The sequence below is a fragment of the Lynx rufus genome, unplaced genomic scaffold, assembly GCF_022079265.1.
Source record: "Lynx rufus isolate CCGP_SWC_20201006 ecotype Redwood Valley unplaced genomic scaffold, mLynRuf1.p SCAF_5, whole genome shotgun sequence".
Taxonomy (NCBI): Eukaryota; Metazoa; Chordata; class Mammalia; order Carnivora; family Felidae; genus Lynx; species Lynx rufus.
Window position 1 is genome coordinate 135668521 of NW_025814867.1, and position 144179 is coordinate 135812699.

Here is a 144179-nt window from a genome sequence, read left to right on the forward strand (position 1 = left end):
AGAAACTGATCCCATTCACAATTGCACCAAGAAGCATAAAATACCTAGGAATAAATTTAACCAAAGATGTAAAGGATCTGTATGCTGAAAACTATAGAAAACTTATGAAGGTAATTGAAGAAGATTTAAAGAAATGGAAAGACATTCCCTGCTCATGGATTGGAAAAATAAATATTGTCAAAATGTCAATACTACCCAAAGCTATCTACACATTCAATGCAATCCCAATCAAAATTGCACCAGCATTCTTCTCGAAACTAGAACAAGCAATCCTAAAATTCATATGGAACCACAAAAGTCCCCGAATAGCCAAAGGAATTTTGAAGAAGAAGACCAAAGCAGGAGGCATCACAATCCCAGACTTCAGCCTCTACTACATAGCTGTAATCATCAAGACAGCATGGTATTGGCACAAAAACAGACACACAGACCAATGGAATAGAATAGAAACCCCAGAACTAGACCCACAAACGTATGGCCAACTCATCTTTGACAAAGCAGGAAAGAATATCCAATGGAAAAAAGACAGCCTCTTTAACAAATGGTGCTGGGAGAACTGGACAGCAACATGCAGAAGGTTGAAACTAGACCACTTTCTCACACCATTTACAAAAATAAACTCAAAATGGATAAAGGACCTAAATGTGAGACAGGAAACCATCAGAACCTTAGAGGAGAAAGCAGGAAAAGACCTCTCTGACCTCAGCCGTAGCAATCTCTTACTCGACACATCCCCAAAGGCAAGGGAATTAAAAGCAAAAGTGAATTACTGGGACCTTATGAAGATAAAAAGCTTCTGCACAGCAAAGGAAACAACCAACAAAACTAAAAGGCAACCAACGGAATGGGAAAAGATATTTGCAAATGACATATCGGACAAAGGGCTAGTATCTAAAATCTATAAAGAGCTCACCAAACTCCACACCCGAAAAACAAATAACCCAGTGAAGAAATGGGCAGAAAACATGAATAGACACTTCTCTAAAGAAGACATCCAGATGGCCAACAGGCACATGAAAAGATGTTCAGCGTCGCTCCTTATCAGGGAAATACAAATCAAAACCACACTCAGGTATCACCTCACGCCAGTCAGTGTGGCCAAAATGAACAAATCAGGAGACTATAGATGCTGGAGAGGATGTGGAGAAACGGGAACCCTCCTGCACTGTTGGTGGGAATGCAAATTGGTGCAGCCGCTCTGGAAAGCAGTGTGGAGGTTCCTCAGAAAATTAAAAATAGACCTACCCTATGACCCAGCAATAGCACTGCTAGGAATTTATCCAAGGGATACAGGAGTACTGATGCATAGGGGCACTTGTACCCCAATGTTCATAGCAGCACTGTCAACAATAGCCAAATTATGGAAAGAGCCTAAATGTCCATCAACTGATGAATGGATAAAGAAATTGTGGTATATATACACAATGGAATACTACGTGGCAATGAGAAAAAATGAAATATGGCCTTTTGTAGCAACGTGGATGGAACTGGAGAGTGTAATGCTAAGTGAAATAAGCCATACAGAGAAAGACAGATACCATATGGTTTCACTCTTATGTGGATCCTGAGAAATTTAACAGGAACCCATGGGAGAGGGGAAGGAAAAAAAAAAAAAAAAGAGGTTAGAGTGGGAGAGAGCCAAAGCATAAGAGACTGTTAAAAAACTGAGAACAAACTGAGGGTTGAGGGGGGGTGGGAGAGAGGAGAGGGTGGGTGATGGGTATTGAGGAGGGCACCTTTTGGGATGAGCACGGGGTGTTGTATGGAAACCAATTTGTCAATAAATTTCATATAAAAAAAAATTATGTTTTAAAGAATAATGGTAGTAATGTTCTGTAGCATATGTATAATTAAAAAAGATAATTATAACAGCACAAAAATTGGGAGAGTGAGATTTGAAGTATGTTGCAACAAGTTCATTAAAGATAAACTAGTATAATGTTATCTGAAGAAAGCCTGTGGCATATTAAAATGCTGTTATAGTTGGTGAGGATATGGAGAAAGGGGAACCCTCTTATACTGTTAGTAGGAATGCAAAGTGTTGCAGCCGTTCTGGAAAACAGTATGGAGTTTCTCAAAGAGTTTAAAAGAGACTATTCTACAATCCAGCAATTGCACTATTAGGTATTTACCCAAAGGATACAAAAATGCTGATTCAAAGGGGCACATGCACACTGAAGTCTATGGCAGCATTATCAACAATAGCCAAATTATGTAAGAGCCCAAATGTCCATCAACTGATGAATGGATAAAGGTGAGGTGGTATATATAGACAATGAATTATTACTCAGGCATCAAAAAGAATGGAATCTTGCCATTTGCAATGACAGATGGAGCTACAGTGTCTTATGCTACGTGAAATAAGTCACTCAGAGAAAGATAAATACCATATGATTTCACTCATATGGACAATTTAAGAAACAAAACAGATGAACAGAAGGAAGGGGCAAAAAAAGAGAAGGAAACAAACCATAGAAGACTCTTAATTATAGAAAACAAGTTGAGGGTTGCTGGAGGGGAAGTGGGCAGGGGATGGGCTAAATGGGTGATGGGAATTAAGGACACTTGTTATGTTGAGCACTGGGTGTTATATAATGTAAGTGATGAATCACTAAATTCTATTTATGAAAACAATATTATACTATATGTTAACTAACTAAAACTTAAATAAAAATTTGAAAATAAAATAAAGTTGCTATTATAACCCCTAAGATCATGACTAATTTTTTTTTACAAAGGTACAAGTAATAAAACAGTAGTGGAGATAAATGTAATAAGAAAAATAAATATACACAATTCAACCACAATCAAATAAAAAAAAGAGATAAGAGTAAGGAAAGAAGAACAGAACAAAAAAGAAATTAATAAGTGATAGATTTAATTCAACTATATCAAAATTATATTAAATTATAAAAACTTTAATATAAATTTTAGATGACTATAATTATTAATTAAAATACTATAAATATTTATAATATTGAATAAATTACATAAAACTGACAATCCTATAGCCCAACTGGTGAGGAGAAAAAGAGAGAATACATAAATTACTGGTAACAGGAATGAAAGAGTAGCCATTATTACAAATCATAAAGACATTACAAGTATAACAATAGACTATTAAAGCAATGTTATGCCCCCAAATTTGACAGCTGAGGTGGAATGGCAAATTAACTGAAAGACACAAAGTACTCAGGAGCACATTCAAGAAGAAATGGATGTGATGAGTAGTCCTAAATCTACTGTAGAAATTGAATTAATCATTGAAAATGTTTCTTACAAAGACAACTCCAGGCCCAGATTATGTCACTGGCATATTCTACCAATTTTAAGAAGAAATAATAGAAATTCTACAAAACCTCTTCTAGAAAACAGAAGCAAAGGGACCACTGTTCAACTTATTTTATGAGGCCATAAATACCCCAATAAAAAACCCAAAGGATTCTACCCAAAGCATGCAGCTATCATTATGCTAATTATAGGAGACTAAATCCTTCCCTGCAAAGATCAGGAACAAAACAGAGATGTCCATTCTTACAGTTCTATTTAAAATTATATAGTACAAAATATTGATAAGAGAAAGCAAAGAATATCTAAATAAAACATGATTTTGGATTGAAGGATTGTTGAGATGATAGTTCTAAAGAATTGATGCAAATCCAATAAAACAGCAAATCCAATTACAACAGTTTTTTTTTCATTTATTTGTTTTGTCTTTGTTTTTAGAAATCAACAAGCTGATTCATATTTTATCCAGAAAAGGAAAGGAACTAAAAGAAGCAGAACAAATCTCTACACCCTCCCTCTCCCTGATGCTCACTCTAAATAAATAAATAAGCATTTAAAAAATAAATGAATAAAATGGGCAAAAGAGTTAAACAGACAATTGATAGAAGCATCTGGGTAGCTCAGTTGGTTCAGCTTCCAACTCTTGGTTGCAGCTCAGGTCACGGTCACAGTTCCATGAATGCAGGGAGCCTGCTTAGGATTCTCTCTCTCCTGCTTTCTCTCTGTCCCTCCCCCATTTCTGCTGTCTCTGTTTCTCTCAAAGATAAATTAAAAAAAAAATAATCTGTTAAAAAAAACAGGCAATTGATAAAAGAAAATATATGCATGGCCAATAAGCTCATGAAAAGAAGTTCAACACCATTAACTTGTAGGGTATTGCCAAGCAAAATTACTGAGATAATACTATACTTGCAAGCGCACAAAGATTTTTGTCCTATGGTTTCTTCTAGAAATTTTATAATTTCAACTTTTAAATTTCAGTCTGTCACCTATTTGAATTAATTTTTTTGTATGAGTTCTTATTTGTGATTTTTCGTTTTGTTTTGTTTTGCTTGCCTATGATGTCACATTGTCCCACCACCATTGGTTGAAAAGACGATGGTTTCTTCATTTGAATTCTTTTTGCAAAATCATTATCTATGCACGCATCTACTTCTAGAAACTCTACTCTGTTCTTTTGATCTAAATTTCAATCTTTTTATTAATACCACACTCTCTTAATATTGCAGTTTTATAAGTGTTAGAGGCAATTAGTGTGAGTCCTTCAAATTTGTGATAGCATTTGTTTTTAATGTTTATTTATTTATTTTGAGAGATAGTGAGAGTGCAGGAGCAGAGGGGAGGGACAGAGAGAGAGGAGAGAGAGAATCCCAAGCAGACTCCATACTCAGCACAGAGCCTAACAGTTCCACAAACCATGAGATCATGACCTGAGCTGAAATCAAGAGTCAGACACTTATCCAACTGAGCCATCCAGGTGCCCCTATAGCATTTGTTTTTAAATTTTATTTATTTTTATCTCTTATACAAAAATATAAAATCCTTGATTGCAAAGTCAGATATAGTCTATTTTTGTCTATTTTATTCACTCCTTTTTTCTAGTGACTAGAACAATACTAGGCAAATGGCAGAAGCTGAATGAGTGTTGAATGAACAAGACATATGAAAAGTCTTTATTATTTGGAATCACCCTATGAGTGAAGATTTTAATAATAATTGTAATTTTAAGTATATCAAGAATCTGAAATTTCTTAGACTTCTGAGGTTTTGCACTGAGAATGCATAAGTTTTTAATTATTTATTTATTTTATAAGGACTCTTTTGGCAGTTATATGACACCTTTGATTTCCTTCTCAAAATATTTTTAAATCCTTAACCTAAAATGTTAAGAATAAATGTTATGGAAACTGGTCTGGGTCACCCGGCAGAAGAACCAAGCAGCACTCAGAGATCTTGGAAGACAGGAGGTTTATTTTACTCCAGTGGGCTCAGAGGAGATCCTTCTCCAGAGGTCTGAGCCCAGACCATCAACAGAGGGGACAATTTATAGTCTGTTACTTCCGCATTCCTCATTGGGAGTAATTTGGTGCCTGAGGCAAGCAGGGTGGGAACAAGAACCTGGCAGGGGAGTCTTCAGTCAGGGACTGAAATTCCCTTATCAGTCCTGTCAGCCATCATATAACAGATTTTTCCCTATCATAAATAGGAACACAAATATATTGAAATAAGGTTATAAAATAATTTTTAAATTGCGTGGTTTATGAATCGGTACCTCATTATTAAATACATTAATATTCTTTAGCAGAAAGAGTCTAATAATTATAATTACAAATTAATGATGACTGTAAAATAAAGCACATACACAATATCTCTAATGGGATAGGAATAGAACAATATGTATAATGATTTCTACTGGTAACAAAGTACTGCAAATGCTGCTATAATTTGCTATCCACACTTATAACTGAAAAAAGAAAGTGCCAAATTTTATTTGGAGACTAACGAAAACAAATATGTATTTTTTTCCCATCTAAGTTCCCATGGATTCCTTACATCCTATCCATGAAGCAACTGAATGACTGAAGACATCTGATTAAGAATCTCTAAGTAACAGAAATACATATTTTTCAAATGCTACTCATTTTCAATAGTAGAGAATACTGTCTTTAAAAATTTAGTCCGCAACCACAAAACAAATGAACAAACAAACCAGAAACAAAGTCATAAATACAGAGAGCAAACTGGGAGTTGCCATAGGGGAGGGGACTGGGGGTGCTGGGCGATATAAGTGAAGAAAATTAAGAGGTAAAAACTGCCAGTTTTAAAATAAATAAGTCACAACAAATGAAAAGTGCAGCATAGGGAATATAGTCAATGATATTATAATGAAGTTGTATAGTGACGGTTGGTAACTATACAAATGTTGTGGTAAGCATAGTGTTACGTGTGGAATCATTGAATCACTGTGTTGTACACCTAAAACTAATATAACACTGTATGTCACCTCTACTTCAATTAAAATTTTAAAAATAGTCAGCAACAGTGAATAGATGACCTGACTCTGCTCTGTACCTCTCTTTCTCCATATATATATATATATATATACACACACACATATGTATATATATCTTTATAATATTCCATAGTAATTTTGCAAAGCAATACAAATTAAGAAAACTAAAACGTATAGAAAATGTTCTTATCATGAGTGAATCGAGGAGAGTTTTCAGCCTTCACAAAATGATGTTTGCTTTTAAAATAGGCATCTTGGGACCCTTAGCTATTTCACAGAAAAAAGATCTGAAACAGTCTAGTGCTCAGGTTCCGAAAGCTGGCTGCAGAACAGTTCTCTTGAAAGCACCTGATAGAATGCAGAGATAAAGAGCCAAAGGTAACAGGGAGGTCTGCCAAAAGAGTCCACAGAATTGAAAGTATTTGCAGAGAAGTGCCCCTCAGGTAATTGATAAAAACTAGAGATATAGTCCAGTGAGATAAGAAACTACCACACATAGGAGAATAAAAAATTTCTGCTGGGAAATACTGAGTTAATCCATCAACTTTATTTATTTATTTTTTTTTACTCCTTTTCTATTTCACTTTCCTTCAATAAAGTCTTTATTTTGACAATGTAGAAAGGTTTACACAAACAGCCTGTAATGGAAAAAGTACACTAATCCCTAAATTCATTTTCTAGGACAAGTTTACCTGCAACAAAGAAGGTAGGAACTTGGCAATTTTTAGCACATTTGGACTAACCGTAAGCAAACAGACCTTTACAAAAATATTGTGGGAATTTAATTTGTTTGGTAAGCTGAATGGAATCTGCCTTTTTTTAGCGGGAAAAAAGTAGAGGTTACAGTAAATAGCCAAAATGCATTTCTACTTTTCACTCCAAAATAAGACTCTATACAATATGAAAGCTCTTGCCTTGATAAAAATTTGTACAACTAAAACCATTTTCCTACTTATAAAGAATGGGCTATAGAATTGTCAGGGAAGGAACAAATATTTGATGATAACAATATTTAGCAGATATTTTACTTGGTGTAAACAAATATACCCTAATTCATATTAGGTTAAGGATTATAGGAAAGCACTTTAGCAGCTAGCTCCCAATTTCTTGGATCACTAGACATCACCCATGAAAAATAGAAGTCTCAGGCCACTACTCCGCTTGTGATTCTAGGAATCCCCAAAAATGTGTCATAAAAATGTAAATTACTGCCTGGTGGCCTTTAGTTTTCTAACTTCCTTTTTTCCTTAACATGCCATTGCCTTTCTTTCTGTGTCACTTCTGTTCTGCATTAATCCACCGCAGGGGTCTGCTACGTGAACAGTGCTTTCCCTGAACAAACCCTTGGGTATCACTTGACCTTGACAACCTTTGGGAACTGTTACCTCTGCAGTTGCCACTCTGAGTTCATTATCATCTGTGCCTGCTTCTGTGTTCCTGAGTTTTACCTCTGTCTCTGGAAGATAGGAAATTATATTCCCTTCAACATGTCTGACTCTTGTGAACAGATTGCAAAGTAGAATTGTTTGTCCACCACCCAGTGATACCGTCTTTTTATCTTATTGCACAGCCTTCTCCTTTCCAACATGGCAAGATGGGAATGTTGACAGTTTAATGAACAGCCTTGCATTCTACCCAAAATGACTGCTTCATTCTACCAGGTAGACCCTCTCACAGTCTGGGCCCCATTCCAGGCTCTCTTTTCTTTAATACATTTTTTCCCTCTAGGCATCTCATGATCTTTTCCTGTCATCTGTGTTTCACAACATTGTATAATCACCATTTTGTCAGATGGGATTTGAGTTTCTTTCTTCTATATTCCATGGACATCTGTGACTACAAATCTGGGGAAGTAGGTAGATACAAGCTTATAAAAATATTAAGCATTTGATAATGATTAAGGAATGTGTGCTTTGCCTAAAAATCCATTTGATAATCCTGAGGAGGCTACTAATCACACTAACCAATGTAGCCACCATATCCCAAACTCTACTAGAGCCGAGAAAGGACAACATGCTACACATATTTTATCTTGCTAATATATATTGCACATATATTATCTCCCTAATTCTCACTATGGTCAGTAATGTTTAGGATTGCTGTTTTATATTAAATTTATGTTTTATCTTATATATATATTTATATATAATAAAATAAATCAAGATAAACTGAAGTCACATAAGAAGTAGCAAACTGGGAGTAAAACAAGGTGTATCTAAACTCCAAAATAGATACACCGTTATTCAAAATGTCATTGGAGTTATCATAACAATCGCCTGGCTACCGAGAACAATACAGTGCAACATATCTTTTTTCCTTCGTAATAGGACATGACAGCTCCTAATTTCGGAAGCTCAGAAGGCAATATAACCTTCCTCATTCCTCCCGCCTCTCAACCAAACTGCTCAAACTCTTTCCAGTATGTGGTGGGAACCACAGCACGTAGTGGTTAGGTCATGTCTCTCAAATGCACAATCAACCCCTCTCTAAATCCCACATCTATGGTTGACTGACTTAGAATTTGAGATGGAGTATTTAACATCTTTGCTTTCATTTTCTTATCTGAAAAGTGGAATAATGATAGCAAGTAATAACATCATTTTGAAAATTAAATGACTTATTACCTGTAAAAAGTGTAACACATTGCCTGGCACTCAACAGGCACTAAACAAATAATAGCTATTTTAAATTTAACCAAAAATTACAGTGTATAAGTTAAGTCAAAAGTTAAATAAGATACTGAGGAGTGTGTGTTCTAACTTTCCCATTTCTGTGTCCCAAATACATTTGCTAAGTTATTATGGAAACAAGATCACAATCATTGATATCTGGCTTTAATGTATTAATACCATTTTTTCTAATACTGTTATTACTTATAAACTGTAGAAGAAGATGTTTAAGGACAGAAGAGAAGGAATATAATAATTGCTTGTGAGTGAGAGGTTAAAAAAACTAGGAAAATATGGCTGGATTGCAGGGTGCCACTGAGGGGTCACATGCTGCTAGAAGCTCTGAATTTAAAGTCAGATCAGTCAGCAAGGCTTTTTCTTCTTTTTCAGCCACATTCAGCCGCAAGCTTACAGTTATAGTAATGTGCTGGAAGCCGAGCTCTCCCAGCCTGAGTGGAAGGCCCGGGCTGTGGACGGATTGGTGACTGAAGGTGGCCCACCGACAGTGAAGCTTCTTGTACTCCCGCTTTTAGGTAATTTGGCCTTAAAACTACCTGGGGTATTGTCTGTTGTGGAATTGCCCTTGGCAGGCCCCCTTGGAAAAGAACCATTAGGGGAGAAAATAAGGTTCCGCAAGAAATTGTGAGGCCTTAGTTTAGCCCTTGCCATCCCCTAAGGAGACTCCTCTACTTACAGGAAGGATAGCCTCATACCTTTGCCAGCAAAGAGGGCCTGTAAAGGAGAGACATATGGATTTGAAAGCCCCACTCCGGCAACTGAAGAGTGTATCTCTGGGCACCGGTGACTTCAACCCCTAGGCCCACCTGGCCCCCTGGAGGCATTCCAGATGATGACTGAACCTAGTCGGTTCCTTGGTTCCTAGGTGCATTGTCTCTCTGAGAATGTATGAGGCATCGGTTTCTAAGGCCTTTTCAGCCCCTTTCTGGCACCTCGGACCGAGGCAAACACATTGTTCTTCTGGCCTCATGTGGTTAGGAGGTCATGTCCCTGTAACTGTTCCACTTGAGGTGTTGAGAAATGGAGGACCTTTCATGAGAACAGCAAAGCAAATGCTTTGTAGATTATAGATAAATGCAGATGCATAATGGAATAAGGTAAGAAATTAATCAATAATCAAAGGGTATGCGGGAAAGTTAGGGGAAAATCACCATGTTATTTCTTAAAGGTTGTTTACACAAAATTAGGTAATGTTAGAAAAACATAGATGACGTATGTTACAAGGAAATCACTAGCATATATGATGCCACGTTTACTACAATAAATCGGCCAGTTCAACACGCTGCTGTTGTCTGTGTCCATTTTTATTTTAGTTTTTTATTTTTTAGTTTTTTATTTTAGTTTTGTTTTATTTTCACCGACGCCATTTTTCCTTCGGGAACCCCTGGTTGCTGGAGCTGGCCTCCGCCAGTAATGAATAGAATTTAACTAAGGTAGATCTTTTACTATTAAGGTGCAAAGAATGGAGAGACCAGGCACAGCAGTTAAATAAACTATGTTATGCTGCAGAAAATAAAATAAATATGAATCAGCAGTCTAAAACATCCAGGTTTATTTCTTTTCTATCATAGCATTATTAGTTAAATTCAGGGAGGTCTAACCAGAACTCATTGACCAAAGCTAAGCAAACGACCCCACCTAACAACAAGGGGACCAGAAAGTGCCATTCTACCTGAATAGGAGAAAATCAGCATATCCAGTAACAACAGATGTTGTGACACCTTACAAGCAGAAGAATCATCTACTATGTCCTGCCATCAGGAAAAACTGTGAGAGGATCTATACAGAAGTAAGGTTCATTTAGAAAAGAGTTAAAATCTTAACGAAACAAAGGGTAGTTGATCACAGAATCTATAAATAAGTTTTTTAAAAGGATGGAGAGCAGGTAGTAAAATCTAGTAAAAAGTGTTTTAAGGCAGAGATGAAGGGATGCGTGTAGTCTGAGCAAATGAGGAACAAGAAAGATAACTGTTCACTTTCAGGTCCAGTTTTATGAGAGTCACAGGTAAAAATAATGACCTCAGGTAAAAGCCAAGTAGCAGTTGAAGCAAGAAGGTATGTAAAATGATGAGGGTAGAGCTTAGGGTTAGAAAAGTTTTTTTTACTGCTCATGGGTCATGTGATTTAGAGGACACAATGAAAGGATTTCAGAAGTTGGGGAGGATAGCAGATGGAGTCAGATTAAGCAATGTGCAAATCCATATAAGGATGTGTTTCTAGGTGGATGAGGCATGACCTTGGATTTCTGGGCATCTTATGACCTTTGATGCACAAAGACATAGGGCATAATGAGATATGTGTCCATGTTCTCCAAGACTGATTGTAGTGGTGATATTATGGAGAGAAAGAAGAAAGAAACTCTTTCCATGGGCACAGAGACTCATTGGCTCCTTCAAATCTGTACCATCTTCACCATCACAAGTGTTAAAGAAGTCAAAAGAGTCGTAGGATAGCGCTGACAATTGCTTAAGAGATTTGCACAGTAGCAGCAACAAATTCAGATAATAAAATCTTAGAATGCATTTAGTGTCCCATGTAAGGAAGCCTTTCAGTTTACTGGGAAATCTGACCAGAGTTTAATTTTCTATATGGATGAAGAACCTAATAAAAGTCCTAATTAGCTTGACATTCACTTCTGTGAAATAAGTAATGGGTATGTACATAATTAGATGTTGGACCAGAGAAATTGGTGGAATTGTGTGTATGATTTCATTGCTAAAGATTTGTTACAGTGATGAGGTTTTAGCCTGTGTGTTATATCTAGCAGCATTGTTGAGTAGGTAATTATTTTAAAAAATAGATCTATTCGACTAAGGGATTAGAATGAAAAGCTATTAAAGAATATAGTGATACAATTGGTTTCTGACCCAGTAAATGGTAACTTAAAAATAAAAAAATTAAATCATTTAATTTATCGCATACCTTTTTTTAGTTTCCTGTAATTTAAAAGCATCATTTTCCCCATCTTTACTTTTAATGAACTCCCTACCGATTAGATCAACCTGAGTGCTTTCTCTAAATTTGAATTAGTGGATGTTTATACAATAAACATCTCTATTGCATATTTCATATGACCAATTAAAAAGTCTACTCTAAAAATAAAAGGTTTGAATTAAGCAACTTCTAAAAGACCAACATTTTGTAGTTGCATAAAACAGCAGTAGTATGTTACCTTAAAATTAAGTTTAAAACTTTCCCCATATATAATATAAAAAGGGGTATGTTTTATTAATATGCAGAAATGAATATGCCAAAAATGTTTCTAAAACTAATAGTAAAAGAACAAAACAATGAATAACAATCCTCCGGGCTTTATAGAGAATTGATACATCAAGTTGCTTTCTATTTACCTCTAATAATCAACCCACAGTGAGGTTTTGGTTGGCAGTAAGATATCATGGGATATCCCCTCTTTTGTACTTCCAAACCCAAGATGAGACTATACCTAACAGGTATTCTGTGAAGAAATTCAGTCTTTGTTACCGCTATGTTCAACCTGCTTCTTATTCGTAATAAGTAAACTAGTTTATCTAATGGGGTGTATCTTAACCACCTGTTAAGCAAAGAGTATAACATTTGGGGCCTACATTCATAAACAGCTTAAATGGGGCATCTGAAATGTATGAGAAAAGAAAGTTCTGGTCAAAAGGATACATGTACCAGTTTTCCACTGTATTCTTTATAATGGAAGTTTGTGCTCTAAGTTTGTAAATCAGATTCACTGCTAAAAGTGTCGACAAATTTAAAAAGCAATAAACATTTTGACATTCACACTCTTAAAAATCAACTGGAGAATTTTAAGAGGATTATAAAGATTTTATTTATTTTGATAGGTGCTCCTCAGCTGAGCTTAACATGAGTTGCCATTTCTTTCCTCTGGGACAAGAGCGATCAAGCCAATGAATTTGCAACTGCAGAGAAAAAATTGCTTTGCTGATTTTGTCTCTTACATATCCTCAACCTTAGACTTGATTATGCTGTGGGTAGTTTCAGATTGAACCAGTTCTCCTTGGCTGAAATGACTTCAACTCAATAAAATCATGATTTCAAGAATTGCTGAGCCATTTGTTGATTATTAAGTCACAATTTCAAAAGTGATTCACTGATTTAGATGGGAAAAACTCTTTAGGACATGTATGAATTACAAAGTTTCTCCCCAATAGGTGTGCTTCAGATTCAAGTGGACTAAGTGAACTAAAAGAATATGTTTTGCCTCAACACTGATGACAGATGCTTAAGGTTTAAAGCATGGGGGGAGGGATGGGGGAAGGGGGCAGGAAACTTATGAATTCAAGAACTATCTGGAAATTTTTATAAACAATTCTGGTCCATTTTGGGGTCCTCTGACTCTATCTAACCATTGATCATATAAATAGAAGTCAAAAATTCATTACTGAGTTTAAATTCCTCAAATTAAAAATTTTTTTTTAATGTTTATTTATTTTTGAGAGAAAGAGGGACACAGCATGGGTGGGGGAGGGGCAGAGAGAGAGGGAGACATGGAATCCAAAGCAGGCTCCAGGCTCTGAGCTGTCAACACAGAGTCCAGTGCAGGGCTGGCACCCGCAAGCTGTGAGATCATGACCTGAGCCGAAGTCGGAGGCTTAACCCACTGAGCCACTCAGCCACCCCCATAAATTCCTCAGATCCTTAAATACTCCAATTCTTCAATTAAGATATTGACAAATACCTTTATTCTCATTGGTTTAACAAAAACAGCAACAACAAAACACTATTAATAATTAGCACTAGCCCTAAAACTATATCACTTGCTAAAAAGAGTACACAATTCAAAGAGTAAAAATTATATTTAATACTGCTTCCTACATAATTTACTTCAGGTTCTGCAACATGGTCTTTCAAGTCCATCATGATCTTTTTCCTTATTTCCCAAATTCATTTCTTCTATACCTTACCTTATACTTTATATTCTCACAATTCAAGCTGAAATAATTTCTGAACTCTCCCATGCTATTTTCTACTTCTTTTCACAGGTATTTTTTCATATATGTATATATATGTATATATATTCATGTACATATATATGTATATGAAAAAATTATGAAAATGTATTGATAAATATGTTTATAAAAATATAGTCTTAAATTATATATAACATATTTTATTTATAACTTAACATCATATGTTATTTTATATTATAAATATAGTTATATTTTTAATCAGATTTGAAAGATACACTCAACTCATCAGTAAAACATAAACTGCAAAAAAAGCATGAGCCACAAAAGCCAATAAAGACAAAGACTTTTCATTGGCTTGTCAGAGAAAAGCAACCAAATGTGTGGTCCCAAAGAAGTCTGGTAAGATCTAAATACCTATCAAGGAGTCCAGACAAAAGATATGTCTCAAGAGGGTGCGACTATTGGCATAAGGAACTGACTGAAATCAAATAGCTAAATGCCACCACACTTTTGAAAGTTATATTTCCAAGAGTGTCACTAGCTTGGTTTAAAAGAGATTGATTAAAAGGCAAAGCAATCTTTCAGCTCTCAACTTTCTAATGGGAGACTCAGGCAAAATTACTCAGCTTCCATGATGGACATATTCTCTCATGTGCCTTTCTGATGTGGTCAAGGAGAGTGATGGAAAAAAGAGCCTCTCTGAGAGCAGAGTCAAATGAGAAACAAGGATTGATGATTTACTACACAGGAGTGAGTAGAACTGGGGTCTAGTAAGGGAACATTCCCTGTGTTTAGTAATGATGGACTTGCACTATTGTGACACAGAGTAATTGCAGGAAACAGTGACTGTGACTGTCTCCTCTTCTTCCTCTATCTAAATGGGTATGTTTATTTGATTACAGTATTCCTATTTCACCATAAAATATTGGATATAGATAAGGAATATACTTGTATTATGTGTTCATTTGTTTTCTGGTCAAAAGGAACTGCATCCAGATGTGATTTAGATCATGAGATCTAGCCTTTGCATCTTATGCCTTAATTAAATTCATTTGGGAAAGTGTTGAGTACATTTTTCACACAGGAGGAAATACCATTATATGCTATCAAGAGTGCAGATTGGAATAGTTGGTGTTGTTTGAAGATTTGCTCTTTCTCCGCTAAGAGTATTATCTTCCAGAAAGTGAAGCATACTTTCTTATTCCAGTGTAAGGTATGGATAAGTAATTTGTTTTAGCCAATAGAATGAATGTAGACATGACCTACAAGATGACAGTTCAAGTTCAATCTTTAGGTATATCTATATAATCTATTTCAGACTCTTCTTACCTTAAAAACAAATTATCCCAGCTATTGGTCAACGTTTCACACTGTGTTCTGGAACTAGAAGGTGCATGGAGTTAAGTCCATGCCTGAGTCCAGTCAAGTCCAGCCTAATAGAAAGAGCTCAATTAACCCAGAGCTGACCTGTATAACTTACCTCCAGCAAGCCTTTCGAGTCAGTTTTACTGTAGTAAAAACAAATGTTTCCCATTGCAATAGAGAAAAAATAATCAGGAAAAGCTTTGTACAAGCAGGTGGAATTTAAGCCATCTTATGAAGATTGGGCTTCTCTATAAATAAAAGGATGAAGCAAAACATATTTAAAGCAAATTAAAGAGCAATTGCAAAGGCAAGGAAATAGGAATAAAGTTGGTTAGTTAGAGAAAGAATAAAATGGTAACTCTGATTACAGAACAAACTGCATGATGAAGAACAAGATATGGACTGAAACTCTAAACAAGTTGGTAAGATCCACCATCTCTGAGGCTTTGTTAAAGGCATAGTAATTTAACACGGCCAGCCTATGTTACGGTGCTGTGTTCTAGCTTCTGTTGTCCTATGACCTGTGCCTGTGCTGGCACATGCTTTCCTCTCAGAGTGCTCCTGATTTTTACAAATTGGCTCTAGAAAAGCAACTATATGTCCAGGGTTCTCACTTTCACATTATGATTTGTTGAAACATATTCAAGTCTTAATTTGTTGATGTGCTATCATTTAAACTTTCATTGACTCTGAGTTCACATCCATAGGAATTGGACCTAACACTAATCTGAATGTAGAAATAAGTAATAAAATGGCAAAAAAAAAAAAAAAGCATCATTTCGGTTTTCTCCATCGCATAACTGGAGTTTTACTGCTAAATACAAATATGTATTAGTTTGTGTAAAAACAGTAGTAGTAGTATTTTATTCAATAAGAGAATAGCACTGTCAGCTGCTGAGAAAGGTTATCTTTGAACTCTGTGACCTAATGTGCTGTGGTCCAGAGGGTAGAGCCATCAGTGACATTTCGTTCCGTCTTAATGTCATCAGAGCCAATGTTTTGGGGACACGAGTTTATTTCAAAATGACAGGTGAGCCTTGTAGCAATTTTTCCTTTTCTGTTTCTTAGAAAAGATGATTTTTCACTATAGTTAACATTTTTTTGGTCTTTTCTAGATAGTAAGTAGTCTACAATAATGACATTTATGCTTGTTTTTACTTAACCTATGAACTACCTGTGTCATTAGGTGATTGAACCCATCTTCCAAAAAATTCAATTTTACCTTTATGACAAAGAAGTTTAACATGAGCAGATAAAGTATTAGAATGACTTACTAATTCAGTAATCCAGTGATTCATGGATTCAATTTGGTTATTTTATTTTTTAATTCCAAATGAGTGGCATCAGTTCCTTTGATTAAGATGTTACCTTATAGAAAAATGAGCCATTCATATTTTCTGTCTCTGTACAGTATAATTTTGAGATTGACTTAGCAACCATATAGATCTAATTAAAGGTTAGCTTTTTGAGGTGACTGCACATCCTTTGATCTCACTACAGTGCCCTTCTTCACATCCCCTCATTCTATAAAATTTGTGGACAAAAATTTGTGGATTTTGCAGAGAATTGCTGTGTAGCTACCTGAGTCGTCACCTGTCCTATCCCCCCTATCAGTAAGTTACCCTAAATAAAACTCTGTGTAACCTGATGGAGTTATCTGCTTTGTTTTCTGGTCTCAAAGTGTCTTGCTGCTCAGTTTCAAGGATACCTTTACTGTCCCTCCCTTACCTTCTCACAATAGCACAACAGGCAAAGTGGCCTTACAGTTTTCAAGAGACTTTCTGCAAATGCCTGCTGCTGACTCAAAACACATGTTTCCAGATACCTGCTCACTCTTTTTCCCCTTACCCTATTTTTGTTTTCTGGGAGGAAGTATATGGAACTCTAGGTATTATTATTTCTATTTAGAGTCTGGATGCTTGGGAATTTAAAAATTATAGTCTCATCAAAACATTTCTCAGATACTTTAGTACTTCTCAGGTGCTATTTAGACCCTTTAAAGTTTTAGGATGTATTATAACCTCCATATAATCTCACCTCAATCTTCATTTCTCAAGACTTTTGCTCGATGAAAAGTCATTTTGTCTATGAAAATTTTTCTGAAGTTCTAGACTAGATTAGATGCTCCTGTTATTGCTCTCTGAAAAAGAGTATATCTTTCCAGTATTTATCTTCTAATCTTAGTTTGTGTAAATTTATCCTTAAAACTATTGTTGGAATAACACGTTATGTTTGCCAATTCCTTCCTATTTATTTAAATTTGGGAAGAATAGTGTTTCTAATTAATTCATCTGATATAAGTTACCTAAGTTGGAGAAAAAGTATCTATGACTGAAATGAAAACTTTGCTGAATTCTAGAATTACAAAACCAAACATGACTCAGGAGAAGGTCTGGCACATAGAAAAGAAACATGTGATTAACTCTCCTAAGTATTTTTAGAATGTCTTACTCCATTTTAGAACGATATTTGCAGTTTGTCCAAGCTTTTCACTAGCCCACTTTAATTGCCTGCCTTGGCAGATATTTATTTGGTAATTGCAATGTGTAGGTCAAATAAACTCCCTAGTATGTTTTTCAGCACTTTTCACAGGCTTCCTGCAAGTTAAATACAAGTATCAAATAAGAAATTGCAATATCAGGCTTCTTTTTCCCCTAATTAGAGAAGAACTTTTTATTATCATTTTACGTATTGCTATTTTATCTGGGATCTTGAAGTAGCTCTGTCTGATGACTCTGGTGGAGGAAAAAGGTCATGGCTAACTTCGTACTGGCATCTTGCCTTTGTCTAGTCACAGCAGGAGCCATTGCTCTCTGCAATGCTTAAAGAAAAGAAATCTGGGGCTTTTATGATGATTGAGAAACTGTATAATGTCTGGGTAGGGGGTTAATTGGGAATGAAAGGGCTTAAAATCTCTCTCAAAGCAGATATCTTTGGGGAGGTCATTTTCAGAGGGATGCAGATTTATGTATCTCTGAAGTGTTTTTTAAGAAGCATATTCTTTTAGAAAATGGAGAACCAGCCAAAAATCCTAAGGATCAGGATTACAAGGGATTCATTAATGAGTAAGAGGTAATTTCAAAAGTCCATTAGGAAATCCAATAATTTCTGTTATAATAGTACTCTTCGTATGTATATCACTGAAGATACGATGAAATGATACTAATTTATGGCAGGTATTTTGTAACTGGTGGTTTCAATCATTTTTCTCAGTTTACCTTAAATAGAGTGTTATTATGTTTGTATTTATGTCTAAATTGTATTCAGAGTAGTTATATACATTATCTTCCAGGGAGAGTCAGTTAATTTTGTCATTTTTCTGATTCACAACTCAAATTATGGACAAGATAGTGTTGAAACTATAAAAGGAAGTTTGATTCATTGAATATTCAAATGTCTAAGGTCTTATGCTAATCACAGAGAACAAAAAAAGAAAAAAAAAGAAACTTACATAAGCATTTTCTATATTCTAGTAGCTTATAATCTAGTAGAGTATATTTGGTAGTTTCGAAATTATTATGAGACATTGGGTGTCTACTGCCAGGTCCTGGAAAATGCCCCCACAATAACCTGTAGGTAAAGCAAAGCCTAAGTTTCTCACTACTGCAGTAGAAGGGGCCACTGACTTGCCAAGGTTCTAGTAGAATCTCAGAAGGAGACATTAATGGTAGTATATTCAAAACGTTTTGGAGATCTCGTTTAGGACAGGCCTTCTGTAAGGACAAATGTAAATTTAAAATAAGAGGCTTAATTTACCCTGTTGAAAATAAGGGAAGAGATCTCGCTTCCCTTTTTTTTCTTTGAGCATTTACTTTAGAAACTTGTAAGTACTTTCTCCTCTCTTTGAAAAGTATATAAATCCCTTTGAAGACTAGATGGGCATTTTGTTAGTGAATGACCTAGACACGTCTTTCTCAAGGACCTGGGAACCATCTCTTTACAATGTGCTGACCAAGGGAGATAGCACCCCTGTCTCCCAGTCTCTGTGGGAGGATAGAGGCCTAACTTCTGTGGCACCTTGCTCCAAGTTGCAAAACTACCTCCTGTCATAAAGATACGAGAAGTTTGTTTTTCCTCTAGATAAGGCAAATTAACTCACACAGATGGTCACCCCAATAAGAAGGTAAACTTAAGATGAACTATGTGTGACAAATAATGCTATTAAGTCACCTGACTTGAGGGCTAGTCATTGCTTATCTTGAAAACATGTAAGTAATGGCTTGTATTTGGGTGCATATATAAAAAAGAGTGAGATTTATTCTTGTCTTCACTGCCTCTTAGCCGATTGCTTGTGATCCATATCACGTTCTGGTTTAATTAATGCTTATTCAATAAGCTTTATGAATAAAAATTCTCTTTCTCTATTACCTTTGTAGAAAGCATTTCTGACTTGGGCATTTTGTTTGGATTATATTTGCCCAACATTCCCAGCGCAGGGGTTGTGTTTGGGACTAGGCAAAGATTGTGACACAATGGTTTAGAATTGGTGGACACAGTGAGAAGATGGTTTTAAGTGAGTCTTGATGAGTAAAGATTTGTTTGTTCTGCTGAATTGAGCATTATTATTCTGACAAGGAGCTATTTACTCTTGTAGGGGCAAGTAGCCTAGCTTGTTGTTCAGATAAATGGATATCCAATAAGTTTCCAAAACAATTAATAAAGTTGTTACAACTTCACCTCTCTGGGTAAAACATTTCTGAAGTATTAGATTCATGTTAATTGCAAGCAGTAGAATATTAAATTCATGTTAGTGTAGACAACAAGCTGTGTGGCTGTAAATGGTTCGATTCTCGTGTGGAAAAGTGCCATTTAAATGATATAAGCCAAATGTTGTTAGTGCTCAGAGTAAAGAGCCATCATATTTCAGTTATGGTGAGAGAAAACATGTTCATGATTCTGTTGGAAATTATGTCTATTCTTGAAGACAAGAAAAAATTTCAATAGGAAGGCATGGTAGAAAAGATGTTCTAGCTAGAATTAACTGCAAGCATGTGAAGCTATAATCTGGGGAGATGAAATGAATATTTAGTTCCATGAACTAGCAGCCAGAGATGAGGCTGGAAAAAAGATAGGGGAGAGATTCTGAAGAATTCTGAGTGTTGACTTTAGGACTTTGGTTTTTACTTGGTAGGAATTAGGGGTGGGGGTGGGGGATCAATCACCAGTTAATTTAATGAAAACATTTCAATTCAGCAATATCACTAGAGAAATCATACCAGTTAGAATGTTTTAGGAGCAGGATGTATTATTATTGACTTTAATTATTCAATATTAAAAGAAGCCTGAAGCAGGTAGTTCAAGGGTTATATAATTCAGCTGCTTAACAGTATCAGGATTCTAGGTCACCTTCATATTATTCTATTGTTTACACAATGACTTTCCTGTTGATGAAGCCCAACATATTCATATGACCAGGTCCAATCTGGAATTTAAGAAGGTGGCTTTTTGTTTGTTCACTTTTCTCTTTCTGTCTGTCTCTCCCTCTTTTCTTAATAAGAAAGGTACATCTTTCCAGAAATCCCCCTTCCCTGAAGACTCCACTTCAGATGAAGGATTGGGACGCATGCTCACACTCTTAGAATATGAAATTAAGTGGAAAGAAAAAAAAAAAAGAGCGAGGACAGGAACCTTCCCCTACAAATATCAAATACATTTTACAAAGCCACAAAAGCATTTAAAAAACATCATTTTGCCTGAAGAACTAACTGACAGATGGAAATGACAGACAACTTAATGAGACAGTCAAGATAAGATAGAACAAATGGTAATGATTATATAAAATGTCAGAGGAGTTGTGATGATAGGCTAACTAATTAGAAAACAATCAAGGTATACCCCAGCCTCATGTCATATTACAGCATAAATTCCAGAATGATTAACATAATTAATTGTAAAAAATGAAGCTGTAAACTGGAGACGAGAATATATTTTCAATTTTGAGATCAGACTATATCACAACATAAAAGTGGTTATCATAAAGGAAAAGAGAAATCACAAAGAAAAATATATATAATATAAACTACATGCACAAAATAAAGCACCAGAAAAAAATATAGATGAAAATGCTCTTGAAATACTTGCCATTTATTTTATGAATACTTATAATATCATTGTTAATTTAAAAAGCATTTTCAGAATGATTTTTAAAAACACACATAGATGCCCCCTAAATGGGTAAAAAGGAGAAAGAGAAAACATATAAAGAAAAAAAAAGTGAAAAGAAGGCTACTAATAATTGCAAATTTGAGCACAATGATACTTTATACCCTATTATCAAAGAAGAAAAACAATGAATAAGCAAGAAATGTTAAAAATGTTGGAAAAGTGATCTCTCATATCTCATTTGTTGAAGCAAAAAATGAAAACACACCTCATTTCTAGATGATTTGGTAATATATATCAAATTATTAAAATGTGCCTTGACTTACTATGATGCCCCATGGATACTGAGTAATACTACGGAGAAAGTACTATCCTGTGTACTTTCTGTGTAGTAACCTGTACCATCCTTACAAGTCTATGAAGTCGGAATCATTATTATTCACTTTTACAGCTGAGGAAACTGTAGCACTGAGTGATAGAGCAAACTCAGGGGGCACAACTGGTAAGTGTTGGAGCCAGAGTCTGTCTCAAGAGCTCATACACATAAATGTCATATTACTTTGCTTCTCTAATTTTAATAACCTTAAAGAAGTAAGGAATTGTAAATATGTCTGTAGAATACATTTACATAAGCAACTTTTGAGTATTTAAAACTTTGATATGAAGAAATTTTCCAAACAGAATTTGGCTTAAAATGTTTACATTTCTCAGGGAGCCTGGCTGGCTCTGTCAGTAGAGCATGCGACTCTTGATCTTGGGATCATGAGTTTGAACCTCATATTGGGTATAGCGATTACTTTTAAAAATATTCACATTTCTCGAAATTGTCAGCAATAATCCTTTTCTTCTGGCTGATGATTAAACCCAGTCATATCCTTCACTTTACAGATCTTAAGTAAATGACAAAATTCAAGTTCTGAAAATGTCTGATCTATAGTCTGTTTTTCTTACTTTCTTTCTCCTTTCTTCTTTCTTTCTCTCTTTCTCTTTCTTTCTTTCTTTCTTTCTTTCTTTCTTTCTTTCTACAACAGTTTGGCAAATTCTTGGCAATATGTGGAGAAGCATGGATCTCTGGGACAGAGGAAGTGGACTATAGGAAGGAAAGAGTGTTCATATTGTACAGTTGAATGCTCTACTTTCAATCTTCCTCCTTATCTCTTCTCACCAACCAAAACATTGCAAGTTCTGTTTCTGTGTTTTCTATTCAGCAAGTATGTTGTCATTTTGTCATTTCAGGTAGAGATCATAGATTTAGTCTAATAGGTTTGTCTGCCTATTCTGGGTAACCCTAACTTCCTCTTAGGAGATGATTAGATAGATGAGAGAAGATTATAGCTAGCTAGCTAGCTAGCTATGAAGGTGATAGAGACAAAGGGAGAGAGTCCTTGTGTCTCTATCCCCAACTCATCTAACACCAAACCAAGAAATGAGAGAACAGAACTAATAAGTTTGGTCACTTACCTTCACTCTTTTTTCTTCTGTTTTCTCTTAGTCCACACGAGAAGGGGAAGGCATTATATTTCTGCCATGTCATATTGTCCTTTATTCAAGAATAAACATTACATAGCCCGACTGACATAGGCTTCATTCTGTGTTGGAATTCTCTGCTCTAAATCTTTCCGACTGGCTCTTCAGGAATTTGAAATATCTCTTTTTCTTCCTCTGAACCCTGGATTTCAAACTACTACCGTACTAAAGGGATCAAGTGCCCCACATGCTTTGGAATGTTATCCTCATGATTCAGCTGTCAATGGGATATAATTTAAAAGGGAAAGTAAAGTGCATTTTAATTATTTCCCTTATACAGGTATATTAATATTAGACAAGCATCAAGGTAGCAACATTTTTTTTCTCTTGGGTTAAGTCATTTTTCTAAAATGCATGCAAAAATTTTAAAGCAGAATAATTAAAATCTTAAAATATTTGAAACTGAGAAGTGGGGAGCCTATAAAAGACTGTACAAGTTTTTGTAATATATTCTCATAAGGATTAAGTAGAAATTTAGATAATAGTCTAATTAGCACATGAAGAAAGGAAGATGTGGTTACAGCAAAATGAAATGGACTCACACGCCAAAATTGGCCTATGAGTTTTAGCTGCAGACAAGGGGGAATAGCTGTGTAATAGAAGTGTTGTGCCAGATGTCCACTTTCCCTAAACCTGAACTAATCACTGATTCTGCTTTGGTCTAGGAGGAAAAAAAAAATCATCCCAAAGCATTAGGATTCATGTTACATAAAATACCCATTCTTTGTAATTCTTATTAGTCATATCACTAAAAACGTCTGATGAAATTAGAAGTATGCTATTTGATTTTTTTTTACATTTAAATGATATGTGATACAGTTCAACTAATATATTTCTCTCTTAGGTGGAACTTGATACCCACGTTTGAAATGGACTCTGTGGGATGTCGAAGAAGATTGAAGATTCGGAAGATAATCTGACAAATAGAATTCTGCAGTTTAATTTTCTATTGAAGGATTTCCTGAGTCTAGTTTTATTTGTTTATGTTTCAGTTGAGAAGTGGCATTATATTTTATCCACGTGGAACACATTTTGGAGAAATATTCTCCTTTAAAACTGTGAGATACATAGCAATGCATGCATCACTGATATATGAACATGATTAAGGAAATTAAATTGCCCATGCCTAAATAATTCTTTAAAAGTGTGCCATTAGAAAAAATCAGGACATGACAAGTTGTAATTATTACCTTTTAAAAATATTGCTACATTTAGAAAAATAAATATACTATGGTAAAATAACCATTAGTTTTACAGACAAGGAAGAAATACTAAAGCTAATAAAATATATACATATACATGTGTTTTCTAACTAGCTATTTTCTTAATTACCTTTAGTAATGACAAGTTTGGATTAGTACAACTAATCTTTTTATTTCAAATGATGTTCTTTGATTTTTTTTAAGTCTGGAGGTGAAGTGGCTTCCTTTGAAATATCAATATCAATAAATATATAATCACAACTTTTTAGCATCTAATTAAATGAAAGCCAAAACAGACAAATGGAATTTTAAAAATTCAAAGATGTCACCCAGTTTATGCATATTTTATTGATTTATATTGAGGAGACTCAGGCATCTATCTGCTCTCAATCCACAAATACTAGCAAAAGTAGATATAGGACATACATTTAAATTATACAGATGAGGAAACTGAAGTGTACTGGAAAGAAGAAAGTGAATATTGGATCAAATCAAAGTCAGGAGTACTTCTCTACTGTCATTGCTCAAAAGAGTAGAATGGTGGTTGGCAGGGACGAAGGGGTGGGAGATATGGGAGATGATTGTCAGAGTGCTGAATTTCAGTTACAAGGTGAGTAATTTCCAAGAATCTACAGTACAGCATGAGACCATAGTTAACAATATTGTATAATTGAAAGTTGCTATGAGAATAGAGCTCCAATGTACTCACCACCAACAACAAAATGGTAGTGTTGTGAAGCGGTAAATCTGTTAACTAACGTTATAGAGATAACCATTTCCCAATATATATGTGTATCAATTCATCACACTCTACAACTTAAGCTTACTCACCTAACATTATATGTCAATTACATCTCAATAACACTTTGGGCGGGGGGTGGGGTGGGGGCAGAAGCTAAGGAGATAGCACTTTCAAATTTATCTCTTTAGGTTCTTTTTGGGCAAATCAAAAGAGTAAACATGCTTGATTCTGAGATTCCTAATTCATTTAAGCTAAAAAGAAATCACTTGTATAAAGGGAGCAAAATTTGTTTGCTTGCTTGCTTGTTTTCTGGATACTAATTCCTGAATGAAATGTCTGTAGGGAGGCCCTTAGGATGTAGAGACATATGTCTTGAAAATACTGTAGTGAGTTCTAATTATCTTTTTTTTTTATACCTTTCTTCAATTAAAGGCAGTTTTCCAAGGGACCAAATCAGGTATCAACATTCCAACTGTCTGATTTAAGAGTAAAATTAAGACTACCTGGACAAATGATTATTTGGTCAAGACCACACAGCTGTTTAATGACTAACACTAATGTCATTAGTCATAGGTACGGATATGTCCAGAATTAAATTTTATATGTCATTGGTAATTACCTGGTCAGCTGCTTGGATTCAATCTGATTTCTCCTCCATTTTTCTTTATATATTTATTTTTCAGCATAGTCTCTGGTAGATTTTTTACTTTGGAATGTTCATTCTTTGTTATTCTTCAAAAACTGCTTGTAGATTTCCCAAGTTACAGGTGAGGAAATAGATGCCGTCTGAAAAATAAATTGACTGAATATTCAATTTAGTCAAACAACTGCATGTAGACAAAGCTTGAAAAGAATCCATTTGCCGAGAATAAATGTGTAAATTCTTTGCATTACCAATCTTGAGGCCAAGTTTACCCATGGCTCGGATACTTCTTGGTTGTCATTTTACAACAGCATTTGTTCATGCTTTTAGGTAGAAAAAAGTTCTTTTTTAATATTTTTTGATTTATGTACTTCACATGTGTAACACACAATATATGTTTAATGAATTTTATATGAATATATAAATGTAAGTCTTAAATCACTGTTTTACTGTCTATAATTTTATTTATCCATTAATTAGTTAATTATTAATAAGCCATTTATGTAAGATTTTAGCAATGGGAATAAGTCTTCCTAATAGGTATGTTTTATCAATGAGGATAATTTCTGGTGTAAGTTACAGGAAAAAAAAAATTGGATGAAACAGTAAGGAGATTTATTACCTTAAGTAACAAGAATGATCCAGGGAAGGATGGCTCTTTTACTGTTAATTTACTGGTTCAATGATATTATTAAAGACCTGAGTCCATTTTATCTTTCTGGTCTGTCATTCCTAGTGTATTTCTGGAAAATTTCATGGGTATGAGAGGACCGAAGCACCTCCAGGTAATGCATACCAACATTCTAATATGTAGAATGCGATGACATGTTCAATCACTGGCAAAGGGAATGGGATCACCAATCATAGTTCACTCTGGGCTTGGGGCTTGATATTGGCTAAAATAAAGAATAGTAAGATGGAAAAGTTTTGCTGGGAACATAACTAAGAGAGTCTGCTGCCTCTCTATATTGTATTGATTAGGAAATTATTTTAATTTTCATAGTCTAGTAGAGGTCAGAACCATTGATTACATTTATTGTAAATGGAACAGCCTGCCTTTATCCCCCACCCTTGGAATTTATTTCTTATTTTTATTGAGGTATACTTAACATACAGCATTATGTTCACTTCAGAAGTCCAACATAATGATTTGATATTTGTAAACATTGTAAAATGATCACAATAAGTCCAGTTAACATCCGTCATCAGACATACTAACATAACTTTTTTGTAATGAGAACTTTTAACATCTATTCTCTTAGCAACTTTAAAAGATGCAATAGAGAAGTAATAACTATAGTTGCCATACTGTACTTTATATCCTCATGAATTAGTTAGCATATAGTGCAACAATGATTTCAGGGGTAGATTCCTTCATGCCCCTTACCCATTTAGCTCATCGCCCTGGAACAGCCTGCCTTTTGAAAATGTACCCATAGTTCTAGTGCTAGTCCTCCATGTCCACTTTGTTTGGGTTATCTAAAATTCATGTTTGAATGTTTCCAAAAAGTTAGAAAAAATGTTCAATTTTTAACCTAGGTCCAGGTTTTCAGATTATGGAAACCAATTCCAAGCTTTCCTGAGTTAAGTCCATTAAGGTTATTTTCCAGTCAGCTTTTCCTATATGAGCTAAAAGTGAACCATCACAAATGCTTTTATAAAATACAAAGAAAGGGGGTGATGAGTGTCTCAGTTGGTTAAGTGTCAAACTCTTGATTTTGGCCTACATCATGCTCTCACACTTCCTGAGTTCGAGCCTTATGTTGGGCTCCGAGAGCCTGCCTGAGATTCTCTCTTTCCCTCTCTCTGCTCCTATCCTGCTCCCTCACTCACTCTCTCTCAAAATAAATAAATAAATATTTTTTAAAAAGAAATAAAATACAAAGAAAGAAAAAGAGAGAGGAAGGGAGGGAAATATCTAAATTATAGGAAATTTTGTCTTTTTCATTTTTTGCTAAGAAAATGATGTTTAAGACAGAAAGTTAAATTCATTACAGAAATCATATGAACAGTCTGTTTACCTATTTGGTCATTCTGCAGCCATAACTGAGTGCACATTATATGCTTACCATGTGCCAAGCTAGTGTATTGGCTAGAAGATGGTTAAGATATACTTGTTTCTCAAATCCCTCAGGTATTTTAATATTTATTTCAGTAGAAGATAGGAGGTTGATGATTATTTAATGAGGCCGTCTTCTTCAAGAATTTTTTTTGACCAGTGCTCTCAACATGTAGGGAAAAAATGTCTATGAATAAGAGAACATACAAATTTTGTTTTGGGCAGTATTGACCAGCTACCTGTGTATTATTTTAAAATAAAATGAGAAGTGAATTTAGAAGACCTATGTCCTGTCTAAATAGAAAGCAAGGATGTTGTCTCATCGCCAGCAGGAGTAAGTTATAAATGAAAATAAAATAAAAAATAAAAAAAATAGAAATAAAAATAAAAAATAAAAATAAAAACACAGATGACATATATATTAGCCAAATCTATGTCTTTGCTTTCAAAAAGTTTTCAAGGATCTTAATTACTTTGCCTCCTCCATTTATACCCCCCTCCCCAATGAAGTATAAGGATGGTTAGTATAAGGACAAGAGCATTCATTGATGCAAATCTAAGCTTACATGAAGAAGTGACATTTTATTATGGTAAAAATAAAAAAAAAAAACAAAGGTATTGTTATATCACAGAATAACTGGTTGTGGTATGACTGAAATATGAGTAACATGGTGGAGAGCTGAGGCTAGATGGGATTCATTAGAGTTGGTGAACAGTTTAAATTAAATTATGCATTGCCTTTTGTCATGAGCATTAGAAGAATCAATAATATGTGCAGTGTGGATTACTTCCAAGAGATTTGGAGTAGGAATTGGAAAACTGTTTTGAATCCTGGTGCATCCATTCATTCATTTATTTCGTACTCATTTTTTATCAATTTATCTATTTATTTATTATAATGAGGTGATCATTTTAACACATTTTTACAATGAAATATGTTTAATCTAATTTTGGGTTTTTATTTTTTGCAGGTCAGATTTTCTTTATTGAATTAGTTATTTTATCATTAGCAATAACATATTCACATGATAGAAAAACTCTGATACTACTAAAGAATAATGGTTAAGCCTCCTTTGGGAATCTTGTTGGGAATTTTGTTTCCTAACTGCAGCATTCTTCCCTGAGATGCAGGATGTTGATGATACGCGAATTTTGAGTCATTGTCACTCACAGAAAGAATGCAAGTCTCTGGATTACTGATTGCCCACACTAACCCCGAGGCTTGAGTTGCATATGTAGGTTTATGCCATAGTTCTTGCCCCACCATGTTCCACCTAAAGAGCTGCCTCTGACTACACCATCCAAGGGTATCTGGGTAGGTAACAGACACCCTTTACCTTGTGTGTTTCCCAGCCTCGTCACTCAGGGTAATCCACTCACTCCCATGTCAGGCTCCTTGACCCCTCTCAGGCTGTCTCTCGGGATGGCCACACCCATATTCTCTGAAGGCTTTTCAGACCTTGTTGCTCCATAACACCAATAGGCTTTTCTAGACAATGTCATATGCTTGCCTCTGATCAATGTGATTTCATGTTTTCCCAGGTAGTTCATAAGCTGAGCTAGAGACATTACTTGGGTGACTGGGGACATTCTTCTAGCTTCATTCAGGCCCCTCACCTGGTCTCCATTCCCCCTTCTACGTGATGAGTTGTACAAAAGTAGTGTGGAATGTCAGCATTGAAAGAGATTACAGTTTAAAAATGCAATGACCGGGCGCCTGGGTGGCTAAGCTGGTCAAGTGCCAGACTCTTGATTTCAGTGCAGGCCCTGATCTCACAATTTGTGAGATCAAGCCCCACACTGGGCTCTGCACTGACCACATGGAGCCTGGCTGAGATTCTCTCTCTCCCTCTCTCTCTGTCCCTCTCCTGCTTGTGCACGCGCATGCCCTCTCTCTCTCAAGATAAGTAAATAAACATTGATAGCAAATAAAAATGCAATGATTATTGCCTAAAATATCTAAAAGAATATGTGGTGGAAGATGTTTTCTTCTACATGTACTTTATAAACCACCAGTAGTAAATATAACATGACAAAAAATCTGTTTTTCATTCAAATTTTTGTCATACTCTGAATAAGATTGTATGTGTGGTCCTTATCAATAAAACAAAGTAACAATCTTTAAGGAAGTCCTTTGAAGTTAGTATTCATGCCTGGCACAATGAATGATACAGTATCATGAGTAATGGTGTAGACAGCATTAAAAAAAATGGCATTTGAGTACTTTAGAGACAAAAAGGTCCTTACAGTTTCAATTCAAACAGGCTGAGAAGAGCCATTCCATTATGTGTAATAATATTGCTAGTTTTTTTTCTTACAGTAGAAGTTATGAAATTAGCGAGAAATAGCACACTTGACAATAAAGAACAAGAGTAGATGGTCCACAGGCCTGAAAAGATGATTTAATACACTACAAAGAATCTTCCTGTGCACTTATGGGACAATAAATATGGGACAATAAATACATACATATATTACATACAATAAATACATAAATACATAAAATAAATATGGGACAATAAACACATACATACATAAAAACCTCACTCCTATTCATTATTTTAAATTTTCATTAATAAATTACTCTATCTCACACGGGTCCGTGCATTTTTGATACAGTAAAAAACAAAACAAAACTCCTGTAGATATATATGGTCCCTGCAAAAATTATTTACTTATAGCTACACATACCATGGGGCCAACCCAGAAATATGGTATTGGTAGAGTATGTCAGTGCAATCACATGCTCTGTAATCTACTTTCTAATTTCCAGTCCATGCTTCACTGCTATGAGATTTAAGGAAAATTAATCTGTCTGCATTTCTTTTTACCTGTGTTCAGAATGTATTTGTTTTTACTTCTCTTACATCGTTAGTATGGTATGAACACTAATTATCCATATAAAGTGTTTAGTAATTATTGGCTATCATTATTACTACTGGTCTAGTGCTCCATGAATATACTACTAGTTGTGTATGACCACTACTACATCGGTAGATGGTTGGTCCTTGAATTAAAGAGACAATAAGGAAAAAAAATAAAAAAATAAAGAATAAATAAATAAAGGGACCATAAGGGAAGATTTCCTAGAGGCAGAAACGTGTGACAAAACGTTAAGAATACATTCTTAAATATTTGTTATAACGTTGTTTTGCCAAACTCTGTTCTGAATCTCCTCTATTACCCCTCATGTTCAGTAAGGTCTGGTATACATACAACCTTGAGTTCATGGTCCCTGAGAAGAGGTGGCTTGTCAGAAGTAACAAGAAAGCAGTGACTTCTGGGGAGTGGCATCATGTAGAAAGTGGACTGAAGAAGAAGAAAAACAAATCCAGAAGAGAGAAATAGAACCTGAAGTAGGAATTTAGAGCTTGAGACCCTTAGGAGAAATATATAGGCAACCTTTCTTCCAAATCCCCAGTAATCTCTGAGGACATTGGAAACAAAGTATCTTCCCCTAATCCCACCATAGAGAGTTGATTTAAGACAATTTTACCTAAATAATAAAAGAAAAGGTGACAAGCAACTTGGAGAACTTGGGAACGTATAGCAAGTTAGTGTCTGGTTACATAGAAAGTTATTTCCTATATTTTAAGAGTGAACAAGCCTGCTTAACTCAAGTCTCCACTTTCAAAGAAAGGAAGCACCTATGTGCTACTCAATGCAAAAAACCGCTTGGTAATGTTGAAGTTTGAGTCATGAGTTCACTTAAGCTTTTTAAAATAATTAAATGTGATATTTACCCCAGTTTTTGTTGATTTCTATTAATTTGTTCCTCCAACAAAATCTCTCTGAACATTATTTTGTTGATACCATCTCCTATGAAGCACCTCTGTGGCAAGAAAACTTGAGGATTCCAAGGTTTTAAGAGTTCATCTCTAACCAAGACTTTCATTATAGGACGTATAAGCAAGTTAACACTTTTGACCCAGCTTCAACCTGTCTTCTGACTGCCAGCATTTTACAGACCTTTCAGTGGTCGGTTCACTGTCCCCACAATCTATGGTTGGCGTTTCTGTGTATGGTCCCTCACCTTGACATCCTGGCCCTGAGGGATCTCTTCTCTCCTCTGCACTTCTCCATACTACTACCTTTTTAAAGGGCATTTCCAGTCTTTCTTCATCAGAGAATATTTTTTGATCATTTCAGTGTACTCATTTATTATAAACGCACAGTACTTACTTTCTAAAATGCTACTGGAACTCATATTCAAATATTTCCTAAAGAGAGCCTATAGTGCTGATTTGTATCTGTGCCTAACGGTATTGTGTTCTATACCAGATTCTGAATTCAGGAGGATTAGGTCCTTGTAACATACTCCTTTGATTTGCACCATGCTCAGCACATAATAGCAATGATGAAGGCCTGATTTGATATTTTCCAAAAAAATTAGAAATATCATCTACATTTAAGATAGAGATAAGCAATAGGATCACGGAACAAATTTAAGTGATACATAATTTATATCTAATTTTCAGAAAATGAAATATAAACTGGAAGTTATGACACACACAAGTATATTTTAGATTAGCTATAAGTTTTTTAATAATTAAACTGTATAAACACTCTCTAGACATTTCACAGTTGAGATGATAAATGCCTGGCTAAATCAATTAATAAATAAACAAGCTAATAAAATGCTGATGAACAAATATTAATCAACTGGAATATAGACTAGAAAAAATACTTGTAGTCGCCTAACTGTGAAAGAGTGAAATTTTGAGCCTGGAATCTGAGCTATTGGCTATGAAGCATTTATAAAATGTGCCAAATGTAAATATAAGTAACAATTTTTTTGGAAAAAAGTTTTTTCTGTATTTGCTGACTTTTTCCTATGATGATAAAGGGCTGGTAAGTAGCAATGTAATTTTAAAATGTTTCTTTAATATAAGTAATAACATATTTAACATATAACATATTTACCATACATGAAGAAAAATATCTCTGAAAGAGACTTATGTTCTCTTTCATGAGAGATCATTTTGATAACAGAATTTGGAAACTTTTCATTCTATGTGTTTTGTTACTGAAACTGATGTTTGTGGTAAATGTATCACTTACTAAAATTCTCATTTGAGGGCACCTGGGTGGCTCAGTCGGTTAAGCATCTGACTCTTGATTTTGGCTAAGGTCATGATCTCACAGTGGTGAGACTGAGCGTGCTCATGTTCAGGGCTCTGCTTTTGGTGTGGAGCCTGCTTGAGATTCCTTCTCTCTCCTTCTCCCTCTGCCCCTCCCCCGCTTGCATGTGCATGCATACTCTTGCTCTCTCTCTCAAAAAAAAAATCTCATTTGTGTTAAGTAAACACTTTACAGCCATATTATATAGCCTAGTGAAATTCTAGTGCCTTCAGAGTTTCAGTGTGTTTTGCATGTATTTATAAAATGCAATATAATATAAATATAAAATGTAATATAAATGTGTAATAGTAAAATAACTCACACCATTAGCTGTTAAAAATATATGATAGACATTAGGAAAGATGGAAATTTCATAGTTAAATTAAAACTACAAATGTGTTCAATTTTTCGTGGCTTAAGATAAATGTCTTGCTTTACCATGGGCAGCCGGCAGTAAATTGTTTATTAACCTTTCTATGTAATTCCAACATCTACTTCTAAACTATCACAACCATTAGGACAAAATAACCAAACAATCTGAATTTAGAACCTGAGTTTTTACTCTCTGCATCACAAATTATTAAACCAACTTTAAATTCTGGTAGTAACAAAACATGCGTGTCCTTGCAAAATAGATTATCAGCCATTCATTAATTACCCAATTAATTATTAATATATAACTTAGCGATACATTTAGAACAAGCTGTTTAAGTGCATTAATAAAGATAAAAATTTGAAGCAAGTATATTTCATCTTGACTTGACACTTTTTATTTTATTGACACATATTTATTTTATGTTTATTTTATTCCTTTTCACATATTTATTTTATGTTTATTTTATTCCTTTTCTATTTATGAGAATAGTAGTTCCCCTTTTTCCATGGGGGGATACATTCCAAGACCCCATGGATGCCTGAAACTGTGTATAGTACAGAGCCATATGTATATTATACTTTTTCCTACACATATATATCTATGATAAAGTTTAATTTATATATTAAGCAAAGTAAGAGATTAACAACGATACCTTAATAATAAAATAGAACAGTTATGTGTAATAGGTTATGCGAATGTGGTCTCTCTCTTTCTCTGTCTCTCAAAATATCTTCTTGTATTGTACTCACCTTTTTTCTTGTGATAATGCAAGATAATAAAATGCCTACATAATGAGATGAAGTGAGGTGAATGACACAGGCATTGTGACAGCATTAGGCTGCCAATGAACTTCTGAGAATACACCAGAAGCTGGATCATCTGCTTCTGGCCCACAGTTGACCTTAGGTAACTGAAACCACAGAAAGCAAAACCATGGGGGGAAGGGGGACAGGGGACTATATATAATAGTACTTTATGTTACATACGTATACAAATACTCAGTGACCTGCAAAGCTTTTCCATCAATCATCTACAATCTGAAAACTTTAGCATCCCCTGTGTATAATAAAAGATAATTTAATATTTATAGAGTGTATTGTTTTAGACAACTAGGTACACAAATCTGAAGAAATTTCCTTGCAGATAATTTTAAATTATTGTTTAAAATAATTGCTCATTGTAAAGCTCTTGCTTATTCCAGAATCTTCAGGATTTCCAAACAAAGTTTAGGTACTCCATTAACACTTTTTTCTATTCTCTTTTCTTAAAAGCCTACTTGTATTATTACTGGTAACAATAAAAGGAGCTAAACCATGATAAGTGTGATCTTGAAAGAAATAATTTGCGCTATTTGTAACCTACATGTCTTCAGGAAATATCTAGTATTTAGAGATACAACTGAAAGAAAATTTTTAAGAATTTAACATTTTCTGTCACTCTCTTTGATAATGATGGCCTAACTCTATTTGGCCCCATTGTTCCTAGGATTTGACAGAAATATATTGTCAGAATTATATGGCATTGATTCTAAAATACCAGTAGGTGATTTTAAGAAATAGAGATGCAGGGCGCCTGGGGGGCTCAATCGGTTAAGTGTCCGACTTCAGCTCAGGTCATGATTTCACAGTTCGTGAGTTCAAGCCCTGCGTCGGGCTCTGTGCTGACAGCTCAGAGCCTGGAGCCTGCTTCCAATTCTGTGTCTCCCTCTCTCTCTGCCCTCTGCCCTGCTCACACTCTGTCTCTGTCTCTCAAAAAGTGAATAAACATTAAAAAAAAAAAAGAAATAGAGATGCAATGCCTTGGCTAAATAAGAGGATATTTCCCCAAAATGTCTCAGATGATATATGAATAGAACCACAGTCCCTGCAAATGCATACTTGCCATCACAAATACTTTTGTCATCATATTTGTCCACAATTCCATAGGTTTTGACGCTGTGTCAACACCATAAATCCATCCAAGGTAAAATCATTAGATAGCCTGCTACAGAGATAAAAAAATCAGAAAAAAATATAGTTGGTCATTGAATATTCATATTGGCAAAATATCATTTAATGTACTTTTGACTGCAAGTAACAAAAACTTCAACTTAAATTATGTCTTAATGAAAAGATTTACCATCAGAACAGAAAAGGCATGGTCAGGATGTAGCGATACCCATAGGGTATGCATGGTCCTGGGAAAATATTTTTAGCACAGAACCTGCCAGTATGAACAATTTGATTATTTACAAATGCTTTAAACCGTCGTGGTATGTGTGAGGTACAGTGATTTACTGATGACTGTTTATCCTGATGGTAGAGAAGAGGGCCATAAATATTTGTTCATTGTCCAAGAGTGTACTTGGAGATTTTTTTGTGTGTGTCCAGGCACTGTCATTTCCTGTGTAAGGCTATCAACCATCTCTTTATGTACTTTATTGTCATTTGTGCCCTTCTGGGTGTATAAGTTTTCTACTACTGCAAAACTGCACAAACTTAGCAGCTTAAAAAACTCAAATTTATTATCTCTCAGTTTCCAAAGGTCAGAAGTCAAGACACAGTATGATTGGATTCTCTGCTGAAGGCCTGAAGAGACTGAAATGAAGCTGTAGGCAGGAACTGTGGTTCTCATCTGGGCTCTAGGCTCCATTTCAAGCTCATTAAATAATGATGGCAGAATCATTTCTTTGTGGTTGTAGGACTGAGATCCTTGTGGTCCTGCCAACTGTTGGCTATAGATGGCTCTTAACTCTTGGAGAACACCTGGATGGAATTCATTACCATATTGCTCCCACAGACAGTTCACAGAATGGATGTTTGCTTTCTTCCAGGGAAGCCAAAGCCCTTTTGTCTGATGTTCTTCATCCAGCCACATAAAACATTCAGCTTTTAAAAGGCTCGCCTGATTATGCCAGGCTCACCATGAATATTTCCCTTTTGCTTTAAATGTAGCATCCACACAGGAGTGAAATTTCCTTATTTTTATAAGTCCCATCCATAGTAAAAAGGGAGGGGATGATACAAGGGCAGGAGTCATTGGGGTCGATCACAGAATTCTGCCTACCTCATTGCTTGACTTTACACCCACCACAATGAGAAAAAAGTTCTGAAAAAATATGACTGCATTACTACTGCTCACATTCCAGTGACTCTTTAGGAGTGATTTGTATTAAAACAAAATATACTTTTTTTGCCCCTGTAGTTCCCGAAAACCATTTACTTAATGTTGGCTTCATCAGTATGCCTGATGCTGGATCATCTGTTGTGCCGTCCATGAATCCTGGTCTGAATGATTCCTTCAAAGGTTGCTACTGGGCTTTGTTGATAATGACCACAAATAGAAGTCTCACCAAGATTATGCAGAAAAATGTATGATGGTTCATTTATTTGGTCATGTTAAATATATATTATATTGAATTCTCTAACAATCAATCTAAAATAGTACATTTTTTATCTATATCAACTCTTGAATTCTTTAAGCCATAATCTATGCAGTTTTAGAATTTTCTCTCTTTCAATGTTGACCATACATCTGCCTTCCACATACTACCACCAGTGAGGAGGATTAGATAAGAGAGGATTATCTGACCCTTATCCACATCTTTCCCATGTTATACCCCCTTTGCATTGGAGCAATGGACTCAAAAACTTAGAGGATCTAGATACAGCCACCCCTGGAAGACTGGTGGATATGTGCCAGGGGTCGCACCTATGGTAAGGCAATTGATTGCCTGGGAACCTGTGCAAGGTGGCACAGACAGGAAGTGATTCCTACCACCACCCTCTTGCCCACCAGTGCTGTAGATCAGAGGCAGTGCCTTGTTGAACTCCTGTTCCCACTCTCTCACTCATAGCTCAAGCCAAACCTCAAAAGCTGAAAGTCAGTAATTCAGAGCCCTGTATTTGGACAGTCACCTACATGACCAGAGTCATCCATTCTGGATGGATAAGGGATCCATCCATCCCCTATCTACAGTGATCCTATAGAAAAATATAGCTCTGACTAGTGGGAGTGACTGGTTCCCGTGCTCTCCTGGACCCTAGCCATCCACAGGGCTCCACATGACCCCATAGGGGTGAGCCCTGGACGTACTCCAGGCATCGAGTTGACCTCACAAAGAGGGTTATAAAAATGTCAGAGAGGCCTTTAAAGGGAGAAAAGGACCCTGAACCCATGAAAATCTTTCTCCGAGTTCATGATGTTGCAGTGAGACTACTGAAGACCTTGGCACACCTAGGCCCTGGAGCGGGCTTTACAGCATTTCAATGAAGAGGAAAGAGGCTGAGGCCATGGCTGGGGCAGAGCACCCACGTGCCCTGGCCCTGGGACTAAAACTGGTTCTGGGGTGACTTTTCTCCTTTACACCCCCATTTTTATGCTCAGTTTCAGTTCACCCCATGAATATCTTCCTAATAGTCTACATACTTACCTCATTCCTGACCTCAGGAAAAATTCCATGTATCATTTTCTATAACCAAATGGACCATCAAAATATTTTGCTAAACAAAGACCACCTTTCTCCATTTCTCCAATTCTGTTGTCACTTTTTTATTGTTTTTTAAAAATATTTATTTATTTTGGGGAGACAGAGAGACAGAGTGCAAGCAGGGGAGGGGCAGAGAGAGAGGGAGACACAGAATCTGAAGCAGACTCCAGGCTCCAAGCTGTCAGCACAGAGCCCGATACGGGGCTCAAACCCACAAACCATGAGGTCATGACCTGAGCCAAAGTCGGACGTTTAACCAACTGAGCCACCCAGGCACCCCCGTTGTCACTTTTTATCTCTCAGCTCCATACATTTGAATGTTTCCCACAATATTTCATGAGTGTCATGGGAATATAAAACTTTTGTTTTGTATGTAGCAGAGACTGAATGCATAACGTGAGGTAGACAATTTCCTGTCATCTTCCTTGTTCAGAAATATCTCAAAATCAAATTTCTTCTCTGGATTTTGCAATGACATACGACTTTTAAGTCTGATTTTATCATAGCCTCCAAAATAAATCTAAAACCCACAGAGCTGGCAAATTCCATTTGTATTCATTAGATCCATTATTTTACCTTTAGTCATAATCCCACCCAAATCATCATCCATAGTATAGATAGGAAGATATTTCATGTTCTAAAGTCCTCCAGTTCTACAAAAATCCTTTAGGAGTCTGTTCACGTATTTAACAGCCTCTCTTGTCAAGAAATGCATTTTTCCATCTCACACTTTGTCAAACTTGTTATTTTCCCCTTTAAAAATCTCCATAAGCCTTTGCATTAGTCATTTCTGTTTTTGACCCTTTAGTTGAGCTACACGGGTATTGAGCATAGTTAGATGGAAGAAGGAATTGTCAATTTTGAATTTCTTGAGATTTGATTTAATGATACTTACATGAGTAAAAATGAAGAATGAAGTTCAGAATATATGACAGGATGTTAGGAGAGGTTCTGCCCTCCATTAATTATCCTTCCCCTTGAAAATCAACATCATATTAAATAGCTACAGTAATTTATAAATTAAGTTTGTGTTGCATTTAGATCAGAAAATGATGAAGCTATAACAAATTGCAATACTTGTAAAAATTTAAGGTAAGCTAAAATATGTGATTATTTAATTCACTATACAGGCAAAAACTTTGTATCCAACTTTATGTCTAAGTTCTTAAATAATATTTCCTAGTTCTTTTCTTAATTAAAATTGAAACAATACATTACATATAAATAAATAAAATGATTGAATGAATATATATTGGTGTCTTAGGTTTGCCTCCTAGTCAAGCTAAATGAGAAGGAGGTTTCCAAGTCCAATAATCTTATTTTACACAGAAACAAAGTAAACTCCTGAGATGTTGTGTGATCTGCACATTTAATTTTAGGTGCAGTTCAAATCAGGCAAAAAACTAAATGTCTAACACTTCTTCCCTGACCCAATAAATCCAATTATCTAAATAAATATGTGCATAGATGGTGACTAAATATATATGGAATAAAATATGAATTAATTTATCATTTTCTGATATATCAATATAAATAATATTCCTAGAGTTAATGGAAAGAGCATGACACTCCTTGTCCTCTTTATTCCCCAAGATTATTTACCTGTATAACTATATGACCATGTATGTAATTATCATCTCATTTCTAAAAGAACAAGTAAAAGATCAGTGTATTTGAGTAAGAAATAAGAAATTGAAGGTCTATAGGACCAGAATCAGGGCTACAATATAGCAAGGGATATGAGTGTGGTAAAGAGTCATGAATGAGAGAGATGCTACTGTCCAACTGGGTCTACTCCCCACAGTGTTGCTACACCAAGGAAGATTGGAAGTAAATTCAACTTCTGTAAACTTGTACTTGTCAATTACCAAATTGCTAAGGATAATTATTAGGAATACCACATATTGATTATAACTTCTACTACATGAAGAAAAAATTTCTTTCATTATAATGACTGAGATAAGAATAAACATTTGTTACTATTGTGACTTCTCATTCTGCCTGAGTCCCTACTCCTAAGTTTATCATCACCATCTATACACATAAGGAAAAGAAAAAGAGGGATAAGAGCAAAACAACAAATATTTTTCAATATTTATTTATTTATTTATTTATTTATTTTCAGAAAGAGTGAGAGAGAGAGACACAGTGCAAGCAGGGGAGGGGTAGAGGGAGAGAGAGACAGAGAATCCCAAGCAGGCTTCATACTGTCACTACAGAGCCCAATGTGGGGCTCGATCTCATGAACTGTGAGATCATGACCTGAGCTGAAGTCAAGAGTCAGATGCTTAACCCACTGAGCTACCCAAACACCCCAAAATAACAAATATCCTTTTTTTAAAAAAAGTTTATTTATTTTGAGAGAGACAGAGACAGTGAGAGTGGGAGAGGGGTAGAGAGAGAGGGAGACAGAGAATCCAAAGCGGGCTCTGCACCATCAGCACAGAGGCTGATGTGGGGCTCAGACTCACAAAACTGAGATCATGACCTGAGCCAAAATCAGAGTTGGACGCTTAACCTACTGAGCCACCCAGGTGCTCCAAAACAAATAATCTTAAAACTTGGATAAGCTGGAACATCATATGGATAACTCTTAATTTCCTGGAACAAAATATTTACACAAACAGAAATTGCTATATTTGCTATAGAGAGTATTTGAGAGTTAACTATGAGAGGTGAGATATGTAGCTTTAAACAAGATTTAATTGGAAAGTTCTGAGTCAAGTTGCCAGGGGTTGTGCATAGTTACACAAAGTCGGTGCCTTGTTAAGACTGTGCTGGACCAAGTTCCAAGTGCTTCTTCTGTCGTTGTACTGGTGGATGAGTCTGTCTTTTATTATTGCTATTGTTGGTTTGGGAGTTTGAAGGGGTTGGGCTTTGTTTTGTGGGTTTGTGTTTTTTTTTTTTTTTGTCTATATAATGTTTTTCTCTCTTCATTTGACTATTGACAGTGTGGAAGTGGAGGGAGAGAGAATGTAACTAGAGAGCAGAGTGTTTGGGAGGGAGAGGGGATATAATTATCTAGAGAGGTAGTTAGGAACACATCTACGAGAGCTTTTAAGGACCTTTATTAAATTAACAAATGTATTGAAATTATTGTGTTAAGTGTCCTGTGATACCAAAACCACAACAGTAACAAATAATAATAAAATAAGTAAATAAATGAGGCAGTAAAGAAAACAAGGGAAGATGAAACCTGGACTCAGTTTCCAAAGAACTCTCTTGACTGCTGAGGAAGAAAAAAAGCCGTGTGGGTGGAGAAGTGCAGGGATATTGTAAAATCTGATACACTGCTGATATGAAATGTTGAGATTCTGAGCAAGGAGAAACAAGGCATTGGGCAAATCAAACAGGAAATTTTTTTAGCAGGGAAAATTAGGCAGTTATTGAAAGAATCATCCCCCAGCAGTTCTATGGGGAGCATGGTTCAATTAATGAGCAATTAATGGTTCAAACTAGGACACTTTGAGAGTAAAAGGAGCATTATATGTTGGAAAAAGAAGAATAAACCAGAACTGTGTGTGTAAACTGGAATTTTATCACAGGTAAAAGCACCAGGGCCTCAGCAGTAGTGTTAATAATGGTAATTATAATATTATTGTTGTGTCATCATCTCCATCGTCTCCTTTTCCTTTTCCTCTTCTTCTTCTTCTTCTTCTTCTTCTTCTTCTTCTTCTTCTTCTTCTCCTTCTCTTTCTCCTTCCTTATCATTATCATTATCATCATTGTATTTTATATTGTCTTAATTCAAATGTTGCGATAATCTATTTTTTATATAGTTAAACCTTCACACTACCTTATGGTAGGCATTATTGTTATTACACTCTTCTTTTCCAGGGAAGAAAATAGTGACTTAGGGAGATTAAATAAATTTGACAAATGTTATATAGCTAGGAAGTGGCATAGTCAGAATCTAGGTCTCTGTTACCCTTCAAAGTCTAATGAACACTATATCATATAACCCAACTCTAGCAAGGGAGTGAGCTGAAAGTTATTTACAAATACCATGCCATAATGAATAGATACATATGGAAAAACTTCCCTGGAGTTGGGGGAACATTCAAAAATTAAGAACTGTAGATGCATGAATAGAAATATAGTTTTTAGTTCATCAGAAGTAATAATTTCATTGAACTCTGCAATGGAATTTTTGTGAATATAAAGATGATTCGTGAAAAGTTTTCTTTGAAAAAGAGATAGTCCAAGTAATCATAGGACATTATTTGGGCAAAGGCCCAGCACAGCTGCAAAGAATGTTGCCTTGAAACTGTATCTTCTCTCTCAAAAAGATGTGAGTAATATTACTACCCAACTACCAATTTTCCCAAATGCTTCTTTTTTTCTCTTTCAATTTTTTATTTAAATTCTAGTTAGTTTACATAGTGTAATATTGGTTTCAGAAGTAGAACTTAGTGGTTCATAACTTACATATGACACCCAGTGCTCATGATAAAAAGTGCCCTTAATACTCATCACCCATTTAGCCCATCCCCCACCCACCTCTCTCCATTAACCCTGTTTGTTCTCTATCTTTAAGTGTCTCAAAATTTGTTTCCCTCTCCCTCTTTTTTCCCTTTCCATAGTTCATCTGTTTTGTTTCTTAAAATCCAGTATGAGGGAACTCATGTGATATTTGTCTTTCTTTGACTGATTTATTTTGCTTAGCATAATACACTCTAGCTCCATCCACATTGTGGCAATTGGCAAGATTTCATTATTTTTGATGACTAAGATTTAATTTTGTGTGTGTGTGTGTGTGCACGCACATACCACATCTTCCTTATCCATTCATCAGTCAATGGACATTTGAGATCTCTCCATAGTTTGGCTGTTGTTAACAATGCTGCTATAAACATTGGGGTGCATGTGCCTCTTCGAATCTGTGTTTGTATCATTTGGGTAAATACCTAGTAGTGCAGTTGCTGGATCATAGGGTGGTTCTATTTGTAGTTTCTTGAGGAGCCTCCATATGGTTCTCCAGAGTGGCTGGACTAGTTTACATTCCCACCAACAGTGCAAGAGGTCTCCCCATTCTCTTCATCCATACCAACACCTATTGTTGCTTGCGTTGTCAATTTTAGTCATTCTGACAGGTGTGAAGTGGTATCTCAAAGGAGTTTCAATTTGTATTTCCCTGAGGTTTAGTGATGTTCAACATCCTTTCGTGTGTCTATTAGCCACCTGGATGTCTTCTTTGGAAAAGTGTTTATTCATGTCTGCTGCCCATTTCTTAACTAGGTTGTTTTTGGGTTTTGAGTTTGATAAGTTCTTTACAGATTTTGGATACTAATCCTTTATTAGATATGTTGTTTGCAAATATCTTCTCATTCCATAGGCTGTCTTTTAGGTTTTTTGATTGTTTCCTTTGCTGTGCAGAAGCTTTTTATCTTGATGAAGTCCTAATCGTTCATGTCTGCTTTTGTTTCCCTTGCCTCCAGAGACCTGTCTAGTAAGAAGTTGCTCCAGCCAAGGTCAAAGACATTGCTGCCTGTGTTCTCCTCTAGGATTTTGATGGTTTCCTGTCTCACATTTAGGTTTGTTATCCATTTTGAATTAATTTTTTAAATATTTTTTTTAGGTTTATTTATTTATTTTGAGAGATAGACAGGGGAGGGAAAGGGCAGGGAGAGAAGAGAGGGGGAGAATCCCAAGCAGGCTCAGCACTGTTAGTGCAGAGCCTGACACAGGTCTCAAATTCATGAACCATAAGATCATGACATAAGCCAAAATCAAGAGTCAGACACTTAACCAGCCTAGCCACCCAGACATCCCAATTTTGAATTTATTTTTGTGTATTGTATAAGAAAGTGGTCAGTTTCATTCTTCTGCATGTTGCTTTCCAGTTTTCCCAACACCATTTGTTGAAGAGACTACCTTTTTCCATTGGATATTCTTTTCTACCTTGTTAAAGGTTAGTTCACCATATAGTTGTGAGTCCATTTCTGAGTTTTCTGTTCTGTTCCATTGATCTATGTGTCTGTTTTTGTACCAGTACCATACTGTCTTGATGACTGCAGCTTTGTAACATAGCTTAAAGTCCGGAATTGTGATGCCTCCAGCTTTGCTTTGCTTTTTCAGGACTGTTTTGCCTATTCAGGGTAGTGGTTCCATACAAATTTTAGGATTGTTTATTCTAGCTCTGTGAAAAATGCTGGTGGTATTTTTATGGGGATTGCATTAAATGTGTTTATTGCTTGGGTAGTATAGACATTTTAACAATATGTGTTCTTTCAATCCATGAGCATGAGATATATATATATATATTTTTTTTTTTTTTTGCATTTCTTTGTGTCCTCTTGAATTTCTTTCATAGGTGTTCTATAGTTTTTGGAGTAGAGATATTTTACTTCTTTGGTTAGGTTTATTCCTAGGTATCTTATGGGGTTTTGGGTAATTGTAGATGGGATCAATTCCTTGATTTCATTTTCTGCTGCTTTATTATTGGTGTATAGAAACCCAGCATATTTCTGTGTGTTGATTTTATATCCTGTGATTCTGCTCTATTTATGTATTAGTTCTTACAATTTTTTGGTGGAGACTTTCAGGTTTTCTACATTGAGTATCATGTAGTCTGCAAATGACAAAACCTTGACTTCTTCTTTGCCGATTTAGATGCCTTTTGTTTCTTTTTTGTTGTCTGATTGCTGAGGGCAAGACTTCCAGTACTATGTTAAATAGTAATGGTAAGAATGGACATCCCTTTCTTGTTGCTGACCTTAGAAGAAAAGCTCTCAGTTTTTCCCCATTGAGAATGATAGTAGCTGTGAGTCTTTCATATATGGCCTTTATGATGTTGAGGAATGTTCTGTCTATACCTATTTTGTTGAGGATTTTTATCAAAAATGGATGATGTATTTTGTCAAGTGCTTTTTCTGCCTCTACTGACAGGATCATATGGTTCTTATCCTTTCTTATCTTAATGTGGTGTGTCATGCTGTTTGATTAGCAAATATTGAGCCACCCCTTCAACCCAGCAATAAATCTCACTTGATCATGGTGAATAGTCCTTTTAATGTGCTGTTGGATTCAATTTGCTAGTATGTTGTTGAGAATTTTTGCATCATGTTCATCAAGAATATTGGTCTGTAATTCTCCTTTCTAGTGGGGTCTTTTGTTTGATTTTGGAATCAAGATAATGCTGGCCTCATAGAATGAGTTTGGAAGTTTTCTTTCCATTTCCATTTTTTGGAATAGTTTCAGAATAATAGATCTAAAATCTTCTTTAAGTGTTTGGTAGAATTCCTCTAGAGAGACACCTGGCCCTGGATTTTTGTTTGGAGATTTTTTGATTACTGACTCAATTTTTTGCTGGTTATGGGTCTGTTCAAATTTCTATTTCTTCCTGTTTCTGTTTTGGTAGTTTGTATGTTTCTAGGAATTTTTCCATTTCTTCCAGATTGCCCAACTTGTTGGCATATAATTTTCATAATATTCTTTTATAATTGTTTGTATTTTTGTGGTGTTGATTTTTATCTCTCATCTTTCATTCAAGATTTTATTTATTTGGTCCTTTCTCTTTTCTTTTTATAAGTCTGGCTAGGGGGTTATCATTTTTATGAATTCTTTCAAAGTACCAGCACTTAGTTTCATTTATCTGTTCTATTTTTTGTTTCTATATCATTTCTTTCTGCTTTAATCTTCATTATTTCCCATCTTCTGCTGACTTTAAGCTTTATTTGCTGTTCCTTCTCTAGCTCTTTTAAGTGTAAGGTTGGGTGGTATATTTGAGACCTTTCTTGTTTCTTGAGGTAGGCCTATATTGCAATACACTTCCCTCTTACAACTGCCTTTGCTCTATCCCAAATGTTTTGGACTGTCATGTTTTAATTTTCATTTGCTTCCATGTACTTTTAATTTCTTCTTTAATTTCCTGTTAAACTATTCATTCTTTAGTAAGATGTCCCTTAATGTCCATGCATTGTGATCCTTCCAAATTTTTTCTTGTGGTTGACTTCTAGTTTCATAGAGTTGTGATCTGAAAATATGCATAGTATGATCTCAATGTTTTTGTTCTTTTGAGGGCTGGTTTGTGACTCTGTATGTGATCTACTCTGAAGAATATTCCATGTGCACTCAAAGAGAATGTGTTTTCTGCTGCTTTAGGATGTAATATACTGAATACATCTGTTAAGTTCATCCAATCCAGCGTGCCCTTCACAGCCATTGTTTCCTTGTTGATATTCTGCTTAAATAATCTGTCTATTGCTGTAAGTGGGGTGTAAAAGTCCACTACTATTATGATATTATTATCAAGGAGTTTTTTATGTTTGTGATTAATTGGATTATATATTTGGGTTCCTCAAAGTTTGGGGCATAAATATTTAAAATTGTTAGATCTTCTTGGGGCACCTGGGTGGCTGTCGGTTAAGCATCCAACTTTGGCTCAGTTCATGAGCTTATGGTTCATGAGTTCAAGCCCCATGTCAGGCTCTGTGCTGACAACTCAGAGCCTGGAGCCTGCTCTGGATTCTGTGTCTCCCTCTCTCTCTGCCCCTGCTCACACTCTCTCTCTAAAATAAATAAACATTAAGAAATAATAAAATAAAATAAAATAAAATAAAATAAAATAAAATAAAAATAAAGTAAAATTGTTAGATCTTCTTGATATATAGACTCCTTAATTATTATATAATACCCTTCATCTCTTGTTATAGTCTTTGGTTTAAAATCTAGTTTGTCTGATATAAGTATGGCTAATCCAGCTTTCTTTTGATGTCCATTAACATGAAATATGGTTCTTTATCCCTCACTTTTAGTCTTCAGGTATCTTTAGGTTTAAAATGTCTTATAGACAGTATATAGATAGATCTTGCTTTTTTTGTTTTAATCCATTCTGATACCCTATGTCTTTTGATGGGAGCATTTAGGCCATTTACAATTGAGGTTAATTATTGATAGGTATGAGATCAGAATTTAGTGCCATTGTGTTACCTGTAAAGTAGGTGTTACTGGTAATGTTCTCTGTTCCTTTCTAGTCTTTGTTCCTTTTGGTCTCCCCCCTGCCCCCACTCAAAGAGTCTCCTTCAATATTTCTTTCAGGTTTCCTTTAGTGCTCACAAACTCCTTTTGTTTCTATTTGTCTGGGAAACTCTTTATCTCTTTTTTTATTCTGAATAACAGCCTTGCTGGATAAAGTATTCTTGGATGTATATTTTCCCCCTTCAGTGTGTTCTGCAGGCCTGATCTGTCTTTCCTTGTAGGTTAAGGACTTTTTTTTCCCTTGGTGCTTTCAGGATTCTTTTCTTGTCTATGTATTTTGTAATTTGACTATGATATATATGTCCTTGTGATGGCTGGGCTGAATTTAATGGGAGTTCTCCATGCTTCTTGGATTTTGATGTTTGTCTCCTTCCCTAGATTAAGGAAGTTTTCAGCTATAATTTGCTCAAATAAACCTTCTGCCTCTTTTTCTCTCCACCTTCTGGGACTCCTATGATATGAATATTATTACACTTTAAGGATTTGCTGAGTTCCCTAAGTCTACCTTCATGATCCAATATTTTTCTTTCCCTCTTCTTTTCAGCTTCATTATTTTCCATAATTTTATCTTCTATATCACTGATTCTTTCCTCTGCTTTGTCTATCCTTTCTGTCATGGCAAACAGTTATATCACTTTCAATTTTGGCCTGAGTAGTTTTTGACCCTTTTATCTCTGCAGTAGGGATTCTCTAATGTCTTCTATGCTTTTCTCAAGCCCAGCCAGTATCCTTAAAATTGTTTTAAATTCTGATTCAGACATCTTAGTTATATCTGTATTGATTAAATCCCTGGCCATTCCCTCCTCCTGTTCTCTCTTTTGGAGAGAATTCCTCCATCTTGTCATTTTTTTCTAGGTCACTGTTTATTTGTATGATTGTTAGGAAAGCTTATTATATTCCTGCTCCTGAGAGTAATGGCTATAACAAGCAGAGATTAAAAAAAAGAAAGAAAGAAAGAAAAAGAAAAAGAAAAAAAGGCAGGGGTCCTATATGCACTCTGCTGTTGTGTTTTGGCTGTTCCTACTCTCAGGTCAGTTCTTGGCAAAGTCTCCTCTTGCCTGCAGCTGGGGGGCCTTTTTATACCTTGACCACTATTTGGCAAGTTTCTTTATTAAAAGAAGCTAGATTGAAGAAGAAGAAGAAGAAGAAGAGGAGGAAGAAGGGGAGGAGAAGGAGAAGGGGGAAGAGAAGGAGGAGGGGGAGGAGGAGGGGAATGAGGAGGAAAGGGGAACATGAAGGGTGGGAGGGAGAGGGAGAGAGATGGGGAGGATGGAGGTGGGGAGGAGGGGGAGGAGGAGGAGGAGGAAGAGAAGGAGGAGGAGAAGGAGGAAGAGAAGGAGGAGGAGAAGGAGGAAGAGAAGGAGGAGGAGAAGGAGGAAGAGAAGGAGGAGGAGCTTGATCCTATTTCCACTAAAGTGCTGAAGCTTTATAGCACTCTACAATCAGTAGACTTGGTGTGTGGAGGAGTTTGTGCTGGTCTTTTGAGGGAGGGACCGGCTGCACTGATTCTCAGGTGGACTTGCCTTAGTGGAGATGCACCTCCAGGCTGCAGGGAGTTGGGGCTTGTTGTAAGCAGCTCCGGTCTCCACTGGGCAGTGCTGTGTTACTCACTGAAGTCAGTCAGTGCTGATGGGGTGGGGGGAATGGCATCCCCCCACTCTCTTCTTCCTGGAGCAGGGAGTTTGTGCCTGCCACTCTTCAGGAAGACCTCACAGAAGAGCAATCACCCCTCTTGTGTACCCAGCTTCCATAAGATCCCTCACTTTACCTTGTCTGTGTCTAAGCTGTCTGCCTGCCAGGCAACATAGTACTCCTGTGTTTTATCTCAGGATAAACCGGCCACTTGCGGCTGGGTTTCAAAACTCCAAATTTTAGGGACCCACCCAGTATGACCCACACTGATCTTCTGGGGGAGGGTCTCACTGTGCTTTTGCCATTTGCAGTTTGTCTCAGAAAAGCAGCCTCAGGTACACCTAGGGGTTCAGAGTTTATGGTAAACTGCAGCTAAGAGCCAGCACCAAGTTTTGTTGCCTTCAGCCAGAGTCTTTGTTCCCATGCTAGGGAACAGTGTAGCATGCTAGCACCATAGTTCTTTTGCCTCTGGAGAGGCTGTGCTGCCACGCCCAAATGAACTCCAAGCAGGGGAACTGTTTCTCCCTGTGTGACCCAGGGGGTCCTCAGATGACGCTGCCTGCTCCCAGGTTTCCAGCCATTTCCACACCAGAGCACTGCCAAGCCCACCAGGCATAACCCCAGAAATGGCACGGACTTCCAAAACTTCAGACTTCGTGCTCAGCTGCTTATAATAACTTGTAATAGCTGCTCTCTTTTTCCCATTGTTTTGGGGGAAGAGTTTTTCTTGTGCAATCCCCTGCCTGCTGTTTCTCTCTCTATCTCTCTCTTTCTCTCCATAATCAGGCCTCCTTCCTTCTGCACGCCTGCAGTTTTTTTCTCCTCCAAATCATCTCTCCACAGCTTCTACCTTCTACAAGGTGGTAGTTTTTTTTACCTGTAGATGTGCAGCTTTATTCTCTCAGTCCTCAGATTGATTTCTTAGGTGTTCAGAATGATTTGATATTTATCTAACCGTGTCTGAGGGATGAGGCAAGCTTAGGGTCCCCCCACTCTTCTCCCATCTTAACTCCTTCCCACAAATGCTTCTTTCTTTTTTATTTTATTTTTTTTTTATTTTTTAATGTTTATTTATTTTTGAGACAGAGAGAGACAGAGCATGAACGGGGGAGGGGCAGAGAGAGAGGGAGACACAGAATCGGAAGCAGGCTCCAGGCTCTGAGCCATCAGCCCAGAGCCCGATGCGGGGCTCGAACTCACGGACCGCGAGATCGTGACTTGAGCTGAAGTCGGATGCTTAACCGACTGAGCCACCCAGGCGCCCCCCACAAATGCTTCTTGAATGCTTCTTTCTAGCCAAGGTAGTGTATTTAAAGTCTCCCAATAAATAAGTAAGCAAATAAATAAATAAAAAAAAAAGCTTCCCAAACATTTATGCTCGTTTCATTTCTTTATTTTCTTGTGTACAATGTTTCATCAATGTTTCTTCTTTTATACAATGTTCCATCAGACAGTGTCTCCCAAAACCCCCCCTACCTCCCATCCCTGTCATTTTCTATTTAGTGTTGGTGTTCTCCCTTGTTGGCCTTTTCTAACCACCTTATGCTTTTATGTCCTAACAACTGTCTTAACTTTGATTATAATTATAATCATATAGCCTTATTGCATTCCCTATATTTTTTCTAATTTATGTCTTCAATTTGAATTTTTAATATCTATTTAAATATGTTAAATTATTGTAGGGCTGGAAATATTTTATCCATCTTTGTACTTCCACCCTTTAACATCCCCACCAAACCCAAACATTAAAGCATATACAGTAAATCACGTGGTAAATATTTGTTGCTTTCATTCAGGGATGTTCCTTCAGGTTATTTTCTGCACTGCTTTCTTTGGTTCCTCTTGATCCATCGCTTTACAGATAGATAGATGGATAGCTAGCTAGCTAGCTGATATATAGATAGATAGATAGATAGATAGATAGATTTATATAGAGAATTAGATTTGTATATATTACATCTATATCTATATCTATATCTATCTATATAGATAGATAAATAGATAGATTTATATAGAGAATTAGATTTGTATATATTACACCTATATCTATATCTATATCTATCTGCCTATCTATCATACTTATGCAACACAAACAAATTAGGGAGTCTTTATAACAGGAGTATTAACCATTAATGTGAAAGTTTCAGAAGCAATGAAGTGAAAGGAGTTCATTATCCTCATTGAACAGGGTTGGATTTACAAGTAGCATTTTCCAACTCATCTCTGTAAGATTTGCATTTGCATTACATGACCCTGAAAATATGGTAGGAATAATTTCCTATTCATTGCTTTATCTTCATTCATGTGCCCATTCAATGAAACTATGCATACATCTCAATTAAGTTTTGCTTTTGGAACCAACAATACCCATGTAAAATCTCAAGTGGACAGACATTCCCCACCCAACATATTTTTAATGAAAAGATCAATGATATATTACACTGTACAGAGACAAAGGTTCTAAGTACATTCTGTTTTTTAACAAGCAACAGGGAAATTACAAACTAAATCAATATATCCAACAGAATGCCTGTTCATTTGCTACTGACTCAGGCTATTCTTGGAGATTCGTGTACAGCTCTTTTTTTCTACATTTTGTTTTCAGAACTGACACATGGAAACTTAAGGACTGAAATACTAAGACTTCAAAGCTCCCACTCTGTGTGGGAAGTATCTTTCACTGGCATCAAGAATGACACAATCACTTTCATCATTGGGCTGAATAATATGCCTTCCTCCAGGGGGCAACTCCTTGGAGAAAGCTCCCTGCACCCATTATGTCAGACTACAATTTAGCAACTTGAGGGATTGTGGTCCACTTGCACGTAAGGCATTTGTATTTTTCTCAGGCCTTTGTCCAAGTGATAATTTTTAGGCTGTATTTTGAGATTAAAAAAGAAATGGTCACTGAAATTTCTATTCTGAATATTTGAAAAACACTGAGTCCTATAAAATAACATTGTTTTAGTGCTATAATATTACTTTTAATACAGATTTTCCTATAGAGAATATAATAGCAGCCATCGAAAAATCAAAACTGTGTCCCAAGCATTTAAAATTGAAAGAAACGTTTAGAATTTTGTTTTTAGCAGAATACAATAAGAACAATGATACAATATTGCTCTTAAACACTTAAATTTACCTCACAAACAGCAATCAGGGAAATTAAGAGAATTTTCTAAATGTTGTATTATGTCCACATTTTTGAATTACACAAACATAGCTACTGCTTTTAAACAGCTACTTTCAAATACATTATTAGCCAAAGTTCTCAATAGTGTAGACTTTTATGGACATTATGATACATGCTTTCAATTAAACCTTTTTCAGTCTATCTATATAGCATTGCAATCTTTAGTATAAGCCTGAATCAGTAAAAAAAATGGTTTCCTTTTCTTTCTTGCACCATAAGCCTGCTGCCTGCAAACTCATCAAATCTTTGATACAGAATTGGAGTCAGATATATAACCTTAAATTACTAGACATAGTCAATCTCCTCATTTTGGCAGAGTAGAGGCTTAACCTTCTTCATTCAAGGCTACTTAATAGACTTCATTATGCATTCATTTGGTTGGGGTTTTCCAGCAGGGTAGGCACCCCCCACCCCCCGCCAGCTGCCACCTCCCATGGCTATGCAAGTCTGAGCTTCTCCCTTACAACAAATGCAAGATTTTTCTAAAACTATCGAGAGATAAGGCAACTGGCTATAGGCCTAATGATATGAAAACATTTACTATATTTAGAAATGTCCATTTATTCTTTTAGACCAGAGAACCATTTCACCATCCTGTCAAATTGCAGAACCTTACAGTAATGATAAGTATAGTACAAGCATACATGAAAGTGAAAAGTTAATATATAGTATGAATGAATGGATATTTTGATGGTGATACAAAGTATGGAAAGGACAAAAAATAATAATTCATATACTATGGGGTATTGGGCGGATTTAAATATGACATAATTGGGATTAAGTTGATGCAAGATTTTATGGTTGGCGTATGTAGTAGTCGTCGTAAAAATATAGTAATAACAACAATAAAAATTACTTCATCTTCCATCAGTGTTACCATTACCAAAATCATCATCATCACCATAACCAAACTGAAGACATTTTCCTCAAGGAAATGAAGCCACTTATTCAATAAATTGAAGAAAGTTTTAATATTCAGATATTCTTAATATCTTATATATTAAGTTCATTCACAGTGAACATCACATTCTAAATTGTTAATACTTGGTGGCTGCCTGTGATTGGAGTGAGTTAGCTAAGAGCACGAGGTGACAATAAGGGAAGCAGCGATGAAGACTTTCAAGTGTTGCCTAGAATTTTAGATCAAAATTTAGATCTGACAACTAAAATATGCATATTTCTTATTACAATCATTTTAATTTATCAGCTAAATAAAGTGAAATTCAGCATAGCTCCTACAAAGGTTTTATATTAAAAATAGAGTCAAAGTTAGCAAAATCATTTACTTTAAGATTTTCTAGTCACCATATTTGTGGATATTTTTCTGACTTTGTTTCAGTCTAAAATTATAGCTTTTTGATTCATCATATTGTGCAGAAATTGCATTGACTGCTGTTTTGAATCAATCACTGCCATTTCTGGTAACAGATTGAAAACAGATTGTTGTGTATGAACAATAGTCAAATTTAATATTTTAGATAAGCCTCATTTTGTCTAAAAGCTGATAACTAGGAAAGTTATAATTTAGAGTATTAGAAAAAATCTTATAATTAAGGTTAGCTGTCCTTTAAATTTATATCCATAATGTTCACATACATTCATTAACTTCAGATGTAATTGGAAGACACATAATTAATGCAATGGCTCTGAATATTTATCAAATTACCACCAATCATCATAGTTTCTTGATGATGCTTGGCAACAGTGCATGGACATCAATAAAATACTAATTATGAATTACTAATTGTAATGACTCCACGAGACCTAAAAAACAGCATTACTGTTAAATTAAATTAAGTTAGTTTTATTGACTTAATTATTAAAGGATGAGCTGTTTCAAGCTATAAAATTTTGAACTGATATTTTAAATTACTTATGTTATAATTAATGCCATTTCTTCTGAAAATAGGAGCCACAAACAATAAGATGCTAAGGATAAAAGGTCACATAAATTAACACATACTTGCTTACTAGATGCCATGAAGTGAGATAACTGTTAAAATATATTCATACGTTTTTATTTCAGCTGTTAATTAAAGCACACACAAAGAAATGTAGAAGTAATGACCTTTCAAGAAAACCTTTTTTACATTCCATAAAAGTAAATGTACCTAACATGTATTAAAACATCAATAAAGACCACCACTGATTTTCTACTGTTATTATGTAAAACGCTGTTATAATTAATCTGCTTCTCTCCAAGCTTGAAGTCCCCTGCTATGCATCAGCAAGGTGATCATTCTCTAATAAGTCTTTTCATATTATAAACTCTAGAAGAGTAATCTTTTAATCAATTAAATTATGTATTTAAGGAACAATTCAAACTTAATTAATTTCAGAACTCATCAGATTGAAACTTGGTTCAGAAACACAGGCGAATCCAAATTGTTTCCAACTTCAAAACATTACTTTTAGTTGGAAACACATGTTAATTTCTTAGGCATACTAAAATTAATATCTTAATTAATTATTTTTACAGTCACACTGACAAGTGAAATACATTTGTAAATGTAGACTTTGTGTTAAAGGATGCTTATGTCAATTCACACTCCCTTTGGGGTGATTAACTCAGGGGATCTCCAGCTATGAGACTCTGTAATGCCATGGGGGGGAAGCAAAAACAACAAAACAAACAAAAAACAAAATAACCTCAGTACTGATCTCCTTTCCTGATTTTATTGCTGGTAGTTTTACCACTATCAAATTTAAGTAAATACTTTCTAGAACTTGTGAATCCACAAGAAGCCTTCCTTCCAGTTTATTTGAAAGGTGTCAATGCCCTTCTTTTTCATCTACATAGTTTTGACACTGCAACAAAAGCTACATTTTTTTATTGCCTGTTTATGTTCTTAGTGATGAAATCAGTATAAGAATAACGACATCTTATATTTTGGATTGAAGTAAACAAGTCTAGTTAAAGTCGAACCCATTAAATTCTAGATCATAATATTGGTGATTTTTTAAATCTTCCTTGAAAAATTTTCCAAGGACCCTAGTTTGTCCACAAAAAGTGTCAGGTTGTATCGCCTTTCAAAGCATAAAAAGCTCTCCCACTTCATACACCCTCTGAAAATTTATATTGTCCTATTTTCTTTTTTTTTTAAGTTTATTTAGTTTTGAGGGGGAGAGAAAGAGAGAGCACAAGCGGGGGGGGGGGCACACAGAGAAGGGAGCAGAGGATCCAAAGCGGGCTCTGCACTGGCAGCAGAGAGCTCAATGCGGGGCTCAAAATCATGAACCATGAGATCATGACCTGAGCTAAAGTCAGATGCTTAACCAACTGAGCAAACAGGTGCCCCTATATTGCCCTATTTTTAAATTTGTTACCTTTCTCCCATATGGAAAATTTTGGTTTATTTGAGGTCAGTGATGAAGAGCTTCTAGAACACTACTTTCTCAGGAGTCCTGGATATACCTTTCTTTATTTTAGAAAAGCTTTATTTTAGAAAAGCTTTTCTGTTGTCTCTGAGGACATTTTAGGATGAATGGTGTTGGCCAAGATGTCGTTAATATTCTCCATAGCTTGGGGCATCAGGGTGGCTCAGTGGCTTAAGCATCTGACTCTTGATTTTGGCTCAGGTCATGACCTCATGATTCGTGAGTTCAAGCCCTGCATTGAGCTATGCACTGACATTGCAAAGCCTGCTTAGTATTCTCTCTCTCCCTCTCTCTGCCCACCCCCCCCACTCATGCACTCTCTGTCTTGAAATAAATACATAAATACATAAAACTTAAAAAAGTGTATTCTCCATAGCTTAACTAAAATTTAGACAGGCTTCTTCCTGCCTTCAGATTCCTGATCTCCTGTTCATGCTGGGCCTTAGAGAACAGAGGTGGCCTAATCACAGAGAAAAACATTCCATGCCCATTGGCCCTAATCACAAACTCAATAAACAACCCAATGGACTCAATACAACCCATTGATCAACATTCCTAACACACTCTGAAACCATGCCTTATAATGCTAATGAGGTTGAAACTAGCAGAAAATTTAAAGCTTGTTTTACAGAGAACTGTTTCTCCTAATCAGCTATTATGTCTTTTCAGACCCCACTAACAAATCCACCAGCTGTCTTGGCAGAAGCTAAAACTCAGAGTCAACTGATATAATTCCAGCCTATGAACAAGCAGGGCCCTGCATTCCTTACCTGAAATGAGCCCAAGACCTGTTCTTGGAACAGGCCTCAGTTCCTTCTCCTTCTTCTAAGATAACCTCCTGACATCAGAGGCTGGACTTTGCCTTGTTCTAATGTTAAGTCTCCAGCCTAAAGTAAACATGGGATGCATGTTACATATATGTTTGCTTGATGCGCATGCTCCATCTTTCCTCATGAATAGTCATAAATTTCCCTGCTCTTTTCTTCAATATGCAGTACAACTGTGGTTTGAAAGCATCATGCATTCCTGAAACATGATTATAATCTAAAGCACTTGTATATCAGAGTGAATTTCCCCATAAGAAATAATGAAAACTCAGATGATTTGTTCCACAACCCAAAAATATTCATAAAAAGTGATTACAATACTGTAATATAATACAAAATAATAAAGAAAATACAAAATATAAGGAAAAACAAATTAACCTGCGCTTACCTTTGAAAATCTTCATGGCTGGTTTGAGGGAGACGAGAGGAGGGTTATGGTGTAGGACGACTTTTCACCATCACTAATGGAATCACTGCTAAAGTTTGGCTCAATGGAATCTTTTTCTGCATGTGTGCCATTGTATACACTCACACAGATGTTGAATATGGTACAGTATTAATAAATTCTTGTCATATACTATATTTAAGGTAACTGGCAATAAGGCAGCAGAAGAAAGGGTCTATATCTGCAGGCAGCCTGACCTAGAATCAAACAAAGCATTCCTAAGCTTACTCTTATATGGAAAAGCAAAAGTGTCCATAGGTGCTTTGAAGTGACACAAAAATACACTAGTGCCAGTTGTGGGCACCTTCCAGTGTTCTGAAAAATCACTACAGCCTGAAACCAAGCATCTGAGGATGGGAAAGGATCACACACAATTCCACAGAGAGAGAGACAGAAAGAGAAGAACCATTGGCTCAGTTGTGATCAAGTGACATTGAGCATCATATACTACTCGTATTGCAAGACGTCATTCGTTTTATAAAGTTAAAATGTATTAGAAATGTTCGCTTGTCTTGCGGAACACTCACAGAACAAGTTACTCACAATCCAAGGTTTTCCTGTATATGTAATCTCAACCCCTTATAAAAAATTTGTTCTCTCCCACTTTGGGGAGGCAGATTTGAGACTTACCCTCCTGTCTTCTCCTTTACTTCTCTAATAAAGCTTTTCCTTATTGTGTACTTGCTGTCTCAGTGACTGACTTTGCTGCATGTCAGGCAAACGGAATTGAGTTTAGTTCCTCCAGCACTTTTCCACTAGCTCATCCCGGCCCTTAAAAATGTTACCATTTTGGGGGCGCCTGGGTGGCTCAGTCAGTTAAGCGTCTGACTTCGAATCGGATCATGATCTCACTGTTTATGGGTTCAAGCCCCATGTCTGGCTCTGTGCTGACAGTTCAGAGCCTGGAGCCTGCTAAGGATTCTATGTCTCCCTCTCTCTCCCTGCCCCTCCCCCACTCATGCTCTGTCTCTCCCTGTCTCAAAAATAAATAAACATTAAAAAAAAATAGTTGCCTTTTTTGTTCCAGCAGAATTGAGCTTGGACTTAATTATGGCCTCTCTTCTCTATTACAATGGTTTCTAATAAACTCATTCTTGCCTGGTTAACATTGATGTAATTTTCTTTGACAACCTTGAATAAAAGGCAGTGATGTTACTGTACGTGTTGTATACAATGTTTGAACTAGGATGTACAATATGAGAATTTGAGTGACTTCTTGTTTATGGTCACTTCAATAGTTATGAACAATGATGGCTTCTTTGGGAGAATGCTAATTCATTTTAATAGTCTGAAGTTGTATTTGTTGTTGGTATTAAAAGACTGAGGCTGAGAAGTACAGTGAAAGATGTCAGAAATGGTCACCAAGTAGTATATATATCAATCGAAATTATCTGCATTAAATTTTTGTAGGACAGTTGGACACTGATAAAATGTGAGCTGTAACAGGGATATGTATATCAGATAAAATGGCCTGGTTATTAACTAATTAATGGATCTCTTCAGTTAATGTAAATTGCTACACAATAACAACCCTTTCTCGCACTATATTGTTGATAAATGGGCATTTATATCTAATTGCTTTGGAAGTAGACATCTGTCCAGTGTTTCTTTGCAACAATCTAGCCTATCCTATGTGGACCTGCTCCCCGTGCCCTAACCTATGTTTATAAATGCAATTACATATAAGATTTTATTTTTTCTTTCTCTCTGTTCTTTTTTCTTCAACTTCATTTATTTATTTACAAAATTTGAATTCTAATATAGTTAACATACAGTGTGATATTAGTTTCAGGAGTACAATATGGTGATTTCACAAGTCTATACGTTACTCAGTGCTCATCATCATGAGCGTGCTTTGCTTTTTTCTTTTACATTGTAAGACACGTTGTACTCTGATGTTAATACTTGTAAAGAATCTGGCTCCTTGACTCTGCAAATGTCATAGAGATACCCATGGGTATCAGAAGAAGAATCTTCAATGCATAGATGTATCATTTTGAGGGTATTTGTTTGTTTGTTCTACTTTCAGTAGCATCCATATCACCTAGAATGATTAGAACATTAAATAATAATTTACTGCAACGTGCTACAGGAATATTTTTTCTTTACTACATTATGTCCTTGTATCTATACATTTATTTTTCCAGAATGAGTCAATTTATTCCTTCTACTCTTATATAGAAGAACAACACGGTTTTTGAGCCTATAGCAAGTCGAGGTATATTTCCTAAAGAAATCCTCATGTGATTATTTTTTTTCTAACCTAAGTATAAAATATTTCCCACGGAAACTCAGCAAAGAATTGGCATAAAATATGGATGGGAAAACCTTAAGGAAAATACACACTAAAATATTCCAATAAATAAAATATTATAATCAAAATATCAAACTGGACTGACTCCAGATCTCTTGTTCTTAACCATTTTGTTCAGGAAAGATGAGTAAGAAAATGGACTTTCCTTCAAAAAGCTTACAGATCAGTAAGAGATGAAGAGAATGTATGGAAGTAAGTGATAAGAGCTATTTACATTTTAGTATATATAGTAATAACAAACTAACAACAATGGCAACATCAAGACTAATAATATTTGTGAGACCAGCAATAGGTAATATTTGCTGTGCACTGATTGTGTGCAGAGCCTTTTTCTAAAATCCTAAAATATTTAACTTAATTTTTATTTAATCTTTAGAAAAGTCATATGATACTTAAAGTTGATAAAATGGCGGCAAGATATGTAGTTCGCCCAAAGTCATAGTTGTGGTAAGTGACAAAGGCATCTAATAATTTTTTTTGACAGAATATTGATCTCCAGCTAGGAGAAATTTCTGTGTTTAAAAAAAATTTTTTTTAATGTTTATTTATTTTTGAGAAAGAGAGCAGAGGATGAGCAAGGGAGGAGCAGAAAGGGAGGGAGACACAGAATCGGAAGCAGGCTCCAGGCTCTGAGCTGTCAGCACAGAGTCCAACACGGGGCTCAAACCCATGAACCAAGAGATGATGACCTGAGCCGAAGTCAGATGCTCAAGCAACTGAGCCTCCCAGGTGCCCCAGGAAATTGCTATCTTTATCACTTTTTTCCCTTAAAAGTTCATATTTTGATGGACAATAATCCTTCTGTGTGCATCTGAAATAATATAAAAAGTAATATTTTTCAAGTAGGGAAAAACAAGAATTTGTGAACTAATAGAATTCTATAGACACAAGCTATTGCCAAAGGGTGAGGAAATTCTTCCAATCTTGCCACTGAAACACACACACACACACACACACACACACACACACACACTTACTGAGAGGGTTAATTTTATGTGTTAACTTGACTGTCCACAAGTTGACTAGATTAATCAATTTCTGGGTGTGAGGGCCTTTCAGAATGAGATTTACATTGGATTCAGTGAACTCAACTCAGTAAAGTGGATTGCCCTCCTCCTTGTGGGTGGTCATCATGGAATCCAATGAGAACCTGAACAAAACCAAAGGCTGAAGAAGAAGGGATTTGTTTGTTTCCTGCCTCACTGAAGTGGAACACCCCATTTCATCTTCTCCAGCCTGGCCCTGAGACTAGGATTTACACCATTATCTCGCCCCTGGTTCTCAGGCCTTCAGACTCAGACTGAATGATATCACTGGCTTTCCTGGGTCTCCACCTATAGACAGCACATAGAGATCATGGGACTTTTCAACTTCCATAATCGTATGAGTCAATTTCTCAGGTCAAATCTCTATCCATAATCTATCTGTCTACTCTCCTATCACCTATTGGTTCTATTTCTCTTCAGAATCTTGACTAATGCTCTCACTCAGACACACACACAGCACGGCAACACACACATACACACATTTGGGATTCTTATATCTTCACACTTGAAGAATGATCTATTATTTTTAAAAACCTCTCAGTAATTTTTTAATGTGTAGCACTTAATGAAGTGGCACTCAATAAATGTTAAGTGCAGACTGAAAAATGCAGCTGAAGCCCAAACATAATTCAGTCAGGACTAAGGTATCCTCAGTGACTTATGGATTGCGTGTTCGTGACACACAATGACACACTTGTGTCACACTTGTCACATACTATTTTCCCTTAAATGTTTTGGGACTGACTCTGAAATTATACAGATATTATATGTTATGAAAATTTCTTCAACAGACAAATATTGACCTGGATCCAATACATTTTATTTCCTGGGTCAGTTTTAGTTGCTGTTGCCTTGTGTAATTTTGACAGAGGGGGCACTATGAGAATTTGTTTCAAATTATTATTTTTTCTTTCTTATAAGAGATCCATCACTGTGTATTGGGAACTGTGTCTCTCTTGCCAGTTAGAAATATCTTCTTGTCTTAAGGAGGGTTAATAGCTTCCCCTTCTATATTCTAAAAGTACAGACCTTGATGCGCCAACTTAGGGCAGACCCTTCAAAACTGGAGCCCTCTCTTGAAAAAGCACAGGCTGAAGGGCACAACAATGTGTCATGTCAACAGATGTGTATGTCATGTGTCCTATGTCCAGATATGGAGCTGATGGCTTTCATTGTAGTGGTCCAGCTCTGTGACTCATTCTTAGAAAATTATTCTCTGAATGCTGCTCTGATTATGTTACCTTGTATTTATCTCACTCAATTCAACAGAATTAAAAGAGTATTTACTCTCTTCTCCATCAGGTTAAATAAAACAGACCTTATAGTAACTGCACAAATCTAGGAAACCGTCAAAGAAGCATATTCCACAAAAATGAAGACTAAATATCTAGCTTTAAAGTGTATGCATGTAGTTATTGGCAACACTATATACTTAGAGCAAAAAAGAATCTTCAAATAATTTTGTCTCCAGTTTAATTTGTAATTGTCACTTTACAAATACTGGTTGTTGTCTGTAGCCTCCCATTTAATAGTGTCACTTTTTCTTTTATACAGAAGTAGAGCATATAGAGAAATCTTGTATCATAAAATGTGTCACAACATGCCAGTTTCTCCACATCATTTACTCTTGTCACCTTTGTATGCTGAGAATGATATTAACAGCAAGGGTCTAAAAAATGTTAACTCCAATTACACTTCATTTTCAAATACATTTTGCAGCTCTTTGTGGACACAAGTTTTTATTTGATAATGCCTGAAGACTACCATACTGGCCAAAACAGTAAAGGTTCATTTGTCTTTGAGAAAAATCCTTAATTATCGAACAGCGTGAACAACACCCAGAAATCTATGGCAAAAAGGGGAAGGGGAGGAAGCAGAGCAAATTAAGAACTTTACAGAGACTGATCTAATGTGGAGTTTTAATTTGGAAGCAATAAATGACGTACCTGCTTTTTTCAAGCAAGGAATAATTTTATTACAGTGGGTCTTTACTTATAATATTTTTTTCCTGACTGGAAAACATGAATGTAATAATTATATAAAAAATAAAAACATGAAAATAAAGCTCCCACTACACAAGCAGATTTCAGAATCCTTTAACATACAGGACTTTTCTTTACTTATTACATGTAAACTAATCTGACCTAGTCTTTCAATGAATGTTCTTCATATTCTTGTCCAATTCAGGCCCTGTTCTTGGAAAACATATCTCAAAATACGTGAAAGTTTTCATATATATAGTCAGAATATGAGTTTACCATGTTAGAAAGTCAGTTGTTTTGTTACTGATGTTGTTTTATTTAGTTTTGTTGTTGTTTTGTTTTCATGGCCAGCCATGCAGAGCAAATGGTCTGTGAAATATCTCTTATATTTAAAACTTGAGATTAAAATTTACTAAGGAATAATAGAATCTTAGCATGACAGCCTTGGAATATATATTTATTCTTCTTATCAAGGTCATTTTCTCAAGGCCTTATGAACAGGTAAAATTCAACCTGCAATAGCATAGACAGAAAATTTTCCTATTTTTTGAAATACTGTTATTCAATTATTGAGTAGGTACAAAAAATGGAATAATCAAAAGGCACAAAAAGGTCTGTAGCAAAATATTGAATTCCCCTTATTTATGCCCTATAGCCTCCAGGTTCTAATACCAGACATAACTATTATTATCAATTCTTTTTTATTTTACTTGAGATATGATGTGATTATATAAACTCATACCTAAGTACTTCCTTATTTTACATGCTTTTTCAAACCTGGAATCATAGCTTAGCTATCATTTGGTATCAGCATATGGAGAGCTATTTCATTTGTTTGAAAGGAAACATCCTACTCTGTTGAAGGTTGCACTTTAATGTGTTCGGCCAGTCTTATCAGAGAAGCATTTAAATACATTTTCCAGGGGCGCCTGGGTGGTGCAGTCGGTTAAGCGTCTGACTTCAGCCAGGTCACGATCTCGTGGTCCCTGAGTTCGAGCCCTGCGTCGGGCTCTGGGCTGATGGCTCAGAGCCTGGAGCCTGTTTCCGATTCTGTGTCTCCCTCTCTCTCTGCCCCTCCCCCGTTCATGCTCTGTCTCTCTCTGTCCCAAAAATAAGTTAAAAAAAATAATAATAAATAAAATAAATAAATATATTTTCTAAATTATTTCCTTTTACAGACAAAGTTGCAATGAATATCTTTCTCACTTGAGGTTCTACTAGAAACAGAACCTGATAAAAATCTGGGGTACAAATAGTTTATTTGATAGGATTTCCAGAAATTCAAGGACAGGAAGTGACAAAAGAGACACAGGGAAAGGAGAGAATCCAAGATAGAGAATCCAGGTTTTAAGAAACTTGCCATTGTGGGCCACTGGAACTCTGGAAACTCTTAGTGCTGGGAAGCTGTTGCCCTTATCCATAGCTTTTCATGCACTCCATCACAGACTGCAAGCTGCTTACAGGGACCTTATCTTTCTAGCACTTTTGCATTTCCCTGTGCAGGGTCTGAGCATACTCTTATAGCAGGGGAGAAAAACCCTCAGACTAAAATGTAGCCATTCACATGAAGTAGCTTTCTTTTTGTAAAGATGCAGAGAGGATATAAAGAGGGCACTGAAATTATTTTCAACAATATCCTTATTGATGTCTTTTTGTACAAGGGCTGGGGGCATGTCCACTTTTAGTTTTGCAAATGACCTCACATACTCATACCAGCAATGTGGACTTCTTTTACGCATGTTTTTCCACCTACAGAATTTTATGATATTTGACATCATATCTGCTTTGCTAATCTAAAAACCAAAAAAAAAAAAAAAAAAGGTATTTTACTTCTATTTTGGTGTTCAGTAGTTTCATTAAGGTTAGGATTAAATAAAAAGAAAAAAAAAATCCTGAACCATTTTGTTTGACTTTCTATGAACTATCTGTTCAAATACTTACCAATTTTAAAACTCACATTGTTGAGTTTTTTATTGCTTATGACAAGCTGATCACATATTGAAGAAATCAACTATTTTTTACATAAGAATTATATTTAACAAGATTCACTTAAGTATTTTGAGTTTCACATATTTAATACTGTGCAGAATAACAGGATGGATTTTCAGAAATTGATTGGTTCATGGATGTTATTCAGCTCAGGATAGAAATGATCAAATCTGCCCTGTAGAAAGTCTTATCAATTTAAATTATCTCCAACAACTTCCATGAATTTTTTAATACACCATATGATTTTCCATGGTATAATTTTTAATATTAAAAATATTTGGCAATTTTACAGTATGCTATTATAATAAAGAGCTAAGAGCAGGACTAAAGCATAAATATCACTGGAGAAAAACTCAATACAACAGAATAAAAGGGAATAAATAGAGGGTTTTTGTCCTTCAGAACCCTTAGATATCCCTCTGAAACTTGTAAGAATTCAATCATGACTTGAGTGGAATCACATATAATGATCGGGGAAAATTAACTAGTAACTAGGAATTACATAAGCAAAACCATGGCTACAGGGATAAATATTTTGTGCTTGTGGATCAATGAGGAGACTAGTCTGACATCTATTAAATATGTTGATGAATGACACTGAATTATGAAGACCTTGACTATATTCATATTTTGGGTAAGAAAAGGTCATTGGATATTCTCGGATCAGTGAAGAGAAAGGTGACTAAAGAGATGTTTCCAAAAACTAGCCTGGAATATGTATTTAGTTTGCATTCAAAGGGAATGAAATAGGAAACAGAGACACCAGATAATGATGAGTAAATTGTGGCAAATAATCTATTTAAAAGAATCACTGAAGGTCAAGTGACCCCATAATACACATACAAAACAATAAAATGGATTCCTTCTGGGAACCAAGTCCTAGAACCATTGGAAAGGGACCACATGTGGAAATGATCACTGTATACCTATGTTTATATTTTCCAACAAAACATGCGAGGAGTACTCTAAGAGAATACTCATAGAAGAGAAAAATATTAAAAATCAATTTTTCAGCCTTTACTTATTTCAGTATCTCCCTGCAAACAGAAGAAACTGGTTAAAACTGTGGTACTCACACTTAGATTTAGTACCTGAACACTGGCGTGTTCCCGCAGATAAAGAACTGCAAAACTTTATCATGCAGATTTTGAGAAGTATGGTTTCCTAATCTAATGTTGCCTGTACGACATCCAGTCTGCCATGAGATTTTAGGGCAATTTTAGTGACCTCTTCTTCATTACATGATGAAATATTAGCTAGAACATTAAGGGAAACCACAGTGCTCTTCCCCTGACAGGAGGCAGAAGTCAACAATATTGGTCCTAAACAGCTAAATGAACACATTCCCTTTTCTTTCCTGAAGTATCTATGGCTGATACTAACTCCTCTTGCCTTCAAACAAAATCATGGAGATGTGATTTCCAGGGAATCTCAATTTGCTGTCTCATTAATTCTCATTTTTATTTGATGAGTTCCTAGGCACCAGTGCCTCGGCTCCTTTCAACAACACTGTTCTTTCTTTTGCCACTGATGTTGGCATTTAAAACTTTCTACCACATGAGCACTGATGAATGCTCATGGAAATAAATCAATTAATCAGACCTGTAGCAATTGGATACTCAGCATCAATTTTCTCTTTGTGGAAAAACTAATGGGATTGGTAACAAAGTGGCTACAAGAGGCAATGTAAGATTTACAGTTTATTTTTCTCTTTCAACTCAATGAATTCTCTTAAAGTGGGAGTCACAATACCGAGAGACAGTGTTTAATACAAAAGTGACTTTATCATCACATTGTATGTATACTCAGGGTCAAAGTCCTATTGACAATGCAATAATTTGAGAGAAACGGTGATAAGATTTCTTTATTTTCATATAATGACAGTTCATAAACTCGAATCAAGAAATGTGACAGAGCTACCCTACCTCATTTAAAATTGATTCGTTGTAGGCAATTAGTTTGATATCCAGGAAGACCTAAGAGCTTTCATATAATCTTGGTGTGGCACATATTGCTAGGTAACCATCAAACTCATTTTTCTCTTCATTCTGGGCAGATTATTTTCCAGCTTTTCCTACAGTTAAGAGGGATAATACGATTAAGTTCTAGCCAATGGAATGAAATCTTATGTGACACAATGACAAACTTCCCACAAAATATCATCCACACACACACTCCCACCCCTTCCATCAAGACCTTTGTCCTGGTACACTTTTATTTGCTCATTTTTTTTTCTCTTAGGGCACAGCTGTCAGCAGCTGATGAGGCAGATGCCCAGTGATGCTCACCCCCAAAAGAGTTTCAGCAGCACCCCTTGGATGAATTTCTAATGAGTCCACCCTAGAGGTCCTCAGAGGTCATTTTCGATGCTTCACTCATCTATCTGTACCTTAGAAGCATGTTTGCTGCTTGCCTATTCAGGCCTTAGTTTCCTAATCATCTGTACCAAGAAGGGATGTTACTTGCTTGCCAGTCCTGGCTGTGGTTCCCTGCCCTCAGACTCTGCCACCTACATCCCAGAAGTATTTTCTCTGTTTGCCCAGCGAGTGTGCACTAGCGCTGCCTGGAGCAACCCAACTTCTCCATTATCCAGTAGGGCTGCAACCATACCTTCTCCAGTGAGATCTGAACTCCAGACCTGAAAAGGGGCCCAGCTTCCAAGTTTGTTTCCTTCTTTGGAACTCTGCCTCTGCCAAAGGATATTCTTAGAATTTTCCTTACCCTTCATAGTTAATAATTCTTTATATATTACATACCCTGTTCAAATTACTATGTGGTTTCTATCTCCTAATTAGACTCTATTGATACAGTAGGATTAAGCATCTAATTAAGTATTCCATTTTCTGAGATATCCAGACACAATTCTACACAATCCCCCAACTGCCAGCAAACATATCGTTTCTCTACAGATAGAAAATTGGCAAATTCTCCACTGGGATGTCTAATGAACCCCAAAGACACAAAGACCCTGATAGCTAAGTTTCCCCAACTAAATAGGCCAATCACATTACCCTAGAGTGAGGATCTCAGAAGACAATTTACATCCACAAGCCCAGAGTTTAAAGTCAGCTATTCATTTCCCACTTTAAATGCAAGCAAACAAAGAAGGATTACCAGACATCTGAGGGAAACCTTTAAAGGAAAGAGAATAAAACAAAGTGAAAACAATTTGGATGAAGTAGATATTATGCAAAGAGTAGAAATGCTTTAAAAAAAAAAAAGCATTAATAACAGAGTCAAAAGCTATTACATTGCAACTATGCAAAAAAGTTACTATTTAAAAGATAAAAGGACACTCTGGTAATGGAACCAACCATAGGAAATTACAGTAAGGATGGCAGAATTAATAAACTTAACAGATATATTGAAATATAAAGTTGGAGAAATCTCCTTGAAGAGAGCAAAATGACAAAAATAAGGAAAATAAGGAAAATAAGGAGATGGTATGATAATCAGAGGTCTGCTCCAGGAAACCTAATATCTGAATATATGCTAACTCTGAAAAAACAAAACAAACAAACGAAAAAGAATAGAATAGGAGAGAATATCATACATAAAATAATTAAAATAAGATGTTCCCCAAGACAGGTATATAGTTTGACATGCCCAGCACATGTTTGAAAGTAGAACCACATCAGAGCACATGAAATTTTATAACATTGTAGACAAGAAGAAAATTCTATAAGATTTGAGGGAAAAAAAAGTCACATACAAATGATAAGGAAACACAATGGCTTCAGATTCCTCAATGGTGACACCAGAAGCCAAAAGCAATGGGACAATGTCTTTAAAATATTGAATCAAAATTATTTTCAACTGTGAATATTTTTCAAAACTTCAACACTCTAGCATGTGTCAGGAAGGAATTAATATGTTTTTACTTAACATCCATGGGGCACCTGGGTGGCTCAGTTGGTTGAGCATTCGACTTCGGCTCAAGTCATGATCTCACGGTTCATGAGTTCCAGCCCCGCGTTGGGGTTCCTGCTGTCAGCACAGAGCCTGCTTCGGATCTTCTGTCCTCCCTGCTCACTCTTTTTCTCTCTCTCTCTCAAAATAAATAAAACATAAAAAAAAAATTTAACATCCTCAAACATTTTTTTTTACCATTTTCTCTTTTTTAGATGGTTTTGGCAGATGTACTCCACTAAAACGAAGGTGTGCGGCATAAACTTAGGAATTCCCTGAGCTTGTACCCATGGGTTCACAAGGTATATAGGAATAGAAAGCCTCAGGATGAAAGCATCCAAGATTAGGTAATCAAGATTAGGTATTAAGGGAAGAAGCGCCCCCCTCACCCCACCCCAGTTTAGTACAATAGCAGAAAGCTGCTTTCGCAGGAAGGAAAGACCATTATAGGTAAACTGGTAAACTAGGTAGACCTCAGCAGGGTGATGTTGCCCAGAGTGGAACTAATTAGCCAAAGAAAGATGCCTTGTTGACCCTGAAGTAACATGCTCTGTCTGTCTTATCCCTTTAGCTAAGATAAGCAGACTTGGTGCCTCATGCCTGCCATAAACAACCATCTGCCTGATGCCAGGACTTTGTTTTGTATTGACCCGAACCCCTAACACCACATATCTTCAAAACTCCCTTTCCCTCACACACGAGTTAATGATCACGATTTCATGGTCTCTTTGTGCACGTCCATAATGCTTGTAAGCCTTCTGATCCTAATAAAAACATAGCAAGGACCCTTACTTGGGGCTCTTGTCTCCTCCCGGACATTAGCCTCTCTCGCATCTTAATACTGTGTCCATTTTCTTTCTGGACAAGACAGAACTCCAGACTCAGAGTCTACAACACAAAGGAACAAACTGCCTTAGGATATATAAACTAGAGATCTAATAGCATCTCCAGGAAATGGTTAATAGAAATCTCAAGATGACATGTGTGCAACTGGTATAGAGAGCAACTAGTCCAGGACAGATCAGCCCAAGTGCTCCAAGAGACATGGAGAAAAATGAAACCAATGGAATACCTGATGGTCTCAATGTTTTAAGAAAGATTTAGATATGAATGAGTGTAGTGGAAAGTGTACGTTGAAAACTAAGCAGGGGTGCCTGAGTGGCTCAGTCAGCTGAGCGTCCAACTCTTGATTTCGACTCAGGTCATGATCCCACAGTCGTGGGATTAAGCCCAGTGTCGAACTCTGCATTGAGCATGGAGGCTGCTTAAAATTCTCTCTCTCTCTCTCTCTCTCTGTCTGCCTCACTCATGCTCTCTCTCTCAGTAAAATAAAATAAAATAGGCAAAAACACAACACCAACACTAAAGAAGGCAACTTTAAAAAATTATAGAAATCATAGGTACATTTTTAGTAAAAGTTTAAAGTAATCATACTTTACTGAATAATTATGAATAGCATTTGCATTTTTTTCATAAAGTAAACATTGGTCTAACCATAATTATCATGTAGCTGAATTGGGAGGATGATAGCATATAAGTAGGCTATGGGGATGAAAGCATAGAGTTAATTCTTCATCTTCTGTGGTGGGAAATCTGTAATATTTAAACCTAAAAAATCAAAATACAAACACAAGATTTGCCTGTAATGGGATAAGTCAAAAGTAGTGAGCTAACTGAAATGAAACCTTAAAGGAGTGGGACAAAGGAAACAATGGCAGAGACTACTCTTTTTCATAAGAAACTTTGTAGAATTATTTTACTCTTCAAACTATATGTATACATAACTGCCATACAAGTCAGTTTAAAACATTAGTATCACTTTTAATGGATTAAATTTAAAGAGTATTTTTTGAGACTTTTAGTTTATTTCACTTTTCTCTTTTCATAAATTATGTAGCAGTTGTTTGGAGAAATGAAGCCTTGATTATGTTGATAAACCAACTTGGAATACCATATAATATGAATTATTATTTTTTTTTTAAATTTTTTTTTTCAACGTTTATTTATTTTTGGGACAGAGAGAGACAGAGCATGAACGGGGGAGGGGCAGAGAGAGAGGGAGACACAGAATCGGAAACAGGCTCCAGGCTCTGAGCCCTCAGCACAGAGCCCGACGTGGGGCTCGAACTCACGGACCGCGAGATCGTGACCTGGCTGAAGTCAGACGCTTAACCGACTGCGCCACCCAGGCGCCCCAATATGAATTATTAAAAGAAAAAATATAATATGTGGTATAGGGACATTTTTGCTATTTACTGTGAACATTATCTCTACAAATAAAACTTGGCCATCATTTGGTCAAAACATTAGGTTTCTCAAATATTGTCCACATGATAGAAAAATACCTCTTTACTTAGTTTACCCTAGAACATATTCATCTTTACTAGAGTTTTATTTTTTGTAACAAACATCTCCTTCATTTATTATTAGTGAAATCTAATTTCTCAATGAGCCACATGTTGTCTTTAAGGGATATTCTTTCCAATAAAGATTTCATGTCTTTGCTTAAGTGCTCTTCTTTGAATCAAACGTTGATGGTATTTCATAATTTGGAACCATAAAGATTCCTTAGGAGTTCAGCTTAATGTGTTTTCATGTCCATTACATAAGTCAGTAAATAATAATTCTGTAAGGAATTAATGGGCATAGCGAGTAAACCAGCACACCATTTGTGAATCTCCTGAAATTGCTGATCTAGAATTCCATTTATATATTGTCTCTAAAATTATTCATGTCTTAGAGTTTTTATGTTGTCTGGCCTATGAATTAGTAGACTCCAGTTGAAAGTGTGTAAGTGTGTATTTTTTTGAGGTGGGGGAGACAATGACAAGAAGTGATCATTTAAATGTTATGTACATAAATGCTCAAGTTGGCAAGATACTATTTGATACTGAATTCCACCTATTTTACTTTTAAAAACAATGAAAGGGTTTTCAATGTGTTACCCCAAATGTAAATTGACTATATACAAAAGAAAAAAAAAGTAGTTTTACTGCATTCATTTTAACATGTTACAGTTCACTTATGAAACGGACCTAATTAAAGATGCCTATAAGATAACAAAATGTGTGGCTGTTGCCAGTTTTTGCTTTATAGCTTCCTGAAGGCAAACTTATTTTTGTCTCCTCCTTAGCTATTAATTTTCTATCCCATTGCTGGCTCCAGTGCCTACTATCAAAGTCAAGTGGGTGTGCAATTATAGCCCTAATCTTGTTCTGTATTTTGGTCCCTTCCCTAAATTCCGGAAATGACTATCTTATGTAAGTCTAACAAGAATAGCTTTTTATATTCTCATTTTAATTTTTTTCTGTCAATCTATGCATTTATAGCACCAAGATATAGAACCAAGGCATGAGCTTACTCACCTATCTACACACGTTTGGAATGTAAACATTTCAATAAAATGAACATGTAATATACAACAAATATTTTTCAGGAAAGCATACAAATTTGTCCATTAATAGTTTATGATGCTCATTTCCTACAGTCACAAGATACTGACAGTTATTATATTTGAAAATATTTCCAACATGACAGAACAGACCATGGAACCCAAACATTGTTTTCAGTTGTAAAATTATACATTTAACCATTATATTCTTAGCTTTGATTCAAATGAAGGTTAATAAAATGTAAAGTAGAGGTAGGGAAACTAAACCTTAGAAGCAAAAAATCAAGTTTGAGAATAGGTAAAAGTCCTTCTATACTTGAATTGTCTGTTTACCATGTCCTAAGATATTATTTGGCATATAAAAATTTTATTTGATTCCTATCTTCACAATGTTCAGTCCATTTCTAAAGATAATGATGTGACACAGAGTTTAATACCATTGAGTCAGAAGTCAGACAAATATGGAGTCTTAAACCAACTTTTTTAAAGGTTTCTTGGTTTCTTTAACACTCAGCTTCATCTATAAAATGTTCTCTATAAGTATTATAATATATGTTATAAAATGCTATGCCCTAAATTTATTGAGAAGAAGGAAAGTTCTCTAATCAAAAGTTCTGGGCATGATGCCTCATCTAATGTTAATTAAGTCTCAAAATCATGATATATAAAGAGTGAGTACATGACACTTGAAGCGGGGTAGACAGTACTATTCCAAACACTGGAACGATGAGAAGATCAAAAGGAAGCAGAACTCCTTCAAGGGAGAAATTAAGACTAATGGTCATAAATCTCAAAGAAGATTTTAGATTAATAAAATAAAAATGATTCTAGATATATAAATTTTTGAACAATTTAAGCTACCTAAAATATTTCTGTCTTCCTTCTCATTTGCTTTATTTAAGAGGTAGTATAAATTTTTGTCAGGAATCTTCAGTGGGGATTTCCCATATTTAAATTAAAAAAAATTTTTTTTAATGTTTATTTATTTTGAGAGCAAGAGACAGAGACAGAGCACAGGAGGGGAAGGGCAGAGAGAGAGGAGACACAGAATCCAAAGCAGGATCCAAACTCCGAGCTGTCAGCACAGAGCCCGATGCGGGGCTAGAACTGATGAGCCGTGAGATCATGACCTGAGCTGAAGTCAAGCGCTCAGCTGCTCAACCGACTGAGCCTCGACCCAGGTGCCCCTGGATTTCCCATATTTTAAAAGCGACTGCATCATGGTTGCTCTAAGAAGTTTCAAGTTTATTATGGTTTTGAAGCCTACAAAATTCTTTGAAATATTTCTGTGTATCAGATGTACCCAATATACGAGTTCAGGGTGGAGATAAAGTCTGAAATAAATGAATATGCATAATAAATGGTTCCATTACAAAATGGCTTTATTAGATAAAATTATATGTTCTATGTTTCCAGGTTTTTAAGTCTATACTGTAAAAATAAAAATGAATGTTTAATTTTATCTAAATACTGTGTAGAGTATAGAATTCAAATTTCTCAGTCATTATACTTGGGTTTATCCTACATGAAATTTAGATAATTGCAATTTTTGGCTAATGGTAACTATGGCAATTCAATTTTGAACATAACTGTCTATGTAAGGCATTTTAGAAGGAGATGATGGATCTTGAGATTTCAGGTCAAAAGTAATGTTGAAAATTCAGATCTAATAGAAGTAATCACTATAAGCAAAAGTTGGAGATGAGGAGTTCTATTGAATGAGCTATAGTGTCTCAAAGGTTTATCTGAATAGAGAATCAAATATGATCTTGATCCAAATTGTATAGACCTAAATTTAAAAAGGTCTGGCTGTTCGCTAGAGGATGGGCAAAATAAATATACCTGCTAGCTGAGAGTAAAGGTTATGTTCATATTGAGAAATGAGTATTAAGGATCTGGAAAGGTTTCTGAAGGTGTTAGAATGTAAACATTTTGAAAGAAGGAGATGAGCCTATCTTTTGGGTTTTCTTTAATGTTCATTTATTTTTGAGAGAGAGAGAGACAGAGACAGAGACAGAGAGCAGGGAAGGGGCAGAGAGAGAGGGAGACACAGAATCTGAAGCAGGTTCAAGGCTCTGAGCTGTCCAGCTCTGAGCCCAAGGCGGGGCTCAAACTCACGAACTGTGAGATCATGACCTGAGTCGAAGTCAGATGCTTAACCAACAGAGCCACCCAGGTGCCCCTTTTGGGTTTTCTTTTAACATATAGCTAATTTTACAATGTTCCTTCTAAGAAATTTGTTGCGAGTGTGGCCAGCAAAGATGCAGAGGTTGAGTACAGGGAGCTGCCTACTGTTCACCGGGTACAACTCTTTCTTTATTAACTCCACTCTCAGGACAGTGACTACGCTTATAGTATCATTTGGGAGACATGTTCACTTCATAACCTGCCTGAAAATGTCATGACTTGTTTTATTCTGGTGAAGAAAATATGTGAATTGTTCCCTTAATTTGTACTTTTCTTCCTTTCTTTCCTTCCTTCTTTCCTTCCTTCCTTTAGTTCTTTCTTTCTTCCAAAAGAACAGGTCTCTCAGTTTGGTACTTACAATCTCTCTCTTTTATCAGCCCATGATTTATGTTTTTCCCATACTACAGATCTATTTGTTTTTCTGTAATGTTTCTTTCAGGTTTTTTTTCCCTATTTCACTCATTCTATACTCCTTCAGCCCTCTTATTGATCCTTGGTTGTTCTCAAAGGTAAATCATCTGAAATCTAAAACTTCTTGGCAGCAGAGACAGCATTTTTTAAATCTACAAGAGCAGCACTTTAAATTTTAGAGGCTTCCTCCCCCCCTTTCTGAGTAACAGTAAATCTGGTTGATGTCAGTTTTAGACTGTTCGTGTTAAAGTGACTTGGAAGACTGCATTCGTTAAGTACTTTTGATGAGAACGGAGTTTTTTTTAAATCCATTTTCACAATGGGTAACTTTCAATGTATTCAAACAGCAGAAACTAAGTGTTATTCTCTAGAGGAAATTAATTATTTAGGTTGGAAGAACATGTAAAAATATTGGAGGAAAATTGGTTTAAAAAAAAAAAGAAAGAGAGAGAAAAAAAAATGATGATGTATTCAGATCCCAGACTGAGTCTAGAAAAGAGCTTGACTCCGGGTCGTTTTCTCTAATTCTCCAATTTTAGTATTTACATCTTTAGAGGTAAGGAGTAAGATTGTTATGGCCAGAATTCGTGATTCCCAAAGACCACCAGGGAGCCAAGTCTGATGCAAAAGCAAAGAGCCTTTATTCGAGCTAGCTCGAGCTCAATCCCCTACAAGATGCCAGAGAGAGAGCCAGTTTCAAAAGCACAAAGGTTTTATAGGGGTCTAGGGGCAGTTGGTGAGGTAATGGTCACGGCCTTAGCCAATTGGCTGGGGAAGGGTCGTGGCCTCAGCCGATTGGCTGGGGAAGGGTCAGAGTCCCGTTACACAGGTTGCTGGGCGTAGTTTGATCGGGAAGTTACTCAAGGAGAGGAGACATGGTCTGAGGTTTTTTCCCCGGAAAGGGGGCCATGTCGGGGACGTAGTCACTCAAGATGGAGGACACAGAACAAGATGGAATCGGCCAGCCTAGGTCTGCTCTTTCAAGATCTGCTAATTAGCAAAATTTCTTCCAATTCAAAACAATCTATAATTTCAAGGAATACTCGCAAAACTTGTGTTGATACTGATTCATCATTGGGAATGGTGAAAATTGTTAACTCTCTTTACTTACAGAAATGTGTTGTTAGTGTTAAAAAATAAAACAAAAAGTATCATTTAAATTTATCTTTAATATAGCAGATTTTCAGAGTTAGCTGAATGTACACATGTATATACTTATATGTATATTCAGACATCCATGGGAAAATTGCCCCCAAAGAATTCATTAAATTAGTTAAATTAAATTATAATTAAATTATATTATAGTTAAATTATAGTTAAAAGAATAGACAAAACATACTCTAAGACATATTTTTTACAGTAATACTGAGCACCATAGAGTCTAAAGGATGTTTGTTTGATTCATGTTTTACACATCTAGTGTCAAAAAATCATTAAATGTTTTGGAAACTTTTTAGTTGAAAAAATGATAGTGGGATAATTAGAGCAAATAAGTACTTCCAGTTTCTTGCAAAATGTCTAAATGTAAAGATACATCTAGTATAAAATAGAGTGCCAAATGGTAATTTTATAGACTTGTATTGCAATGAGGATCAACCATTTATTTCTCTGTAATATCATTTATGACACGTATAGTTAAAAAAATTCCATGTGAATTTTGATTCTAAAGCACTTAATAAACCTCACAGGAAATTTAAACTTGTTATTTTACACCCAAACTTCATAGATCTACAGTTCTCCCTCAAAGCCTCCTTAGGCCAATCTAACTGAAACAAATATTCAATTAGTTAGGATTATATTTGTGCTTCTGTTTTGGAGTGTAGTATTTACTCAGTTAAACCATAGACATTATCTCTAAGATACAAATATAACCTCTAAAATCTTAAGCAACTTGCTCAGTCGTGCAGCTAATACACCATCGAAAGAAATATATGAACATAAAGCATCTTACATCAGCATCCATGATCTTTATCACTATGCCACCTCTAATGTGCATATGTTAAGAAAGGGTATAGGGCCCCTGAGTGGCTCAGGTGGTTAAGCATCTGACTTTGGCTCGGGTCATGATCTCACAGTTCGTGGGTTTGAGCCCTGTGTCGGGTTCTGTACTGACCGCTCAGAGCCTGAAGCCTGCTTTGGATTATGTGTCTCCCTCTCTCTCTGCCCCTCCCCTGCTTCCACTCTGTCTCTCTCTCTCTCAAAAATAAACATTAAAAAATTTAAAAAAAGAAAAGGTGCAAAATTTTCAGCATACATAACTAACTCAGTATCTAAGTGTAGTTTGGTCACAGATGAGTTTATAAAGTGTAAATATGCATCAAGTGAAAGATACTTCATTTTATGTTGTTTTTTTGGGGGGTTCCCAGACACATTTCCAATGTAAGGAGGGTGGGGAAAGTTTCCCCACACGTAATGCCAAGCAATTCTCAGAAAGCAGCCAGTGTGCAAAACTTCAGCTCAATTCTGGCACTATTTACTCACAGATATTATCAGATTCCACAGGTTAGGGGTTCAGCCTTACAGGACTGTTCCCCACCTCTACTTCAGATGCCAGTTGCAATCCCCAGCCATGACGTGATGGACTGGAGGTTTTAATGACCTTCGCCTTAGGTTCTTTTAATTTGCTAGAGAGACTCACAGAACTCAGGGAACCGCTTACTTACATACACCAGCTAATTAAGAATATGACAGAAAACACAAATCAACAGCCAGGAGAAGAGATGGACAGCACAGGGTATGGGGAAATGGCACAGAGATTCCATGCCCTCTCCAGGCATGACACTCTCCCTGAACCTCCACATGTTTACTAACCTGGAAGCTCTCAGAACCCAGTTCTTTTTGGTTCTTTATGGAGTTTCACTGCATATTCACGATTGATCAAATCATTGGCCATTGGTGATTGATTCCTCGGTGCTCAGGGAGGTAGGATTTAAGGTTCCAACCCTGTAATCACTTGGTTAGCTCTCCTGGTAATCAGCCTCCATTCTTAGGTTACCTAGGGGCTTTCCAGAGGTCATCATTAAAATAACAAAAGACAACTTTATGGTCCACATCACAGGAAATTCCAAGGGTTTTAGGAGCTGCAAACCTAAACCTGGAGCTCTGGACCAAGACCAGATACATAGGAGAAATATATTTTGATTATCTGAATGACCAAATATACATTTCTTATAAATCATAAAATCACAGATGGGAAACTCAGAAACTCAGAAAATATGGGAGGCATGCTAAGGATCATATGAAGCAGAAGAAAAAAAATCGAGTATATATTTTTTTCTCTTTCAGGTAAAGTTTAAAATGAACCAAATAGTAAATGAAATGTAAGAATGTGGGAAAGATCAATGATATTCATATGGTCTAGTCAGTGGTTATCCCCATAGTTGAAAGCTTTACTCTGAATTCTACAAATGATGTTGGAAGTGGGTCCCTTGAGAAACAGATAAAGCCAAAGGGTGACTTGTTCTTCAATTTAGAATAGGAAAGCAATGGATAAAGGATTAAAAATATAAGAGAGGGGGGAAAAATTGACTGCAGAATTTCCCAGAGCAGGCATTAACACCAAGGACCTAGGCTTCTGGATTCTATTTTTAAAGGAGTAACAAGGAAGGAGAAAAGAATAAGTGAGAATTGATGAGATGGAGAGGAGCAAATTCCGAATTGTTCGCACTTGATGTGAGGGACTACGTTCGATGACTCAAAGCAATGTCTTTCATTGTGTGAAATTGTCATGACCGTGTATTGAGTAATCCTTCACAAATGAAGAAAACTCTCTCAATGAATATTTAATATTTCCCTTTAAAAATGCAAAATCCTTCTGATGTACATTGTTACGATTAAATCGATAAGTAACAACCAAAAAAAAAAAAATAGGAACATCAATTTCCACTTGATGTTTGCTTTAAAAAAATGTGAGGGTATGAACTACCAAATAATAGATCTGCTAATATCAAGTGTCACTTTGTTGCCCTGATGGTTAAATAAGGTTTTCACTTTATTTGGTAATTACCAGCAGTCGACATGACATAGTTATTAAAAAGTCAGGAAGGTTATGCACTAAATCTGACATCCTCATAGAATACTACTAACAGTATTTTCACCCTATTTCTAAAGTTTGTTTATCTGGTTTAAAAAGTTTTAAAAATACACTGCCTAATCATGTTTCAAATGACAGCATGTGTTCTATAACAGGATAAAATCTTTCTCATTTTTCCTCGATCTAAGAATGAAAGTATTTATGTACATAAATCAATGGCACAGTGTCATGCAGTAAAGTTCTGAACACAGTAAAGGAAAATGTGCTTTTATCCTTAGCAACTGCTCTACACAGGCACTCCGGACCCATATGGGCTCACCCTTGGATAGTGACCCTCTTTAGAGTTCTATCAGAACTACAGCCCTGGTAAGAGACCATGTGTTGCCAGAGCCACAGTGGCTTGACCTGGCGACTTGGAACAAGCCAGAGGTGAGCAGCTATGGGCTGAGCATCATCATATCAGTACTATCTCAGGTTATCGTGAAAATAAGGAGCTCATGATAAACAGCACCAGAAAGAGTCCTTGAAAATTCTCCATGTAAAGAACATGGGTAAGGCAAGATGGTGTGGTCAGTCAGACAGGCTTTCATCACACACAGTGCTGAAGAACTTCCCTGCTTCTCTGTGAAGTCTCTTCTTGTTCTACAGTTTGAGGCTAGGAATTGTGTAGATTTTGCTGCTAAAAATATACATGCTTTTCTACGTACATCTCCATTTCTTTGCACTAAATTCATATAGGAAATGCTAATGTGTCTCTTCCTCTTGGCCTGAAAAATCTAACCAATTATACCAAAAATATTGAACAGGCTGAATTAGGAATCAGAAGATCTAATGTATAACCTTTTCTCTACTATTGAGTAAGGAGGTAGCATGAAGTAAATCATTAAAATCCTTTTCCCTCAATTTTCTTACTCATAAAATAGGACTAATATTAAATACATTCCTTACTTACCTCTTAGATATGATGCAAATAAAACACCATATGCAAAAGTGTTTTATAAATTGAACATAATGTAAGGATATTAATTGAACTATTTTATGGAACTAGAAAAGACTATCTGGTAACTTCACCATCAGATCAAGAGGCCACCTTTGTATAAAGACAGGAGAGTAAGAAGTTATTTATCTTGTTTTCTATTTTAATGTATATGATTTGTGTACATGACAAATTTTTGAAAGACAAAACATAACATAAATTTTAAGAAAGAAAAGTTTCTCAAGCATAACTTCCGACCACATATATTTTTAAGAAAAAATAAAAAAGAATCTACATATAGACCTTAATTTCACAGTTTGGAACACATTAGGAACACATTATAAACCATAGGTTTCATCAATAAATGTGGACTTTTAATCCTCTGGTTTCTCTTCAGATCGCATAAATCTTTTGCCTTAATAAATGTAGACTTTTGGTCTTGGGTGACCCTATAACTCTGATGTATACAATGGCAGCCTACTTCCTCACAGGGAAATTTTATCACCATTCAGATGAAAATGGGATTAATAGAATTTGCTTCAAAGTTTTCTCAGTCTTAGAAGCTCTAGGGCTATTGGAACATGTAGGACAATGTCATGTAGGCTTTACTTGTTCCATCATGCAAACCATTGATATGTTTACTGAGAAAACATTATAGAATAAGTTAGTAATGGTAGATTATTTAGAACAAAATTATGATTTAGAGACATACAATGCAGTATGGACAATAAAATCAAACACATTGAAGAGTACCTGCATGGCTCAGTTGGTTAAGTCTGACTCTTGCTTTTGGCTCAGGTCATAGTCCCAGGGTCATGGGATTGAGCCTGGCGTGGGGCTCCACACTGAGCATGGAGCCTGCTTAAGATTCACTCTCTCTCTCTCTCTCTCTCTCTCTCTCTCTCTCTCTCTCTAATAAAATAAAATAAAATAAAATAAAATAAAATAAAATAAAAAGAACCACATTGATACTTCCTATGGGACAGGCATACTTCTAATTGCTTGACATGTATTAATCCTCATAGTAACCCTGTGAGAGAGATAATGCATTAGTTCCCTGTTGCTACTGTAATAAATTACCATAATCTTAATGGCCTAAAATAACACAAATTTGTCCTCTTACAGTTTTGGAGATCAAACACCTGAAGTGAGTCTCATGAGGTTACATTCAAGGTGTCAGCAAGGCCTACACCTTCAGGAGGCTCCAGGAAAGAATCCCTTCCTTGCCTCTCCCAAATTCTAGAGGGCACTGGCATTCCTTAGCTTCTGGTCACATCACCTTAATATCTGCTTCCCTTTTCATACCGCCTTCTCCTCTTCTATAGTCAAATCTCCCTCTTATTAAAATGCTTGCGATTGCATTGGTCCTACCCAAATAATCCAGTATAATCTCCCCATCTCAAGATCCTTAATCACATTTGCAAAGTTCTTCTTTAACAGGTAAGGTGACATATTCATGAATTCTGAAGATTCAGACTTCAATATATGTGTGTGGGGAGGGGGGCATTATTCTGTCTATCACAGATAACTATAATTATCCTCATTTTGTAAATAAATGAGAAAACTGAGGTTTAGAAAGAGATCAAATAACTTGTGTATGGTCATTTAGCTTGTGAAATGGTAGAGGCTGGAATCCAATACAGTAAATTTCAATACTGACCACTATGTCATTTGGACTTTATGCAAACTGGAGGAGAATCAAGCCCAATGTGAAACCTTGGCTAATCCATTGTAATCATCACTTCTAGACAAAGGTTCTATGTCCAATCCTGGGTCCAGCCTGAAATGGATGGATGAGGTAGCTGCTTTTTCTGTTTGCCCTCATTAGTGCGTGTCAGTAGTCTCTAGACTCCTTTGGTGACACAAATATCTTCTGGCTCAGGTGTCCTTGATTATGTGGAGCAACCAAGCCAGATTTCCTGTGATGCCTTTGCCACTGAGAGTCTATTTTTGTGTTCCTCTAATACCAGAGCTCATGTTCCCTATTCTCTATGATGATGTTTCTCTGTCTTTTGTATGTGCTCAAATCACCTGGGGATTTAGTATAAAAGTGACTGTGTGGACCCACAGCAGTCCTACTCAATCAGAATCTCTCAATGTGGGGGTCCAGCTAGAGGTGTTTGAACAAATTTTTCTGATTATTGTGATACACACCAAATTTTGAAAGTCACTCTAGATTATGTCTTGATTCATAATCTAAAGTATTTGTTCACCATTTTGTATCTAAGGGGACATTTGCCAACATTTTAGGAGACAATGTTGTCACAAATGAAGAGATGCTACTGTCATTTGTATGTGGATGCCAGGGTTATTACTAAATATCCCAAAATGCACTGGACAGCAGCCACACAACAAATAATTATCCAGCCCAAAAGAAGTCTGTTTTAAAAGAATGTGAGGAGATGATGAGATATCTATTATTTAACCTAGATCCAGTCTTCTCTGTGCAAATATGTTTCTTCACATCAATAATTCCATTTAGCTTTGACTTTGAAGTAAAAAATAAATAAATAAGGAGAAAACAGGCTGGTGAAAAAGTTGAAAAACTTTCTACATGTGTAGGGTAGGAAATAATAAGCCTTCCATGTTAATATTTTAAACATATTTTATAAAGAGTAATACTATATTAGACTGTCCCCCAAGAGCAAAAGATACTCTAGGAAATAGATGAGCAATCCTTGCTTCTCTTGGTCATGGTTCACTGCCATTCTCTGAGTGGTTTCCAGTCTCAGGTATGATAAACCACAGATTGAGAGTGAGCATTACTAACTTTGATAGCCATTAGTCATTGCCAGAATAATGAAGCTTGGTTTTCAGTCTTGGCTCTACCTACACCTTATAAGCCGTGTCCATGAGAAAGTTAATTAACCTCTCCAATCCTCAATTCCCTCATCTTTAAATGGTTGTTGATTATGAACTCCAGTATCACATAGATTCTTTTATCTCTGAATGACAACAGACTGATGTCTGCATGGGACTCCATCTGTTTTATGGGAACTCTTTTTATTGAGAACTTATTATGTATATGGACACTGTGTTGAGGATTTTATAAAGACTCTTCTACATACATCCCCTTTTAAAATAACACATCTAGGGGCGCCTGGGTGGTTTAGTTGGTTAAGTGTCTGACTTTGGCTCAGGTCATGATCTCACAGTTCGTGGGTTTGAGCCCCGCATTGGGCTCTGTGCTGACAGCTCGGAGTTTGGAACCTGCTTTGGATTCTGTGTGTGTCTCTCTCTCTTCCCCTACCCTGTTCATGCTCTGTCTCTCTCTGTCTCAAAAATAAATAAAAATTAAAAATAAAATAAAATAAATAAAATAACAAATCTAAGAGGCAAACAATATTGTTACAGCAAATACTTGGTGCCCAGGAAGAGACAAGTGACATGCACTCGGGGAATCAGTAAAGACTGTTTATTTTGCACCGGTGCTGCCCCAGTGGAGTCATTTCCAAAGGCTGAGCACCTGGCTTGGGTTTTACTGATCCTCTATAATACATGTGCTTCCGGGTTGGGCCAGACTAGTATAGTCAGGCTTCTGGTTCCTGGCTGCTGGCTGATGTAAGGGGCAAGCAAGATTACTGAAGCCTAAAGCAGACAAGGAGAGTATCTGGCCTTGGACATCTGGCTGGCCCTTTTTTTTATCTGCTATCACTGGCTTTCCTTCTCAATATGTTTTCTATTTTTAAAAGGTCTATACATGTTCTTGCCTTAGAAGATGTGGAGGGACAAACTGTAACAGTAAGGAAATAAGTCTCTGTGTGATTCTGACATTCTGGTGGTATGAGAGAAGACAATGTAATTTTATATCTTTTGCCACTCATAGTGTTAAATCATTGAGAACCTCAGTAATGATTATTTTTATTTTGAACAGCAGAGAATTTAAAGAACCTAGACATATAAGGAGAGTAAGTCTATTAACTGAATCATTCCATAAAAATTCTATTATTGATTTGCAGTGTTGGGACACTGGAAATAAACAGCCAACACAACAAAAAATGTCCATGCTTTCTGAGTGCCAATGTTCTAGTTGCAAGAAACACTCATTTTCCTGGAACAGAAGGCAAGAGTCACCTCACATCCTAGGTATGTGTGGAAAACCTGGGAAGGGACTTGGGCAGAATGAGGATTAGGCTGACTGAGTCAGTTTATTCTAAATCACAAGGTCTGGATTGCATAAATGGGTTTGGGTTGGATTGATCGCCCATATATTATTATAGCTGAGGAAATTGAGATTTGGTGATTGTGGATTAAGAAATTTGCTCATGGACATATAGTTATTAAGTGTTATATCAAAGAATGCAAATCAATTTTGCCTGATCCCCAAACCAGTATCCTCAAGACGTTGCTGCACTATATTGAGTTGTGATGAGGAATACAGTGGAAATTAAAATGTGATGAGGAATACAGTATTATTTTGCATATCAAAAGATGGTCTGTGATGAAATTTAGGGTGATAATGGTGTTTGTGGGGTCTGGAGCAGATGGCCAAGAAAAACTTCTTGAAGATGTCTTTGGTGCAAGAAAGTGATTTTATTAAAACATGGGGACAGGACCTGTGGGCAGGAAGAGCTGAACTGTAAGTGTGGGAGTGACCATTTTATGGAGTGGGGAGGGGAGAGGGAGTTCCTAAAGGGATTTTCATATGCTAAAGACACAGATTACTGGAGGCCTAGCTATTGTCGAGATAAGGTTGTTTTTCCCTCTAGCAAGCATTAAGACAATGGGGAGTTCCTGGATTTTAGGCTATTGATGGGATTGCCTTTTTCTGATAAACTGGTGGAGACTCTTATTGGTGTAACCATTTGTTTATTTGTCCTTTCCTGTTCTGGTGTAGCTGGGAGTGTCTAATGAATATCACACATATCCCCCTTAGCCTGCCTCATAACTCCCTCATCAGTCTGTGGTTAAAAAAAAAAAAAATGTGGTTTATAATTAGAAAGGTCATATTAATTGAATAATACGTTTTGTTGTGGGTTCCACTTACATGTTACTGTTTTTTCCTTAGTTGGTCTTAATCATCTAGTGTGTTTTACATGAAGTTAAAAACCAAATGAAGAATCCACAAAATTAATTATAATGCCTAAAGTTAAGTAGTATCTACCAAATTTCAGGTCCCATTGTAGAAATTGCATATATATTTTTATTAATTTTTACAGGAACCTGTAAAGTCAATTTTGTTGGTTCAAATTATTTCATTGGAGATAACTGATATTTTCTCCAAATTCCCACAAATAGTATCAGAATTAAGATCCAAACTTAGATCTGTAGGTTGCAAAAGTTAAGAACAGACAATTCTAGATTTTGAAATTTGTGTTTAAAAAAAAAAAAAAAAAGCATAGTTTTTAGACAATACCACCACCTTCAATCTGAGGGACCAAAATGGAAAGTAAAGATAATTAGAATTTGATTAAAAATTTACAAAAATAAACAAATGTTCAAGAAAATTAAATATAAACTTTCAATTTTAAGGTTATACTGATTATACATTTGAAGTTACCAAAGTTTAAACCTGCACTCAGACTTTTGGGACAAATGTGTCACTGCCTATCTTTACCGGCCAGAGTAATCAACTGGTAATCAAGCATTGTTCTTGACAGAAGTAGAATTCAGAAAGAATTAAAAAAAAAAAAACAGCAACAACAGCAACAACACTGGTAGAATGTGTCTAGGGGTAGCCAAATAATCTGGGCACTGAACTTCCCCAAGAATTACTCCCTGTGTATGACATGATTTTGACATTTGACTCAAAGTCATTTTATTTTTAGCCATAGCGTTGGTTGTTGCTTCAATGGAAGTAATGATAAATTATTCTCATTGTTAGGAACCAGGGTGGAACGCTGGTGGAAAAACCAAGCGGCACTTGGAGATCTTGGAAGGCAGGAGGTTTATTTTACACCTGTGGGATCAGAGGAGATCATTCTCCAGAGGTCTGAGCCCAGAGCATCAACAGAGGGGACAATTTATAGTCTGTTACTTCTGCATTCCTCATTAGTAGTAATTTGGTGCCTGAGGCAAGCGGGGCAGGAAGAGGAACCTGGAAGAGGAATCTCTAAACTAGAAACTAGAGCTTATGTTAGTCCCCCCCCCCCCCAGTAGGCCATCTTATGGTGCATAACTTTACTTTTTTTCCCAACATTATTACTCATATTTTTCATTCCTTTGGCTGGTAGAAAACCTGGGTACCTGCAATACTTTATATGTTACACTATCTTTTTGTTTTTGTTTTTTTAAATTAGGCAGTAGCTACAATTCATCCTTTGCAAAAAGATGCCACAGGCAAAGCTATTAAAACTCTCTGTAACTTTGCATACTACACCTGTTTGCAGGGTAGACCATTAAAAAGCAATTTGCTACATGTGGGTTGAATTTCAAAACAAATAGTATTTACACATATGAGCAATTAAATTGAAAACTGCTCATTTTAATTATAGTATTCTGCCATATGACATTGAATCTATAAATATAAGACTTAAATTGTATTTAAAGTGTTGCATCCACACGACTCCTGAAACAGAATGCTACGGGCACCAGTGACAGTCACAACAAAGTTTATTGCAATGAGAGGCAAGGCCGACCGATTGGGACCAACACTCTTGACCAGAGTGCGGCCTGGAACAGCCGGGGTACAGAGTTTTTAGAGTCGACCACATCGTCTTATCACCTGGGAACAGAACAAAGGAATAGTTCCCAGATGGGGGGTGGAAACAGTTCAGACATGCCCTTGCCCCAATCCAAACACTAATCCAGTTGATTTTCCTTGAACTTTTGTTCCCTTGATTGATAGGACAAGGCTGTTATCTCTTAACCTACAGTATCAAAACAAAGCTGTTATTTCCCAAGGCTACAGGTTAGCCCTACACTACAATTTAACCCTTACAAAAGTATAACCAAATTTTGGGGGTGAAGGGGCAGTTCCCTGGAATGTAATTGAAAGCAAAAATTTAGAAGAGTGAATAGGAAAATAGACTTGGGGAAAACCATTACTTAAGAAAAATACTCTAAAGAGGAAATTGTACTTATGGTTTGCAGTATGGACTTTAGTGAATTTCAAGTACTCTCAGCAGAAACATTTACAGAAGTCATGTCTCTGTTTTAAACACTAAAATGGGAAAAAGAAGCTGAAATAAAAATCACAGGAACATTTATGTATGTATGTATTATTGTTATTATTTTTAATTACAGGGAAATGTTAAATGCACAATTTTACTAACAATCTTTCTTTGAGTCGAGCGTATTCTTTTCAAGGTAAAAGACATATTTATCTCTATATACTGACACTATCATTTAATAATTATGACACATTGAATAAGGAAAGAAGTATCGAAGAGAAAAAATATTGTTATGAAAAATTTTATCCCATTTACCCCTGTCTCTCATCAAATTAGTTACCAATTTAAAACGATTTTTTTCCATGGTTTTAAATACAAAATTATCTTCTTCATTCTGATGGCTGTGTGTATGATCGAAACTGTTGGTGGGACAATGGAAAAAAGAGGTGCTGAGGGATGGAGTAGGAGCATCTGGTTCCAACAAGGACCGTGACCTCATTTGCACAGTGTTCTCCACAAAGAACAATGTACATCGATCCACTGCTTGCTCCGGAAAAAAAAAAATTTTTTTTTCCTCTACTGTTTATGATTCTTCTGGCCATTTTAAGAATTAAATTGACATGGGGCAGGTCAAAAGGAGAAAAATCACATTTAATTGAATATGGATAGGGCTCCATGAGAATATGAAGCCCACAGGCAGTCAGGCAGTAGAGGGTTTCTAGGTCATTTTGAGCTAAGGGGAAGGGTGGGGGGGTAGATCTGGGACTTCAAAGAGATGTAGGACAATTCACAGGAAGATGAAAAGACTAAATGTTTGGTAAACAAGTTTTGCTGGACTGTACAGAAACAATAGGACATGGAGAGATATTTTAACAAATTTGCCAAGTTTCTTGCTATCTACCACACCTAGTTAATATTATACTGTAGTTACCTGTAGTGATCACTCTCTTCCTGGAACAGATCCTTTAAATTCTTTTAGGCCATTAGTAGAGAAAGCAAAATGAAAAGCTCTTTTAGTCTTCTGTTTCTTAAAAAACAATCAGCCCCAAATAGTCCACATGCCAAGAGACAGACCGTAGGGCAGCAAATTCCACTCACCTATACTCTGTCTTTGCACAGATGTTTCTTTTATACATTGAAATAGCAGGGGTGTGCATTTCTCTATCTCTTGTTTGCAATTCAAGATAATCTCAAAATTATCTACTTTAAAAATCTTAGCTCTTCCAGTCTCTCCCACATCAGACCTGGTTAAATGCCTCTTACCAGAAATTTCATAATACCTAGTATTTATAGGCATGATAGCAGTTATCACACTGAGCTACAAACAGGTTTTTTTTCTGAATGAAAATTAAAAGCCCTTTAAAGTGGAAAATTTCTTGAAGATAAAGACTATTTTATATCAGAATCCCTACCACCCTGTCATAGTAATTGACATTTTGAAGATGCTTAGAATTTTAGGATTAATGATGACATTTTTTTCTTCCATGAATGTTGCACATGCATTTAATAATATACAAACAGCTGTATATATAGATAGACACCTATTTGTATATTATCAATTGCTGAGGCAATACATATTTACCATATATATACACCCACATACACATACCTACATATACAGTTACATATCTATATATATATTTTTTTTTTTGGATACATATATGTTTGTGTTTATATAAAATCATATGTGACTATATTCTTCCCAAACTGGATATTTATTATTTGTTCATCTAAATCAAAATACCTAGCATATTCCTGATCTTTGAAAGAACTCCACGTGACAGAAGAAATCAAAAGTATGGTTAAAATTCATTTCTAAAAAGTGAAATAAATTTTTTAAATGCACCATGACTGCACATAAAAATTGAGTACTCACCTAGATGAGCATTTTATGAATTATTGTTTTTATGCTAATGAACAAATTTATTCAGTAGGATGAGATGTGTGGGAAATTGCCATTCACTATAAAATTAATGAAACAGAAAAAATTTCCCTTTGCAATCTAATGCTTTTTAAAACTCAACATAGATATTGAGATTCAAGTTCTTATTAAGTGCAGGTTGATCAAGTTTCAGCATGCACACATCACTGTTGTCCAGCAGTAATTGGAGATTTTGTTGCCAACCCTATTATCAGGAACTTCATGTGAATATGAAAATGAAGAGAGTGAGTGTGAGGATTGATATAGGGCCTCTGGAGGGTGCCAAGCTTTTCATTTTCATAAGCACTTATTTTCAGATGCCTCATGAAGGTTAAATGCTTTTCAAAGTTTCATTACAATTTGGAATTTGGAAAGCTAATCCTGGAAATAAATGTACAAATGAGATCTTAAACCCCGTGGTAAAGGAGATCTCTTGGTACCCTGTGCCTCATGATTATGGAACCTAACACTGACTTACAGGTGGGCTCTGAGGAGGAAATGATCATTAAACATAGTCAATGAAGTAAGATTTGCTTCTGTGAATGAAAATGGTTGAGGCTTATGTGTTGTATTCTTTCTTTGTGTGTGTATGTGTGTGTGTCCTTGGGCTGATTGTTTGGATTAGTAATTTTAGGAAGACTGCATTTCATCTTATATTGGACACACAAAATTAAAGCATAGGGATAAAGGCATGAGTTGTTTACCATATACAAATATTTGGCTATTTGCACTAAAGTGGCAGGGAATTTTCCTGAGTATATAAAGATGACTGAAGGCTGAAGTGGTGTCAGAACAATATCTAATTACTAATAAAAAATGGTTGGTATTTCAACACTGCTCCACAAAGTTAAGCAAGAGGTCAGCTTGTTGTTCCCCATCATGTAGGCCATGATCCTCTTTGACATCAGTAAGAATGAGTTTATTCATCTTCTAATGCCAACCCACAGTAAGGAAAGAAAAGAGAGAATGGGTTACTTCCTTAATATTCTGTGCCCATTTCGGATATGTGGGTTTTTTCTTCCCACACCTTCAAGCAATTCTCAGACACAGGGTGGGTGTCCTACAATTCAACTCAATTCTGACACTATCTACTTGGAGATAGCATCAGATTCTGCAGCAAGGGCTCAGTCCTACAAGATGGGTCCCCACTGTCAGCCCCCAACACTTTCAGACAACAATCACAAGTCCAGGTTGCCACCTGTGTTTCTGACCAGCTGGCTATAGATTTCAGTTTTCCATGAACCCCTCCTCAGGTTCAGTTAATTCGCTAGAGGGACTCACAAAACTCAGGGAAACATTTCCCTTACTAGATTATCAGAGTATTATAAAAGGATATAACTCAGGAACAGGCAGGTAGAAGAGATGCATAGAACAAGGTCTGGGGAAAGGGTGCAGAGCTTTGATGTCCCCTCAAAGTGTTCCACTTCCCCAGCACGTGTTCCCCAGCCTGGAAGCTCTCCAAATATCACTTTTGGGGTTTTATATATGCTTCATTACAATAGCACAATTATTAAATTATTGCCCTTTGGCCACTGATTCAACTTCCAGCTCCTTCCCTGGAGGTCTGGGATGGGACTGAAAGTCTAACCCTCCAATCACATGTTTGAGATCCTGTCAACCAGGCCACAAACTTAGGTGGGGTCCAAAAGTCACTTCATTAACACAACAGAAGATACCTTTTCCCCTCTCTACCCTTAGAAAATTCCAAGAGTGTTAGGAGCTCTGTGCCAGGAATGGGGACAAAGACCGAATATATTTTTCTCATTATAACTCACAATACCACACTCATACAAAACATTTCAACGCAAAGGCCTGGAAGTAAAACATGTCGTTTCTGTCCTTCCCCAATTGTCCTGAACTCATTTATGTGATGGTTCATAACTGCGAGGAAAGTTGTGAAATGCAATCTCTGACTATGTGCTCAGTTTAAACTCGGTAGAAAGTTCACTGATTAAAAGGAGGAAATAGATAATGCATCCTTGGAGATGTGTAGCTGTATCTGTCACTCTGATGTCCGGCAAAAGTTTTAAAATTCTCTGAGTTTGTGTGCGTGTCGTTTTTTTGTTTGTTTGTTTGTTTGTTTGTTGCACTGTTTTAACTTGTAGTCTGTTCCCACTCAGAATTACCTGGAAGAGATTAAAGAATATGACTCCAAATTGAATTCAGAATGATATTATTTGATGTGCTACAGTCAGTATTCTAAAACACTATGTTTCTAACTATGTTTATGTTGTCTTGTGTGACTTAAGTCTTACAGACTGGCCACATTTAACTGTCTTTTTAGAGCTATCAGTTAAAATATTAAGCATATTGTCTAGAATGATCTTGTTATACTTCCCATTATGTTTGGACAGTTAGTATTATACTCAGGATTTACAGAAGAGATAAACTGTTGTAGAGGATACACTATTTCTAATATATAATTATGGTATATCATAATTTTATTAACTTACAATTAATACACTATTTCTAATATATTGTAAAATTACACATAATATATAATCTATTATATAACTATATTGTTATTATTAATATAATATATAATAGAATATTATATATTATATTATAATTTATTATTATATGCTATACACAATAATATGCTATATGATATAATTATATAATATAGTATAACATAATATAATAATGTATAAAAACAGAAGTACATAATATATTAGAAATATTGTATCCTCTACATCATTTTATCTCTTCTGCAAATCCTCAATATAATACTATTATGTACAATTAATGTTTATAATATTAATATTATTTAATAATTTTGAGGTATTAATCAGTATAACTATTACAATACATAATAAGTATAAACATAATGTGATTATATTAGGGAGTAGGAGAGAGACAGATTCTTGAAGATTGAGATAAAGAGACCATTATAGATGCAGACACAGAAGTAGACATATCTGTGAAATTGGAGTCGGGTTAAAAATATCTCAGCTCTAAATAACTTAAAAACACCCTTTTGCAAATATTCTGATAAAAGCTACATGTTTACTGAAATGCAGCCACCAATTAGGGTTACTCTGTGTTACTCTTTTAGTGATTTATTTTTCTATATCCCCAATTACCCAAGTGTTTGTGTTTTGTGTTCAAACATTTTAATTCGTTTTAGCTAAAAGCATCCAGTGTCTTAGAAAGCTGATGTTTGAAGACAGGTTTGTGAATGTGATTGGCAGAACAAGATTTAAGGCCGAAGAAAGCTGGAGGAGACTGGAACCATAATGGAATCACCCAAACCAAGACATAAAGAATGATAATCGTAGCAAGAAAAGAAGAAAAAAAAAAAAAAAAAGGAAGACAGGAATGGAGACAGTGAGGTTCAGAGAAATCAGGTTTTGCAATTAACCATGAAAAATAATAGATAAATTGTTTCACAACTTGGCCAAAACAAATCGAAACCATGTACGATGCTTCTTGCTATGACAGAGAATTCTTCTCAAACTAACTTAAACTATAAGAAAAATTTCCTATTCTTAGAAGTGCATCTATATGTGCTGGGATAATTTGGGGGTTGAGGATTGACTTATTCAATCCTGTAGCACCTCCAACTCTCCTCTGCTAAGATTCTCTCCATGTGGCTACTTTATTTTTTTAAATTTTTAAAGTTTATTTATGTATTTTGAGAGACAGTGTGAATAGGGCAGAGAGGGAGAGGAAGAGAGAGAATCCCAAGCAGGGTCTACACTGTCAGCATGGATTGTGATGTAGGGCTCAAACCCACAAACCGTGAGATCACGACCTGAGTTGAAATCAACAGTCAGTCAGCCGCTTAACCAACTGAGCCACCCAGGCACCCCAGTGGCTACTTTATTTTTAGATGGTAACAAAAAATAGAATAGAATAGAATAGAATAGAATAGAATAGAATAAAATAAAATAAAATAACAGCTTTTAAAAGTGTTACATGGGGAGGGGGGAAGACCCTGTACAAAGGAGAATAATGAGGAAGGACTTCCTTAAAGCCCCCAACAAATACCTTCAAATGCACTTAAATTTTTTTTTTATGTTTATTTATTTTTGAGACAGAGAGACAGAGTGCAAGCAGAGGAGGGGCAGAGAGAGAGGGAGACACAGAATCTGAAGCAGGCTTCAGACTCAGAGCTGTCAGCATAGAGCCCAACACGGGGCTCGAACACACATGAACTGTGAGATCATGACCTGAGCCGAAGTCGGATGCTTAACCAACTGAGCCACCCAGGCACCCCCTTTTAAATGCACTTTAGATCCACAAACTGGATCATGATCTCATTCTTGAACCAAACATGTCCAACAGGGACCTGACATCCCAGTTTTCCCCAAATATGTTTTCTGTCATAATTAAATGGTGTCCCTTTCACTTTTGAAATTGTCCCAGTTTAGATAATAAATTATATTGCTATTCTACCTAAAGTCATACTGGCCAAACACTAAAACTTGAGTTATGGTCAGGTTTCATTGGGGCATATGTGCAAGACAAAGAAGGGATGATCCCTGAATGAAATCAAGGTTCCTTATGAAAGGGAAAGAAAATGGATATCTGCAAGAAATCCACAATGCCCTGTGAGATACCTTTTTTGGGTTCCGGGCCGAACTGTGTCCTTCCCACCCCCCGCATTGATATGTGGAAGCCCTAACTCCCAATGTGACCTGTATTTGGAAATAGGGACACTAATGAGGTAGTAAAAGTTCAATGAGGTCTTCAGAATGGGACCTTAATGCAGTGAGACTGATGTTTTAATAAGGAGAGTAAGAGACACCAGAAATCCCTCTCTCTCTGCACGCACAGAGAAGTTATGAGGATACAATGAGAAATAGGCTGTCTGCAAGCATCCCTGATGACAACTTGATCTCGGATTCCAGAATTATGGGAAAATAAATTGTTGCTGTTTACACTACTCAGTCTATAGTATTTTGTTATGGCAGTCCAAGCAGATTAATATACCTGCCAAACATATTTTTTCTCTGATAAGTATGTGGAAATGTACCTATGGTGCTGGGCACTTTCAACTGTGAATGCTTAGAGGGAATGTGGGCTTCTCTTTTCTACTTTTTCCACTCCATTTACCTCCGGTTCTCCGGAGGTAGAAGATTCTCTGGTTCTCTAATTATGGAGCTAAATCCTTAACTCTAGATGAAGAGGTTGAATGTACAATGGACCCATAGTCCCCAAGCTTTTAAAATGCCTTATGTTATGTATATATTCTTGGATAATTGTGACCCATTTTAGACTTCCGCTATGCTTCACTGATGGGTTGACTGACATGTGGTAACTTGGATGGGTTCAGGATAAATTCTGTCTGGCTTAGAGAAACTAAAACAAACGAATAAACAAACAAAAACCCCCAAAACAGGAAAGCATTTTTTTAAGTTTATTTATTTATTTTGAGAGAGAAAGAGCATGAGTGGGGGAGGGACAAAGAGAGAGAGAGAGGGAGAAAGAATCCCAAGCAGATCGTGTGCTGCCAGCACAGAGCCTGATGTGGGGATTGAACTCGCAAAACCTCAAGATCATGACCTGAGCTGAAACCAAGAGTCAGACGCTTAACCCACTGAGCCATCAGGTGTGCCTGGAAAGCCTTTAATGTGATATGAAACAATATGAAGGAGAGGTTAAAAGAAAATGTTTAATCATTTGAGTTAAGTGAAGTCTTGGTGCACATTAGAGAGAGAGATGCTTATTTAACCTAACCTCAACTTGGATCTTCCTTATGTTTATTCAAATGTACCTAATTGTACTCACTTTTTTCCCCTCCTGGTTGAAAAGCCTTTTTGATGAAGAACATCACTTCTCATATGCTGTGTTTGTCCTTAAATAAATAGAACCTCAGGTTAAATTCCTTTAAGGCTAAATTAGATTTGCTCCCCATCAAGTTTGTTATTAAGGCATATTTACCAAGATAGTGACTATCTAATCTAGGCATTCATTCTGAATTTAATGTAAAAATTCTGGAAAATGCAGGGTTTGAGGGGATGGAAGGTTTATGCTGGGTATACACAATCAGGCCAGACTTGCACCATCACCATCTAATTGTTGGGACTGCAGTTCATTGGTTTCTAAACATTTTACACACCACTATTGAGGATACACAAAAGTATTTTAACGTGCCCAGGAGGATCTGAGAGAACAACCTGTAATAAAATACACTAGTACTTCTAGAGTAAAATGTGAATATTCATACTAAGTATGATGAAGATTATAAGATTAATTCAAGTCAGCTTTTGCTTCTGGAAGAACTTAGGTCATGTTGAATTTGTAGCCATCTGAATTAACAAAAGAAAGGCTTCTTTACTTTTTGGCGAGTTTTGGATTCAGAACTGGATAAGGGGTTATAGACCTATAATATCTTCACAACCCAGATTTATGAGGAAGAAGCTGAGACATGGAGGGTAAAAATAAAACATATTCAGGGTTCCACAGCTGGTCCCTGAAGGAGGCATGATTCAAATCCCTACAGTGCAGATTCATTAAGTCATGTCTGTGAGAGAAGCAACAAACCAGAAGAAATTCTCTCTCATGGGGTGAGGAAAGTATCTTAAAGGAAGTGGCATTTGAGCTTTACTCCGTTGGATTTTTATAAGCGTGTTACTGACTCAAAGCTTTTCCTCACCAAGTAAATAAGACACAATCAGCATGAGAAAGAAATCCAAATGTGACCTTGACTTTTGGAGGCGTTTGGAGGGGACAGGCTGTTGGAAAAAGATGAGAAAAGGAGAAGGGGCCAAGTTGCAGACTCTAAGCATTCACTTCATGCTTGGAAATCCAGACATGATTCTGGATCCTGGAAGTAATAGGAATATGACTGAATGATGAAATGGTATGGATGGGGTTGTAGGGGATTAATGAATTAACAAAACATGGATAGAGAGAAAGGTAGGAATTAACTGAACATCTTCATATATGTAACTTCCAAAACAAAGCAAATGACTTGTTCCCATCAAGCCCTGCCCCCTAAACCAGTGCCTAAATTCACATGAATTCTTACTACTAGCTTTAACAAATCACATTTACACTGGGTCTATGAATATTAAATTATGACATGACCCTGTCTTCATCAAGCTAGGGTATAGTCTGTAGTAGATTGTGGTAAGACATGTCATGTACTCCTTGTAATTTGTAAGTTTGGAGCTAATTTGAGAGAAATTTTCATACAGTTCTACTCAATGTTTGATATTTAGTTAACACTCTGATTAGTTTAAGAATTCACTATTAAATATGTTAGAAATGGTATTATGGGGAAATGTCTTGAGATAGCTAATTATCTCATAAGCCTCCAACTTGAAATCATGTGATGTAAACACAACTGGGTTGATTGGAGGGTCCTATCTAAAGACATCACTCACTGAGTAAAAAACCCAATATACTGAGTTAACTAAAAATGTAACGGCCCTATGGGGGAAGAAGGGACAAGGAAGTAATATGAAATAAATAGAAAATATCTTTTCTCAATGTATCGAAGTAAATCAAGATTGAGTATAGAAAGGGAGTCGGGCAAAATAAGGTGCCAAAATCTATAATGAAATATCAAAATTGTGGAAGGAGTTAATAAAAATGTGTTAGCTGCAGGTTACAAGTCACTGTTGCTTTTGCTATCAGTATATAAGAGAATTAACTACAGTAGCACTCAAATAACACCAGGATAATTAAAGTTCTGTCAGGATCCCTATTATAAAGCCCAGTCTTTCATGCTCAGCCATATAACTTGGCCCAAAGAGGAAATTTAGGGCCAGCTGAAAACCAAGAAATTTTAGTCTCTAAATGGATACCTTGGATAAAAATGCACATGCTACACATGTTGTGTGTGTGTTTATCTATATATGTGAATTTCTCTCTCTATGTGCATGTGCATGTATATGTGTGTGTATATATGTATATATATTCTAAAAAAGAACAATAATTTATTAATATAATGTTTTTGAAAGTTAATTTAATGTGAATACTTCAGGAAGTTTAATCAGTTAATCAGTAGTACCCATCTGCCTATGAGCTATTAATTCTAATTTTTGTTTTTTACCAGAAGCCTTTCTGTGTGTTAAATATCACTTCCCTTAAACATTAAGTGCATTTAGAGAAATTCATCTTACAAAGTTTATAATCATGTTTTATCCAGTTTTCCATTTATCTTTTACTTGTCTCTTACTTTCCCCACCAACCCTGAACAGCACTTTTTTTAGTTTAAGCATAAAATATTTGAAAGGTGCAGACAACCTGCTAATCATCTACAAAGGCTGACAGACCTTTGATAGAACTTGAACTGACCCATGGCATGAGTCATGCTTATGTTTAATTCATTAAAGGATTTTTTTCTTAATCCCACATTTATTTTTGTGTTGATACTTTTCATTATTGTTCTTTATTTTACTGATAAAAAAATGCCTGGGCATAAAAAATATCTATCTTGTGATAAAAAATTGGTATGGACAAACAAGGAAAAAGATGAGCAACATGCCGACTATGTTTCAAAATATTTTTTTGTTTATGTTATGCCCCAACCCTTATAGGAGAGAGGTTGAGAAGAGTGGGAGATTTTTCTATGCAACATTCTTAGAGCAATCATGTGTTTTTGCAAAATTAAGCTGCTTGGTTATGTTGAAATTCAAGTACTAGCTAAATATAATTCCTAGACAAGCACATTTATGCATATTATCCATTATTAACTTCTGTACAATATTAAAAAAAAAAACTTTCCAGGCATCCTGGTATGAATTTAAAAATATGAATGCCATCACACTATTGATTACTATTCTACACGGTAACATAAATATGCTAAGAATCTTTCAATGATACACACCATTCTTGTGAAAATGTTTATGCCTATTTTGTACAAAATTCATAAATTACATCCACTGTTAGATGAAGAAGAGTTTGTAAAATGGCCCATTTCAAAGATAGTTCTCTATCACACGATATGTTTGGAATTTCTCTGTGGAGTGTCCTCAGCCGTTTTATGTATGCTCAAAGAGTAACAAGATTTCTGTTATATAGAACGTATCCCATTGGTATTAGTAGTAATAGTCTCTAGTGTAAAACACATTATTGTGTGAGAATTCAGCATGTGCCGTCTCTAATTTTTACGGAAGAGTCCTGTTTGTTAAACAATCTCAATAATTTCATTCACGATGCTGTTGTTGAAAATTCGTTCATATGTAAGCCATTGTGCCAAGTTTGGGAGAAACTAAGTGATAATAAAATCATTTCAGAGCTCTCTGACCTCAAAGAGCCTATCATGTAACTAATGGAGACAGATTGCAAACTAAAAGGATACCTACCAATTCAAAGCCTGTGTCCTTACGATGCTTTAAATATTTTAGTATCCTCCAAGCTAATTATTTCACCTTTATTAAAAAAAAAAGCAGTTTACAGATGCACAGGTGTACAAATATATACACAAATTAAAATTACTTTAATTACTTTTATTTTTTTAATGTTTACTTATTTATTTTGAGAGAGAGAGAGAGAGAGAACAGGGGAGGGTCAGAGAGAGAGAGAGAGAGAGAGAGAGAGAGAAGCAGGGCTTGATCTCATAATTCTGGGATCATGACCTGAGCAGAAATCCAGAGTCAAGAGTCAGACACTTAATCAACTGAGCCACTCAGGCACCCCTACTTTAATTACTTTTAATATAGTTAATAGATGGAACTATATTACCATAAAAGAAAAATGAGAATTTAGTCAAAGTTAATATCAAAGTTAAAAATTTGCATATAATTTTCTCAGAGAAAACAAGGTACTGATGTTCATGGTCTATACTTGGGCTAGCTGAGATAAAAAATAACTTTTGAAAAGGAATTATTTCAAAATACAACCACCCTTATTTCCACTCAGAAAGTAATCATTATTTCCAAGCTACATTGGGCTGAATTTCCTGCTAACAAATGTGATAATATAGCACTCTATGAAAATTAATGTTCCAGTGAGAGCTCCAAAAATGATCTCTTCAAAAAATAATATTAGTGCATTAAAATAAAGAATTACACATTAAGTTCCAAGTTAAGCCCTCATAGCATTAATGCAAAAATAGGCTGTGATATACTTACCTTACTTTTTTCCCTTTTAAATATTTTTTGAAGTGTTGGAAGATGTTTAGAGAAATTAATCTATACCAAGATTAAGATCACAGTTATACTTATTTATCAGGAATGTTCAGAGATTTTTCAAACAAATAAAACAAAGAATTTCAGAAATAGTGTTTAATTTCCATTATTGATTACAAGATAACCCTCTTCACTGCTATTGATTATTTCATAAATTTTTGATTGGGGCTTTCAGACCATTATGGTAATTCATTTGATTATACCTGAGCCATCATGTGTTGGTAATTTACTTTTCTTTGTCTTACAACCACTGTGTTCTCTTTCTCCCTATCTTTCTTTCTCTTTCTTTCTTTCTTTCTTTCTCTTCCCTTCCTCCCTCCTTTCTTTCTTTCTTGCTTTCTTTCTTTCTCTTCCTTTCCTCACTCCTTTCTTTCTTCTTTCTTTCTTTTTTAATTTTTGCTTTAAAGACTTGTTAGATTTGGTTTGGAATGTTCTGTATGATCTGGAAGTGAGGCAGAAAGATACCAACTCTGGAAAACCAATATTTTTCCATATTCCTTACTACATCATTTCAAACCTGTATACATAAACTTCTGTACACATGGTTCCTGCTCTTAAATTATTATCCAGGAAAAAAAAAGTGTAAAATAGTGAAGGTTTCATATTACAGACACCAGTTGTATTTATTTTACAAGTATGCAGCAGAGGGTTAGGCAGAGAAGAGGCTGTGCTGGTGCATAATCACCAGCATCATGTGCTGCCTGGATACGATACTGTCTCTGCTGAAGGATCTATGCTTCCTCTCCTTGCACTAGCGTGGCTGTGCTCAGTGACCCGTGCCCATTCTGACGGATTGATGCCCTGTTTTGACTGGTTGATACCCAGCTGTACAAGTTGTTCAATATTTTAAATATCACCCCTCCTCTGTTGGTGAACTTGAACAAAATAATCCTTTCTCAGCTTCAGCTATGAAACAAGATATTTGAACTGAAATGTCTTCCAAATCCCCTTCCAGTCATTACAGCCTATCACTTGGGATTTAACTCTACACAATGAGGAGGAGTCAAGGTGCACAGCGAGAATGCCATAGAGCAAATTTTTGAAAAACATCGCAACTCAACCACTGAGTTAGAAGGTACAATATCAACGGTTAAAATAGAAATTGAGAGCAGCACTGCAGGGTCTTAAGGAGATGATTTTCTCAATTAGACAACATGGGCCTATGTGGAGATGGAAACCAGCTGGTTTTGTAAAACCAAGCCTCGAGAGTATAGAGACTAATGTTAAATATGTTCTCCTTCTACAAGCTTGCTGAGCAACTTCAGCTTTTTTTTAACAGAACTACAGAGCCAGAAATTTCCAAAATGTTAAGTCTACATTTTTGTTTGTCATTTATTAGTTTTGTTTTAGTAAAAAGGTGGAAAATGACTCTAATTGTCTTAATTAATATGGTGGATATAAAAACACTTTAGTGTTGTAAGCATACGAAGCAAATATTAGTAAGTTATTTATCATCATAAACTAGCATTCTTGGGTTGCTAAATACATGAGATACAGCATCTACTATACTACAGGCATTTTGCTACTTCCTGGAGACACAAATAAACTACTTGTACTCAAATCTTTTTTTTCAGGATCTGTCTCGGGGAAAATGTAGCCTAAGCCAGGTCAGTGTGTGTGTGTGTGTGTGTGTGTGTGTGTGTGTGTGTCTGCGTGCCCATGTGTACACACTAATATGTTGAAGCAGGGTGGGAGGTGAGATGTAGGGCATTCCAGACAGCGGGAATACCGTATACAAAAACAAGGAGGTGTAAAACAAAGAGAAGTCTAACAAAACCTAATAATTTACAGAATGAGGAAAGGGCATAACATACAGAATGGTAAGAGAACATGCTGTATTGGATGTCAGAAGCAAGAATATAAATAACTTTCTATGGCACATTAAAAAGAATTTGTACTAGCTCATGAAGACCATTGGGAACGAAGCGAGTTGGGTACAGAGGAATTTGTTGGGTACAAATTCTATAAAGAAACAAGATATGGATACATTAATTATTAGAGTTGTTTAATGTCCATTTATTTTATGTTGATGAACATATATTGGTTACCAACAAGAAAAAAACAAAACTGAACTGCTTTTTTTTTTAAGTTTATTTATTTTGAGAGAGAGAGAGCAGAGGAGGGTGGAGACAGAAGGAGAGAGAGTATCTCACACAGGTTGTGGGCTGTCAGGGCAGAACCTGACTCAGCGCTTGATCCCAGAACAGTGAGATCGTGACCTGGGTCCTTGGATGCTCAATCAAATGAGTCACCCAGGAGCCCCAAAACAAAATAGAATTTCTGCTTTCCCATCATGTTAACAATAGGGTAACATGATTTCCACTGCCCTGTGTTCCAGTTAATTAATCCTTTCTTCTGCTTGGTCTAGTATGCTGTTAAAATCCTCTACTGAGTTTTCTAGTTTAGTTCTTGTATTTTTCATCTGTATGATTTCTGCTTGATACTTAGTTATATTTTTACGTCTTTGTTGAAATTATCACTTTGTTCATGCACTGCTCTCCTGACCTCACTGACCGTATTTGTGGCCATTATTTTGAACTCTCTGTTGGGTAAATCGTTTATCTCTGTTTTATTAAGGTTGGTTTCAGGATATTGATCTTTTTCTTTTGTTTGGAATATAGTTCCCTGTTTATTCTCTTTGACTCTCTGTGTTGGTTTCTGTGCATTAGGTAAAACAGCCACCTCTCCTAGTCCTTACAGAGTAGTCCTGTGTAGGAATTGAATCGTTGTCAGCCTTGTCTGAGATCCCAATTGCCTCTAAAACCTTGGTGATTTGTCCAAACCATTTTTTTTGTTCTTAATAGCTTCCTGTAGTTGATGGTGTGCCAAGACCCATCAGTGTCCCAAAAGCAGGGGAAATGCCCATATGACTACTCCAGATCCCTGGCATAAATGCTTGGTCCTTCAGCTCTCCAATGCAGGCTAATTGGAAGCCTGACTTTCAACAGTGGAACATGAAACAATGCAGTCTAGTTCCTTATCAGAGAGAAACTGGGACTGGGTGTTTGTTCACTCATACTTGCTAAGCCAGAGGGAATAGTTTCTGGAAATGTTCGTGCTCTATAATAGAACCACCTTTTTTGTTTTGTGTGACCCTGGGAGACTGTGGTTGCTGAGCCCCACTAGCTTCCAGGGCTAGGTGATTTGGGATCCAATTTCTCTGATAGCAGATATAAAATTTGGGGTGCCGTATATGTGAACAAGCTCCTAGGGAGAAACTGGAGACTTGGTTTTACTGTTGGAGAAATGTGTGTGTGAGGGGTGGCAGGGGAGACAGTGGAACATGCCCAAGCTCCTTCAGGCTTCTGGGAGAATCCCAGTCAGGTCCTATGTGCAAGATGCTTAGAAACTGGAACCTCTGCTAGCAGCCTGACAAGTATTCAGTCAACTCGTTTCCAGAGAAAAACAGGGAGATGGGTGCTTTTGCCTGTGCCCTCTGCATTGAGCCCAGGTGTGTAGCTGCAGGGAGTGTTTGTGCACTCATTTAAAAACTGCTCTGTTTGTTAGGGCTCTGTGTGACAGTCCTAAATATAGGGTGATTAAACGCATGAATAAGATCCTTCTAGGGTGAAGTTGGAGGTTTGGTTTTATTGTTGGAGCAAGCCAAGTGAAGGATGTGAGCAAGCGCCGACTGGCTCTTTAGGTTCCTGGGAGGACGTCAGTTAGCACTAGATGCAGGCTAATTAGAAGCTGGACCCTCAAGCAGTGGATACATTAGTAATGTATGCACTCAAACTTCCAGGAAAAACTGAAAGATGGCCATTTTTGTCTGCTTCCTCTGCACTGAATCTGGGGACAATAGTCAGAGGTAGTGTTTGTATACCCCTTTAACAACCACTTATGTGTTTGCTATAGTCCTCTGGAACTCATGAATACAAGCCTCAGGGGCTATCAAAGCTGGGTGATTTGGAGACCCGTCCCTTGGATGACAGCGTTAGAAGTTGGTAGGTGTGGTCTAAACCCTTTGCTCCTCAGGGAAAAGCTGGGAGTTGGGAGTGCCCAGGTGTAAGGCACTGTGTCTGGGGTGGGTATCTTGCTTGTTTCTGCTTGTTTCAATGTGGGCAGTTTCCTAGTCTCAGTGTGTAGGAGCCATTCAAACCTGGTTTCCAGATTTCTCACAAAGGGAATTGCACCACATGTAGCTGTGTATTCTGTGTGTCCATAGGAGGAGGGAAATTCTGGAGTCTTCTATGTCACCATCTTGGGATCACTCTCCTTTCCCCTTGTTTTTGAATACAATGGAAAAATTGTAGAACATAATTTCATTACTTAAGTAGATTTTCCAGGGAAATATGGAAGAAAAACAATGTCTAATGTTATTACCAGTCTCCCTAATTGCAGCCTTGTAGTCTGTACTGTAATTACTGTTCATAACTCCCCATTGCATCACTGAGATAAGTCCATGACAATTCTATATCCACCTACTTTGCCATGGCCATGGAACAGCCACCATTCTGCATGTTTTATTGCTTTCCCACCAAATTATAAACTAAAATGTAGTAAATTTTTGCTTTATCTTTTTTTAATTAACTGTTGTGCACATTCTGTCAGTGTAAACCTATACATGAGCATGGCTTTCCTCCAGAAACCAAGAAAGAACACCTTTCAGCTCAAATCGGCTACACTACACCATTTGTAAACAACTGCTCATCTCTTTCGAATTAGAACTCGTCAAAGAATATTGGAGATCCTTGGTTTAAAATGTCTGGCTGAAATTCAGATATCTACTTAGTTCTGAAAAATTACTGGGGCAGAGCTGACACTTAAATTTTCTTGAACAATTCCATTATATCATTAAGATATTTTTAGGCTGAGATTATTTTTTCCTTAAATGAGGCAGTAAGCAAAAATCTTAGTGTGCCGTGTAAAAATGTATTAATTTTAACATAACCCTTTGTCTCTATTTAAATATTATATCCATTTATAAATGGGTTATTGAACTGATGAGAGAATAAGAAATGGCCTCCCAGGCATTCAGACACAGAACCAAGAATGAAAATCAGCAGTCTTGGCTTAAAAAAATAAGATATTGTGAAATCAAAATAATTTCAAAATGTAGTGTGAAAAACAATCATTTTAAAGATTTTGAATAAAATATTTCGAAGTTGGTCTTTGGAGTCGTGTTGAACCCATATTTTGGGTAAGCTTAAAATTATGATGTAGCAGATATACTATTACTGGATTTTCTTTTCTTCACAGTCTATCACACCCTTAAATCTCCAAGTCTGACATTTCTGGAAGGAGAATACATTAAAGTCCCAGAGCAGCAGGGATACAGAAGAAAGGGAGCCTACTTCCAACAAAATGATAATACTCTGTTGGCCCATCTTTCAGGCACACTCCATTCGCAAATCTCTTGTTTATAATGTCTTCATTCTAAAATAGTTGATAGTCTACTTTCCAGTTTCACTTCCCACTCTTTTCTTAATTATCTACTCACAAAAATTTGATTAAACAACTATGTATAGCTTCAAGGGAAGCACACACACACACACCTTTAGATAAAACAAACAACACTTAGAGTAATTACGTTACTCTCTCAAGTTGTAAAACTGAAATGAAAATCTCTATTGGTTTGTTATTCTTTCTCAGATTTTTTTTTCCAGGGTGATTAGCAAATTGTTCAAATTTATGAACCTAATATTGTTTATGTTATAAAAATTATGCTAAATGTTAGTGATGGAAGGTACAATGCTCAATGTTGGAATTCTGATATAATGTCCTATCAAATTATCATCACGGAACTCAGGACATTAAAATAATCCATCCAGTTTTTATTTTTTACTTTCAGTAATATCTTATATTGAATCCAAAACTATGACCATTATCTTCCCCTTACTATTTGTACCTATGGGACACACAAAACAAGTCTCCTTCTGAAAAATCGTACCTATTCAATTTTCAATGTACTATGATTTTAACATTTTCTTTTCAAGCTGATATCCACAATGCAATGAACAACTCTCATGAAATGCTTTTAATACAGGTCAACAACTCTGGGATCCCTTACACCATGTTCATTCTTTATGACCTCATATTTTCCCCCTAACTTTATAGTACTTACTCCTAATTCATTGTCTCCTTTTGCACATTGAAGTAAGTTCCCTGCAAAATGAAACTTATCTGTCCTCTTCATTATTAAAGGCTTAAAATATATTACAATTCTTAGCACATCATATATTCAATAAATTGCTATTATACAAATGAATAGACGTATGAATCTTGTAGCTTCCAATGATCCTAGGGAATAAGCACTGAATATAAGCCCCTTCTTTGATAATCTATGATACTGAGCTACAAAAAGACAAGTGAATTGCTTTATTTTTTCGTTCAACAAAACTTTTTAATGTTTATTTATTTATTTAGAGAGAGTGTGTGTGTACAGGTGGGGAAGGAGTAGAGAGAAGGAGAGACAGAATCCTAAGAAGGTTCTGTGCCATCAGGTCAGACCCCGATGTGGGGCTCAAACTCATGAACTAGGAGATTATGACATGAGCTGAAATCAACAGCCAGAAGCTTAACTGACTGCACCACCCAGGTGCGCCTCTTCAAATCATATAGTTTGCAGCCAGGTTTGTCCTAAAGTGCAGGTCAGTTAATTCATTACATTTGCTTTTATATCACATAGCCTTTACCCTGGAGTCTGCATAATCTCAGTTATATGGTGACATTTCTAAATAGATATGATTTTTATGTATTATTCCATTCAGCCTGGAATAATAATAGTTCCTATGATTGAAATATTTTTAATGTAGTCTTCTAAAATTGTGTCAATTTTGTAAGCAATTTATGTCCTTGTTGCCTCATACTTGTGAGTAGCAAATACTCCACAATTTTAACATCAACTGGAGTTTGGGCATTTTCACACTTCATTTGTTCCCATTAAGATGATAGCTGTTGTTTCCGTCCCAGGTTTCCAGGGTATTGAGATAATTCTAAATCTTACTGCTGACATCTATGATATTAAGTAGCAATTTCACATTTGTGTTTACGACAAATTTGATTAAAATGCATCTATGCTTGAGGATGCAAAACAAAATCTCCAGGGCTAAATATGATTCATGTAAGTATTTTCATTAGTCAGTCAGTTATTTTTGTAAATGCCCAGGAAGGTCTATTGGTTTTTTAGAGCTGTTGTACCAAAACACCAAAAACTGGGACGCTTAAAACAACAAAAATTTCATCTCTGCTAGATCAGGAGGAATGCTTGCTGGTAGAACCATGCTCTCTCCGATGACTCTGGGGGAGAATCCGTACTCATCTCCTCTAACTTCTGGTGTTTGTCTGTGTAGGGTCTGAGGACAAGTTGCCCAAGGTGTGCCACGTTGGCATATTATTTTAAATAAAAACTACTTATGAGACAGTCTGTGCAGAAGGGACACTCAGACCCTCTTCTATTCCCCTAAAAGCAGGAAATAAATATCCCATGTGAAGGTAAGCTCCCTGTACCAAGGGGTAAAGAGGACACCCTTACCACTAGCAATAGAGAATTTAAAGCAGAGAAGGCTATATACACACTTGTTAGTTTTTACCAATTTACTATTACAGCCCAAATTCTGGTTAGAATTGCTTGCTAACTGAAGTCCAAAGTTAAGTTTTCATCATCCTAGTCCTCACAGATTTATTGTCTTTGTCTAAAAATCACAAAAACTGTCTGCCTTGGTTATTTCTTTAGGTCCGGATTTCATTGTTGGGCCTCTGTGGACCCATCAAAAAAAAATTTCATTTTTTTTCTCCTGTTAATTTCCTGTTAAACTTCCCACGAAAGTTTAATTCTTAATCCAGCCAGAGGGACCCTGGACAGTGAAAAACTTCTCCCTCCCTGACATCTGCAATCCTTGTCATATTTTGACTTGTAGCTACATAGCTTTAGTCACACGTCATCTTTTCCCTGTGTGGCCATACTTTGTCTTTCCTCATTGTGTGTCTGTCCCCATGTTCAAATTTCTCCGTTTTATGTATTATTTAAAAAAAATTTTTTTAATGTTTAGGGGCACCTGGGTGGCTCAGTCAGTTGGGGGGCTGACTTTCACTCAGGTTGTGATCTCACGGTTCATGAGTTCGAGCCCCGCATCAGGCTCTGTGCTGACAGCTTGGAGCTTGGAGCCTGCTTCAGAGTCTGTGTCTCACTCTCTCTCTGCCCCTCCCCTGCTCATACTCTGTCTCTCTCCCTCTCAAAAGTAAGTAAACATTAAAAAAATTAAAAATAAAACGTTTTTAAATAATATTTATTTATTTTTGAGAGGGAGAGAGAGAGAGAGAGAGCAGGGGAGGGGCAGAGAGAGAGAGAGAGAGAGAGAATTGTAAGCAGGCTCCGCACTGTGAGCACTGAGTCCAACAGTGTAGGTGAGTCTCACTAAAGGTGAGATTATGACCTGAGCTGAAATCAAGAGTCAGATGCTTAACTGACTAAGCTGCCCAGGCACCCCAAATTTCTCCTTTTTATAAGTATGCATGGCATATTGGATTATGGTCAATATTAATGGCCTCATTTTAACATAATTACCTTGGTAAAAACCCTATCTCCAAAGAAAGTCACATCCTGAGGTGCTAGAGATGAGGACTTTAACATATTTTTGGGAGGAGGACACAATCCAACTCATAACAGAAAGCATTTAGATTTGTGGTCCCTAATCATAGAGATATGTGGATGTGTATTATGCTATTCATCATATTATACAGGATTTGTCATGTAAATCATACATGTCCTACATATAAGTCTTAAATACATATATGTACAAATATATAACATATATGCACATGTATGCATGTATATGTACAATATATAACATATATGTACAAAAATATAACATATATAACTATATATAATATATATATAACTATATAACTATATACAGTACAAATTTACAAACTTTCTAGCCTGAATAAAAAAATCTCTGACAAAAACTAGTGGTGAGGATTTTAAGGTAGTTTTCAGCACATAGTATTTTACCTAATGGACTTAATTGTGAAGTTAGTTTATATGACTTAAGTTTATACACAATGATATCACAAATCCTCATTCTTTTTAATATTGTAGCAGATTTTAAAATGGAGCAAAGAGAGGAATCCATTATCATCACACTGCTCAAGTGCTGAGATGGCATAATGCCTAGTAACATTTTTATAGATCTAACAATGTCCAAGAGAAAACACAAATTCCCTTTAAATGACTCTGAGGTTGAAGCAAAATAATTCATACACGAATGTGACTGAATTCAGATATTTTCCAGCTAATGGAAGTCATTTTCTTATTTTCCTTATTTATAGCTTAATATTAGAAATAGCAGAGGTCATCAAGTTGTGTATTTATCTCAGTTAAAAATATAGAACAACAGTGTATTTGATTAAGAGCTTTCTATTCATATCAATGATACACTGGGAAAAGGGAGCAAAATGGAGCATCAAGTCTTAATTTTTGAAAAGAGAATAATACATTTGTCTAATAAATCTGTGCACAGTATTTTAAATAACATATGGGTTACCATGGGATTAGTTACGATGGGATAAAATACATAGTGGAAATCTTACCTGCTAAAATCCTAGTTTAAATTCTAGACATATTTTCTTACCTTATGATCCATTAAGATCAAAGTGTCAATCTGATTTTCCTCCTGGAAAATAGTTCCCATTCACATTGTTCAGCAACAGCAACTGCTGGCTACAAAACTCACCACTAACTTCATGCTGGTTGGACCTCTGCTGTCTTGTATGATCTAAATATCATTCCAGAGTGTGGCTTTCACTTGAAGGGTTGGATAATGTGGGGTGAAATAATAGATAGACAAATCTTGGGTGCAGATTTCTTTAATAGTTGTAGTTTCATCTCACACCTAGAGAAAAATGAGATCTTTCCCTTGAGGGTTTCTACAGTCTTATGGCTTATGTCACACACAGCTATCAGCTTGTGGATGGTTATACATTAGAAAGCCACTTATGGCTGTTGTCTCAGAATAGCTACTTTATTTATAGATATGAAGCATAGTTGTGTATGGATGGAATAACAGGCTCTATAAAAATGATTAAAAGAAAGAAAAACACTATCATATACATCAGTATTTAAAGGATACACTTTATAACATAAAGGTGGTTGTCATAGGAAGAGTGCAAGATTTGGAAAGATATCTTGATTCTCTTTCTTATTATTTCAACATACTAACTTTGAATTCCAAATACAAACTCTAAATATCATCTCAAAGCATAAATTATGGTTTTGATGTATCACTGTAAGCAATTGCTGTACAGCCCACTGATGTGGATTCCTGGCCAACATTCTCTCACATAGACAATTGGTTTTATAATTGGGATGTTCAGCTTGCTGTACTTGAAATTTTGCCTCAATAACATTTTTCTGTAATGAATTTACATTTCTTTTAAGGAAGCCGAACTGAACTTGAAGATTTACTTTAGTCTTAAGAATTTTTATTTAATAAACATAAATGTAAGCAGTATAGTATTCTGGAAAAGAGTTTCTTCTCTATATTATATGGTATAATATTCATAGTGCAGAGGTAAGAGATTTTCCTTTTCTAGTTCTATCACGTTATCATTGGTAGTTATTTCTGATAGTTTGAAGAGTTATAGCAGTAGAATCACTATTTCTTTTAATACTAGGGATATATACTACTGGAAAAATTATTTGGTTTTGCAAGTGATCACTGGTTTGTTTATTTATTTATTTTTATTTAGCATTTTCTTACATAGCATGTGTTTGGGGCCAGGAGATGCCCTAAGAAATTAAAACATTAATTAATTTAATCATTTAACAATGTCAGAAAGCTGTAGGAAATAATTTTCCCAGGAAATTATTCTTTCCCTCTTCCACCTACTGTGGGTGAGTTGATTATCCTGCCCAAAGAAGCTGGGCTTGGACTTCAGACTTACTTTTGCCAATGGATTGCTTTATTTGCTTACAGAAATGTAAGCAATTTGATGGGAGCAGAGGTCTTCAGTGTAATTGCATGTTTTGGTTTCTTATGCTAATATAATATATTAGGCACTGTTCCTTTAGCCAAAATGAACATATTAGCAGAGGACCTGAACTCAACCTCCAACTTCAGAACCTAGCTAAGCAAAGCCTCCCAGAAAAACCCATTCTAGGTCAACTGAACCTTTCTTAGCATTTCACTTAATCTATCGTTATTGGTGCTGTTTGGTCATTTGGTGTCCACCTGACAGCAAACCAGTAAGCACAATACAGAGTTAATATCCTTATAGGAGAAACTGACTCCGGTTTTCATGGAAATGTGGATAGTTGCAACACAGTAGGAATAGGAAGGTATTACGGGACCTGAGTTGATTCTTTGGGTCTCTTGTTGGCATACTTACATACTTACATATTGAGTAACCATAGTTTGACAATGGTATGGAAACCAGGGTCTCAGTATGGATTATCCCACAAGGTGAGCAACCTAGACCCGACCAAAAGGCAGAAGAGGATGAGTATTAATTTTAGCCTCAGTACCAATCGTATCAGTGGCTAGTATAGATTGTTCTATTACTTTTCCTCTTGTAAGTTTTTTTTTTCTAAAGAAATTATGCTTTGTTGCCATCATGAAGAAAGAAACATTATCAGTACAGAGAGGATTTATTGTGAGAAACAAGTGGATCTGAGTAGTACAGAGATGAACTTGAAAGGACACTGTCAGCACCATTCCATTAGTGTGGCACATTTATTGTAATTGATGAACCAATATTGATGTATTTTTCAGTAAAGTCCATAGTTCACATTGTATGTTGTATTGTACATTCAAATGTGTTACGACATGTACCCATCATTATGGTATCATACACAATAGTTTAACTGCCCTAAAAAGCCCCTCTGTTCCATCTATTCATCCCTCCCCCTTAACCACTGACAACCACTGATCTTCTTACTGTCTCTATAGTTTTGCTTTTTCCAGACTGTCATGAAGTTGGGTCCGCATTCTCCTTTGTTTAACTGTTAAGGCCACTATCGCAATGAGCTTAGAGATGTGAGGAGTGCTGAAATTTATCTTGGGCTGTGGAGGTAGCCCCTCAGGCTGAGTCTTTGGATTCTTGGTATGAGCCTTTGTAGAAAACTACAAGTAGTAGGAGAATCTTTCTGTTACTTCCAGCAAACAAGTTATTCACAGCTTTTCAACTGTTCTATTTACCTTCAAGAGATACTTCAGTGGCAGTTGAAAACATGAACAGCTTGCCTTGAGGAGAACAAAAATTGAAAAAAAAAATATATATACAGCCATAAATCTACCAAAAATTATAGGTGGAAAGTCACAATTGAGAGTCAGAGTCATGGAGTAGGCATAGGAGCCATAAGTAAATAGGTCTATGGTTTGCTTTCAAATTCATCCTTTTCATAAGTATGTAAGTTAAGTTTTATGATCACGCATATTGTTTTTCCTAACAGGTGTGCTCCATCAATCTTTTCTGGAGTAGTTCTCCCATATACCCTGTAGCCACCAGTTGGAATTGGCCACAGTTGTTCTGCTACATGTGAGATACTTCAATTTTTTAAGGGATTACATGTTGTGCTGCTTGAAAACATGATTACCGTTCTTATTATTACTTATCTTTGCACTTGGAAAAGTATAACAATCAAATTGCTACTCTGTCCAGCTTCTTTCTGTTGGCATTATAACCACAAGCAAAGAAAACAGATGTTTATGTCACAAAAACATGCAGAAAATACGGTAGGCCAAGAAAACACAATAAGCACAATGTACAGTTAGCATTATTTTCTCTAATCCATTAAAGGTGATTACCCCAAAAGGGACCTGTTTGTGCTACTCTTATATTTTTAGGAAGTTGCTGATTGACTACTTATTATGTAAACAAATTGCTTTTCTTTGGTCATATTGAATCTAGCAAAGTTATATATCAATGACCAACTTTCTCTGATACTTCAGCTAATTGGAATAGTGTGTAATTTAAAATTCAATTACTTATAACATTATTATCAGTGTTATCAGTTATTCTTTCAAGAAAAAAATACATAGTGCATTTGATATTACCTAATTTCTGAAATTAGTTGAGTTTGAAATAATCCTGAGCACAGTTTTTTTTTTTTTTAAAAGTAGAAGTAGTCACAAACATGAACAATTTTATACACTCTAATCTTTTAGACTTAGATTGCTTTTGGACAATTATTGTATGTTAGCATGCAGGATCTAAGGTCTAAGTATTGTGAAGTCATTATGTGACTAAAAATTTAAAGTATGAAAATCAGCCATTTATGATAGAATTATATTTCATTTTTTAAACGAAATCCAAATCCATCATATGCAATATGTTTACACAATGTGCCAACCAGCAATCTGTAGACAAATATTCAATCTTTTTATGTTTGCCACTAATTTTCTGGTAACGATACCCTTTTCAGACAATACATTTAGTTGTCTACAAAGTGTATGTTATTGAACACACTCATTATTTTTTTTTATATAATAAATTCACAGAGGTAGAATTGTGGGCCAAGATTTGAATATGTATTTAAATATATGATTCACATGGTAAAAACTTCCTCCATAAAGTGTATACCATGTGGCAATCCTCCCACAGGTCTAAAAAAGTTCCTGATTCCTCCACAACTATACTGATATTTAACTTTATTATTCCTAGAGTCTATGCCAATTTAAGAGATAAACACAAGTTTTGAATTAGTTTAAATCTTATTTTCTTCCATTAGTATTGGTGTCAGTATATTTTTCATATGATTATATCTAAGTATATATGTATCCATGTATATATGTATGTATCTATCATCTTCATTGCAAATTGTATGATCGTAACCCCTTCTCATATCTCGAAGTATTCATTTTTTTACTACTGATTTAAATTAACTCCTTGAGTAATGATTAAAAAGCTTTGTATATCGTAAATGCTGTCTATGTTTTCTCAATTTTTATTTACTTTTCAATTTTGCTCATTCATCCATATTTAAAGCACAGAAGTTAAAATGTTTGTATGCGGGGCGCCTGGGTGGCGCAGTCGGTTAAGCGTCCGACTTCAGCCAGGTCACGATCTCGCGGTCCGTGAGTTCGAGCCCCGCGTCAGGCTCTGAGCTGATGGCTCAGAGCCTGGAGCCTGTTTCCGATTCTGTGTCTCCCTCTCTCTCTGCCCCTCCCCCGTTCATGCTCTGTCTCTCTCTGTCCCAAAAATAAATAAACGTTGAAAAAAAAAATAAATAAATAAAATGTTTGTATGGGCCAGTCAATCTTTTCCTTTATGATTTCGGTGTTTGGTGGTGAAGAGTGATTTTGAGGCAAGAGGTTTCATTTTCAATAAACTTTTATTGAGCACTCATCCTAGCTTAGAGGCAGAGAGAGTCAATTAAGTGCTTGTCCTACACGAAATTTCAATCCAGTTGTGGAGATAAAAAAATAAATGTACATTCACATAACATTAAGAAATGTTTTACCAACAGGGATCTACAAATAAATGCAAATTGATACAGTGCAAATTGAGAACATATGTGCTAAGAATAAAGGAATGGGTAATTGAATAGAATTTTACAAGAGAGGGAAATTGGAGATAATAAAATGCACAGGGCTTTCAAAATGTTCATGACATCTTTTTCAGTGGTCTTTCTATGCATGTATGAATTATTCCACTTTGTATGTATTGAAACAAGCTGGACATTGCAGAACAAATTTTATATATTTTCTGCTTGGACACAAGGAGTTGACATGCTATAAATACTTAAGCAGAATTGCTATTTTCAGCATCTTTCTATGAGAAATTGAGAAAGTTGAATGTGGACAAGAAAGAAAAATTCATTATTTCTTTTACCAACCATGAGCACGCTCCACACCACCTAATCCAATTATGCCTTCCTACCCATCTGCCAGACATTACAGTAGAAGCTTATTTTCAAAGGAAAATGTAGAATAAGAGAGAAAATTGTGGAAGTGGTGATAGTATTATGAAGTCATCAAAAGAATAAAAGCCACAAAATAGGAAAACACAACTGCTTACTTTTACTTCCAAAAATAGACATCGTAATCTAGCTGTGGTTGTTGGTGTCTGATGCTCATTGTGAGTGGGGGGAAAGAAATGCAACTTTGTGAAATATGTTAGTGAAATGTTCTCAGTACTTTCTAGTTATCACTTGATTTTATTTTAATGTCTCCCGATGATTTCTTGGGAATTGTCCCTGCTCGCTCTCCTTCCAGTAGTCCCCAACACTCATTGCTGATGCCAAATGAACCAGGAAAAGGTGATAACATCTTGACAGTGGCTTATTTTCAGTTCCTGTGCCTGCAGTATATTTTACTTTTTAATTTTTTCTACACTTGAGTTCTGAATGATTCTGTTCAGAGCCATAATTTTTGTTCTTACTTGGAGTATTTGTCAGGAAAACTTAACTTCCATCATATTAAGGTGAGTGGGACAGGCCAGCCTAGAATAAAAACTCTTGATAATGATAGTACACTTATGTTACTTCCTTAAACCAAAGAAATCAAAATTTCTCCTTCTCTGGAGCTAATTGAATCACTCGATACTAAAGTAACCTACCGATCATAGTCTTCTCAAGATAAAAATTCTCCTAAACCTCAATATACAGTTTTGGGGTATTCCCAACCAAGGGCAGGTTGGAAAACAAAGTGTGAAAGGGCATTTGCATTCTTTCTAACCTATGGTGACATGTTTTGGTTCCATTAATTGCCTATTTTTAAGATGCATACCTATTATATAAAAGTTTAGGCTTTTTGACAATTCTATGAAAGCTGCTTATTTCTTTCTATATAATCCTCCTTCATAGGATATTTATGTTTTTATAATCCATCCCCCCCTCCCCCTGCCGACAGAACTGCATTAAAGGGGAAATATGGAACAGCCAAAATCTCTTTCAATCAGGTTAGGTAATAACTTACTTTCAAGAAGTAACATACCATAAAAGATGTCTCATTGTCTAGTGTGTTCAATTATGAATGTGTCTTATTTTAGAATAAAAAAAAAGTGTGTATTGTATTTTTACAAAATTGTTTTTTTATTTCCTCTTGTGTATCAAATTCTAATGAAAACAAATTTTAATTTAACTGTGTGGGTGTTAAGATGTTCTCTTATTCATCGTGATTCAGGGGGTTTCTTCCAAAAAATGTTTCCCATTTTGATATTGTCAATGAAAACATAATATCTTTCTGCATTGTGATGAGATAAAAACGAAGGAAGAAGGAAAATTCTTTAATCGAGACTGAATATTTCATGTAGTTACTACTCATGAGAATACATCTCAGAGGACCTTAATGTCAGAGTAGTCCACTAAAGTCATCTTGAAAGTGTAATAGGTTACAACTCTTTATCCTTAAAATTCTCCATGCTGCCTTGTTCATTGTAACTGTGCAATATGATTTCAAGTAGGGTAAAGAGGATCAGAAACTCAAAATAAATGCTTGCTAAATTAAACAAAAAGTTCTCCTTAAAAGCCTTGGAAATATTTGGAAGAGGAAAAGACATGAAATGTTCTATATAGGTAATAAAACCATTATGTTACACATTTATTAAAAAAACTACTAAGTTATTATCCTTTCCAACATTTCTATTGTGTCATGATTAACATATGCCATTCCTTGTTTACCTATTAGCATTGGTCTCATCTTGAATTCTAGTCTCATGGAAGATAGTACCAAATAATAAAAACTTACTCTCGGGGAAGGAGATAGAAGACTGAATGAATACGTATAAATTTATAAAAGTAGTTCCAAATTTTGAAATTAATGTTAGCGTAGGATATGTGTTGTATGGAGTTAAAGAATCACTTGTGCTGGAATTGTTATATAGTATTGTACACAAACATAGCCTTTGGGAAAATTTAAACATTCTTATACTTGATTCTTTGTGATTAAATTCAATCTGCCTTTTTGGTCTTCTTTCCAGTAACTACACACTTGAAATCAAAGTTCCATTTAAATTAAACTCCTTTCTATTCCTGGAAAAACTGTATCTGCCCCCCCCCCCCCCCCCCCCGTTCCTATGCTGTATTTTCTACAGGGAACATTTTCACTCCCTTCAACTATTTTGCTCAGACTTAACCTACCTGGTCTGGTACTTCAGAATGTTTCTTGATCCTCCAAAGCCAGGGCCGTTGCCATTCCCAGTGCACCCTCTGGTGGTCATTTCCATATCCACCTAAATTGATTAATTTAAGCCGATTATGGTAATTCCATACTCTATACTACTTGCAGTTTCAGAAACAGACATATGATCCAATTCTAGACAGTAGAACCAGAAGCAAACTCTGTTGGCAGGCTTTGAAAGTTTTTTCATGCACAAAATAGAGCCACAGGAAAATACAGTATCTCTTCTGTTTTTAAAACTTTTTGTTGCTTCTGTCATTGTTGCTGTTGATATTATTTTTACATGATTCCTGAGACTGCTGTTACTGTATTTTTAACAGCTTGAGGTTGAAATTAACCAAAATGGTGGATTCATGAAGACATGAGAAGAAATTAGGTTTCTGTCCACATTGCGGTGCCAATGAATCAGCCACTTTTGAGGTCAATTTTAGCAGCTATTAGCAATTCTCTTGTTTACCCAGCATCTGACTTCTTTTATATATTTTCAGAATCTTCTACCTTTTGAAGAAGAGCCTGAAACTCACTACCATTCTGAAAATGCCACATATTCTTTTCCTTAGCCTCCTTTGTGTTCGAAGACATTTTCCCATGGATTCCATTCCTATACAGCTGGAGTCCCTTGAGCAAAAGCATGTACAGTCAATTTTTGTGTATGGAGACAGACCAGGAGATTTAAGGCTTTTTTCCCTTTTTTGGAGGAGATTTGTTCATATTCCAAGGTTATATACAGAGAGATGGCTTCTCCCTCACCATCATATTCTCTTACATTCCATAATAAAGATAATATTCTTGTTGCTCTTTCTTGCTCTGGAGGTGAGGATAGACAGGTCATGAACAGCGCTACATAAGACCAAGTTTTCTAATTTTGACCTTTCTTTCTTGTGATGCACCCTACGGCATATGCAGATAACTTCTGGGTCTCATTATATTTCCCTGTGGGAATTGATGTATAGGGAACAAATGTAAGTGATAAATGATGTTGGTCTCTGACCAAGGAGTCATATGTATTTTATTAGCCTGCCACAGGTATGTGTTCAACATTCTGTCTATACACGGAACAGAATGACAGAATGGACTCAGCATGGCAGCATGGTCCTTGACTTTCTTTCTTTCTTTCTTTCTTTCTTTCTTTCTTTCTTTCTTCTTCTTTTTTTAATGTTTATTTATTTTTGAAAGAGACAGAGTGTGAGTGGGGGAAGGGCAGAAAGAGAGAGGGAGACACAGAATCCAAAGCAGGCTCCAGGCTCCGAGCTGTCCACACAGAGACCAATGCAGGGCTCAAACTCATGAACCATGAGATTATGACCTGAGCCTGAGTCAGATTCTTAACCGACTAAGCCACCCAGGTGCCCCTGGTCCTTGTTTTTCTATGGCAGGCTAATTTGTTAGTTGGCAAGTAGGGTAAAATTACAGACTCTTCTTCATTTTACTTGACATCTTATGGCTAGAATGTAGTTACATGACTGAATTCAACAATTGGCTACATTGCCCATTTTCAACTGAAAGTGTTCATATGAAAAATCAGGTGCTATATTGAATTTCTGAACCCAGCAGCTGCATTTTCCAGTATCCATTGGTAGTTGTATCAACAATGTGAGCTGCATAAACTCTGCCTATTGGCATTGGCAGCCCTGGGATTCTACTGAAACATGAGTCAGTTCATGTGTCACAAAAGCTTTCTCCTCCTGTCAGAAAATTTATTATTCTCCATAATATTCAGCACGGTCTGATTTACTTCACTGTTTATTTTCTGTGTCCCCACTCTGGAATGCAATCTACATGAGGGAAGGGATTTTATATGTTATTACCTCCATCTGCACGTGATAGGCTCTCAAAAATATTTCTGAGGGAATGAATATCAGGATTTGGGAAGAAATCATTGTTAACTCACTATTTTTCTCTTGAGGAAATCATCCATTGTGCGGAGTGAGTAGGTTTTTTCTAACATCTATACATTAAAAATAAATAAATAAATACCTGGAAGACAAATGGAAATGTGACCATAAAGAATAAAATATACCAATGTACACAGTTTGTGAAAAAAAATTAGTATGTAGCATGCAAATTGCCAATACGATTAGCAGTTGTGCTAGCCATCTAGCTGCACAATGAATTATCCAAAAAATGGTTTAAAACAATATACATCATCTCACACAGTGTCTGTGGGTGGGGAAATCCTGGAATACTTTAGTTGAATGACTCTGGCTCTGAATCTCTCATAAAGTTCCTGTTAAGATTACGGCTCTGGCTGCAGATATCTGAAGGCTTGTCTAAGGCTGGAGGATCTGTTTTTATGATGGGCTCATTTCCAGAACCGGCAAACTTATCTGGCTGTTGGCAGGAGTTCTCAGTTTTTCACCACATAGCCCTATCCTTAGGGGTGTTAGAGATGACTTACAGCATAGCAACTGAATTCTCCCAAAGGGAGTGATGCAATAAAGACAGACATCAATATATCTTTCATGATCTAGCCTTGAAGTCATATTCTGTAATTTCCACAGTGTCCTACTGGTTACACCAGTCAACTTGATGCCATGTTGGAAGGGACCTGACAAAGGCGTGAACACAACAAGGTGAGCGTTACTGGAATAATACTGGAGGCTGGCTTCCATAACAGTAATGAAGTCCTGCAAGTCTTCTTGTAGGAAATGTATAGATATTTAAAACATTTTTAAGACTGTAAAGCATTTTTATTAATGGACAAAGGAGATGACTGGACAGGCCAAATAAAATACAGTGTATAGTTTTGTGATATTATATGAGATTCTGAATTTCTTTAGGCACCATTTTTCTTTAGGCACAAATTAACCAATGTAGAGATTAAATTATTGACATATTCCTGCTGCAATTTATGGATGTTGGTAGGTTATATAACAAACTAACAGTAACCCAACCCAAGACTTCCTCATAGACAGTGGGTGCTCATGTTATTATTTACTAATTTCAATCCTTGGCAGATGTTTTCTTTAAAGGAATTGTGAACTCTAGTGGAGCCTAAATGTATGACCATTTATTATATGGTGTCCATGTTGTATTTACACTTGGATATGTCCTAAGAATTACGTAGAATCTTACAGAATGTGTTGAAGAGACCTGAAAGTGCATTATGTAATGTATTATATGCTATGAAATTAAAAATTTTACTAAATTGTATACATAATTGTAAATTATGAAAATATGTTTCTTCTCAATATATGGAAGGACTACAAAGAAAGAATAAAATATGTAGAGCAACATTAGTTTTGGCCAACCCTCTATCTCACCAATATTCACCTACCATTTTGATCTCTTATATAATGTATTACTTACCATCTGTTACCTTGAAAATAAAGACCAATGATGAGAGGTGAATGAGGGTTTTTCTGAGATCAAAGAACTGCATTTCAGGCAGCACAGATTCAGGTAGAAACCCAAATAGTCTCCTGCTGATAGGGTGAAAATAAGGGGTTTTTATTAGGAAAAGGAAGGAAGGAAATTCTATAAGTTGGAGAAATGGAAAAAGTTTTCTATGGGTATTAAGCAAGCCAAGATACTCTGGATTATACACTGACTACTGATTCTACCTTTAGAAAGTCCACAACCATCAGCCTTGTGATCAGGATATCCCTTTTGCCTCCGACTTCTCAATCAATTGCTTAAGACAATTGCCCTTTCACCCAATCCAAAGGTTTTGGCCCAGTTCAAACAAAGATGGCTACAGTAGTTCTTCTGTAGTCACCACTCTTGCTCTGTTTTAAAATGGCTCCAGTCATGTCAATTTTTCACAGCTCTATTTTTCCTACTGGATTATATAGAATCAATTTTTCCTATTCATGCCAACTGAGACTATTATAAAACCTTTTATGCGTTTCCTTTTAATTCTCTGTTGTCAAACTTCTTAAAACTTGGATTTGTTAATATCATTATGAATTTTTACTCAGAGTATTGCTCTACATAGTTAACCAAAATTTAAACTTGTATTCAAACATATGCCTAATATGATATATATATTCTCACAGCTATTCTCACTTGTGTCCCAAAGTGCTTAAATGTTCCCAAATATTGTAAATATTTTAAAAACTAATTGAATGTCTTTAATTTTACTACTGTTAAAAAATGCAGTTTTTGCGTTTTTAATACTAAGAAAACTTGCTAAGCTGTTGTGATATTGTGATTTATGATCAGAAATATATATTGGGTCCTTATCCCTTCTGGCACAGACCTCCTAACACCCTTGGAATTTCTTAAGTGGTGAGACAGATTTTTAAAAAAATGTTTTTTTTTACGTTAATGAGGTGACTTTCAGATCACCCAAGGATGAGGGCTGGATTTGAGGAAGCAAACAAGTGACTGAAGGGTTGAAACTTTTGGTCCCATCCCCCTGACCTCTAGGGAGGGGAGTGGGACTGGAGACAAGTCAGTAGCCAATGGTCAATGATATAATCAACCATGCTAATGTAATGAAGCCTTCATAAAAAGCCAAAAGCACGGAATTTGGAGGGCTTCCGGGATGATGAAAATGTGAAGATTTGAGGACAGTGGTGCTCCCAGAGAGCATAGAAGCTCTGTGCCCTTTCCACATACCTTGCCCTATGCATCTCTTCCATCTGGCTATTCCCAAGACATACCTTTTTATAATAAATCAGTAATCTAGTAATAAAATGTTGAAGTTCTGTGAGACACTCTAGCAAATTAATAGAACCCAAGGAGGGGGTTCATGATGAAATATGTAGTCTACAATCAGTTGGTCAGAAACACAATCAACGACCTGGGCTTGTTATTGGTGTTTGAAGTTGGGGAGGGGGAGTTTTGTGGGGCTCTGCCCTCTGTGAGATCTGATGCTATCTCTGGGTAGATAGTGTCAGAATTGAGTTGGATTGAAGGATACTAACTGATACCTTGAGCATTGCTTATTGGTAGGGGGGAATCCTGCCCCTCACACTCACACACACACACACACACACGCACACACACACACACACACACACTGAAATTGGTGACCAAAACCCCAGATAGCTGTCTTAAAATAAAACATATAATCTGGACTTTCTGTGTCATTTTCCTCCCTTAATTTTAATGGGTAACTTCATTCGGGTCAATGGCCTGTATGAATTTCCAGTGTTTTATGGACTTATGAGTTTTGTCTGTTAGCTTTACACAAGTTCATGTAGTTGGACTTAAAATTTTATATGCATCAAGGTAAAGTGAATAGAAAATTCAAAACATGAAGTTAACGCTTTAAAAAAAAGCTTTACATTATGTCTGATGTCTAATCCACTATCTACGACTATTAGATATCTTTTGTCAGTATAATATCCCAGCTTGTTCCTTCCCACTGGAAAGCTATTCTTTTTAAAAAAATTTTTTTAATGTTTATTTATTTTTGAGACAGAGAGAGACAGAGCATGAATGGGGGAGGGTCAGAGAGAGAGGGAGACACAGAATCTGAAGCAGGCTCCAGGCTCCGAGCTGTCAGCACAGAGCCTGACACGGAGCTCGAACTCACGGACAGTGAGATCATGACCTGAGCTGAAGTCGGACGTTTAATAGACTGAGCCATCCAGACGCCCCATGGAAAGCTATTCTTGTATGATTTTCCTAAGGTAGTTACTGTATTGCATTTTTCAAAGTTTAATCTTGATGAATTGTTTCTCAAATATTTTTAAATAAAATTTACTGATGGTATAAAATTACTTACTGTTTTATGATGTTTATCTTACCACCTATAATAGTAATCAAAATAAAACTATTTAAATTATTTGACTAGAATTAACAAGAAAGAAGAAAATTGTTTTCCTTTTCTCAGAAGCTAACACAAGATATGAAGTTGATATTATTCCTCACATATTCATGAAATGCTGCCCTACACAACTAATTAAGCATTTCACGCATGCCCTTTCTTTGCAGGTTGAATCGCTATACCTGGAGTTTCAAATTGGTCAAGCATTCAAAGATGCTTGGAAAAAACATGTTATTAAGTTGTAATTGCCCACACAAATAAGCGATTCATGAAACCAAACAAAGAAATAATTCTATTATAGAGGCACCTGGGTGGCTCAGTCTGTTAAATGTGCAACTCTTGATTTTGGCTCAGGTCATGATCTCATGGTTTTGTGAGTTCAAGCCCCACATCAGACCCTGTGGTGATAACACAGAGCCTGCTTGGGATTCTCTCTCCCTCTCCCTCTGCCCCTCCCCTGCTCACACTGTCTCTGTGATCCTCAAAATACATAAATAAACTTAAAAAAAAAAAAGAAAGAAATCTATTATATTAAACACTATCATAGACTCTGGGTCTGGAGTTTTTTTCTTGTCCAGCAAGAAAGTGGGACACAGGATTAAAAATGTGAGAGATGGCTAATGTCCAGGAGAAGACAAGAGCCCTGATTAAGGGTCCTTGCTCCATTTTTTATTAGGGTCAGAAGGCTTACAAACGTGGTGATAGACGTGCACAAAGAGACAATGAAACTGTGAACATTAACTCATGGGTGTGAGGGAAAGGGGGTTTTGAAGATATGTAGGGTTAGGGGTTTGGGTTAATACAAAACAAAATCCTGGCGCAGGGAGGGGGGGAGTTGGGGGGGTGGAGGAGGAAAGGTTGTTTACAGCAGACATGAGGCATCACTTCTGTTTACCTAAACTGGTCTAGGGGACAAGAAAGACAGAGCATGCTACATCAAGGTCAACAAAGCACCTTTCTTTTGCTAATTATCTCTGCTCTGGGCACCTTTGCCCTGCAGAGGTCTATAGTCCTATTTACCTGTTTACCTAATTTGGTCCTTCCTTCCTGTGAAACAGCTTTCTGCTACTGTACTAAGTTGGGGGGCATTTCTGCCCTGAATACCTAATCTTATTTACCTCATACAACTTTGTCCTATACTGGGGCTTTTGCCCCGCCCTATATTTACTGGGGCCTTTGCCCTGCCTTATGTTGGGGCCTTTGCCCTACCTTACCTATTCTTATTTACCTAATCTTGTTTACCCAAACTTGAGTGTGTATATCCTATGGCTTTCTAATTCTTTATGCCTTGTTAACCCATTAGTGCAGGCTCAGGGAATTCCTAAGCTTATTCCCCACAAAACACATTGGTTAAAAAAAAAAATCTTCTTAGTTTTAAATAATAGGTATTTATTTTGTTTTCAAATTTAAGCTGAATTTGAAGCTTTGATATCCTGAGTATAATTCTGGTTTTAAGGTTTTGCATACAAAGAACCAACATCTATGTTATTTTTTATTTTATTTATTTATTTAAAAAATTTTAATGTTTATTTATTATTGAGAGACGGAGAGAGACAGAGCATGAGCATGGGAGGGACAGAGACGAGGGAGACACAGAATCTGAAACAGGTTCCAGGCTCTGAGCTGTCAGCACAGAGCCTGAAGCAGGGCTCAAACTCACAAATCAATGAGATCATGACCTGAGTCAAAGTTGGATGCTCAACCAACAGAGCTACCCAGGTGCCCCAAACATCTATTTTTTAAAGGTGTTAAATATGTTTTATATTATATCCTTAGATTCTGTGCTCTTTCATTTCATTTATAAAATATATCGCGATTATCTATTTTCTTTTTCTTCGGCTAAATGTTCAGCTCCATGATATCAGCTATATATCTATTCATTTGGTGTCTCTATATTAAAAATGCAAAGTAGTTATTAGTTGGGGGCATTATAGTATTCTAAACTTTCTACAAAGGGATTTCCAAACAATTAAGGTTACTAAAGAATAGTAGACATTTGAGACTGGAAATGGCCTCTGAGATGCAGAAGACTTTCTTACTTTTACACATGAGGCCAATTTTATCAGATATTTTCCGAGGTCATACAGCTTATTAGTAAAAGGCAAGATGAAATGCAGCTTACTCATTCAACAAATGTGCATAAAGTACTATGCAACAGATACACTGAATTGGTGGTACTCATGGGGTATAATTATAAATTAACTTTACATTTTCTTCTATTTTTTTAAACCTTTCGCAAATGAACAGTCCTTCCCTTAATCCTGATTGAAAAGCTAGAATGACTCCATGACATCTTTTTTGTCACTATTAAATAGCAGAAAGTCAAATAGTTACATTGTAATGAAAATACATCTTCAATTCACTAATTAAAACCATCCAACATACTGATCAATCAGTAAGTATCATTCAATGATGAGGTTTTGTTTTGTTTTTTGGTTTTTTGGCCAGCTAAACCCAGCTATAGTAGGTTGCTGGCTGCCTTGAGGTAGAGCTATGGTTCTTCGACTTTCAGTTATCACTCATCAGTTTCCCTTTATTTTCTGCTATTTTAACTCCATTGGGAACAAAAAGGTTGGACAGAGAAGAGGTTAGGAAATCAGAAAGGGTTAATTCATTGGTACTATGCAAGATGGCTTTGTGCTGTCTTGAGTAGTAAATATTTTTTCCTTTTCCTTCACAGATATTTTCTGAATTCCCTGCTGTTTCCCTCAATTGTCATGACATGAACTTTGTTTTTCTTTTAACCAGCAGCCCAGATTTACACACTTGAGCATCTTCTCCCTGTGGAGCAGGCTACAACCTCGTACTGTCGGTGTCTTATCACCCTGTAGACTGTCTCTCGTGCTGACTTCCTTATGCTGGTTGCCTCAGCTGGCCCCAGGAATCACACATCTTTGTTTCCCACCTAGTGAGTAGTTACTTCCAAGTTTTAGACTTCTTCCTATTGCCATTGGTCACTACTCTTGTTTCTTTTTTTTTTTTCAATGTGTATTTATTTTTGAGAGAGAGAGACAGAGACACAGAGCACTAGTGGGGGAGGGGCAGAGAGAGAGGGAAACATGGAATCTGAAGCAGGCTCCAGGCTTTGAGCTGTCAGCACAGAGCCGACGCGGGGCTCGAACTCACAAGCTGTGAGATCATGACCTGAGCCAAAGTTGAATGCTTAACTGACTGAGCCACTCAGGTGCCCCTGGTCACCACTGTACTTAAGTATGAGTCAGAGTCTCATTCTCTGTGCCTTTCAACTACATAAAGGACATAATAAGCTCCAGGAATGACCAAGTTGAAACCTCTTCTGACTAAGCTTGACATTAGAGAAAGAACCCCATCCTTGCATCACTACTTTGGTGGAGAACGGATTAAGACTCAAAACAGGTCCTATCAATCTGGCTCAAAATTACTCCTTCAGTGTTCACTCCCTCAAAACACTTTACATCAGAGATATGAATAAGGGAACCACTTAACAGTCACCAACTTTAAAGATTGTATGCACCATCCAATCTTTCAAAATACAGAAGAAAAAATTGTACTTGCTGAAAGTTGGAGTTTAACATTTATTTTTTAATAGCTGTAGTAACATTAGGCATTGCCATAGGGATGCAATGGTAACTGAAAGAATTCTGGTCCCTGTCCCCACGTGGTCCCTGTCCCTATGGAGCTTACTTTATAAGAAAGAGTTCCCATTATTCAAATGATAATAACAGCGACAGTGATAACAACTGAGCAAGTGCTTAGAAGGAAAGGTAAATGCTGCTGTGAATCACATCTTAAGGATGGTTTGGACCAATGAAGAGGTTGGTTGAGGTTTTTGTAAGTGAGAGGCCATTTAGATGAGATCTGAAAGTTGAGCACCAATAAACTTGATTAAAGAGAGTGGAGCGTGGGGAGAACTAGGAAAAACATCCTAGGCAGAGAGAATTCCGCATACAGTGGCTTAGTGCTGGTACAAAAACAGGCTAGTGGGGCTCATTTTGAGTGAGGATTCTTAGAAGCAAAATGTGAGGCTAGAGATTCTTACAGAGAACCAAATATGCAAGGCCTGACAGGCTATGTTAAATATGAATTTTTAATCATAAAGGCAGTGCTAATCCATTATAGGGTTGTTAACTGAGAGTGGAAGTGGAGAACACAACTACTGTTTTAAAAGGAGTACATTAGGCTGCAGTTTGGATAAATATCTTGTGGAGAGAAGCATACAGACCTGGATGACAGATTAAGGAAGCAATTGCAATACTCCTTAAGGAAGCAATCGCCATACCCCGTGTGAGATTTGTTTCAACTAGAGTGAGTTAGAAAAATCTTCCAACTTTACTATGTAGCTTGTAACCTCACTTTTCCATCTGTAGTTTTCAGACTGCCTCTTAGCCTGGATGCTATTCCAGTTATAGTTCTGGCCAGGTTCAGAAAGACACATTTTATAAAATAATAAGGTACAAATGTAATCCACCACTGCAAGCTTGCTTAATGGGGAGGCAGCAACTTCCCCTGATTCTACAGTTTTCAGGTTCAAGTATTGTCTGTAATAGTTTACTAAGTTCAGTGTTATTTAAATATTGAAGTGGGTTCACATTAGATAACTTTTTAAAAGCAAATTAAATGGGTTCTAACTTTATGTCTCTGTTACTAAATGTTTGCACAGCATATGATGAGGCAATAGCATGCATAGAACATCTTTGTGCAAAACACTGTATGTGCACAGATATTTTGGGCAGTCTCCACCACCCACTCTTAATCCTTGCAGACAAAGACTTCCATGACATGGATGTTTTCCGTCACTGAAAAAAGATGTAATCTTCCACTAAGTTTCCATCTCGCAATTTATATTCCAACTTTGATGATCTATTTTTGGTTCCCAGACCTACCAATTAATTTCATGTTTCTGCAACTTCACAAGTCCCTTGCTTTGAAAAAAGATTGTTCCCTTCCCATTCTCTTGGATTCAGACTTCTCATTGTTTAGCACATAGCTTAGATCTTACCCTAACCAGAAAACCTCCGTATTTCTTATCACTATCCCAACTCTAATCCTTATGGCAGGGTTATATATCCTCCTCTTTTCTTCTCTAGAGCACTTTGAAACTTTTATCACTGCCTTTGTCACATGTAATTGGAATTTTCTTTTTGAATATCTAATTTTCCAACTATAAACTCTTTGATGAGATTGTTTTAATTCACTTGTGCCTGCCTTGAGCTTAGTACATTGTGTACATGATAAATTCTCAGGAAATATTTGTTGGAGTAAACTAAACTGACATCCCATAACATCTCTCCAGAAATCCTCACAATGAAAACACTTCTTTGAAAAATGTGTCTCATTACGTGTATTTTGGCCCCAATGGCTATTGTTGAATGCAATCTTACATTCAAGACATGCACCTTGCCTTTGACACTAATTAGATTGAATCAGTTAATAAGGCTTCAGTGGCATATTTATGGTACAATACTGGGAATAAGTTATCACCCCAGTAGAGATATTTTGAATTAATCTTATATTTTCTTTAGCTCCTTCATCTTTAGAAATGCCAAATAAGGCAATTGAGTATTCACATTTTTCAGAAGGCATTTTTGGAGCAATTCTGAAGTGTGAAGTGCTGAAATAATATACATTTATCTTTTTTCTCTTATCTCAGAGCTCAAAATGATAATTTACCATATTGAGTTCTTGAGAGCTAGCACTATGGAAATGAATAAAAAATAAAGAACATAAAACCTTTTCTAATAATTTGCTCTTTGGCAAACACAATAGACGTTATCTTTAAATCCTGATAGTATATTTTGAACAACAAACCTCATAATATCAATATCTTACATTAGTGTGCATTTTACAACTGGCAAAATCCCTTCAAGTATATTGTTATTTCGTTCCTAATATTATTTGAGGTACTTTTGGATCTTGCCCTGTGCTATGCTAAGAACTGAGGCTACAAAAATAAATGTGACAGTCTACTTTTCTGGAGCTTTCGTTCTCATTGGAGAAATAGATGATGGATGATTAGAATTAAGGATAGTAAGTGTATTTGGGTAAAGAGAGGTGATATTGAGTTTTCTGTAAGAAATTCAAGGTAAGGTAAACAACATTACCTTTTGAGTGATAAATGAATTCATGAAAAAACAATGGTCCAAAAGCATGAAGACATAAGCAATAATTTACTGAATGTAAGTATCAGATCTAAAGAAAGAAAGCATTACTCAGAAGAGAGGTCAGCCAATGGAAATAAGATACAGGGAGACCATGGAAGCAAAGGTAGACTGCTTTTATTAAAGAGCTATTCGTGGGAGTGGGCTTAGCCAAATTAAAAAAAAAATTCTACATTTATTGCTAAGGTTGATTATATCTTAAAAGTTGTACAAGAAATTAAAGCCAAATAATTTTCAAGAATCCACTCCTATATTTAAGACCATACCTTTCATGGATACGAAAGCCATTAAATATTTTATTCCTTAATTTTTTCATTATTAATGAATGATAATCAAGAACATTTTAATTATGATGTGGCTTCCCTCACAAATCTCCTGCAGGACAGAAAAACAATGCTAGTTAGGCTGAGATAAACATTTCCATCTCTGTGGGAATTACATTTCTTGTTGTGTTAACAGATGGCATTCTGATATGAATTCCTTTAATGTGCATACACCATTAGGAATAGAGTTCCAAAATGCTCTAAATAAATCAAGTTCTAGGGGCATCTGGGTGGCTCAGTCAGTTAAGAGTTCGCCTCTTGGTTTTGGCTCAGGTCATGATCTCGTGGTTGGCGGGTTCAAGCCCACGTTGAGCTTCATGCTGACAATGTGGAGCCTGCTTGGGATTTTCTTTCTCTGCCCCTCCCCTGCTCGTGGGTGTGCTCTCTCTCTCTCCTTCTCAAAATAAATAAACTTTAAAAAATGCTTCAGAAAAAAAAAGAAATCAAGTTCCACTGCCTGCAAGACTGAAAGACTGAAAATTCTTCAACATAGAAGAGATAATAGATACAGAGGTTTGGGCAGAATTTGGAAGAGAATGCATGAGTTCATTTTCTGGATCCACTGCCTGCTGTCTGGGTAACCTTGGAAGACTTACTTTCTGTACCCCAGCTTCTTTATCTATGAAGTGAAAACAATTATGTTACTCACCTAAGAGAATTATTATGAAGATATCCAGCTACATTAAACAGAATGGGGCTTAAGATAGGGCACAGTGTGTTCCACAATCACTGGTAAACTCAACGCAGCATGTTCTAAGATCTAGTTAAGACTTGCAGAAAGCTTTTGAGAACAGGTCCCTCTGTGCCACAATCAGGAAGTTGGAGAATCGATAAACCACTGATGGAGCTGATGTCTCCAGAAATGCATCACTGCTACTTCTGTCCATGGATCAGGGACCCACTGTTTCCATATTTTATTCTAGAACCAAACTATCTCTGTTAGATCATTAATTGCAAATGCATGGCTCATGTAGTCCAAAGTGGTGGCATTCTTTCTTTTCATAAATAGGCTCTAAATTCATATTTTGTGAGATTGCATCTGATAGAACCTCAGTATATCCATCATCCCAGTCACAAGGTGGTCTGGGGAAGGAAATTAGCTTTCCAGATACCATAACACAGGAAGCAAAACATAATTATTGCTATAGGGGATGCCAATACACTGTAATAGATGACATCTTTCCATCTTCTTTTAATTTAAAAAATTTTTGCAGATTGGGTAATCAAAAGAGACCTTCTAACAGTAGATGCACACAAACTGATTTTTTAAAAACACACGAACAGACAAATAAAACTACTGACTGGACTTACTAGCAAAGAAAAAGTATTAGCAGATCCCAAAGAGGAAAACAGTAGTTAAATTGCTTAATGGAGATCTTATGGCATATTTTTTTATTTCCAAGCTATTTGTTTTCTAGAAGCTACTTCTGCTTGCTACTTGTTTGTTAGCTGGAGAGAAGAACTTGAAACATGAAATGATGAACTAAGCTTGAAAATCTGTGAAGAAAGTAATGTATGGTGACTCTTAATTTTTTTTTCTTTTAATGTTTATTTACTTTTGAGAGAGAGAGAGATAGAATGCAAGTGGGTTAGAGGCAGACAGAGAGGGAGACGCAGATCTGAAGCAGGATCCAGGATCCGAGCTGTCAGCACAGAGCCCGATGAGGGGCTAGAACTCATGAGCTGTGAGATTATGACCTGAGCTAAAGCCAGACACTCAAGAGACAGCCACCCAGGCACCCCACGGTGACTCTCAAAGCCCCAGTAAGAACATGAATTTCATCCTGTGTTGTTAGGGAGTTATTGGAATTATTTTAAGTACAGAGAAACTAATCATATTTGCATTTATGGATGGAGCGTCCAGAGCAATATGAAACCTGGTTTGGGTGGGAATGGGTGCTCCAGGCATACGGCAGGCAAGACAAGAAGCAAGGAGATGAGGTGGGTATTTGCAAATCACTAAATAAAAATGATAAGAATATGAGGGAATTTTATAGCAATGTTAATGGAAAGAGGGCAGTTTATGTATTAGGGGCTATAATTATGTATCTATAAATACTTAGAGTATTAGAAATAGATAATTATAGATTTAGAAAAAAAATTAAAAAAATTAATGTTTATTTATTTTTGAGGTAGAGAGAGAGGCAGAGCACAAGCAGGGGAAGGGCAGAGAGAAAGGGAGACACAGAATCTGAAGCAGGCTCCAGGCTCTGAGCTGTCAGCACAGAGCCTGACCCGGGGCTTGAACTCATGAACCGCGAGATCATGACCTGAGCTGAAGTCCGAGGCTTAACTGACTGAGCCACCCAGGCACCCCAGATTTAGAAAAAAATTTAGATTGTAGAACTATTCTTAGTTGTAGAGACAGGTTTGGGGAGAACATGATGAGTTCAACTCCACATATTTAGTATATTTACCTGCTGAAGATCTTCTACTAGGAGATATTTTACATATAGTTAATTACATGGACAACAAGTATTACATGAGGGAAAGATCTGCTGCAAGAATAAGTATTTTATGAACATTTATACATAGGTAATAAATAATGCCATGGTTGTAGCTATTATTTAGATAAGGTAAGTAAGGTCTTAGATATCAAACTGTGCAGAGGCAGAAAAACATGGAATAAAAACTTCCAGAAAACAAACTTTCCAGTAAAAAGAAGCCCTGAAAAAGAAGACATGAGCAAAGCTTTGGCAGACAATATAAGAAAGCCCTAGTTCAATGGCTGAGAATGCTAAAGGTTATAGAGAGGTCAAAGAAGATCATATTGATAGAATATTTATGGGGATAATCCCTAAGTCATTGGAAACATTGGTAAGAGTATTTAGAATGAAATGACAAGGGAAGAAACTGGAATTCATGGAGTTGAGGATGGAAAAATTGATAAGGGAAAAAGGAATAGTGAAAATGAATCACTTTCCCCAAACGTTTGGCCATAAAGCAAAAGAGGTATTTGGTGATGTCAGGTTAAAGTCCAGGATCATAGAAGCAAAAGTATAAGGGATATCAGGTGTGTGTGTGTGTGTGTGTGTGTGTGTGTGTGTGTGTGTTTTCTTTGCTTGTTTGTTGATTTGCTTGTCTGTTATACTGGAAGATAATGAGAATACTTGCACAATTACCCAATAGGGACAAAAATGGCAAAGTATATTTGTCATAGTGTGTTTCTGGGTTGATGGTGCTTTGTTTCTGGATGCATACTTGAGATGATCACGGGTTGAAGAAAAATAGCTTGGAAGGAGGAGAAGACTCTAAGCAGTTGGTTTTCATTAGGGAATGGATTGATCAAGACAGTGAAATCGCTGGAAGGATCAAGGGAAAGGGAAGAAAGAATGAGAAGTGGCTTCAGTTTTGAGAATTTTTTTTGTGGGGAGAAGCCAGCAGCTGAGTTACAAAGTAGAAATTATTAAGTGAAAGATCAAAAGGATGTATTAATAAAATGCCTCTTTGTGGTATAATCCTATTTTTGCAAATTTTAAGTCTTTTGGGGTAAAGTTTTATTTACATCTTAAAAGCAGGTATAATGATATTTCTCCAAGGGAGGGCAAAATTTAGTCAAGTTATAATAATATGATGTGGAAAAGATGAGAAAGTAGTGAGATTGAAAGAACAATTCACATTAATTCACATTAACAATTAACAATTCACATTAATTTTTATATTAAATTTCAGGTGGGTGTGGCTCTCTCTGAACTACAGATGAGAAAGTGGTAACTAGCACCCTTGTAAAAGAGTACAACTGGATGGAAACACAGATTTTACAAATCTGTGAAAACTCCCACATATTAACTCCATCACTGTAGAAGAATGGGAACACTTAGAAATAATAGAACTAAGACTATAACTGAGCCCAGAAAACCCATTCTTTTTTTTTTCTCATTTTTTTTTAAAGTTTATTTATTTTGAGAGAGAACGACGGCACAGATAGGGTAGGGGTCGAGAGACAGGGAGAGAGAATTCCAAGCAGGCTCTGTGCCGTTACCATACAGCCCCATGCGGGGCTCAATTCCATGAACCATGAGATCATGACCTGAGCCGAGATCCAGAGTCTGACCCTTAACTGACTGAGCCCCCCAGGCACTCCACAGAAAACCTGTCCTATTCTTTCTTTTTTTTTCAATTTGAAAAACAGAACAAAATTTTCCAAGTTTTACTACAAATCTTTGGTTTTTAGGAACAACAATTTATGAAAGAGAAGTAATAACAAATAACAAAGAGCTTGAGTAGAGCAGATTTGAAGCTGTTTATAAAGTAAATTTCCTGTGAGGTACAGAAGATCTTCAGAAGCCGTTCACAGAATAAGGAAATATTGTTCATTTATTTTAACACATGCAGGGTGCTTATCACACTGCTTCCTGCTGACTTTGCAAACATTGATTCATTTGCTCCTTATCTGTATCTATTTACTTTTTCTTTTATAGGAAAGGGGACACAATTGTATTTAAAACAAAGAAAATTTAATTCAGGGAACTGGTCATGGATGAAAGAGCTGAGCACCTAAACAAGGGAAGGTAGGATATCCCAATTAACAACGGCAGAAACCTATACCAGTTTTCAACTGGAAGGACAAACGAGGGGAGGGATTGCCAGAGGCCTGGACCTAAGTCACTAGTAGAAGCTGGAATGACAGAGGACCTCTCTGGTGGCAGCTAGACCCACTGTCCCTGGAGAGGTGCAGACATGACAAGGGGGAGATGAACTTACAGAGGATATACAGTGAGTGGTTCTTAGGGAGGCCACAGAAGCAGAGAAAGTGTTGTGGACTAAACACGTGGGGGTGTCCCCAACCCCACGCAAAATTGAAGTCCTAGCCCACAGTACCTCAGAATGTGATTGTATTTGGAGATAAGGCCTTTAAAGTAGTGATTAGGTAAATGGCATCATGCAGGTGAACCGCCATCCATCTGCCTGGTGTCCTTACAAGAAGAGGAGATTTGGACACATAAAAGAGACATGAGGGGCGGGGGGTGGGGTCTGGTGGCTCGGTTGGTTGAGCATGTGACTTGTGCTTTCGGCTCAAGTCATGATCTCCTGGTTCGTGGGTCCAAGCCCCGAGTCTGGCTCTGTGCTGGTGGTGTGGGCTGTGGTTGAGATTCTCTCTCTCTCTCTCTCTCTCTCTTTGTGTGTGTCTCTCTCCTCATTCTGCCCTGCCCCTCTCATTCTCTCTCTCTCTCTCAAAATAAATAAATATTAAAAAATGTTATATCACAAGGGGCTCTACTCCTGCAGGATGCACATTCATTCTCTAGCAATATTTGCCCATGGGAGGCAGAGACCAGGGACATTCTGGTTAGAGGAAAGAAGCCAGAGTATATCCCTAGCCTCTCTATACCAGTTTGTAGGGCCACCATAACAAAATACCACAGCTTAAACAACTGAAGCTTTTTTTCTCACAGTTCTGGACATTAGAAGTCTAAGATCAAGGTGCCAGCAGGTTTATTTTCTCTGAGGCCTTTCTCCTGGCTTGTACATGGCTGCCTTGTCACTGTGTCTCTTATGAGTCAAAATCAGGAGTAGGGTATTTCACCAACTGAGCCACCCAGCTGCCCACCCCGCCCCCCTCACCCTCCGCTGGTGATATAAAGAAGAGCAACTGAAAGAGCCAGGACAGCATGCACTGTAGCAACCCTAAGTATTAGGCTACCTTCTTACCCTATTTTAAAGAGAAGGCAGCTCTCAAGGGGATCAGATATGTCAAGCTACTCACCTGAAGTCACACAGCTAGTTATGCTTCCAAAACCCTGCTTTTAACCAGTAGCTATGCTGATTCTTGGTTAAGAAGCTCTAAGGTTTCTGAAGATTTATGGGGTAACAACCTTCCTTTGCTACTCCTTTCACCATTTTCAGTGAAAACTTGGACTATGACAAGGAATATGGTAATTGCACAACACTAATGGTAACACAGACCATCAAGGATCTGCGTGTGTGTGTGTGTGTGTGTGTGTGTGTGTGTTATATAAACCCTCCAGAATGTATTCTCAAAGTGATTTAGTTCAATTGAGTGTTTCCAGGTGTTTGAAGTAGTAATATCACATTTAATGTTATGCTTTGTTTCCTTCTAATCCTTTTTTGTAAATGTTATGGCAGTGTGCATTTATTTAAATTGAAACTGTGTGTGTTGTGGGGGGAGAACTGAAAAACAGCACACAAGATTATTGAAATTAGACATCCTGTGGGGTAAAAATTGTACTGTTTAAATTGTGCTGAAAGGCATTCTGTCATTCCTTTCATTGACTAACCAGATATCTACTCTTTTGCTTCTGTAGACACATCTGACTGAAATTTGTCAGCCTTAGTTTTGCCAAAATAATTTGCTAAGGGAAAAGCTAATAAATATATATATAATTATACATATGTATTATATAAATATATAAGATATAATATATAAATTATAATTATAATATATGTGTAAATGTGTAATATATTTAATATATAGGGTGGCTTACAAACAGGGCACCAGATCTAAATCCATAATCTTGCTCCTAACAGACCATCTGAACCCACTATTCTGTGATTTCTCATAATTAATCAGAGTCTCCTAAGTCACGGTTGAGTGACAGTGTTATTACTAATAATTCTAATAATTTGGCAATCATAATTTAAAGCGTTAAAAGAGACATCTAAAATATACTGAACTCTGCCAGATAAGTAAATATAAATTCTCATTGGGCAGTATGTTTTGCATGTTAATGGAAACGTCTTCGAAGAACATGCTCTAACCAATGACATCACTGTTGACATCAAGCTATTGCCTTATAAATTGTGCTCTTGAGCAAATCAGTGGCCTACTAAATAAATGATTTTTATTACTTCATCAAAAATAATTTTTTTTCTGAAGTGTTTCTCTTCCACCACCATATAATTTGCAATATATCCTTACTTCCATTTAAAACTTTCAGACTCTGAGGACTTCTGATAACTCTGTAATAACCTTGAGAGGAAAGCTCAAATGGTCTTTCATGTCTTAGGATCCTGAAGATGTATCGCCTTTTTAATAGGATCTCTTGGTTGTTTTGCATAATTCATGGCTCACATAAGACTTTAACAAGGAAAAATGCATAGTTTATATGATGTTTTGCTGGCATCCTGCATATTGATTGTCTATTATATTTTATGTCTTGATTGCAATATTTTTCCAAAATAACTCACTTTTAAGTGGTAGGACTATAATACCAAGAGTGATTCAGAAATCTCTATGCTAGAGGTTTTCATATTTGCATACTCTAATCCTTTTTCATTTCGGATTACAAAGTAGAGGCATTTCTAGATGCTATATGATTGTAAGACATTATGGGAGTCCCCTTTCAACAGAGCTTCATGACCTTCTGGCACTAATACTAGGGAACCAATGGTTTTACTAAATCTTGCTCAAGACCCTCCCTGGAATATAAACATCATTGAAAGCAAAGCTCAGACTTTGTAAATTATTAACCACGCTTGGTAAACCATTGTTACCTCCCCTCAAATTTTAATCACAGTGTGATGCAGATAAAGAATCATGCAATAAAGGCCAAGATAGAGAAATAATTTTTCAATAGTTTAAGTGTGTATCAGTTATCATTTGTAATCTAAAGGAAAAAAAACAACAAAGCAATCAACTTGTAAAAATACAAGTAAAACAGTTTTAAAAATAAACGTTAAATTTTTTATAATCTAATTTAATAGTTCAGTCACTTAAGCTTACTAGTTTGTGGTCAAAGTAACTATTCTTTCTTAATCGTTTTCTTAATTTCCATTAATGGAGACTATGTAGAAATAGTGTTAAATCCATAGTTGTCTGTCCTGTTCTAGCTCTCATTTTCCAGGGTGAATATATTTGCTTTTGAGTTTTCTGGAATTCTGTGTTCAGATGAATTTATCTTGAATGACAGAAAATAGGGAGATGTTAAATAAAGGCTAATTATAAGGAGATTTTTTAAAATGGGGAATATAACTGTGTAGATGTAGGCAATTCAACCTTCACTGAAATACATCTAAGCACATTTTCTAGGTCAGCCAACTGAATTGAACCCATCCAAACGACCAGTTAATTCATCCTTTATCTTTTCTTCAAGTACAATAGTGTGATTGCTTCACCCTTTGAAGGTAAAGACAATCATAAACATAAGAGATCCAGGGAATCTGTGCAAGGAGACAGTAAAAAAACAATCAGTGAAAACAGTTATGGGTTCATCTTTTATGGAGCTGTTTGATTTTCTTCTTCGTTCAAATGGTTATATTGTTAAGTGGAGACAGTCTGAGATGACATGATTATATGAATATGTGTGATAAGTGAACAAACGTTCAGCCCCAAAGACAATGGTGCCTTTCTTCTCCTACTTTGGCATATAAGCAGAGCACATTGTGACCTAAGTACAATTTGTGACACCAGTACAATGACGGCAGAAGTAATATGCAAGCTTAACAGGCCAAGGCACAACTCCAGGCCACATCACTTTAAACGTAACTCTTTTTAAATTTAATATAAAAACATAAACACATTCATAGTACTGGGAAGATTTGCTATTATATCAATGAAATGGAATCTGTATTTCATTTGTCTTGTACGCCTTCTTAGAGTAGCTTTATGGATTATTGCATGAAAATTCACTGAGCTCCTTTGGGAAATGCAGCCTGAAAATCTAATATATTTGTTTTAGATTTGTTTTAAAGCTGTGGTTCTCCACCAGGGGGGTGATTTTTCCCTCCGGGGGACATTTTGCCATGTCTGCAAATATTTTTGGTTTTCACGACTGGAGAGGTGTTACTGTCATTTAGTAGGAAGCAGTCAGAGATGCTGATCAACATCCCACAGTGCACAGAAGAGCCTTGCCATGATTATTCAGCACAAGAGGGTGAGAAACCCTGTTTACATGAATCAAAAATGGAGATGCTGCCTACCTGTTCAGGAAGAAAAGTTGCCGTGTGGAATGTGAAAGCCTGTCTTCCCTCAAAAACCTTGTTGTTGAATGTGCTTGGATGTCTATAAAATTTTCAAATCAAAACTGTGTCTCTAAAAAATCTCTATGGACCTGGGCTGAGAAAAAAAAAAATGATTATATCACTTTTTTCTCTGTGACCAAATTGTGATTTAGTGGTAAGGTTGAAAAATTCTGAAATATTACTGCCAACCAAATATAAAAAAAAAGTTTAGTTGTAAAAAGTTCACTGCTTATGATTAGATAAGGAAGGGTGGGTATAATGTAAGTGGGAGAAGAAAAAAAAGTAGATAAGACAATACATTTGAGAAGTATATCTTGAGCATTTTGAACTAAACGACAATGAGGGCAAGCATGCCTATTAACCATGCTCTTTCTAGAAATACTGTGAAGATTTTTGCTTTTTAAAGCTGATGGATGGTACCTCAATCCAACACGTTAAGACTTAATGTTTGAAGTAGTAAAAGGAATGAATCTACTAGCTAATAAACACAAGCTTTGGCATGTGAAGGGGAAAAACTATATCAATTATTTCTAACTGTCAGTATTCTCCACCTTTGAGAGATGGAGCCCCACATTGGGCTCTGGGCTGACAGCATGGAGCCTGCCTGGGATTCTCTCTCTCCCTCTGCCCCTCCCTCCCTCATGCTCACACGTACTTTCTCTCTCTCTCTCTCTCTCTCTCTCTCTCTCTCAAAATAAATAAATAAAAACTTAAGACAATAATTACACTGGGAAAACATATTTAAGCCAATACTGCGCTGGCCAATGGGGAAAATTGGTCACATGACTTATAAGCCACATATAACCAAAGATGACTCAAGAAAGCCTTTTCACCTGGAACAAAGTGTGGAAGGGTGTGGACTGAGTGAAGGGGGCAATTTACAACTTTTTTTATGTCCATACACTCAGCAACTTGGTCTGGTTTCAATTTCAAAGTGTTGGAGTACTTACCTTAATTGTGGTGCGTTGGAGACAATAACAGGAAGTAATCTTCAAATTCTTGGCATCAGCTTGTAGAAGTCATTCTACCACAATGGGATCTGAAGTTTTCACAAGACATACCTGAGGTTACAGGAAGTAATGTGCAATAGTTTGAATCAATCACTAGACTTGAAAAAAAATGTATTTTTAGCACAAACCAAGATCATTGATCTCATTTCCAGTTATAGGTATTCCCTGCTTTCTGAAATTTTGCTTTATGCCTCTTGCCTTTTATGAAGTACCTATATTAGAATAGTAATGGCTTTTTTTTTTTTTTTGTAAAAACAGAAATCCTCTTTGGATTTCTATTGGTTAACAACAACAACAAAAAAAAAACAAGTACAAGCAAAACCTTCATTTGAGAGTACTGTTCATTCCAGAAACATGTTTGTAATGCAAAGCACTTGTATATCAAAGCAAATTTGAAGAACCATTGGCTCAGTTGTGATCATGTGACATTTAGCATCACATACTACTCACACTGCAAGACATCCCTCATTTATCAAGTTAAAATTTATTAGAAGTGTTTGCTTGTCTTGTGGAACACTCACAGAACATGTCACTCACAATTCAAATTTCCACTGTATTCATAACAGTGAAGTGATATAATGTGAACTTCGGAAAGTGGGGGCTACCTTTCCCTTATGTCGCTTCAGCTTGGAAAAGGTCTCATAGGAACACTCTCCTTTACTCTAGTTTTGGATAGCAGAGGAAACCTGTTATAGCCATAAAGCTCAAGTGGGCTTTTCCTATTGCTCTAGTCCATTCATATTCTTACTCAAGTGACAATTTCGTAACTTGCAATATGCTCAACCTCTACCTATACCCAAGTCTTCTACCTTCCTTTTTTCCTCCCTTTCTTTCTTTCTTTCTTTCTTTCTTTTGTTTTTGTTTTGTTATTGTTGTTGTTTCTCTTGTGGAGAAATTTCCCCACACTCAAACTTTTTATAGTACTTTTTCATGGTTGATGTGATCTTTCCTTTTCAAAAATTCATGCTTAGTTGGATTTTACGTGTCCTGCTATTTTCAGATATTTGGAGAGGGGGAAATTGGAAAGGGTCAGGTAGACCTCAGAATTTTCAAATTAATGCTTCCCTTTCAGTTGTTTCATTGATAGACTGTTTCAATAAATTATGGTGACTCTTCTCCTTACACATCCCTTGGTTAAGGACAGCTTCTTGCCCAGCCCTGAGTTACCCATGATCCCACTGCTACCAACTCCAAGGCACAGGACATGCCTATCTTTTAGGATGAATAGATTTGTTACTATATTCTGGGATTTCCCACCTCCAGGTTGTATGTGTGCTTTATGAGCATTCTCACTCTTCTTTGTCTGATGTTCCTACTCTGGTTGACGTCGGCCCTGTTCACAATGATTCCTATTTTGGGTGACGTACTTTCCTTCTGGAAATAAGTTTTTACTGACTTTTGCTGAGATCTGCCACTGCTAAGGCCTCCTGATGGTTTCTATTCCTCCTGGCTGCTTTGGTTTTACTTCTGAATGTCTTCTTACGGGGCTGTACTACTCTGAGTGAATGTGTGATGACTTGAAAGTAATGTGAATTATGAGGATGTTCTCTGCCTTCTAGTTTTGCTGAAAATGCAGCCCAGCTTATAAAGTTTTGGTTTTCTGGTTGGTTTTTTTTGTTTTTTGTTTTTTTTTTAATTCTGTGTGGTTTAAAGGAGGAAAACAGGAAACATCAGAAACAAATTGCAACATGTTCTGTATCCACGCCCTTAATGACTTTTTGAAGTAGTTCATATAATAATTCAATTTTTATATCAATAAATGTGAAGATCATATTCATTATAGGAATGAATGTAATTTCTCTCTTTCTTTCTTTCCCTCTGTCTCTGTCTCTCGCCATCTCCCTATCTTTCTCAAAGACAGCATGTACATTGCAAAGAATAATTGAGAGTATGAATGATGAGATGATAAATATTAAAGATTTTAATATACCAACAAAAATCTAGTAAGCTAAAAATGCAATAGATTTAAATGTCATTGAGGGAGTTATTAAACCAGAAGAATCTAAACATTTATATTTTAGCTATGGAAAAAATATTTTTTCAATATTCTGTTTAATAGGTATTATAAAATTATTTTTTATTGTGTTTACCTTTTAAAATATTTTCTAATTGGTTTTAATTTAAAATGTCATTTAAATTTACCTCTCCAGCATATTTTCAAGTCAATGTGCAAAGCACTGAGTTAGATGCACTAAATATTAATAAACTGTGCCAAACTTCAAAATGAATGACTAATACAAGAACATATACATGATGTAGGAAATAGTATATGGATTATTTTCTCACCGTGTATTTTCTCTGCTCTACAGAAACAGACTCTACATAATCTGAATTATTTAGAAGAACATTTTTATTGTTAAAATTATTATTAAACTACTGAATATGAAAAAATTATTTTCTGTTTTCCATAAAGGAGGTTAAAATTCACCATGCTAGGAATTATTTTGGTTCAATTCACTGCAGAGTTTATTTGCTTTATTTTTTTTTTAATTAACTCCTTGCATATGTACACATTTGAGAAAGCATGGCCTAAAGTATGTGGTCAATAAATAGTACAGATTCTCAAACCCTTACTCAAAATCTTTGGGGCCAAATGTGTTTCAGGATTCGGGTGTTCCGTAATTTAGCAAGATAAATTGACACAGATACGATGCGTATCACTCCATAGGTCAGTAGGGTCTTGGCAGTACACAAGTATTTCTGAAGGACAGTGGATGAAACATACACATGTTAATTGGAATTAAAAACAGCAACACAATACAAAGGGAATCTTCTAAATAGCTTCATTATCATTCTGACCATACTTTGTCATTCAGAACGAGTTATAAGAAAATTCTGAATTCAAAGATTTTGGATTTCGGGGTGGCATGATAAAAGTTAAGACCTGAGGTGGGACATCATCTCTGCAGTTCAAAATACTTTTCAACACAAGACTAAAAAGCTCTGGGAGAATTTTAAGTGCTACCCACATGTCAGGAGAGAGTACATAGCTATAGAAGTGATAAGAAACTTGTAATTCTATATACGAGATGTGGGCTGTTTAGGTCCTGCCTTTTACTTAGGAATTTGCTTTTATTGCCTCTGCAAGTCTTCTAAGCAATCAGAACTGTGTACCCACTAACTATAAGAGGGTGTTTCCTCCCTCTTAATAAAAAGGTTTATTTTTCCTTTTAGTGGGGAAGTATAGCTAATAGAAATAAAATAGTTTATACCAGATGAAGCTATATATATTTGAAGTGTCAAATGAGTGGTAAGGATGATGAATTCTAGAAGAGTTTAGAGATTTAGACATGAGTGACACCAGTTCTTACAGGACCCCTAGTCTGCTCCCCCATTGCCCCCAGGAAATGTTTGCATATGACGGAGGGAAGCATTTGGATGTGATAATAGTTCTCAAAGTTCTGAAGTCAAAGCAATATTTGTCTTCCTTGAAAATTGCACAAGGGTTTTGTATGGGATGAGTGGGTTTTCACACAAATGTCTGTGAGGGAGACAGACAGAGATAGAGACAGAAGATAGTGAGTCTTTTGAACACATCCTAGGAGATTGAAGAAATAATGCTATGTCAAATAATTATGATATACATTGTGGACATATTGAACATTTTTCTTTCATCCATTCATTAATTCACCAATGCAATTACTCATCTATCATTTAATTGCTTTTCCTGTGTTAGATATGGTGCTAGGCAGACAATAAATGCTGAAAAAATGTGCTGACACTTTTTGGAATATCCCACAGGCCTTTTAGATCAAATTGCTGTGTAGCAGCAAATAGCATTTGAGTAGTATGTCCAGAAAGAGTCAAATTAAGTTCAATTTATGGCAGAAGGAATATTCAATACAAGACAGTTATTTGTCATTTTTATGCTTTCCAATTTTCTCATAAGACATAAGTTCAAGAAGTCTATGTCCATTAATATTGCAATTCCTAATTATCTCTCTCTCTCTCTCTCTCTCTCTCTTTTTTTTTTTTTTTTTTTTTTGCCAGAAAAGGAACTAACTTTTCCTTATAGAATCTACTTGACAGCAAGTTAGGTGTTTACACTGAAAAACAGCATCTGTTCGTTTTTCCAAAAGAAAGCTATAGATAAATTTCCTTTAGTTACAGACATCCATGTTGATTTCTCTTACACACGATTTCCTTTGTGGTATCTTATACATTGTGATTATATGTTACATGTTTTGTTTATTATATACATTCTGATTCAAACCATAAAGTTAGTTTAAAGAGCTCTTCTGAAAATTACAATACTTCCCACACAATATTTGTTTCAAAAATATCTGTATCTCATACTTTGGGATTTTCTATGTTTTGAGGCCCAAATTAGCAACGTACTTAAGAGTGTATAATGATGGCGGATGCTAGCATTATATTATTCACATGCCTATGTTTAAAAAAAAAATTTTTTTTAACATTTATTTATTTTTGAGAGACAGCGAGACAGAGCTCGAGTGGGGCAGGGACGAGAGGGGCGGACACAGAATCCGAAGCAGGCTCCAGGCTCTTAGCTGTCAGCACAGAGCCTGACGTGGGGCTCAAACTCCCAGACCGCGAAATCATGAGGGACTGGGAGATCATGATCTGAGCTGAAGTTGGATGCTTAACCCGCTGAGCCAGCCTATGTTTTTTTCATCAAATTATCTGCAGAATCCAGATATTCCTCCAGGGCTTGAGTTGAATAGAGGGCTCTATTAGCTGTGTTTACTTAACAAAAGTTTCTAAAAATTGTTACTATCATAATACATAATCCTCTAGTAAAAACAACTATATCTGCATATTTTTTAAAAATATATTCTACTTTTTCTACTTACCGTTTTAAATGGGGACAGTATGCCATGGATATTTATCCTTTTTCCGAAGATATGGATACCTGGTACAATTGTGATTTGCCTCTTCCACTGGGCCAGTAATCCTTCAGAGGCACCACTGGAGCTGAATTAGGGTTCCTGTGGAAAACAGAATGCCTAGCCTCCATGAGGAGCTTTCAAGCTGCCTCATTGCAAAATTATAAGCAGGCACACATGCCCACATATGCATACAGGTACACAGACATACAAATAGTTTACGTTTTCCATAAAAATACATATGAAAAGTTTGCAATACTACTAAAGTTTGGGTATATATTACAATGTAATTTCAAATTGAGTCGTTATATGAATATTTAAAATTATTTTTTTCAAATCAATCCAGAATCACAGAGATTTAGCTGGTTTTCCAGCCTGTGCTATAATAAATAAAGCTGCTATGAATCTGAGAGCTGAGTTCTTGATTATATACATGATAACTTTGAGGTAGAATTGGTCAACGTTAAGTATGTATATATAACGCTAAATAATCTTCCTGTAACATTTTGCAAAAATCACAATAATGGATAATTTAAAAAAATAGAATGTACAACACTGAGTAAACTCTAATTCTAAGCTATGGCCTTTGGGTGATAATTATGTGTCAATGGAAATTCATCAACAGTCACAAAATACCAGTCTAGTGGGTAATGTTGGTAATAGGGGACACTATATGCATGTAGGGGCAGGAAGAAAAGGAAAACCACTGTCCCTTTTGTTCAATTTTGTTGTGAACCTAAAACTTTTCTAAAAATAAAATCTGTTGGAAAAAATAAGAAAAGTAAAAGTATTACCAATAAAAAATTAGGAGTGTGACCAAAGCTATGTCAAAATAAGAACAATTATCCTTCAAATACCTTATTGTTTTTGATAAAAAAAAAGGAATACTGAAAGTATCTCAAGAAAGTAAAAAAAAAACAATAAAATCAATAGTAGAGAAGCAGTAGTTAGGATGCAAATTTAAAAATGTATATTTAATGAAGTTGCAAACTGAAAAACTGAGGAGTGACAGTATCCTTAAGTTCTTGAACTCATTGTCAGTGTCAGACCATGTTTAGTGTTTTGAATACCTTATTGCATTGAATCCTTATAACAGCTCTTTGAGGCTGACATTTATCTCCATTTTATTTATTTTTTTTTTAATTTTTTTTTCAACATTTATTTATTTTTGGGACAGAGAGAGACAGAGCATGAACGGGGGAGGGGCAGAGAGAGAGGGAGACACACAGAATCGGAAACAGGCTCCAGGCTCTGAGCCATCAGCCCAGAGCCTGACGCGGGGCTCGAACTCACGGACCGCGAGATCGTGACCTGGCTGAAGTCGGACGCTTAACCGACTGCGCCACCCAGGCGCCCCAATCTCCATTTTAGATAAAGAACTAAGACCTAGAAATAGGCAGGAAGTGCCAAGGTCAAATAGAAAGTAAATAGTGGATATGGAATTAAAACCAGTTCTACTTGAGCACGTATGCTTAATAACTAAATCACAATGTCTATAACATACAAATTTAATGCCTATTCTTTAAAGAGATCATTGAAACATAATAGTTTCTGGATAGATAGATGGATAGATAGATAAGGATACATAATTTTTCTGTAAAGGATCACATAACTTCAATATATAGACAAGAAAATTTGGCATAATATGAAAGGGAAAATAGATAAACTTCACTATTTTTAGAATATATTTCTGTCAGACAAAGCAGATAAAAAATCTAATAAAAGCATGTGGAATAAAATCAGCACAATTAGAAACAGTTTGAAGTCATCTAATGAATATAAGTAGACTATTGCACCCAATAATTTGAGATTACATATTATTCTCAAGTCAAATTAGAACAACTATTTTTGCAAAAGGCCGTGCCCCTGGTCCTATTTTAATAGTTTAAAAAAAGACAATTTAGAGCAGAAACAAAAATATATGAAGCACATACACATTAAAAGAGAATTTATGTCAATGTGAGATATAACACATTCTTAAATAAGAACTATAAAAATGAAATTAAAAGTCACACAGTTCACCATAGCACTGGACAGTGATCACAACAGCTAAAGGCCATGAATAGACTGACTGTTCCTGAAGGGGCAGAAATCATATGGCTGGTTTACTTGAAAATTTTGTGTTTATGGTGGAAATAAAGGTCCAACTTATTAGAGACACATTAGGAAGTCAAAAAGGTAATCTCAAGCTTGACTTTCCTATCAACACAAGAAACCTAGAGGCTGTACATGAGAAAGAAGACATATTTAGCTCCATAAAATTTAAAACTTTGGTAAGACAAACTATACGGCACACCCAGGCTATATAAATAAACAGGAGGAATGTTTGAAATTCAGATAGCAAATAAAGGGTTAATAACTCTATTATACAAATCATGTATATATATTGATAACAAAATTAAATCCAATACAACATAGAAACAGAAAAATTATGCAAAAAAAAATCACTAATAGGAAAACCAAATGACCGATTAACATGTGATGGAAAATGGTGCCTCATCTTCTTAATGGTCAAGGAAAAGAAAATTAAATTCACAATGAACTACAACTCTTCATCTAGCTGATTGCCAAAAAATAAACAGTACAATAACTTCCAGATTTGGAAGAGATGGGGGTGGAACTGGAAAATATTCTAAATAACTGAAAAACAACCAAGTTTACCCAAACACTTAAAGTTTATATCAAAGTACTATACAAATGTCTATGCAACACATAACACAGCATCTGCATTCATACAACAACCACAGGGGACAAAATAGAAAAACAGATGGAGACAGAGTGTAGGAAGAAAACATTTTACTATACCCCCATAATCCCATGGCAAACCAAGTGAGATAATTATATAAAGACTTAATAGCAAGTCAGGTCTAATTCCAATATATCTCACTATACCTCT